The following is a 121,763-nucleotide window of genomic DNA, read 5'->3' as shown; positions in this document are numbered from 1 at the left end:
AACGCAAAAATATTTGGGCAAACTATAATGACCTCCCCTGAGGTTTGGACTAATTGCAACTAAACTTGAGGTTTGTCATTTTGTCGCAATGTGACCCCCTGAGGTTTTCTCCATTTTGCAATGACCTCCCCTCCGTACAAAAAATAATATTTTTTTATTAAAAAAATTAGTTTGAAGTGACTAAAATACCCATCAACAACGTAAAAAGACGCTATTACCCTTGTAATGCAAACAAATGACAATAAAATTCATATTAAATGGACCAAACTACCCATAAAACACTCAACAGTGTCTCTCTCTCTCTCGCCCGCCGTCACCACTTCACTGCCACCATCACTTCTGCTAAATCCATATGTATCACCCAAATCAAATAATGTATTTTGTGTGCAAAATTCACACACGCACACACATATAATGCATATCAAATAATGTATTTTGTGTGCAAAATTCACACACACACACACACACACACATATAATGCATAAATGTTAACAAATTCATACAAATTCATCTGTGTTCTCTCTCCTCTCCACCCACTGCCGCCACCATCTCGTTCCTCTCCACCTCATCTTCTCCACCCACCACCGTCACAACCACCATCTCTCTTCTCTCCACCTCATTTTCCACCCTTCACTGCCGCCATGGCCATGATATTTTGTTGATCGGTATAAATTATTTTGGTGGTTTATTTTCTGGGTTTGGCTTTGTATGTTATGATATCGTTCTCTATCAATTTTTTTTTTTAAATTTCTTACTTTGTTTTTGCAGTACTTTGAATTTCAAACCCTAATTTCTTTTGCCCAACAATCTATAGATTGAAGCTAATCACAACCATAATTTTGAGACTGATCTGGTTTGGCTTCGTCTCCGTCGTCGGCTCCGGCATCTTCACCAATCACCATCTCCGGAAAATAAGCTTGTACTGTCGGTACGGTGGGTGTCCAATTCAATCAGCGTCCCTCACCTTTTTGTTCTTCTCTTTCGCGGTACACTGGGTGTCCAATTCCGGCGACGGGGTGCGATACCAGGTTCGGGATTCTTCTCTAGCCACAGTCGATTGGGTCTGTCGGGCGACGCGGGTAGCATTCTTCTCCGGCCACGGTTTGTTGGTTGCTGTATTGCATCGCTTGCGGGTTCGGTGTTGGAATTGTGTTCTTCTCCAGCCGTGGGTTGCTGCGCCGTCGACGGTTGGTGCGGTTGTCATCTTCTTTTCTTCCAGTGAAGTGGATGTCAAAATTCGGCTGGTTTGTGGGTCGCGGTCAAATTCCGGCGCCATGGTTTGAGTGAGTCCGATTTCGATTGGGATTCGTCTCCGGCGGGGTTTGTTGGGTCTTGCTGGTCTCGGTGGCAACCATCACAAAGTATGTGTTCGTATATATACATATATGTGTATATATATGTTCTTATATATATATATATATTGATTAAGTATAACAATTATTGGGGGTAAAAGAGTCATTTGATATATTCAAATATTTGACATTTTAAATAATATAATAATGAGGGTAAATAAGTAAATTTATACCAAATTCTGACATGGGAAGGTCTTTGCAAAAATTTGGCAAACCTCATATTTAGTTGCAATTATGTCAAACCTCAGGGGAGGTCATTATAGTTTGCCCAAAATATTTTCCTTTCCTAACAGCAAGAACATTGCATTTTCAATCCAACTAAACTAACCATGGATTATACGAATTAGATTAATCGAATTTGAAAAAGAAAAGCCAAATCCAATCGTATTTCAATGAGAACCAAAATCTACTAAAAGCATGTATTCTAGAAAGAAAGAAAAAAAAAAATTTAAAATCCCCCAATTTTTTTTTTTCTTTTAAAGAGGCACAAACAATGGTTACTTAATTTTAATCAAACAAAATCAAGTATTAAAGCAAAATTTAAAAGGTTAAAGCCCTCATTTATCAAAATATAATCAAAGCCAAAAGCTATAAAAGAGAAAAGGAATCAATATGATCTATTTCAGTCATTTTATGATTGGAAAAAAAAAAAAATATATATATATATATATATATATATATATATATATATAGTCATTTTCTTAACCCAATATTTGGATTGAAAAATAAAAACCCAAATCAAAGATCACAACACATATTTAACACAATCTAATAAAATGAAAAAAAGAGACTATAGCGGTGGATTTGATACATTTTAATGACAACGCTGAATGGATTCATAGGTGGGTTAGATACAGGTAGCAATTGAGTTTCATGATTTCTGAGCTTCAGGCCCCAAAATACCATTCACAACAGAAGTAGCAACCACGACCCCAATAAACTCTGCCACCGCCACCGCACCAGCCTGGGCCAACCCCCCGGATTCGATCTCCTTCTCCACCGTTTCGATCTCCTTCTCCACCGTTTCGACCTCCTTCTCCGCTGTCTCGATTCCTTCCTTGAGCTTCTCCTCCGCTACCTCCTCCACTTCAACAAGCCTCTTTCTCAGTCCAAACAGCGGAATGTCGGCGGCCGTTGACGGCAGTTCCACGGCCTTCAGTGTCGTGGTTGCCGTCAACAAGAACAACAAATTTCTCCGGCCGGTGAATGCCACGGTGCGAGCTGGCGGAGCAGGTTTAGAACTAGTGGTGAACTTGCAGGAGGGAGAAAGGCCATTGTGCACGCGACGGGGTGAGAGAGTGTGGAGTAATAGATGTGAGCTTGCGGTAGCCATGGCTTGTTCTGGACACTAAGCCCTATCCTATCTCTTACAAGTTCAACTTATACATATCATGTGGTCTGGTGATTCCTGATGGCCACAATGACACGTACAACAAAACTTTTTACATAATTTGTTATTGTACCAATCCACAAATATCTCCTCACATTTTTAAAACCATAAGGTTAAGGTTGAAGTTAATGAATCAGGATTTATTTATTTGTCGCGTTATGAAATTTTGCGTGCGTGTCAGTAAGAATCAAGAAATTTTATCCATTAGAATACCATTCTCACGCTTGCCAACCTAACTTTTTTACCATTTAACCAATTCCTATCCAAACTCTTAACACCAAACCTTTCCTTTCTCCTCAAATATTTCATAGCAACAGCCATCTCCATATTAACAGCAACTATATTTTAATACCATGTGTGGATGTACTAAAGCCACTTCACATACTCGTCATCTAGGTGGCCCCCACGAATCACTACTCCAAAGCAGGAAAGACAAAATCACAATATTACTCAAGGTTAGGGCGAGGAGTATAGCAACCCAACCATGAATCATCGATCGAAGGACCCAGAACCTAGATTCGACCATGGCATCAATCGTCGATCGATGGGCCCAGAACCTCGATCCGACTCAACCTGAAATCGTCGATCGACGGGCCCGGAACCTCGATTCGACCAACCACGAATTATTGATCGACGGGCCCAGAACCTCGATCCGACCAACCACAAATCGTCGATCGACGAACCCAAAACCTCGATCCGACCCAACCACGAATCGTCGATCGACGAGCCCAGAACCTCAATCCGACCGACCACAAATCGTCGATCGACAGGCTTAGAACATCGATCCGACCTGACCCGACCACATCGTCGATCTAGGGGTCTAGGACCTCGATCTGATTTATCCAAGTCATCGACCGCCGACCCTAGACCTCGATCCAACCTGATCACGAGTCATCAATCGATGGGCCTAAAATTGTCCAACTTAACTAGAACGAAAAGTAAATGGTAGGACTTACTTCGTTATCAAGGGGAATGCATAAGCGATTTTGGAATGGAGGATAGAAAGTTAGTCAAGTCTTGCAAAGGAAGACCCAAGTTGAGGATCAGAGTGAGAAAGAGCCGAAGTATGTATCGCTACCGTTAGGCCTGATCCTACCTGAGTCATTTAAGGGGAACATTACACTCATTAAATGGGTCCTAAAGAATAGGAGTTAGGGCAGTGTGATCTTAATGATTATGTGAGCCCTACCCTATTTAGAAGGAGGCCCAATAAGTGCTAATAAGTCCCTCTTCAGTGACCTTAGGCTATAAAAGAAAGGGATGAAAAAAGGGTTAGGGGCAGACAACTTAGACCATCGACTCCTGGCATCATTTCTCCTACCATCACTCCAATCCCTGCTTCTGGGACTAGCTTTCTCTCCCTTCCATAGATCTTCTGTTTTCCTCGCATTGTCTTGAGTGATATACCCCCGACTCTGACTTTTCAACGGTGTCCTAGGACGCCCATATCTACACCATGTAACATATTTATCAACAAAAAATAAATTCTATACAATGTAACACATTAGGAATACAGAAGTAGTTCAAATGCTACCCAAAACGCAACAAAGAGACTCTGACTTGTTTGGACAATTAGAACCTAATACGGTAACACCCTTACTGAATATATATGTTTTTTTTCCTTCTACCAGTCTTGAAACCTTTGACTTGTGGTTTGGAAATCAAGACAACATAGGTAGACCAATAATATATATGTTTCATTACCTTCCAGCTGTTATGTATGTTCTGAGGGCAATATTCCAAAACAGCCAGAAGTGCCACAGAAACACTGCGACCCTTTTGAACTAAGCCTTGCGTCCCCATAGCTAAAAGTGAGCTCTTCATCATGTTGTATATCTCTAGAAGCAAAAAAACAAAGGCGAGGTAGCAGAGCACCTGAGCTTCTCACTAATATTGTTGATAGGTTGCCACCATCACAAGAATGGTTTATGTATCGTGCAACATTTCCTATTCGAGTGGCATCAATGTTCATCCTCAAACATGCTTTTCCAGATGGAAGATGCTCCCTCACAACCAAAAGAGCAGAACAAAACCTCCCACCCGATTTAAGTTCATCATATATTCGTTGCCGCCTTCTTGTTTCTTCAGTAGTCAAAAGTTCACCTTTTTTTGAGCAAATTTCACAAAACAAAGTTCAAAACACAAATTTCAAAGGATAAATATATTCATATATTCAACAAAGCAAAAGAGAATGAAAATAAATAAATAAATAAATCACTCATAAAAGCACACTATTTGAAAGAAAATGACGACTTCTATTTTACTGTTACCAAAATGTATTAAAAAAGCAAAAAAAAGGCACACAGTCCAGAACCAAGGTTAAGATTGCTGTTAACAAAAATCTTACCGTCAAGTAAACTTGAGAACAACTACAGTTGGAAGAATGATATCTTATGTTAGTGATGAACAAAACTCAAAGGGGGAAGGGGGAAGGTGGGAGGTCCATGCACTGCATAAAAATAAATTTTAAAGCAATAATTAAAAAAAGCAAACAAAATGAACGGCTAAACCTCCAACCCCCTTCCCAAAAAATTAAAAGGAAAAAGAATGACTCACCAAAGGCTGTAGTCCGGTAGTACTTCCTAGTACTTCCTGGCCTTCCAAAGTAGAAGGGTTCAAGTCCCCATAGGGGCAAGTGGGTGTGCGAATGTATTTATTGCCAAGGTAAAAAAAGAAAAGGTTCACCATCTAGATGCAAGCTCAAGAATTACCATGAAAAATACACTCAACTGGTAATAGGGAATACATTGAAGACTGAGTCACTGATCTATAAAAGTTAAAATGGGAGCTATGGCATTAAACACCATGGTGGTCTTTGTTGAAATTGGAACTTGGAAGACAAAACAGGGACCAGTACATAGCGGATTCAAATCTTGAGTTAATGGTGATTATTGTGCAAATTTCTGTCTGTTTCTTTTACCATTAGCTTTTAGTCTTTCTTTATTACTTATATGTTATAAATGAATTGGAAAAAGAAAAAGACTATTTTTTCTAAATAAGCTTAATTGGAAGAAAACTAGTGCTAACAAATAATCATTAGACTACTACTTACACATCACTACTTTTTTTAGTAATTCTCAGTGGACATTTGCAAGTCGTATGAAATATCCAAAGGTACGAACCACCACCAAAGTATACTTCCAGAATATCCATACTGAAATTATAGTTTTCAACATATATATATTGATACGAACAAAACTCGTCATCTAAGAAATCGAAACAGTAATTATAAATATGGTCAGATGATGATACTTCATCTGTTAAAAATATCGCCTCGTGAAGTATGCCAAATAACAAAAAGAGTTAAGTGTATGTTTTTTCTTTTTTCCCTCCAAACACGAACAACATGAAGATAGAAAGTACTTCTAATAAGTTACTTAGTATGCAGTGACACTTTGTTAATTTGTCAATTTCTCTAAAAGTAGGAATCATGACAACTTCAGGTTCAACCTACTCTCACTCCAGTATCTACTTAATGGAGTTAGAATCGCAAGGGTAGTAAAGTTAGCATCATTTGAGGCCCAAGGGAGAAAATGTAACGCCAACTAAAATCACTCGATCAGAAGCAACTAAACACTATATGCTAATTCAAAAACATTCTAAGTAACAAGACTACTGAAATAAAATAGTAGAACAAATAACTTAAATCAAGTATGCATCCTTTTAAGAACTCATATATGCATTTATGTAGTCATAACTCACAAGATAATATGTAAACGATAAACTCATGGACTAAAACATCAGCATATGAGATTATGAATGGAACCCTTTTTGTTGGTTGAGATAATGACTCGAACTCACGCCAAAATGAAAAATTCCAAATTCATCAAAATATGCTCCCCCAAACATTAAACCAAAGGCAACTACTTACCCAAATAAATAAATAAACAAATACCGGGAAAACTCAACACTTGGTGTTAAAACAAACACCCCAAAGACATAATTTAAATACTCATGCAAGAGGAAATTCTTAACAGCAAATAAATTTTCCAAATGGTACATTTTGATGGGTGTATATATAGATTGTAGAGAAGTTTATATAGAAGGTTGTGGAGGGAAAAATCGCCTTACCAATAAACATTAGCCATGTCATTATATAAATTGTGATCCATTTCTTCTGGGCCACATAATTTTTAAAGCCCAGCTTGACAAAGCCCAAGAGAACTATCATCAGCCCATCACCAAATCAGCTCTATCTATCCTCGGTCAAATATACAACTAGGATAAATATTATCCAAGATTCGGATCAGATCAATTACGTTATCGAAGGAGCCTCAAGGAAGAATCTATATGAAGCAAGAACCCTTATAGAAGAAAAGCTCCACATAGAAGAATTTATATGAAGAAATAATCTTATATAAAAGAAAAGCCTTATATGGAACAAAATGTAGAGGGATAAAGGGTGAATAAATCGTAGCGGTCAAGCAAGACGAGCCTTACCATAACTTGTCATTATATCTTGTATAAATAGAGGCATGAGCCTACAATAAAAATCATCAAAAATTCTCTTAATATCTATTGTGCATTGTTTTTATTATTTGGGCAAACTACAATGACCTCCTTTGAGGTTTGGCCTCATTGCAACTAAACATGAGATTTGCCATTTTTTTACAAAGACCCCCTTTGTCAGAATTTGCTGTGAATTTACTTATTTACCCACATTATTAAATTATTCAAAATATCTAAAAATATCAAATGACTATGTTACCCCTATACTTACAACCACCATTTTTTTTTTTTCATTTTCTTCCTCCCATCCTTCTCTTTCCTCTCTCTTCTCTCTTCAGCCGCTACCCCACCCCCAATCGCCACCACCACTCAACCTCCTACCACCACCATCTCTCTCCACCAGACTTATTTTCACGTTTCAATCCCAATTACGACACAAGATATATATATAAATACACACAAATACCTATATATATATATATATATATATATATATGAATATGTATATGTATATGTATGGAAATTTATATCTCAAAGCGGGTTCATGTCGAGACTTAAGCATCTTGGTGTCAGTGGCGGTAGGTGGCGGAGACGAGGACAACGTTGGTTGCGGAGATGAGGACAGCGTTGGTGGAAATTTATATCTCAAAGCGGGTTCATGTTGAAGCTTCTTATTGCTTCAATTGGGTTCACTCTATACCATTCATCTCATCTCCTCCTCTGTTAACAAACCCACAATCCAAACAACCCCCAAACCCTAACCCAATTTCAGAATTTTTGCCACCTATGCCATCGGCGAGGGCAAAAAGATTGCGGTTGAGACACCCACAACCTTTGGCTTCAAAATTTTGATGGAAACATTCACAGTTGATGAGATCAGTCGAGATGAGAGAAGATTGGTTCGCTTGGAACTTCTACAAGTCGTTCTCTTGGGCTTCGGCGATGGTGATGACCAAAGTGATGAGATTGGACTTCGGCGATGGTGGCTAGTAGCAACGATATGATTCTGGTGTCGGCTGGGGTTATATGTGTGTGTTGTAGGTGTCACGAGAAGAGAAGAAGTGAAGGCAACGGCGTCAGGGATTTGTACCAGAGGTCGGAGGTGTCGATGGTGTCGAAGAAGAGATTGTAACCGTTCGATAGCTGGGTTGCAATCACATTCTCAAGTTCTTGCACGCAATAATTGGCTGCGCTATTTCGTAGGAGCCTAAAATCTTCTTCTTGTACACAACAATCCCTTTTATATTGATCCGTTCCAAACCCAGCAAGTGGTAATCAAAGCAGTCCAAAGAATACATGGTGGCGGCTGCGGTTGAGGAGTGGCGGTTGTATAAGGAGTTGTATAAGGAGGGAGATGATGGCGGCAATTGTGGTTGAGGAGAGATGGCGGTGACGGCTGTGGTTGGGGAGAGGTGGCGGCGGATGTGGATGGGGCGGTGGCAGAGGTGGAGGAAGGAGGAGGTGAGATTGTGGCAATGGAGAGAGGTGGAATGCTAATTTGGAAAATGAGATGAATTAGAAAAAATAGATGGTTGTTATCAATTTATTATTAATTTGTTTTAAAAAAATAAATGTTGTTTTAATTAAATATAATTAATAGTCTTTTAAATATATTTTGATTAAATTTTAATTGTTGTAATTACATTTTAATAAAATTATTTGCATATAATGTATATGTTTATATATAATGTATGTGTATCCGTATATAAATGATAAAGACCTGTTTGGATTTGCATTTGAAGTTTAATTTCATGCTTTAGTCTCATTTATATATAAAGGGTAATTTGGTTCACTAATGCATTGGTTTTTTTTTTGTTATTTCATGACACTATAAGGGTAATGAGGTCTTTTACACTTAATTGATAGGCATTTTAGTCACTTCAGCCAAATTTTCGGACAAAAACTATCATTTTTCGTACCCATGAGAGGTTATTGCAAAATTGGGCAAACTTCAGAAGGCACGGTACAAAAAAATGACAAATTTCAGATTTAGTTATAATTAAATCTAACTTCGTAGGAGGTCATTGTAGTTCTTATCATTTTCATCGTGTGTTTTGCTTTTATTCTACAATTTATCATAATTGAAGAATTTTTGTACCTACAAAATGATTAAGGTATTAATTTTCACTAACTCTTTTCACCTTGTCTTTTGAATCAACATGTATAAGACTCTAAAATCAATTATTCATCTTAATGAAACCTAAATATGAACAACTAAGCCTAAATCTAAGCTATACTCCTTCAATAACGTCATGATAAAGAAAACAGAACTCAAAATCACAACAAATGAATTTATAAACTGGCAATATATATATGTGTGTGTGTAAAGTACACCATCTTACCTGCATACTCGCAAACAAATTGACCGTACCGAATCAACTGATCGGCATGCAAACCCCAACCTTTCCTCCTATCTTTCACGATTTTCAGTCGAAGTGAGACCCCTCCCTGAGTCAACCGATTCCCACACTCCAATTCGCAATTACAACTCGGTCCACACTCGCGAGTCAACTCGACCGAGTTCAGAAACGAGCAAGGACACCCCAAATCCCCGTCACACCTCTGACAATCGCACCCACAAGCATCCTCAACCGTTGCAGAGGCGCAGGTGGGAAACGTTCCGGGTAGATCCGAAGAGCAAACGGGTCGAACTGAGCCCCAATGTTGACGGAAACGAGGTTGGTCGAGCCCTAGGGTTTGAGTCGGCGTGTAAACGAAGTACTCATACGGCTGGTCGTCGACGGTGTTGACAAAAGGGATCGGAAGGTTCTCCAAGGCTCTGGAAGAGTCGGAGGATCTTCCGGCGGTGATGGATTTGGAGATGCGGCTTAGGGTTTTGCAGGTCGATGAGATGGACGCTAGTTCGGTGGGGTGTAGCCATGGGAAGATGAGCTCGGCGCACTGGAACAGCGGATTTGGTACGCTGCCACGTTTCTTCATCATCTCTGCTCGGTAATCCTGTGATTAGATTCTGCTGATTGGGTACGCGAAAAAAGGATTGGGCCTGCCGTATCTTTCGGACAGAAATATATGTAGTCAGATAAATTGGGCCTTTATTGGATTTATTGGTCTGTCCAGAAGAAGTTAACGCAAACTTTGTTGGGTCTTTTGTAATACCAAGCTATTTTCTTTTTAGACCGGCCCAGGAAGATAACCTATCTAATTCGATTTAAAAAAAATTACGAAACCTTTGCCTGTAATGTCCATGAAAAGATAGCGACAATAATAAAAAAGAAAAGTGATAAATAATTCCACATTTGCTTAAGAGCAGGATCTTGAAACCTTGTCCCACTTAAAATGGGATATTTCAGCCTTGTCCCACTTAAAATGGGATATTTCAGTGTTCATTATAGAAAATGTCCCATCATGAACCTGGCATGGCGATGATATTTAAGAGCTTTACAAGTATATTTAAAAAGCTAAATCTATATTTTTTCATTTTCTGGTGTTTGGTTATCATAAAATATTTACAAAGAAAAAAAATATATTAAAATTTAATAAAAATAAATTATCCATCAATTTTTGACAAGTTATTTTACATATCCAGTCTGATAAACTCGACCTCAATCTCGACGTAGACCTTTTTGCCAAACATCGACAAAATAAAAATAAGAGAATATTTTACCTGAAAATAAAATATATTTTCCAAAAAGAATATTTTATGTCAAAACAAACTGAGCCTAAATATAAGTACACCTTTGCCTGCTACACAAATGTTGCTTCACATCGCATTTTCTTCTACCTATTTATTTATATATGTAATTCTTTTTCATCCTAATGTAATGAAGAGGCCTATTAAAACATATAGAAGATAAATCACCATGCAAAGCCTTTTAATGTAACATATCTTAGACAGAAAATAATTATAATAATAATATATTAATCAAAAAATAAAAGGAAGTGTGTGTGTGTGGGGGGGGGGGGGGGGGGCGTTTGCGAGCGAGGAGAAAAAAATTGTGTAAAACTAAAAACCCACCTAGCAGTTCGTTAATTCCCTGGGCTTTCCAAGCAGGTGGAGGATATACTGGCCAAAGTCTGGAATGTGATTATAATTTGAGTACAACTATACCATTTATACCAAAATAATATATGTACATACATAACAATTAAATATGACTCGCTTAACCCATCAATTCCTTACTTTTAACTTGATTTAAGGTCAAAATTGGTGTTGTTGTTGTTGTGTACTGTGCATCAGAATGTGGTTACAAGACCTATACCCAGCTCCTCTGCAAGCTCATCCCATACAGGAAGGAGTGTCAACACAAAAAGAAAGATAGCCACCCCAAGAACTGTTTTCCTCCAGGTTCCAACTTCCGTCACATCATTTAAGCATGGTTTCTCTGGAGTCCTCTGCACATTTGCACGAAATTAGGTTCACATGAAATCATTTTGTTTTCCAAAAATTTTCCTTCTAGTCTAAGTAGAACAAAATCTGCATTTATTTGAAACGAACTTTCTACTTTTCCTACATTTCTTCTTCTTTGCATACCTGACATATCAGCACATACAGTCCCCAAGGAAGTGATAAAGGTCCACCGAGCTGAAAAGACAGAATAAATCACAAATTTAAAAATTAGTTCAGAAAAATAAAATTTATTGTAATAGTGTCAAATGTACAGAATAAATCTTGATAATATCACTAAAAAGGCAAAAGGGGCAGAATACAAGAAGTCAAGAACCAAATCCTTAAGAGTAAATAAACCTGCACGAAATCAAGATGCAAAGCTAAATAACAGATGAACAGGCAGTCTATAAACATTATGCTGTGAAATTTTATATCTCATATACTTAAGTAGAATAACAACAGATTTAAAATAAAAGTATATTTGAAAGCATAAATCTCCTTATGTCAACTGCATTAAGCAGTCCTTGATGATGAGCAAAATTATGGGTTTTTAATGCACAACATATACAAGAATTATGACAAATTACACAAATTGATAGAAATTTAACAAAGCAATTATTTCTTCATTGACAAAAGAATAATGGAGGGAACATGAAGAAATACCACCCCCAATCCAAGTAAGGTGTATGTTGCCAAACCAAATCCAATCAGCGAATTTTTTCCAAAAGCACCCTGTGAAGCATGAAATCCAAATTCAATATAAAAGTTATGCAAAGCTATTTTAAAGAAATCCTACAGTTATTAACTACCCCAGAAAATTTATTAGCATTACTTTCAGTTATAAAATTAATTAAATAATTTATCCTATACAACTGGTATAAATGACAATGAATAATTGAGAGATTAAGCAAATTGATCTTTTCAACATTCAATACAAGTATTCCAATAATTATATATGGGGGTTTAATAGATGCCCTATCGAATGGCTTCACATTTTTTTATGAAAATTAGTTATTAATACGAAAGTTGAGACTATTTGCCAGTGGAAGTCCTTTAACAATTTTGGAACTAGTCAAATTGACTTGGGAAAAAAGAAAGCCTTCAAATAATAAGAAGACAACATTAGCACGAGGACCAAGAAATGATAAAAATATTGATGGCAAGCTCACCGAATACGTAACATTTAACTTCCTTGGAAGAACTTTCCTCTGTCATAGTCATAAAATACTCTACATCTAGGAGATATTTGTTCCCTCCTATAATTTTTTATTTTTTATTTATTTTATATAAAACTCACTCTCTTCAAGGCTATTCCAAGAAGTAGATTTTTTGTTTGTCCAACTCCTTATAACTTTCCCCTGAATAATTAATGCTGATGATGAGAGCAATGAGAGGATAGAGGAACAAGGGAAACAAGAGAAAGGAGGAAAGATAAAGCAGGAGAAGAAAGGTGATATGTTCATTTCTTCCTCGGCCACTTGATCATGACTGTTGACTTTTGATACTTTTTCTCGTCAGCCATTGGAATGTCTTCTACTGGCTAAATGCCATACTCCGAATCTGTACTGAGCACACCTACGCGAAATGCTAGGAGAAGACTGGAGAAAGACTTAACAGTTTGTGTTATTTTGCTATAAATAAATAAAAAAGGCAGCTTTCAGACTTGAACTTGGGTTTTCCATTTGTTTTGTTCTTTTCATTTTCTTTTAATTTTTTTGATGTGTTAAATCTCCAAGAAGATGCCTAGATCCAAATCTTTCAACAACATTCAGAATGATCTTTCAGTGTGTCAGCTTCTAAGTTGTGATTTGCTTATATAGAAGTGAAAATTTTCATGTGTAAATCATTAAATCTTTTTAGGATTCTCAATTCTATATGTTGATTGTATTGACTCAGAATTAAGGGTTGATTGTTTCAGGTCGGCATGTTGATTGTGTTGATTTGGAACTAAGGACTTCTTCATTAAATATAAAAGATCCTGAGCTTAATCAAACTTGAGTATAAGCTATAGCCAAACGATTGCAAGCTGAGATCGAACAGGACTAGTGACGCTTGACTCAAGATCAAGCCAAACCTAATCAGCCCAATGCTCCTCATCTTGGTTCATTTGCAGCCCTATAAGTCTGCATTAGAAGTGTTCGATCCCTTGTGACATCAGATTGGAGTGCTAGGTCGGTGAAGAGATAAGAGAGAGTCACACTTGATCTTGCACAGGGTTTTTATTGCATTCAGTTTAAAGCAAAAGAAAAACATAACAGATTAAGATACAAATCAAAGAAAGCTTTGGATGAGAATCTCAAAGAGCCGTCTTTGCAGCCTTTGTAAAAAAATCTACTACCAAGACAAGTAGCTATAGCATCCTGTTTTGTCCAGCTCAACCCAAGAAAACTGGATTGATGGTGTCTGAAATCCATGCAAAAGTCAGTTTTGGAAATGCCAAAATAAATGTTATATTGTTATGACCTTCCTTCTTGTCCAATCAGACCCAATTGATAGACACCAACCCTAGATTTAATCAACGTAAATCTCCAATATGTCCAGTGATTTTGACACGAAACTTTAAAGCCTTAGATTTTTATAATATGCAAGCATATAAGAGGGATAGGTAGCACATAACTTTGCAAACCCTCAAATATGCATGCATATAAGAGGCATATGTATCAACCTTATTATCTTTGTACCTCTTCAAGTTGCTCCCTAGAAGTCTTGTGCATCATGACCTATCCCTTCCCTAAGAAGCTCCAGATGGTGTTAATTATAGGAAAAGTTTGCGTATTTTTGAGGCAATAGTTTTAACTTCTGTGGGTACAAGCTCCATCATGCTTCTTGATTCAAAACTAAGCCTCAAAACTATAACTTATCAGACAACGTAAGGAAAAGATACCTGCACAGCTCTTCCACCATCAAGACATCCCACGGGAAGCATATTAAAAGCTGATGTAGTTAAGCCACACCTGCAACATACACTCTAACAGTAAGCATCTGATACATCAATATAGCAAATAAATGTCTGAGAATGGTACATCACCAGCCTGCGATTACAAGAGGATGGATTGAAACCGTCGCCGCGTGCATTGCTCTAGAAATTCATATTAGAAAGACGTCAATTATTGATGTAAGGACAACAAGAAGGACATGAGAGTTTAAATAATTTTATTAACATACTAATAAGAAGCAAGAATATATTATAACAAGAATTTTGGACAATGATGACGCAATAAATGAGATAATATTGATGCTTTGGCTTTACAGTGGCGGTTTTTTTTTTTTTTTTTTGGGGGGGGGGGGGGGGGGGGGAGCTTACTCAAAAAGATTTTGCCTTTTCAGTGACTGGAAAAAAAAAAATGGAAGTCTCCTTTGAGTTGAGTTGCTTTTCCAGGAAACAGGTCCAGGCATTACAAGGAACCCATGCAGGATAGTTGCTTCAAAGTGCAATCCAGAAGGGTATCATAGCAATAGATTTATAAATTCATTTATAGTTTGCATGCTCACAATTTTTTCAGCCAAAATAAGCTATATAAAGTTGAAGGAGAAACGTACGCATAACCAAGAGAAGCTCTACTGATGAGTCCAAGAAGCAAAGAACCTTGAAATAGCATGCTAGGAACCTGCACTAAATCTCCCGCAGCATCTGGATTTGATGAAAGCAGCAGGCCAACTGCAAACATTGAAAAAGACAATGCAGCACCAGCAATCGGGCCAGCAAGAGATATGTCGACTTTTGTCTTTCGATCAGGAAGAATAGATTTGAACTACAGGAGCCCCGCACTTATAGTTAATGAGCAGAAATCAATAGGTGCAGTATAATTTAACCCAAAAAAAAAAAACTTGATATACCACGGAATATTTCTCATTGTTGGTTAGCAGATACATGACATCATTCCAATCAAAAGGGAAAACACTAATAGATATGGACTATGAGATCATCAAACAAATGCTCAGTTTCAATAAAAATATAGATTGTCAAAAACAAAACACCAAGAAATCAGGCAAGTGTTATCACAAGAAAATGTTGTTCCCAGCAAAGGAATTCTCTTTTATCCGATCAATATAGACTGAACACAGAGTCGAATTGTAGAGACTTGGATCACCCTATCACTACACCAAAGGGACCACATAAAACAGTTGAAGACACCAAAAATTTTTAAATGAAACATATTTTGTTTAAACTGTCGCCAGTCTGAGAAACAAATATTAATAGCCCATAAAAAGTAAACAAAAATATTACAACTATACATTTGAACCAACTTTTGGTCTACTGTATCTATGTTTAAGTCATGTAACATAAGTTGCAGATTCTCTAAGGTTTTGCCATCAGTAAAAAAATACAAATTATTTTCATTCATAATCATTTTATGAGAATTATTATGTATATCAATATGAAACTAAGGTCCTCAAATAATATTGTACAAAACTAAGTGAAAGCTTAAAGATTAACGGGAGAACTTTTGACAATAAGATATCCATGTAATGAGTACAGGCTGTTTGATTATATGACTGACATATGCACAGTAGTGATATGAAGAGAATATTGGTTCTCAGCCATGTTACAAGGACTTGAAAAGATATCAAGTGCAAGTGTGTGTCCATACTAGCACTTGAGTTGAAGTATATTGTACACACCTTCCTTACAACTGAAACATAATAACAGAAATTTCACACTAATAATATAACAAAAACATATACTTATTCCGATATTTAGTGTTTCCTTGATTGTAACACTTCATCCTCACCATCAGGGAAGGGGGTTGTTAAACATAAGATAATTGATTAAATAAACTACATATGCTCACCTGAGTAATTGCACCAAAGCTGCCGAGAGTAATGTTAGGAATAAAGTATGGAATGCTCAGTTTTACTTTCTTTGGGAAAGCAGCCAGAAAATGCCCAACTTCCTGCATAACACCAACTTCTTCATTTACAAATAAAATAAAAATTGACGACATAAACAAATTTGATAAACTACTTCAAAGATTAAGACCAAGTGGAACAAGTTATGTCTTTTTCTTGTTTGAATTTAATACTGGTAATCAAAACACGTGCGACTTTTGACATTCTCTTCATTCAAATTTTAATGCATATTGTAGCTGGCTGGAGGGATCAACGACACGTGTAAATTTTAATAATCACCAACCCAAGACAGGTGATTTTTTCTGTGGATCTACAAAAAGTAAATGACAGAGTATGGCACTGTAACTTTAGATTAAGAAATTTTTATCGAGAGTACGAGATCCTAATTAGGTACTTCAGTGAACTAAGCATCTTTTTAAGAAATAAGAGCACATAATTAGTAAAGTATATCAATTATCAGATTTGCTGTTTCAACTTATGGATATGGCACTGTAGCTTTAGATTAAAATATATATATATCGAGAGTACGAGATCCTACATAGATACTTAAGTGAACTAAGTATCTTATTAAGAAATAAGAACACTTATAATTACTGCAGCATGTCAATTATCAGACCTGCTGTTTCAACTGATGAATTTGGTGATATCCCAATCACAAACATCATTTTCAGCACTTTCAATTTAGAATCAATAAGGGACAGAGCAACAAACATGTAGCCCATAAAAATTGAGTTGCTTTGCTGAAACATGTGGTTCTGTAGTGTATATGATTGATTGGTTCCAACCGAATGAAATGGAAAATCATAAAAAATAATAATAATAATCATAATGAGCTATAATTAATGAGGTTGGTGTTCAATCAACAAGAAACTAGATTTTGATATGACATGTGCTGCTGAAATAAATATTTTAAGATTGTTAAGTGAAAACAATGTAAGAATAAGAGATTATTCTTATAGTTCAATTTGGTTGAACTTGCAGTTAATTAAACAAGAAAGTTAATGAATTGCCAATTATTTTGACTTCAAAAAGGTGCCATTGCCAGAAAAAAAGTGTGCTAATGCAAGCTGAAGGATCTAAACCCCAAATGTCATTAAAAGTGTGCGGAATTTAATGCTCTCACTATAAATTTACTTTCTACTGTTAATAATGACAATCTAAATTTCAATATTTCTATAATATTTTTTTTTTTTTTTTTTAAATTTCAAGTTCAATTTCATAACTGCATAATCTTATATAAGAAGTTTAAACAAATCCCGTTCTCTTTTTTTTTTTTGTTAGGTAAGTACTCACACACATTTCACAAATTGCCCACGACGGGGCTCAAACCCCTCACCTCCCCTTTGACAGAGGAGAGGTTATACCATTGGCCTAATGGCCCATTGGTAAACAAGTCATGTTCTTCATCAAGCATAGAAGGAGATTGTAATCCACAAGATAAAGTTCACCTAAAAAAATCATTCAATTATTATAGCAATATAAAGGGGGAGGGAAGGAAGCAAAAAAAAACTTTTTTCATACATGAAACAGCTGAACCCCCAGCACACCATATGCTAGCGGCAGAGCGGCCTCCACGAACGGATAGAGAAGCTGCATATCTGGTGGTTCGATGGCGTTTGGATCTGTGAAGTACTTAACTACCTCAGGTGGAAGTCGATTTAACTGCTTCGTGAAGAATTGCAATGAGCACAGAAAAATCTACCTTTAATTACCCATTAATAATGATCCAAAAGAAATGAGAAATGGTAAGGACTGCACAAAATACATCTAAATCAAAAGCATAATGTCAAACTAGACACCAAATTAATATACCTGAGATGCAATTCCTAGCTCCACAGAGGAACCAATGGTGAGAAGAAATAATAAAAGAGCAATCACATACTGCCAAAGTGTCGTTGGTCCTGGTTCTGAAACCTCTTTCCGGAGCATACCAAAGCTGACACGGGGCCCACCACGTGGGTCTGGATCTTCTGAATTGGGTTCCTCTACCATGAATAGGTTGTACTTATCACCCATGAGTTCAGCCAGCTGATCCTGGAGCTTGGCAAAAACATCCTCTCGCTTTCCTCTTAAATTTCCAAGGAAAAGAATGCCCTCCCCTAGGTCGCCAAATGGCTCTTCTTTGGTAACCCAGAAGGTAGAATAGCCAAAAAGCCTTTCCTTAATAAGTTTTACATCAGCAGGATCAACCTTTTCTGGTCCAAGGAGTTCCATCAGTTTGAAAGAGTCGACTTGGAAATTGCTATAAGCTGGTCCCACAGGAGAAATAGTTGGTGGCTGCAGGAGGGAAATGTGAAACTCTGGAATCGGTATTATCATCATCGATTTATGGTTAAGGGTGTATATATGTATATCATTCTTATCACTCCCTTGAATTTTACTTTTAGGAAGGAAAAAAAAAACTCCCTATCAAATTCTCTCCTACTGAAATACAGATTATCTATGTCTATGCGCGGTAACAATATGATTGAGATATAAATATGTGCATTTGTGTTGTACCATTTCCATCTCTCTACTAATTTTCTGTGAGAATTATGGATACATTCATGTATGATAGCATGTGATAGTTACACATGCTGCAAGTGTGGCATCATTTGATTTGCTATATAAAAACGATGTCTGATAGGAACAGAAATGTGGATTATCTAACTTTACATCATTGCCAAATCACAAATTAATCATGTATAAAATCGGCAGATCACTGAAGTTCCTTTTTTTTTTTCCCTGATTCCAGGTAATAGAAAGCCTACAAGATTCAAGATTTTTGGACCCGTTTGGTTCCACGTTCAAAAAATCATTCTCAGTTTTGGTTATTATTTTAGCAGATTCCAAAATTTAATTAATTAAAACTATGGAAACACTGGCACTTTTTGGATACCATTCTTTCAAACAAAACCTTCATTCTTGCAAATGCGGAAACCATAACAAACAGTTCCCAAATCGCTTGTTCTTTTAAATATTTTCCTTAGAAACAGGATTCAAGATTGCTCCACCATTAGCTGTCGGTATTTTCACTCTTTTCAGTTATAAAATAATCAAACCGAAAATTAAAGAAAACGTTTTAAGAAAATGATATCAACACTCCCTACTTTCTTTTTATTTATTACATTTTCTCAGTTACCAAGCTGATTCTTGTTTAAATAAACTTCAATCCAAATGGGTTCATTAACCAAGGAAAATAATAAGAATTCGGTATATATATATATATATATGCGCATAAATATAGAGAGAGAGAAATAAAGTTACCCTGGAAGACATGGATGGTGGCGACTTATCCGAATCAAAATCGTTGCTACTGGGTCTTTCCTCAGCTTCGTCCCTTGAAGCCGCTGTTGCCAAATTCGACTCGTTTGGCAAAATGTCCTCCTCTCCGTCACTACCACTGTCATTACGAGTACTCAAACACTTAACCCTACCAAAATTCCCATGTGAAATTCGCTGTCTCTTCGCTATCTCTCTGCACAAGAAACATATATTCTTGCGCCCAAACGGTTTAATTCTTTCCCTGAAACTATTGCCAATCGGAATCAACCGCAAATTCAAATTCACAGTGCTAAAACTACAACTCGTGAGCGTCCCCATCGGAATTCAATCCCAGACCTGCCTTCGATAAACTGAAGTGTGAATAATACCTTCAGAGATTCGAGAGTTTCAATGACATTTGGATAACCTCCTATGCACCAAATGTACGTGTACGTGTATTAAATATATGTATATAGGTCTGTATATGTTCTTGTGAAGTGAAGATTGAGTTTTATTCCGGGGAGAGCCGAGAGGGAGAGAAATTTAAGGGAAGAACTGAGCTGAGAAGTAGGGAGGTACTGGTGTGGCTCCTTTGGCTGTGCCAACATATCTTCTTTGTCATGTTTTAAAATATCTTTTTGCGTTTGTTTATTTATTTTCTGTCTCTTTTTTTATAATGGTCCCTTCATTTTTTAAAAAATAAATTTAATCAATAAAATTATATTATTTACCTATAAATGAAATAGATATAAGTTTTTAAATCACGCTAAAGTAAGAAAATAGAGTAATGAAACTATTTCAAAATAAAATCACCTGGATTTGGGCAACCGAACCCAACTAGAGCCCCAACATGATTTTTAGTATAATTAATTTGGGTTGAAAAATCTCAATTTAAATTTAATTAGGGTTAGGTTTAGACTGAGGTATTAATATCCCAAACCTGAATTGTAATTTTATTTTTTTATTTTTTTATTTTAAATATATTATATAAACTATTGTAACTATGATCCCTTCTTCTTCTTTTCAAATTTATTTTTTAAATCTTAATTTATTATATGTTAACGTTTAGGATAATTAATTTTGTAAGGATTTGTTTGTAATTTATTAAAAAAATTAAAATAAGTTTTACTACTTTTTTTAAAAGAATAATTTAATTTAGAACTAATTCAATATCACAATTTTCAGTCTGAAGATTGGTTATATGAGTAATCCGACCTTTTAACTCAAAATCTAAACTGCAAACCTGATTTTAAAAGTAAAATGATGGGTTGAATTTGGGATGAGTAATTAAGGGTTGAAGGTAAGATTATGATTGAACTTGAGTTGAACATTTATATGTATAATTAGGCTCTAGTTGTATCTAGTTGCCGTTCTAATTTGAACTAATATATTGTTAATTTAATTTTATATTTTATGTTACCAAATGTAATGATATGAAAAGGTTCAACACAAGATATATTTATCGAATATTTGTTTATTAATTAAAAATTAGGATAATTTGCACTCACACTCTCTTAGGTTTGCAATAAGAATAGGTAGATACAATTTAGGGAAAGTGCGATCCAATTATCTCTTCAAGTTTGCAAACTTGAATAACAACACGGTCAACATCCACAACCATGATAAGAGTACGTAATTGCTCTTTGACTTCTGAATTAACCCATTTAAATCATAAAAGTACAATATTAACCTTTTACAAGTCATTTGATTTGACCAAAATGACCCTTGGCAAAAAATTAAAAAATAATAATAAATAAAAACTTTACCATGGCAGTCACAATTTTTTTTGCAAAACCTTATTATAATATTAAATTAAAATTATTTATGGTAATGTTTTACATAAAAATTAAAGTTGACCCCTCAGATTTTTTTTAACACTCTATTTATGGTACTAGATCATAGATACTAATAGTTGTTTTATATATAAAAATAAAAATTGATCTCTCTAATTTTTAAAAAAAAAATCTATATGGTTCCCTGATACTAAATATAATTTAATAATGAAATTACTTTTAACCCCTTCAAATTCCAATAAACCTCTTGCTATAAAAGATCAAATTTAGTAAAAAATATATATATATTAATTATTATGGTAATCCTTATAACAACATACTATATTTACACATACATATATTCACACACGTATATAAATATTATTTGTTATGAATTAGAAAGAAAAAAAAAATTTATTCACTTGACAATAACAATGATTCAATTGACAATTTTTTTTTTTTTTTTTGGCACCAGGAACTCACCTACGTAGGGCCCATTCAGGACCCACCCTAGACTATAAACCCCAATCGACAACTTTTATCTTCAATTTTATTGCATATTATTTATAGACACATTTTAACAATATACATTAAACTTGCACAAAAGAAATTTCTTGTGATGAATTTATGTTATTTTTAAATTTTAATTTTACATTTCTAGTTTGTCCCCACCAATTAAAAATTCCTAAGTCCCCTGTGCGTATGGCATTGGCGGCCACATTGGTGGAGTTTAAAATTTTTATTATTATTAATTTTTTTTTTTCTCACCAAAGGTCATTTTAGTCAAATAAAATAACTTATGAAGGTCAATATTGTACTTTAATAATTTAAATGAATCAATTCAAAAGTTAAAGGCCAATTAGGTACTCTTATTATGGTTGGGGTGTTATTGTTCAAGTTTGCAAACTTGATAAGGCCAATTAGATCACACTCTTCATAAGTTGTCTGTACATTTTGAAGATTTTATATTAGTGTTTTCTTTTCAAATATTTTGTTGACCAAATTTTATAAAATGACAAATTTATCATTTTTTTATATAAAATTAGGGATGGCAATTCGTGTTCGTGGGTCGTATTCATGTCGTATCGATGTAAGGGTATTATATTAAATAGGTAAATCCAAATCCAACCAATTTAATAATTATGTCAAAAATCTCAACACTAACCCAATTTGTTTATTAAATAGGTAAACGTGTTAACCCATTTAATAATCTGTTTATCAAAACGAGACATTTAATATTTAATCAAATACTAAACAATAGAAAAAAGTTGTCATAATTAACCCAAATATCCAAAATAAAAAGAAAAATCATAAGGCATAAACAAGGTTTATATTGAAATGATTTAACTATTCATAGTAATTGGGTTTAAACAGATAACATATTATATATATGTTATAATTACGATTATAACAAGTTGAGTTAAATGAGTCATAAACGAATTACACGGGTTGAGCTCCTCAATCTTAATCCGACACGGTTAAGTAAACGAGTTATTCGTGTCGACCCTTTTATGACCCAAATCCGTTTATGCCAAACCTAAACCCTTTTAACTTGTGTCGGGTTTGTATCATGTTATCATGTTGTGTCATAATTTGCCACTCCTATATAAAATGTAATATAATATATTATTATAATATGATGGCATTACTTATAAAAGAAAATATTATAATATAAAGACATTACTAAATTTTTACCCTTAAAAGATTTGTGAAAAGTTTTAAGGGAGGTCAAAGTAACGTTACATATGTATGTAATTTGTCCAAACTTTATGAGCTGTTAATGTAATTTATTCTTATAACATTGATTGTATTAACACTGACCACATGCCATGACAAATTATAAAATAAGATAATCGCCATGAATTACATACAAATAAATATGTTTTTTAAAAAATATATACATATGGCGGTGATGTTTGCAAGTGTGAAGATCAACACTCGACACTACTGTGTTAATAATGAATTGATTTTTATTTTTATACACCGTACATCTTAAACTTTATAAATTATTAAAACACTTAATTGAAAATAATTATTGAAATTAAATTATATTTCTCACGATTTAAATAGACCTTTTGGGTTTTAAATTATTGTTCATTGGAAACTACAAGATGAAGTGACATATATTCTATTTGTTCTTGTATTTATTTGTCTTTATATATATATATATATATATATATATATATACATTTTTAATATCGTATGTCTACGTGGACAAAATAACATTTTTTTTTAATTGAAAAAAAAACATCCCCTCTCAATTTTTGGCACAAAAGCTCCCTTTAAAAAAAAAAAAAGAAAAAGAAAAAGAAAAGAAGAAGAAGAAAGAAAGAAGGAAAGGAAGGAAGGGCAAGTTACACTCACACCTTCTCAGGTTTGTAATAAAGAATAGGTAGATACAAATTAAAAAGAGTGTGATTCAATTGCCCCCTCAAGCTTACAAACTTGAACAACAATACCCCAACCATGACAAGAGTACATAATTGCCCTTTAATTTTTGAATTGACCCATTAAAATTATCAAAGTACAATATTAACCTTTATAAGTTATTTTATTTGACCAAAATAACCCTTAGCAAAAAAAAAAAAAAATCAAACTCCACCATTGTGGCCGCGCCAATGCCATATTCGTACAGACAGGGGTAGACCCAAGAATTTTTAATTGGTGGGGCCAAACTAGAAATGTAAAATTTAAAATTTAAAATAACATAAAATCATTGTAAGAAATTTTTTTTTTTTTTTTGCAAGTTTAATGTATATTGTTAAAATGTGTCTATAAATAATATGCAATAAAATTGAAGAGAGAAGTTGTCCATTGAATCATTGTTGTTGTCAAGTGAATAATTTTTTTCTTTCTTTCTAATTCATAACAAATAATATTTATATGTGTGTGTGTGAATTTATGTGTGCGTAAATATAGTATGCAGTTATAAGGATTACCATAATAATTAATAATTTTTTTTTAGTAAATTTGATCTTTTATAGCAAGAGGTTTATTGAAATTTGAAGGAGTTACAAGTAATTTCATTATTAAATTATATTTAATATCGGGAACCATATAGTTTTTTTAAAAAAAAATTAGAGAGATCAACTTTAATTTTTATATTGAAAACAACTATTAGTATCTATGATTTAGTATCACGAGTGTTACACAAAAATTGAGTGGGTCAACTTTAATTTTTATGTAAAAAATTACCATAAATAATTTTAATTTAATACTATAATAAGGTTTTGCAAAAAAATTGCGAGGGCCATGGTGGAGGGTTTTTTTTTTTTTTTTTGTCAAGGGTCATTTTGGTCCAATCAAGGGACTTGTAAAAGATTAATATTGTACTTTCGTGATTTCATGGTTGAGGTGTTGTTGTTCAAGTTTGCAAACTTAAGGGGACAATTGGATCACAATTGTATCTACCTGTCTTTATTACAAACCTGAGGTGGTGTGAGTGTAAATTACTCAAAAAAAAATTACCTAACCCCCCAGGAACTATCCAATTATTATAAAGTGATGTTATAATACCGAAAATGTCCTTTAACATAAAATTGAGAAAATAAAAAATTTCATTGCTCTTCCTTTCTATTTTATTTATTTATTTTTAAATATGTCTCTCTTTTTCTAATGGTCCCTTCATTTTTCAAAAATAATTTAATCAATAAAATTAAATTATTTACCTATAAAAGAAGTAGATATAAGTTTTAAAATCACGTTCAAATAAGAAAATAAATTAATGAAACTATTTCAAACTAAAACGGTCATGAGTTGTACTATGAGTGCAACTTGAGTTGGGCAACCCGAACTCAACTCAAGTTCAGCATGATTTTTCACGCACTTGGACAATTATTTTTAGGGTTGAACTTGGGTTGAAAATTTTCAACTCGAACTTAATTAGGATTGGGCTTGAGTTGAGGTGTTAGCAACCTAAACCCGAATTCTAATACTCTTTTCATATATATATTATTTTAAATACATTATATAAAATATTGTACTTAAATTATGATCACCTCTTTTCTTTTCAACTTCATTTGTTAAATCTTAGTTTATTATATATTAATATTTAGGATAAATAATTTTCTAAGGATTTATTTGTAATTTGACTCTTTTATTAAAATAACAATAATAATCTAAAATTAATTCAAGATCAGGTTAAAATTTCACTTTGAAGATTGACCATGTGGGCAACTTGAATTAAGTCGACTTTCTAACTCGAAATCTAAATTTGAGTTTAAAAGTAAAAGGATGAATTAGACTCGGGTAGTTAAAGTTGAAGTTAGGATTGGGGTCGCACTTAGGTTGAATATTTCGTGTGTAAGGTTGGGCTCAAACTATATCTTCAACCTGTTCGAGTTGCAGTCCTAGCTTGAATTTATAACCTATAATTTATGTTACCAAACATAATGAAATGACATTTTTTAACACAGGGTATATTTATGGAATATTTTTTTATTAATTAAAACTTGTTTGTAAGTTGGGTATATTATACTAACATCTTCTCAATTTTGGGCCAAATTGCATCTTAGTAGATTATTTGACATTATTATTTTGACTTATTATGAGATTTGACACGCTTAATGATATTATTGGGCTTAATGATATTATTGGGCATAGTTTGGCATGCATGAATATAATGTAATACCCATTCAGTTACTACCTTTCATTTGTTTGGTATGATATTTCAAGTGGGAATGACCACCCTGTTGGAATGAAAATGAAAATTCATAAGGAATAAAAATTAAGTCCAAATCTAAACTAATAGAGTGAAAATTAATTTTAAGGAATGAAATTATTGGTCACTGCCATTACTTTCCTCCACCACTGTCGCCGCCTTTCTCCACCACCACCACAGTCTCTACTACCACCACCGCTGCCACCACCCTTACTGACATCGACTTCTACCGACACCACCTTCCCCCATCGTCTCCGCTACCCCCTTTCACCACTTCCACTGTCGTGGCCTTCCACCCCACCACTTAGAATGGTGATTAGCATTTAATTCGTACATCATTTCATTTTTGCAACCAAATAACAGAACCATATTTTTATGTTGGGAAATGCATAATATTTAATATATAATTTAAGATGAAAGAATTAAGCATCTTAATTTAAAAATAAAAAAGAAAAAGAAAATAATTAATAACAAAATATAATTTATTTGAAATATATGTATTGGATCAAAAAATCATTTCAAACGTCTACATTTTTAAGAAGTTGGGACATTTATAAAGTAAATAAAAAAAAGTGAACAATATAAAGTTTTTTTTTACTTTTTTTTTTTTATGCATAAATTGTTTATAAGGGTAGATTTGTTTAATTTATTAAATTGTAAAATTTAAAAAGTCTCCTAAATGGTCAAAGAGTAATTTGGTCAATTTCTCATGCAAAGGGGTGTCTTTGTCCATTTTTTAACCTTCAGGGGGTTTCTTTGTTCAAAAAATAAGTAAATTTCCTCTGCGTGTTCTTTTGCTAAATTTCAAGTGGTACGACAGTACTTTACCTTTTTTTTTTTTTTTTTGGAAACATTCAGTCATGCCAAACATGTTTTGCATGATTCAGTTTCCAAAATTTTCCCAAAATTTTCGTAACATATTTTCGTTATCAAATATGGTTCCGATTTATACTAAAAACATACCAATACCAAAACGGTTGTTTTCATATCATACCAAACCATAACACATAGCGTTATCGCGTTCTTGGTACTTTATATATACTAATAAAAGGCACGTGCGATGCACGTGATGAATGTTTTGTAACTTATCGAATTTTTCTTTTTATATATTTTTTTATTATTTTATAAAAATTATTTTATTTTATTTATATACATCCTTATCTAATTAGATTTTCTTTTATTAAAAAACTTATGATAAATAGATAAATACATAGGTTATATGTGATAGATAACTATTTTAAAATTAATTAATAAATTTTTTTATATTAAAAAATAAATACTGAAATGCTAAAATATTTACACTTTTATACTTTATTTATATGTATTATTATATTATTATATATTTTCTTTAAATATATCATTGCCTAATGTGATAGAGTTTTATAGAAAATAAAATAGATAATTTGTGGTAGAGTTTAATAGAAATTATTATATTTTCCTTAAATATATCCATATATAGCTTGTTTTTATTTTCTTTTATTAAAAAACTCATACTAAAAGGTAATTTGAGGTAGAGTTTTAGAAAAAATTATTTTATTTTTATATCTATTATTAAATATTTTTTATATTACTAATTCTTCTCTAGTTATTATATTTTCTTTTATTAAAAAACTCATAATAAATACATAAATAGGTAATTTGTATTAGAGTTTTATATAAACTTTTTTTTAAAAATATTTTATTTTCTTTAAATATATTGTTTTCTAATTTGATTTCCTTCATTAAAAAACTCATAATAAATAGATAAAAACATGCTATATGTAATAGAGTTTTAATGAAAATAAAATAGATAATTGGTGGTACAGTTTTATAGAAATTATTTTATTTTCTGAAAATCTATTTATAATAAATAAATAAATTAGTAATTTGTGTTACAGTTTAACAGAAGCTCTTTAAAAAACTTTTTTTACATCAATTAATAAATATTTTTTATATTAATAATTCTTGTCTAATTAGATTTCCTTTTATTAGAAAACTCATACTAAATAGATAAATAGGTAATTTGTATTACAGTTTTATAGAAAATCTTTTCAAACCTCTTTTTATATCAATTAATAAATAAATTTTTTATCTTAACAATGCTTGTCTAATTACATTTCCTTTTATTAAAAAACTCATAATAAATAGATAAATATGTAATTTGTGTTATAGTTTTATATAAACTCTTTAAATATATCATTGTCTATTGTGATAGAGTTTTATTGAAAATAAAATATTTTTTACATTAATAATTGTAGTCTAAATAGATTTTCGTTTATTAAAAAACTTATAATAAATAAATAAATAGGTAATTTGTTTTAGAGTTTAATAGAAACTCTTTTAAAAACACTTTTTATATCAATTAATAAAATATTTTTATATTAATAATTCTTAATGAATATTTTTTATATTAATAATTCTTGTCTAATTAAATTTCCTTTTATTTAAAAACTCATAATAAATAGATAAATAGGTAATTTGTGTTGGAGTTTTATAGAAACTCTTTTAAAACCATTTTTTAGATCAATTAATAAATAATTTTTTATATTAATAATACTTGTCTAATTAGATTTTTTTATTTATTAAAAAACTCTTAATAAATATATAAATAAGTAATTTGTGTTAGAATTTTATAGAAACCCTTTAAATATTATATCTTTGTCTAGTGCGATAGTGTTTTATTGAAAATAAAATATGTAATTTATGATAGAGTTTTATATAAAATATTTTATTTTCTTTAAATATATCTTTGTTTAATTAAATTTAATTTTATTAATAAACTCATAATAAAAGTTAATTTGTGGTATAGTTTTAGAAAAATTATTTTAAAATATATGAATTAATAAATATTTTTTATATTAATAATTTTTGTCTAAATATATTTTCTTTTATTCAAAAATTCATAATAATAAATAGATAAATAGGTTAATTTAAATTTTATTAGATAGATTTTAAAGTTTGATAGACTTTTTTTTTTTATTTTCTAAAAAAACTCTTTGCATATCAATTAATAAATATATTTTTTATATAAATAAATACTTAAATACTGAAACTCTTTGCACATTTAATAATAGTATAGCTAAAAACTTTTTTTATATCAATTAATAAATATTTTTTTTATATAAATAAATAAATACTAAAACACCTTAGTAAAGCTTCTGTATCTTAATGTGAAAACTAGATTTTCTTTTATTAAAAAATTCATAATAATAAATAGGTTAATTTGAATTTTATTAGGTAGATTTTAGAGTTTTATAGAGTTTTATATATATATATATATATATATATATATATATATAAACTCTTTTCATATCAATTAATAAATATTTTTATATATAAATAAATAAATACTGAAATACGGAAACTCTTTGCACATTTAATAAATATTTTTTAAATAAATACTGAAACTTTAAAATTCATAATAATGAATAGATAAATAGGTTAATTTTAATTTTATTAGGTAGATTTTAGAGTTTTATAGAGTTTTTTTTTTCTGTTTATTTAATTCTTTTTAAAAAACTCTTTTGATATCAATTAATAAATATTTTTTATATAAACAAATAAATACTGAAATACTGAACCTTTTTGCACATTTAATATATTTTTTTTCTTTAAATATATCCTTGTCTAATTAAATTTAATTTATTAAGAAACTCATAATAAAAGTTAATTTGTGGTATTTTAGAAAAATTATTTTATTTTATATATCAATTAATAAATATTTTTTTATATTAATAATTGTAGTCTAATTAGATTTTATTTTATTAAAAAATTCATAATAATAAAAAGATAAATAGGTTAATTTAAATTTTATTAGATAGATTTTGGAGTTTGATAGAGTTTTTTTTTTTTTTTTTTTCTAGAAAAATACTTTTCATATCAATTAATAAATATATTTTAAAATAAATAGATACTTAAATACTGAAACTCTTTGAACATTTAATAGTTGTATCGATAAAAACTCTTTTTATGTAAATTAATAAATATTTTTTTATATAAATAAATAAATACTGGAACACTTTGGTAGAGCTTCTGTATTTTACTCTGAAAATTAAATTTTATTTTATTAAAATATTGTGATATGTAATACATGTTAGAGTGTTATAGAAAATATTTTTAAAACTATTTTTATAGGAATTAATAAATATTTTTATATTTTAATAATTCGTGTCTAATTAGATTAACTTTTATTAAAAAACATAACAAAAGGTAATTTGTGGTCGAGTTTTAGAAGAATTATTTTATTTTTTATATCAATTAAAAAATATTTTTGATATTAATAATTCTTGTCTTGTTAGATTTTTTTTATTAAAAAACTTATAATAAATAAATAAATAGGTAATTTATGTTAGAGTTTAATATAAACTCTTTTTATATCAATTAATAAATTTTTTTATTTTAAGAATTATTGTCTAATTAGGTTTCCATTTATTAAAAAACTCATAATAAATAGATAAATATGTAATTTGTGTTAGAGTTTTATAGAAATTCTTTAAATATATCTTTGTTGATAGAGTTTTATTGAAAATAAAATAGGTAATTTGTAATAGAGTTTTATAAAAATTATTTTATTTTCTTTAAATATATTCTTGTCTAATTAGATTTAATTTTATTAAGAAAGTCATAATAAAAGCTAATTTGTGGTAGAGTTTTATAAAAATTATTTTATTTTATATATCAATTAATAAATATTTTTATATTAATAATTTTTGTCTAATTGGATTTTCTTTTATTAAAAAATTCATAATAATAAATAGATAAACATGTTAGTTTAAATTTTATTATGTATATTTTATTTAAATTAATAAATAAATACTGAAACTCTTTGCACAATGGCCGAGAAAGTAGTAGTACACTTGATCTTAGCCAAAAGGCTAAGAAAGTTAGTCAAAAAGCCGACCCAAAAAAATTTAGTACTACACTTGATCTTAGCCAAAAGGCCGAGAAGGTGTGATTATTATTTTTTTACCTCTATAGTTTTATAAGAGGCTTTCATGTAATCTTTTTTACTTAAAATAAATGTGGGACTTTGTAATTTGAATTAAACTTTTTTTATATTTTGTTAATTTGAATTAATTTTAATTTTATTAGGTAATTTAAATATTGAAATACTATTCTATATATAGCAGGATATAATAATTAATGAGAGCTCTTTATTGTGAATTAAACTCTTTTTATATTTTGTCAATTTGAATTAATTTGAATTTTATTAGGTAATTTTGAGGTTTATAGAATTTATATTAATTAATAAATAAATACTGAAACTCTTTGCCGAGAAAATAGTACTACACTGATCTTAGCCATAAGACCAAGAAAGGTTAGCCAAAAGACCGACCAAAAAAAATTTAATACTACACTTGATCTTAGCCAAAAGGCGAAAATGTGTGATTATTATTTCTTTAGCTCGATAATTTTATATGAGGTTTTCATGTAATTTTTTTTACTTAAAATCAATGTGGAACTTTGTAATTTGAATTAAACTCTTTTTATATTTTGTTAATTTGAATTAATTTTAATTTTATTAGGTAATTTTGAGTTTTATAGAATTTATATCAATCAATAAATAAATACTGAACTTGTTCTTAGCCAAAAGACCAAGAAAGGCTAGCCAAAAGGTCGATTCAAAAAAATTTAGTACTACACTTGATCTTAGCCAAATGGCTGAGAAGGTGTGATTATTATTTCTTTAGTTCTATAGTTTTATAATAGGCTTTCATATAATTTTTTTTACTTAAAACAAATGTGGGACTTTGTAATTTGAATTAAACTCTTTTTATATTTTGTTGATTTAAATTAATTTTAATTTTATTAGGTAATTTTGAGTTTTATAAAATTTATATTAATTAATAAATAAATACTGAAATAGTGAAACACTTTGCATATTTAATAATAATATCTTATATCTATATATTATATTATTTTTTTGGATAATATATGTTAGCCGTTTTTGCCGCGCTGGCAGTGCTTGTTAAAAACGCAAAATCAAAATTGCCAGATTGGCGGTGCTTAATAAAAACGCTAACGTGTAGACATCGCTTACCCCTTATAAAGGGGATTGAAAATCAAGAATTCAAGAGCCAAAAGCGAGCCGCGAGAGATGGCCCATTCTGCTGCTACTCTTCTTCTTCTGTTCTTTTATCTTTCGATCTCCTCATGCTCGACCCATGTAATAACATTCAAAGGTAATTACAAATTACTAGACCCACTCCATTGCATGTTTGGTTTTCCTAATTTGAACACCATTTTTAGGGCAAATTAAATTACAGTAAAATTGAAAATTTGTATATATTTTTTTCTTTGACAGTGATGTTCAGAGACTTTGTATGTGATGAAAAACCATATATATGTAACGGTATTAGTTCTTGTGATTGATTCCATCTGTGTATGTTGAAATTGAAATTTCAGGTATCGATGCGGAAAACCCAGTTGTTGATATCACCCCATCCTCCTTCCCTGTTCCTACATCAACCAATCATGGTTCTAAAGATGTTTTATTGTGTGGACGTGTTCGAGTTGGTGGTGGTGTATCAAGATTGAAGCTTAGGAGTTACGCCAATGCATATCGAGTTACTTTGGCTCCATCAGTTCTTATTCCCGAAACATTACACAGCAAAATTCAGATTTGTTTCCACCGGTAAGCGAAATTTTCAGACTTTTTGCTTTTCTGCAAGGTGCATATTTCATCCTAGGGGCTGATGTTTAATTTTGTGATGATGCAGGAATGCTTCCCTTGGATTATGTCAATGTGAGAAGGATAAGTGGAGTTCTGTCCGGAAAGGGTTGTGGAGCTCTGTAATGTCACCTTATGAGGAAAGATACATTGATGTGAAGTTTGTTGGTGAAGTTTCTGGTTCTGTCACTGTCACTGTTGAAGAAGGTTGGGTGTTTATTTAGTTATTTTTTATTTTTGTTTGTCACGAAGCTCATTTTTAAGCTACTATTTTGTTATATTTGTCTGTTTTGACCTTTCGCTCTGGTTTATGTTGTATGCAGAGTTTCAAAGATGGCGTCTGATTTGTCTTGCCCTGGGACTTGTTTTACTTCTGTTGGCTCCAAGTGTCAGCAGTTGGGTTCCGTTTTATTATAGCAGTTCAATGGCCATTGGAGTTTTACTTGTCATCATTATCCTTCTTTTTCAGGTACTTGGGTTTTTTTTTTGGTGTGAAATATTCTGCTTTCTTCTTCATTGCTCTTTAGTTTTCTTCGAATTTCTACCATGATGTGGTATAGTGCCCATTTTAGGAATCAAGGGGCAAAGAAGGGGCAGTTTCATCTTTAGCTCAGTACAACTTTTGCCAAATAAGTTTTGTTCATTGCAATTCTATCTTAATAATGTGTTAAACCTCATTACGATGAAAAACTAGAATGTCTGTTACATTGATTTTGCCTACTCTCAAAATTGGGGTCTGTCACTTGCAAAAAAGTGATAAGCTGATCTGATTGTGGATATAAGCATTTCATTTCATAACAAATGACATTAGTCTGATCTTAATTACATATACTGTATGATTGCATCACCAACTTGTGAGCTTGAATGTCACTCTGTGTTTCCCAAAGAAGGAGGTTCAGTTTAAGTAGTTGGGACTTGAGTGTATATCTATTCCTTAAAGTTAAAAAGGGGGGTTGACATCTTCAGGTATGGTTGTTGTTAAGAGTTTGATTCCAAGTGCAGACTCGGGGGCTTGTATCTTCGATTCCAACTTCCTTTTCTACTTCTCATTTTATAGAGAAGAATAGGGTTTCTCTTTCTGCCTAGTTTAACACCAATTTAACTTGTTTTGCTCGCCATTGCCTAAACGAAGTTGTTAGGTTTGATACTGTTTATTGGATTACTCAATAAACTTACCCTAGTTTAGTCTTTTAGGAGTTGTAAATGTTTGTGGATTCTCTAGATGTCATTTTGTTATAAAAAATATTACTCAAGAATATCTTGCATCAGTTTTATCAGAATTAAGGGGGGAAAAATAGGGATTTTGAATGTAAGTTCTTGTTCTCTTCTAGCAAAGTTTTTTTTTTTTGGGTCCAACACGTGCTTAGTGGCCTTTTGAATTAATTTGCATCAATAATTTATGATTGTAATTATTTATTTGGTGTGCATTACATGCCTCATTTGGATTTTGATGAAGTGTGGCCAAATACTTTTTAGTTGCTTTGTAGAATGCAAAATGATGTCAAGGTGTACATTTTAATTTGTTAGTGTTAAACGTGGTTGCCTGTGGGGCGACCAGTTTGATTAATTGTGTAATGTGAATTTGAATGTTCACTTGGTTTAGTGTTTCTTGCCCTTCACAATTCCCCTGCTGCAAGTATAAACTTGTGACTTTAGTTCAAAATATATATATATTTTTTTTCCACTTACTTTCGAGATCTGTTTCCAGGCATTGTTATGTTTATTATTAATAGCAGTATTCTCATTGGAACTAAAAAATGTGAAAATATTGATCTCCAAATAAAGTCGTACTACTTAACTAACTCTGGAAGCATGATTTTTATAACTGTCAAATTTCGACTGAGAGATATAATTTCATAAAATATTTCTTTTATCCTTCAGCCTGCTTGAGTGTGTAAGAAGTTATGTCTCATTTGGCTGCTTTTGGTTATGGTATAGGGAATGAAATTATTACCAACTGGCAGGAAAAATGTCTTCTACCTCAGTATTTATGGATCAGTGGTAAGTTTTCATTTGCTTTAGTGTAACGGTGTTAGAAAGTAAATTCCTTAGTTTTGTTAAGTATGTCATGTTTGTAAACTTTATGTCCATTTTTATTTCAGCTTGGAGCAGGATCTTTTCTGTTACACCACTTGTCCCTGTTGGTGAATTCAATTCTTGTCAATTTTGGGCTGAGTGAAGAGATGCACAACCCTGTAAGTCGTCTTGCTTTCTATTTCCTTTATTATGTTATGCGGTATATTATATATGTCTAAATGCTGTTGGCAGCATTGTTGGATTTGGAATTTAGTTAGGTATTTTTTAAAAAAAAAATTTCTTTTTTGGGTAGATAAATCCCAATTTTGTCTGAGGAAAGGCCTGTTTTGGCCAGATTCAAACTCTATGGAATGCTTCTTGAAGTTCTATACTGGGGCAATAACACCCTTTCCAGTAAGATGATGTCTGTCGGTAAATTAACATAAATTGCTTCCATGATCTTCAAATGATTTAACTAATAATTAATCACCGTGTCCTTCCCTTCATATATTTTACTCTCCCTGTCGTTTTCTTTTAACTTTTAGACGGACTAGACCACCATCGAATACTCTAGTGAATTGGTCATGTCAAAAGTGAAAATTATTAGATTTTTTGATGCCTAACTTTAGTTTTAGAATGTTAATTGTGGTTCACCAAAGTTTACATAAGTTAGAAGCTTAAACTGATGTAACTAGGGTCATCTTTTTATTTTAATTGAACTGTTCTATGAGGCATCTTGCTCAACGTTTTTAAACGCACCTGCATTGTTTTTCAACATTTTTCACTTTGTTAACAGCATGATTTTATTTAACAGGCTATAGTTACTAAATTTGGATGATTTTTAAAGCTTTTGGTCCATTGATGTGCTGCCATTAGATGGGGTGGGTGGGACCTTATACTTTTATATAATGACTTTGGTCGCCTTTTAAGTTCAGTACTTATTGTGATGTTGCCAAATCAATATTCATTAAGTAAAAAATATATATATATGTATATATTAGGACCCATCATTTTATTCAGTTGAAATAGTTCAATTTAGTTATCTTTTTGCCTTCAAATGTGATACTGTTTTTTTGACATCTTCTATCATTCATCCAGTTGCAAATAAATAGATAGGCTAAAATCTTGCTTACTATGATTTTTGATACGTTTGATTTACTAAAAGGACGTTTGACCAAGAGTTCCAATATTTGTCCTCGCTTTGTATGTTTTTATATGGTGATCCTGGTACCGACTAGCATCCTATAGACCCATATGTTAATAGGGTCTAGTTATTCAATTTAAAAAAAGAAGAGAGAAAAATAAATAAAATAAGATTATTACCTAATATTGTTGCCATGAATTGAGTGTGTTGAGAGGGATCAGATGCAGACCTAGCTTCATGCGAATCCAACTTAGCTTTCTGTGAATTATATGATTGTTGGAATCTGAAGTTGCATTATAACGTAATGGTTTAGCCGAAGTATCATTCTGTCTTTGGCACAAAATTCGTTAAAAGTTGTGTAAGTGATGTATTACTCTTACCTTCACACTTTTAAGACACGAAAAGGATGGGCTAGGTGAGTTACCAAATGTAATTGAAACAGGCCTCAGATTTCCTGTCAGCAAATTGGGCACTTGATTGTGGGACATTTCCTGAGGTGTGATATAGATTATTCTACAAAACATTGGGGAATTATAGAGTGTTCAGGCTTTCATTTAAGTCGATAAATCTTCTTTCTACTATTGTCTGGGGACTACACCAGGACCAGGACCAAGTGCTTTTGATTTAGGACAAGTGCAAAGAACATACTGTTAGAAACTTAACACAAGACCGATGTAGGCTGTCCTAGAAAAGACTTTTTATAAAAGCTGAATGTTATTTCTATTGTAATTATGTTTGTGGCTAAATTTGATTAAAATATGAAGTTCAATATATATAATGGTGTTTGATGAAATGTGGCTTTTGGAATTATAATCAAGCAAGGGAGGTTGAGGGGGCAGGTTGAAAAGAGTAACTAGGGTTGGTTGCTCTCTTTTGGGTGCCAGGGTTGAATTGTCTGAAGGAAGGAAAGAGTTGGGTTGTCTAATGAGCTATTTTAGGGGTGGGAAAGAGGCTAACAAATTGTGATTGTGGATTTCGAAGACTAGAAAAGTACATAAAATTTAAGAAATGAAGAAGTGTAAGTGAAGCATAATGCTTTAGGATTTCACTCAATCCCAAGGTAGTTTCCAAAGTTAAGCTGATCTACATCTTATCTTCAGACTCTTGGACTTTGCCATTTCCTACTAGGGCTATATCATAAAATTTAACCCGAACGTTTGATTGTTTAATATCCAAAGTGGGTCCTGCCCTGAAACTGGGCCAATTGTCTATAATTTGCTTTCTTGGAGCTTGCCATGTGGACTTGCCTAGCAAACACCAAAATATATCTAATCATCTTACTTATTTTATCATTTTTTTAATTAAATTTAACGATTTTAAGTTATATCTTATCTTCGGACTGCTGGACTTTGCCATTTCCTACTAGGGCTACATCACAAAATTTAACTCGAAGGCTTGATTGTTTAAGATCCAAAGTTGGTCCTGCCCTGAAACTGGACCAATTGTCTATAATTTGCTTTCTTTTATTTTGCCATATGGACTTGCCTAGCAAATACCAAAATATGTCTAATCGGCTTACTTATTTTATCATTTTTATCAAAATAAACAGTTTCAAGTTCTGTGTGCACTCTTTTTGGCCCACGGTATAAAGTATAGATACATATCCATATGACTCAATCATAATTTGAGAAGGGCTGTTCTCACTCTACACTTTGGCTACCTACGTGCTTGCCCTTCGGCCTTCAATTTTACTGTTAATTAATAGTTAGTTAATGATACTTGCACAATTTATGATTTCTGTTATGTTGTTTCAAGTTTGTTATCAATCACACACCACCATTGCTCAGGATGTGGGATATACTTGTACTGGAAGTATATGAGTTAGTAATGTGCAGAGTTATCTGTAAGACAGAATGGAGGGAAGAAATTATAATGACATTGGGATGTATTGTTGGTATATAGCCGTATTGTTTCATTTGTTGTTAAATGATTCTCCAGTTTTCAGCTAAAGTAGGCCAATTTTTTGTTCTCTCTTTATGTCAATAACCTTTTTACCTTGTTTGTTTACAGGTATATGTAGTTGTACTTGTCTTGATTATCATTGCAGAAGCTGCCCTAGGGTACTGGATTGTGCGGAAATTTGTAATTTCAGAAGATGGAAGTGTGGATGTTGGCATAGCTCAGTTTGTTAAATGGGCAATGCGCATTATTGCAGCCACATTTATTTTCCAGGTGGTTGTTATGTTCACATTTAAACTAGGAATGCTTTCATAAACATAATAGGTTTCTAATATGTCATACTGCATTGTGTATAACTTGGTCCAAACAGAAATGACTCAACGTTACTCATCAAACCTTGGTGATCCTTCCATCACATACAGACGTGATCTTTACTCTCCTCTTTACTGAAGTAGATGTCCTCTAAACTCATTTATACCTGAACTAGTTATTGATGCTGAAGTCCTTCTCTTCAGATAATATTTTCTACCTGGAAATGAATTGTGCAGATTGAATTACCAAGACATTGGTCTAGTTTTCGCAACTTTTTTGTCATTGGCAAGAATACAATCACCCCACTCACACACACCACTTTGCCTCTTTGGGGACTCGAACCCTCACCATCCACTTTGGGAGGTAGAGGAGATACCAATAGGCCACAAGGCCCTTGGTAATTTTAATAATTTTCGGAACTTTTTTATTTTAATAATTCTGTTGTTTCTAACTTGGCCTTTTTTTCTCTGTCAGAGCTCTCTTGATACTCCTTTGGCATTGGTGGCGTTTATTCCTTGTTTGGCTATTTGCTTCCTAGCCACTTCTCCAAGATGGCGTGATTCAAAGTAAGTTCCGTGTAGCCTTTCTTCCTGCTTTCTCCCTGACTTTGTAAACTGCTAGAATTAGTAATTATTTTATCCAATAAAATTGTACATGGTTGACCTTTTTCTTTTTTTCTTTATTCACATTATTACATCTAAATTAATGATTGATCTTATCAAATAATGCTAGTAAATTACCTAATTATTCATTTGAGCAGTCAAAATGGATGGCGTGTGAAAAGTTGGTTGAAAGGGCCGATGATTATGAACACTGACTAAAAGGGTTGTTCAGATGTTTCATGGGACTAACAGACTCATTTCAAATGGTAGACAAACAAAATGCCTGAATTCGTTGCCTTGTCTATGGCTCTGAGCTTTGGATCATCGCTGCCTGTTCAGGTTTTAGGAGTAGAGTTTATGTAGTTTGCAGAACATATTTTAAAACTTACTTGCTCATTTGCTTTGTATTATCAATAGATTAACTAGTATATATGGTACTGTTATTTGATGAAGGTATTCTAGCTGCGTGAGTCCTCGGCTGCGGAGTGGTGGATGGGGAACTGCAAAACCCATATCTGCTGAATTGTTTAGCAGGTCAAAGGACACGGGTGCTCAAGGAACATTGTGGAACAGCCCAAGAAGTTCGCCTGGTTGGTCCAACTCTCCTGTTATATTTTTCTTGCTTTTCCAAATATCTATGTGCATGTTGACCTGGAAAAGCTGAATCTCTGGTGACATGCTTCTCTTACACTTTAAAATCCAGTTTTTCTGTATTAAAGAAAGAAGTCGATACACAGGATTTATTTAAAAATGATTTCAGGTCTCTTGCATGAATAATAATTTCAGGTCTGTCAAAATGATTTAATGAAGCTTTCTTTCACGAAGTTGACCTCTCAGAAGGTTAATGATTTCAGGTCTCAAAACTTTTATGAAGTTGACCACTCAGAAAGTTTAACAAGCATGGAAATCAGACTATTAAAGTTAGATAGTGTATTACTTTCCCTTGGAAGAAATGCTGTAAAAGAAGGCTTTCATGTAGATGCATTTTTACAGTTCCAATATAATGGTGCCTTTTTTTTTTCCCCCTCACATTTGGCAAGGATTCTGACCTGCCATTTGATGGCCTATCCTCTAGCTCCAATGATGCACCTTTTGCTTGTTTTGTGCTGTTGCAGGTTTGTTATCGCCTTCCAGCAGCGGAGGGACTAGAAATCAACAGGACTACTACTCAACATTCCACAGGACACCTAATCGAAAGAGGTTCTCAATCAAAGAGTGGAGGGAATTCACACAGGATTCAACTCATCAAGCTGTGGCTGAGTTGGCTTCCTCTCCGGAGTTCACTGATTGGATGATTAAGCATGCTGACAGAATACAACTCCTTCCAGATGACATTTCAGATGAAACGAGCAGAATGCCGAATTCTTCAGATGAGAATACTGTAGAGAGCAGAAACTGGCTTGGGTTTTTCTAGTTGCGCTGATGAGAGTAGATTATTGGACACTTATGAACTGCGGAAGTGTATCAGGTTCCTCAGATGAGAATGCCTGTAAATAGAGAAGTTACATGTAGCTAAGAGTAGATGTAACATGAGGGTAATAGATAAGGTAGAAGTTGTGTTTTCCATTTTTATGACATACCTTACTGATCTGATGAATTATTATAGAGCTTTATGTTGTCATTTTTGTAAAATTTAGGTGTCAAATGATGTATGGGGGACCTCTTCCATGTTTCTTGAGGGTGCATTCTTCATGATCAATCAGCCCTTTCTTTGCTGGCCTAGTTTCGTTATCAGCGAGTTCAATTTCTACCAGAGCAAGGGAAAGTCATTGGCAATCGGGCAAAATATGAATTTCATCAGGTTGCTTATCGAGAATTGCTGTCACCTATTTAAACTCAGCAAGTTTTGACTCAACTGTTTGTGTTTTCTCGAGCACTTGTCTCAGTTAATGGACCTGCAAAATTTTCATTAGTAGGTACTAATTTCTTACTATTTGAACCTAGTGTTTTTTTCTTTTTTTTTTAAAAAATTTCCCCCTCCATTGGAAAGAAACTCACACCGATTTACCCTATTTTGAACTTAGTGTTTATAATACAAGTGTTTCGTTGAACTTGAAAGTTATAAGCATAATCATTTTGAAGTTATAAGAATTTTTTTACTTACATGTGTATAAACATATACTTAATACAATTCATGAAGACTTTCTGGTTGTATGAAACTCTCTTGTTCTTTTTTCTTCTCTATGTAAGATGTGAAGTCTTTCTCACTAAAAAAATGTTACCCTATTGTAACTGGAGTTATTTCACTTAATTTGTTTTCTCTCGTTACTTCCAAAAGTGAAATTGTTGGTTTTGTGTGTGTGTGTGTTTCCTCTTTTTTATTTTGAGCTTTAGTCTCATGTGTTTTCCCCCTTCTCTATTGAGCTTCAATGTCATTTTTCTTGAGGGATAACAACTTGTTTACAATTTTAAAGGAAACAAGTTTAATCATGCCAGTGGAGAGCTGTCCCTAGCTGTCAAAGAGTTTTTTTTTTTTTTTTTTCTGGAAGAAACGAACAAGGCTTCATGCAAGACAAGGTTGTGAAAATTCCTTACTCCCATTATATTCATTTATGTATTAGTATAAATTGTATTGTAAATAATTATTAAAATACATTAATTAAATAAGTTACACTAATCTTATTTATCTTACCATAAAAAACTAATTTAATATTCTCTCCCTAAATGATTCTTTTTATAGTAATTATTCATCAAATTGTGTTGCAATTAATTGTTAAAAGACGTAGGGAAAAAGGAAAAAAAAAAAGAAAAAAGATTTGGGTGCAGATTGTTGGAGGCTTAACCCATTTCTTCAATTTTGGTTAGGTGAAAAGGGCAGACGTATACCATTTTTGATTTCTTTTTCTTAATAATTAATCATTATTTTGTTTCAGTCTTTTCATATATATATATATATATATACATACTATAAATTTCTCAATTATGTAAATGATGAGTTGGACAATTTAATGTCCGGATAAACGCGATGAAGGGCCCAGTTGTCGATATGGAGTTCCATCACTAGCCTCCGGTAGCATCGGTGAACATAGCCATACCCGGCCGGTAATGATTGGCGTTCGGGCAGCGGGCAGGAGTGGTAGAAGTGTAATTTCAGACCTTGTTTTTTAGTCGGGAATACAAGTACCACTCGTTTTTCGCTATTCTATGCTTTTCTATGCCCGCTTCCCTCTTATTTTAAACTTTCCCGGAAAATCAATGGGAAAGCGGGCAGATGGCTTTCTCATAAGTCTCTCTCAAGCCAGAGAGATATAGCCCCCTTTGCATTTGTTCTGTTTTTGATTGATTATCCAAAAAAAAAAAAAAAAGAAAAAAAGGAGGAAAGAGTAGAGTTGTTGTACGGGTGTGCTTGTTAACATGCCAAAGGATGATGACGGAAAACGCTTATGGGGATTTGGATCCTTAATTAGGAGGAAGCAAGTCGATTCGGTTCATACAAGGCGTGAGAATCATCATCAATTAGCCAAGACACTCTCTGTTTTTGATCTCATTGCTATTGGTATATCCCTCTCCTTTTCTTCTTATCTTAACACAATTACTATGATTTTTGGGTCTACTTTCTTTATATCGGCTGTGTCTGTGTGTGTATATATATATATGGGCATGTTGCTGAAGTTTAAGGCATAATGCGGCTCGTATTTGTGGTTCCTCTTCCTTTCATGAATTATAATCAATGTCAATGATATTTTATTCTTCCCTAACATACATGCAATTGCTGCCACTGTCATCATTGCGACTAGTACAGTACAAACTACAGTTACCACCGCCACCACAACCACCATGCTTATGTTTGTTTTAGGATCTTCCCTCAAATGATCGAACGCCACTAATTTTTTAATTTTTTTATTATTTTTTTTATGGATATTCGCTTGAGTTCATGCAAAATTATGTCATCGTATCAAATGTCACTTGATTGCATAATTGATCATTGAGCACGCAAGCAAATTCAATTAAATATGTAGCAACTTCTATCTCATACTATTAGAAATTTTATGTAATGAATTGATGTAATTCATGCTACAACTCCTTTGTCCTTTCTAAATGTAGACCAAGACTTGATCATGTTCTGAAAGATACTCATAAAAGAAAAGAATAGGTCCATGCCTTTATTTATAAATTTGATCTATTGTTTTAAGAGTTTTGAAATCACTCAAGGATCTATTCGACACTTACAGTTGTGGGATTTTGACTGTGCCACTTAGGATGTAATCGGGAATGGCAGCCTGTTAGGTCTGGCAGGGGCATTTCTACCTTGACTTCATTTACAAAGAGATATTCTCCCAAACCTGTCATGAATCTGAATTGGGGTGGGGACCTTTGGAGCATTCTAAGTTTTAACTAACTTCAAATTAATTTGTAATGGAACATGTGGACACACACTATTACAACCAAGCTACAAAGTATTTACACATTATTGTAGTCAATGGTATTTTTTTTGGAAGTTTTTCATCTGATTTTTACATGCAAAATATGTGGAAGGTGGATTTTGCAGGGGGAGGAGAGGGAAACTTGGGTACTCTTTTGGTTCCTTTGATGAGGCATTGGGCTGTATGTTTTAAGAACAATAACGAAGGCATTTGGGTTGGCAATAAAAAATTAGTTATGTAATGTCTGTACTTTTTAACACAGCACATCTATGTTTATCTCCTGATAGAAATGATAGTTCGTTGCCCTGCTCTGTTCATACCCTTTATTTACCAAATTCTTTATTCGGTGTCAATTTAGATGATGATGATGATGATGATGATAATAATTATCATTATAATTATTATAATTATTGAAAGGTATTATCCAGGATTCAGAATGGAGTTACAAAACCCTAAGCCATCCCGATCCATCAGGGTTAGGCTTGAAATCCCTTATACCAGCAGCATCCGGACGATGCTTTGATTCATAGTTTTATTACATTGTTAAGGTGTTGTTGCTGTTGACTTTATTACAACTATTTGTCCATCGTCATTGTTCCCTTAATCCCATATGAATGGGACGGTCAAATGAATTATCTTTTTCCATTCTTTTCTATTACAAGTCATCTCTCCTATAATATTCAACCTTTTCATTTATAATGATTTCATCCCATGTTCAATTCAAGCACCATCTATGTCTCCTACCTTCCATACAAATTAGTCTTCTTTTTCTTCTTGGTGTATCTATAGGTCTTCTTTGGATATGTCCATCCACCTAAGTCTGACGTTTAATTTCTCCTTCACATTTTGATTTCTAACCCTATCCCTTTTAGGCACTCCTATCATCCATTTTAACATCCTCATTTCCGCTACATGGATTCTTTGTTCTTGTTTCTTTTTTGAAGCCCAACACTCTGCACCATATAAAATAGTTGTCTTATAAATTTTTCCTTTTAGTTTATTTGTTATTCTTTTATCACATAAGACGTCACTAGTTTGTCTCCATTTTGTCTAACTTACTTTAATTCTACTAATTTTATCACTAATTATCTCACCATCCTTTTGTATGATTGACCCTAAATATAAAATGTTACTTTGGATAATCTTTTATTTTTGAAGTGTGATCATTGCACCATCAAATCCGACTCTCTACTAAATTTATATTCCATATATTCAATTTTTGTTCAACTAACTCTTAAACCTTTTGATTCAAATGTGTCTATCCCCCTTTCTAATTTTATTGCTAAATTTTCTTTAGAAGCGTCCAACAGCATTATGTCATTGGCGAACAACATGCACTATGAAATGTCTCTTTATAAGTCTTTTGTGATCTCATCTAAAATTATTGTGAATAAATATGGACTTAGCATACTAAAAGGCTTAAAGCATGCTTAAAGCATCTGTCTTAACATACTTAAAGCATCTGCATCAATAACTTGTCATTTGAAATTTGTAAATTATATTTCCACAGACATATGAAATGGAATACTTGTTTCCTGGTACACTTTTCCTCTTTTCGGGGCATATTTCCTTCTTTTTGTTGGTTTATTTGCTAAAAGAAAGCGCATTCCAAAATTCACAATTGGTACAACATGCCTCGAGGCTTCTGCCTTGCCTTATGGGTTTGCTTCCATTTCTTTTTTTACTTTAGGATGATGTGTTGATGTTTATGCATGCTGGTCTTAGCTAAACTTATGCTCCTGATCAGGCGTTGGATCAACCATTGGAGCTGGAGTCTATATTCTTGTTGGAACAGTTGCTAGAGAATACGCAGGACCTGCTCTTACCATTTGTTTCCTAATAGCTGGAATAGCAGCTGCACTTTCAGCATTTTGTTATGCGGAGCTTGCATGTCGTTGTCCATCTGCTGGGAGTGCATATCATTATTCATACATATGTATTGGAGAAGGGTAAGCTGGAGCTTCTTTGATCAGTTGATTTTTGTCCACTAAATGTTTTGAAATAAAATTTAATGCTAAGATTTACATAAGTTCTAAATAACAGCATCTGCATGCGAAAATTACTTATCTCAGGCTCCAGTTTTTATTGCAAGGCACGGCGATTGGATTTTTAATAGCCACGTGTTAGGTTTGAAAACATGATTAGTTTCATGGTAATTAGAGAGCATGCTATGCATTTTATTGTTTTATTTATAGGATCTGATATGCTTTAACTAACAATTTGAGTATTCTGGTTGCTCTTAGTGTCGCTTGGTTGATTGGTTGGGCTCTGATACTGGAATATACAGTTGGTGGGTCAGCCGTTGCTCGTGGCGTCTCTCCAAATGTGGTGCAGTAGATTTTCTTTTCCAGTAGTTCTATCTTTTTGTTTCGCTTGTATTAGTTAGCGAGTATTTTAGTTCTTTTAACTTTGGTAAACATCATACAATCTGTCTTCTAGAATGTCACTGTTCTACTATGACGTTTATGTTTGCTAGATATGACTCTAAATGTACACAAGGAACACCTTTTGGATATTTTGACCATCATTCATGAGAACTGCTGGAAATCGACTCAGATTACATATAAAAATAACCTCTAGGAAGCACCGACACTTATCTAGAGGTGTTGTGGCTGTTTTGGACATGTGTACACACGTGGGACACGGCTGGACGCGTGTTCGACATGGCAGGGAGTTTTCTGGAATTTGAATATATATATAATATTTTTTTTGGTTGGACACGTCTCTGACATGGCATGGAGTTTTCTGAAATTTGAATGTATATTATATATATATATTTTCTGGTTGGACACGGCTGGACATGGCAGGGATGCATTTGGGACACTGTCAAGACACAACAAGGTGAAAGGATTCCAATGCAACTTTAAAACATATTATGGGTTAATAAAAAATTATTAAAAATTCTAGAATACAAAAACAACACCGGTTGAGCTCTAATCTCCAAATTAGTGGTTACATTCATGATATTGTGGTTAAAATGAGCAAAAATTAATTTTTTGTATGTAAATAATATATTACAACAATTATTTTTTTGACGTATCCTTGCCGTCTCTATGTCCTATAGTTTTAAGATTTATCTTTTGGTCATGACCTTATCGTGTTGTACATGTGTCCAGTGTCCGTATCCGTGCTTCATAGCATATCTTTTGTGTTGGTGTGTTGTTAATATCCTTTCGGAGTCAGTCCTCTAGCTTTGGCATCTTTGATTGAACCCGGTTTGGTAGAAGATGGGAAACCCCAATTATTAAGTTAAGAATTATTTTGAAATTGATTCGGTGCACAAACATTGAACCTTATACGGTTGCAATGAGTGAAATAAGAGGATAATTTGATCTTGGTTTTGATTTACATAGATTGATTTGGTGCACAAACATTGAACCTTATACGGTTGCAATGAGTGAAATAAGAGGATAATTTGATCTTGGTTTTGATTTACATAGATTGATATGAGGCTTTGCCTTATTTCAAGTTGTTTTTTTGCCTTTGATCATTATGCATTTTTGGAAGTCCGGAGGGTTCTAAATTTCAAGATAACCATATTATCCATTTTATTCTTGCAGGCCCTGTTCTTTGGAGGGGAGGATAAGCTGCCTGTTTTCATTGCCCGTCAGACAATTATGGGTATTGTGGTTGACCCATGTGCTGCAATTATGATGTTTATTGTAACTGGGATTCTGTGCACCGGAATCAAGGAGGTCTGCTACTTTTCCCCCCCATATTTGTAATATTTTCCCTTCACTGTTTTGCATTGAGTTTCTTTTGCATTTATGCTCTGATATTTTATTGCCTTTAATAAAACACTCATTTTTACAGAGTTCACTTGCCCAAGGCATTGTTACAACCATGAATGTTTGTGCCATGATTTTCGTCATAATAGCTGGTGGATATCTTGGTTTTAAGACTGGATGGGTTGGATATGAACTTCCAAGCGGGTAATGGATGTTATTTTCATCTATCATCTTAGGTCGTACATGCTATCAGTGAGCAATTCCTTGTGATTTTGTAGGGTCTGTCCTTTCGGAGTAAGTGGAATGCTTGCTGGGTCTGCTACAGTGTTCTTTTCATATATTGGTTTTGATTCAATTACCGGTGCAGCTGAAGAGGTATGAAGTTGCTGTTAATTGACTGATTTTTATATGTTGTGTAGGGAGAAAGAGGTGTAAGAAAAGGTGGTTGAAAAAAAAGTTGAATTGAAATCTTTCTGTTTATAATCTTATTTTATTAGGTATGCTACTTCCCACAGGAAATCCCAAGATAATGGATTATAAAATATAACACTACCTTCTGATGCTAATCTCGACTTCCCATTTGCAATGCATTGGATCTGATTTATCCAATTGTCCAGGCTTCATGAACGATGAGGCGACTTTTATTACCTAACTCTACTCTCTTTTGTTTTGGCCATTCGACTGTCAGACATTAGGCATAACACTAGAGGACTTATTCTAATAAAAAGTGTGTGAAAAAAATTCTTAGTTTGTGTTTCTCAAAGTTGTCCAGACTTCATCAATTACCAGGCAGCTGTCAATTACCTAACACTACTCTCCCTTTTTTGGGCATTTGACTGGCAGACACTAGGCATAACATGAGTGGAGCTATTCTAATAAAAAGTTCAGGACAAAGAATCTTAGTTTGTGTTTCTTAGTTATAACTAATAACTTCCATTGATTAATCGAAATGGTCGATAAACGTCAAGATTTTGTTTGAAAAAACTTCAACTTCACCAAAAGTATTTATTATTAAGCCCTGCTACAGCGAACAGCTATGACATCAGGCTACCTCATCACACAAATCAAGTAGACTAAATTGTAAGTCTTATATTTATTAGTCTAATTAACACTGTAAGCATTATATAGAGATCACAGGGGTTGTGAAGTGTGATAAAGAAAGAGGAGGGAGAAGAATTTAGTTACAAGGTTTTTCCACAACTTATTCCCAAATACGCAAATGAAATGCTACAGAACATGTGTCATTTTCAAAATTCTTTGAACAAAGCGATGAGAATATAAGGACTATTGAGCTTCCAATTGGTAAGGGAACCACACTCTCTCTCTCTCTCTCTCTCTCTCAAGGAGACAAATTAAAAGTGATTCTTTCCCAGTCCCCCTTTTTTTTTAGTTTTAAATGGATACTAAGTGGAATCACAGTGGTTGAGAGTTTCATGACTCGCAAGAAGTGCTCGTGACTGGTGCTGGGTTTTCTTCACTCATTTTTTCAGGTTTCATCTAGTTTGGTTAAATAAGCAACTAAGCAATGATAGAATATTATTATGTGTTACATTCTTATATGAGCATGGATGAGAGAACATCACTATAACCCCTATGATCTGTCATGGATTACACAGTTTTCTTCAGTTCATTGAGCATGAATTACAAATGCCCATATTTGTCCCAAAAATATACTTTTTATACTTTATATATATATTCCCCAAAAATATACTTTCAAAATCTGGAGATTTTATGGAATTAGATTTCTAAATCTTTCTTACTTTGTGATGCGAAGCCTTCATAGGGTTCTTAAATTAAATCCTTCATTTAATATTCCTCAGGCACTATATCCTCTCTGAACACACACACACACAGATATTTATCATTTTTTTTGATAGATAAGATACACACACCCCAACTCTCTCACACACACCCTTTATTACCCAAATGGGGACCTGAATCCTCAACATCCCATGTAGGAGGATAAGGACGTAACAGTTTAGCTAGAGACTTTCTGGTTATATGTTTACCAGACTTGTGCATGCGCACACAGTTTGCGCTGATTTCTAGAACTGTTAAACTAGGATTAGGTTAGTTTTTCTTTAGGTTGTACATTTTCTATGAGACCATAATCTATCTTACATGGACATGGATTCGTTTGTTGTGTAAGGGTATCCGTCCAAACATCCAATACAAATCGCCTCATAGAAGGACACAGGGACATTGCTAGTTATTCATATTGCTTGTCTTTTACTTTTTATATATTTTTATGTGACATACTGTCTAACACATGCAAGTAAAATAATGTAATATAATCCAACCAAAAAGGGTTGTAACACATATCACATACCGATTTCCTGGTGTTGTGTGTTCGACACAGGTACTTCAAGCACTTTTGAAGGGTCCATGCACATTGCTAGTTATTCATATTGCTTGTCTTTTACTTTTTATATATTTTTATGTGACATACTGTCTAACACATGCAAGTAAAATAATGTAATATAATCCAACCAAAAAGGGTTGTAACACATATCACATACCGATTTCCTGGTGTTGTGTGTTTGACACAGGTACTTCAAGCACTTTTGAAGGGTCCATGCATATTTGAAAGTAAAGTATTCAGTAGAGTCTTCAATGTACCTGAGTTTGCTCTTTAAAAGTTTTCAGATTTCGACATAAGTTCTCTTTTTTCTAATCATGAGTAATGACAGGTGAAAAATCCTCAGCGAGATTTGCCACTTGGCATAGGGATTTCGTTGTTTATGTGTTGCTGTTTGTATATGCTTGTATCTGCTGTTATTGTTGGCTTAGTACCATATTATGAATTGGATCCAGACACCCCAATCTCCTCAGCTTTTGCTAACTATGGAATGGAATGGGCAATGTAAGCAATATATTTTTCTTGTAATTTGTGGTGATTCCAGTATGTTCTGCCTTCCGTGGGCATTTCAGAAGAAATTCCATTTTAAACTCCATATTTCCTCGTTAAAATTGCAGGTATATAATAACAACTGGAGCAGTTACTGCTCTTGGTGCATCTTTGATTGGTGGAGTTCTTCCTCAGGTACAATGAGTTTTTACATTCAATTTGTACTATATCATAATCCTCAGGTCAACACTTGAAAGAGGCATTTCAATCTATCTGGTTCATTCCCAGAGACATGTGTATAGATTTGTAATTTCCTTTTATGATATTAAAATGCATCCAGAAATGTGTTTTCTTTCTATTTAAATAAAAAAAATACAAATGTATCCATCATTTTTTACTAGTTACTAGTTTTTTTGGAAAAATATTTAGCAAGAGTTTATAAATGGGGAATTATGGTAACATGAGACAATATAAATCGAGAGTACCACATTGCAGTTTTTTTTTTTTTTTTTGAATGACTTGGGAAATAATTTGATGCGAGGGAGGTGGATCTAGTTACGAACAAGAAATTTTGTGTCAGAAATTCCAACTAGAACACGTTGGCTCATTCCAGTCGGGAAAAAAAAAGTTATACTTTTGAGCTTCTTGTTCCAAAGCTTAAAGCATTTTAAATAAGTTCAGCATTCATGCCACTGGAACCTGATATCGCCTGGGTGATAATCTGATGTCTACAAGTAAAAGTTCAACGTGGAAGGTACTTGGATCTAAGGCGTATAGCTTGGAATTTTGATTTTGGATTAGACTGGCAAATTATTTTTGCAAGCAAGACTCAAAATTCACAAGTTCCAGAACTCGGACGTTCATACTTTTTCTTGTAGTCTTTCAATTACTATATAGAATAGATAATAAAGGCTATAGGTCAGTGGTATACATAGTTTAGATAATAAGGGCTATAGGTCATCATTTGTGACATTTATGAAACTTTGATGCACACAAGTGAAAAAAGAAAAAGAGTGGGAGAGAGATCATTGAGACCATAAATTTTATTTTACTAGAATCTGACCTGAAATCCTTATTACTATACATATTTGCAGTCTTTGTTGTAAGTTTGATCCCTTTGCAAGTTGCTTGGGCATGTAGTTAATTGTCGTGGACTCAAATTTAGACTATAGGCAACTAGACCCGCCCATCATGGTAGACCTATTACTATTAAGTTTATAAACTTGAACCATTCTAGAATAGATTGGAATCTATAAGAAAAGCCTAACAAGTGTCAGACGACTTGGGTACACATTGTGAAGATATGCAATACTGTTTCCTATTGATTTCTAGATTCTATTAGTCACCATAAGAATAGAGCCCCAGGGTTTCACAAGACAAATTGTTTTCTAGTATTCAGACATTATAGGCACAAGATGATATTGAAATTCAAGCCAGCATATGATACCTGGAAAACAGTATACTGGATATTTGCTGCAACCATTATTGTCTCGTCTCCCATACAAGAATTTTTTAGTAGTTCATTTTTTCTTCATTTAACTTCATAATATCCTGATTATTGGTTTGCTTCTTTCCTTTGGTATTGTCCTTGAACATGAACACTTCCTTTTCCAAAACCTTTCGCCAAGTATTTGGGGTATTTTGGGTCGGCTACATCAATCATGTTCCACCATCCCGCTCTATTTAGTGCCATAGCCTCAATGAAGCGGCATGCTATCATATCTTCTTAAATATCTCAAATTCAATCCATGTTAGTCTTGGCTTTTCCCTTCCCCTAGATTTTCGCTCTATAAGGACCATGTTTTATTTATTTATTTTTACAATCAGTGTAATTATTAGCCATTGCTGCACATGGCCAAACCATCTCAATCGCTTCTCTCTCATTTAAATTTTATCTCTAGTCGGTGCTGCTTCAACCATAAGACTTACTATTATGTAATTATATTATTTTCATCATCATAAATCAAGGATTTGTTGCACATGGTAAAAATGAAATTCCTTTGTCCTTGTTTTCAGCCACGAATTCTGATGGCAATGGCTAGAGATGGATTGTTGCCGTCATTCTTCTCAGAAATTAATGAACGCACGCAAGTTCCGGTGAAGAGCACAATAGTGACTGGTATCTTTGCTGCAACCTTGGCATTCTTTATGGATGTTTCACAATTGGCTGGGATGGTGAGTTAATTATACAGGTGACAATGATCCGGGAGGTGTTTGGTTAGGAAGTCACCTCTGTTTGATAAATATGAACTTTAAAATATGAAGAAGTAATAGTCTATTGTTGCCTTTTTGTGCAGGTTAGTGTGGGTACGTTGCTTGCATTTACAGCTGTTGCAATTTCACTCTTGGTACTCAGATATGTTCCACCAAATAAGGTGCCACTTCCACCATCACTTCAGGAATCAATTTATTTAGTGTCTTTGCGATACAGTGGCGGAAATCAGGATATTGACGGGCAACACTCTGAACATCCTGTTAAATCCTGGGATGGAAATGGTCAACATTCACTTGATAACGGAGAGACCTTAGTTAAATGTCCTCTTATTCAGAAAGAAGTAGCTCAAGGTAACTATAAATTTGATGCTTTCATTCTTATATGCTGTTGTTCAGATAACACTAAATTAATTATTTGTGTTGAAATATAATACGTAATAAATGCTCTGTTGTTTTGTTTGTGCAACATGTTTGTCATAATAAATCTGCTGTGTTGTTGAAATGTACACTAGACATCCCTATTAAAAAAAAATGAAGAAGAAGAAATAAAGAATTTAATGAGTTCCTTTTCCAGTAATGCCAAATATTGATTGGCATGCTGGTAAATATGCTTATTTCCTATTCGTAATGTTTAAGTACAGGACTTAAGAAAGTAAAATATCTTAGTTCAATAGATTTGACCTGAATACGGTTTTTAAAGAATTTAATCCTTTAATTAATATGCAGGTTGACGAGCAGTATTATCATTTATAGCATTTATGTACTGCTCACTTGCATGGGTCCCACCTGATTGTCCAGTCTAAATTGTTTGTTATGGTCACAAAGAAAGCACCACAAATCATAGCAAAACTGCATGCCTATTTTTATCCCCTGTAGATTTCTAGAAAAATAGTCTGTATATAAAGTTATAAACGGACTGAAGCGTAACCATCAGAAGTGTAGTGAAGAATGGTAGCCAGGAGAAAAGAAAAAATTAAATTTTTTTTTTTTGTTTTTCTGTGTCTCCCTGTTAGTAATTATATTTGGCTTGCTTTTTCCTGGATTTAGGTTCTAGTTTTGATGAAGATTTCCCCTTTATTGGCCATAATGCACTTTTGTTTTTTGATAAGTGCCTAATGCACCTTTGTTGCTGAAATTTTGAAAATAAAAAACAAAGGGGAGAGAGAGAGAGAGAGATTTAATTACTCTTTGGTGATTAATGCAACTATTATACTTTCTGAACAAGTTACTTCTAAATTTCTGATATAAATTTCCACCAACAGATGTTCACTTCTTAATTTCTAAAATTTTCTAATTGAATACCTTCTGTTTGGGTTGTAAACGTAATTGCACAGGTGAACTAAATGAAGAATGGAGGCACAAAATTGCTGCTTGGAACATAGCTCTTGTTTGTATAGGTGTTCTTGCCCTTGCATCTGCTGCTTCGGCTGAAGAACTCCCCAGGTATTCAAGTATAGAAGGTATTGCTGTTAATATCAATACCTTCGATGCTTACTGTTCTCATGTTAATATTTCTTCAATTTACATACTACAGATATCCAATTCTAACACGTGGCTTGGTTTCTGCTTGGCTTCCTCTCGTCGGTTTCAAGAAGGCTAAAAAAAAAAAAAAAAAAAAACACTTGCAGAAGGCCAACTACCTACCTTCATCTGATAATAAAGAAGCTTTTATATTTTAATGAGATTGATACCTGGTCTCTAACACCTTGGACACCTTTTTTTCCTAAATATACAAACTAGTGTCTACATCAACTGCATTACAGGTGATAATTGTAGACTTGTTTTAGATGACCACTTTGGAAGAGAAAGATATGTGAAGCTTTATCTGGTTTACTGTGCATATTATAGTTCTGACTCGTAAACTTGTCATTTGATTGAATAATTAATTTGGTAAGTGAACATGATACACATTATTTGTTAAATATATAATTACTATAAAGGGTGTATAGATGCTTTAAAAAAAAAAAAAAAAACATTTTTGGTTACTTGGGAGTCATGAAAAAAGAAGAATATGTATGGTTCTGATTTGCTCAATGTGTCCTTTGGCTCTTAAGCTTAATTTAGTATCATTTGGACCGATTCAGTTGGATCAGACTTTGCTTATTTATGATTGACCTGGCATTTTTCTCCTATCTGGAAGAGAGGTGATGTGAATTTGGAGTAAGCTTGTTTGGGTTGCTAATGGTGGTATATGGTGATATGCCTTGCGCTTATAAAGGGTTCACATGCTATAGTCCCAAACTTACTTTTTCTTCTAATAACTTTCCTCGGCGTGTAGGCTTAGGAAGTCATATGTGAATTGCAACATTTGAAAGTTACTTTTTGCTATTGTGCTTGACTATCTAAACTTGCGGACTGTACCAGTATTCCTCGCTTCACATTGTGCGGAGTGGGTGGCGTGCTACTGTTATGTGGTTTGATTGTGCTCACCTGTATAGATCAAGATGACGCAAGGCACAACTTTGGACACACTGGAGGTATGCTGAATTTGTATTATTCCAACATTAATGAGATTTTGATAAGCTGCAATTTTGATGTGTCTGATCAAGGAGTTTCACTTATTATATAATTAAGAATCAAAATAATCTTTGGTAGTTTTGAGCAAATGTTTAGTCCCACAAATTAGTTTATATTTAACAAGTAAAATGCTTGGATATCTTTTTGGTCTGTTCTGGGCTCGGCAATGCTGCTGCCCCAACCCTTGCTTGAAATTTGACAAAAGTTTTTCTGTATACATCGATATCCAAATATGTGTATGGCTGTATTTGTTATAAATTGTTTTATTTAAGAAAACAATTTATTTTAGTATGCATGCGACAATCTGCAAGCAAATTAAGGTTTGATTTGTTCACTTCTCTTCAGGTTTCGTTTGCCCATTTGTTCCGCTTTTACCTGTTGCCTGCATTCTCATAAACACGTACTTGCTAATAAATCTTGGGTGAGTATCTAGTCAGTTGTTGTGCCCCCCCTCTCTCTCTCTCTTCTTGTGTATTGAATGAGCTTCAGTACTGACGTGTATGCATAATGCACATGATTTATGTTTCTTTTCTGAACACCCAGAGCTGGCACATGGATCCGTGTTTCGGTATGGCTGGTAGCAGGAGCATTACTGTATGCATTTTATGGCCGGAAGCACAGTGCACTGTTAAATGCAATTTATGTGCCAACAAGCCATGTGGATGAGATTTATCGCAGTGCATCACGTCAGATTTAGTATTTACACAAGGCATGCACCTTCAGCCTCTATGATCTAATGATCAAATTGTCACCAAAATCATCTCTCAGTTTCAGAGTTGACATTAACGTTTCTTAAATTAAAATATTTATTAGGAGGCAAGGCTCATGAATTGAAACCAGTCAGGTGTCTCTATAGTTGATAGTTATATTCTTGTGGTGATTCTTTTTCTCTCTTTTGGTAATAGGGGACTTCCCAACAAATGTGAATATTCAAAGGACCAAAGAGATGGGGGACTTTCCAACAAATGTGAATATTCAAAGGACCAAAAGAGAAAAAAAATGTCTTTATGTAAGTGCAAAGATAGGAAAGCCTGATTACTGTGGAAATTACTCAAATGGCTCTTTATTACTGTGATTTTTCAGTGCGCTGACAATATACTTTCTTCAAAATGAATGGAGGCGGCAGTAGTATGCTTTACTTTTTCAATTTTATTTATTTATTCCGTTTTCTCTTTTTATTGATGTCACTGTATAGAAGCTAGGCTGGCTTGGCTTTATTCATTTCTATTTTGATAATAGCATTCCGTCCAGAATTATTTTATAAGGATTACAATGATGTAATAACATAGTTTTATTTTACATTGTTCCTCTTGTGAATTTAATTTCTAATGAATGAGACACTGCCATCACGGAAGCTACACCAAAACTATGGGGAGGGAGAACTCGAACACAAGCACAACCGTTCGGAGAGCTGGGTGCTCTACCAATTAGGTCACTGGGTAATGTTCAAACAGCTATTGCCTTAGGGAGTGGATTTGAAAGTGTTTTTGTTGCTTTTGAAAGTAATTTTTTGCTCCCACTAAAGTAGACAGCCAGACAGGTATTCCCATGATGCGTGCTGTAAATTTTGCTATTGCCATGTAGCAGTCATTTGGGGGCTCTTGCTTGGATATGGCAACTGAGACTTGTGCACACCCTTACTCAAACACAGAAACTACCAAAGGCAGTGGCTTCTTGCTCGAAATATTGGATGAAAAGTGAAATGACCATTCCAACCTAACTTCAAATGTAACATAAGAAAATTTTAATTATATGACGTATAGAATGGTCTCTTTTAAATACCATCAAATGTTGTAAAACAGAGAGAGGGGCACTATTTGCCCCAGGAGTTACTTTATGGTAAGGGCGGGACTTGGGTGAGTCAAGGGTTTAGTCCACGTCAACTCAAGGTTATAATATTTTAGTTTGCGCCAAATTTAAGTCCCGAGAAACCCATCGGGTCATCCCAAATTTTAATAAACTATTAATAAATAAATTTGTAAGAAATAAAATGTTAAAGTATATAGGGACATATACTTGACATACAATAAAATCTCTCATATCATGTGAAAAAACCAACCAAATTATGTGTAATATGATGTTATAACAATAATTTATAATTTCTACCTTTCAAAATAATAATAATAATAATAATAATAATTTCTAATAAAAGATATATCAATCATTCCAAGTTTCAATAGAGATAACATGATCCAAAAAGTTCCCATAACAAAAACTTGAAAGAACTCAATAGTTGATATTCTTTAATATTTTATTTCCTTAACTAAAATTCAATTATTATAGGTTTTTAATTTATAAAAATAAATGTGTGTATGTAATTGAATAAATCAAAAAATGGAGTGAAAGGCCGGTGTAAGTGCTCCTTTTCTCATGTAAATTAATACCAGTTAAAGGGAAGGTGGAATCCTTATTATCATACCTCGCTTGCGTAAGAGGTTGGACTTTAAGGGGGTATATAATTGCTATGCTCCCGAATGGTTTGTACCGGCAACACTAGTTATGTAGAAATTGGCGTTTTGTGTGTCAAAGAAACAAAATTAGATGAATGCCATGTATCCATGATTGATGATACTATAAATAATCTAGATTTAACTTTATTTTACTTATAGTCTTGCATATAAGTGGAGTATAAACTATTCTTATATTTTGGGTTCTCAAAAAACTGTATACAAACTCTTTGTTTTTTAAAAACTCAAGTATAAAAATGTCAGCCTTACTTGGTTTGTAACTCTTAAGAATAGTTTTCTGAAAAACTGAAAATAGAAAACTGTACAAAACACTATTGTTTGGTTCAATTTTCTAAAAACTATTTTATGAAAATTCAATTATAAAAAGGTTTGTTTTCAGATAACTGCCTTCAGAGTTACAAACCTATAAAAATTTGTTCTTTGAGAACAGTTTTCTATTATCTGAATTCGTGTGAACTGTTTTCAGAGTTAACAAACTATGCAGACCCTTGGGTTTCTTGGATTCCGGGTTACTAAAATCTTTGCCCAAATCCCGCTCAAAATAAATTCGGGTCACAAAATTTAAACCCAGTCCCTCAATGACCTTGTCCTTTCCCTTCTAACTGTCTGGCGAAAATAGAGTTGCTTGGGTTAGGCCCACCCAAGTCCCACCCTACTTTATGGTAATAAAATGGACAGAAACCATAAGAATGCAAATTTAAATCTGAGCTCATTTCACCATAATATCTAGTCTAATCCTTCAAGTCACTTTTTACAACGAAGCCAAATATTCCCTTCAATCATTTCTTGACGCAAACGTTTCATGCCCTTCACAACATGGACGGTATAGTGTATACATATTTCATTTTTCTTTTAAATTTTAAATAGGGCATAACGATTTTCCTCTAGTTCAAATACACATTGCAAAGAACATTGGTTGTTACATAAAATCTTCATAAATTTAACAAGAGTCGGGACAACAACAAAAAAGCAAAAAATTTAAAAGAACGGCACCGTTACAACAACAAATATTACATTGACGAGTTAATCAACAAGATTAGGCCAGGAAGATTCTCAAGAGCCAATGTGAAAATTGCACCAAGCACAAACATTAAAATAAAAGCAATCAATATCTTTCCAATGTACAGAAAACTGCTAACTGGTTGTGACTCACTCTTCATAGGACGTGAGCCATCAAGACCCTGCAAAAACGATGACAACATATAGAATTCTCATGAGACATTTGACTCCCAAATTTAATATTTAATCTCTTAAATTCAATTTAGTCGTTTAAAATGCCAGTCTCCCCATGAAAAAATTATAGGAGGATGACAGAATTATATCGAAGCTGAAAGAAGGTTCATAACTGCAAGACTTGGACCTTAAAACAACAAATTTTCCCTCTAGTTTGGGGCTGGAATTGGAAGTAGTCTTTTTCCCAATGAGGAGGAGGGCTATGAGCTTAAGCTATACTTGAAACCTACTTTAAATTGGCAAAGCCAAAGAGCACTAGATAATGAAGAAAATACATAAAAATGATTTCTCTATTTCTAGAGTGTGTAGCAGTTGTGAGAATATGAGACAAGCTAAGTGCCGGATGAATGGAGAGCTACAAATCTCATCAACAAATCCCAACTTTTTTTTTTTTTTTGATAAGTAAAAAGATGGTCGTCAGATTGAGAGAGGCTCATCGAACAAATCCCAAACTTTTTCAAAGGTCAGAATCAATAAACAAACATGTAGCAGCAAAATGTGGGGTGGGATTGGAGAAGAACAGAACACAATGATTTACATATGATGTTACACTACGACCCATCTACATCTATATGCCAAAGCACAGTCTGCGAGGCTCAATGTGCCATTCTTAACTCATAATGACCGTCTGGTGTGATTGCTTCTTCTCCTTCCCCAACCTTGATGAAGGCAAAACTAGAACCCAAGCCTCTAGTTACCAGCAAGCTAGCTTCGAGCTGATTCTGGCGTGGTTCTTCATTGTCTCCATTCATTATGCACTAACAACTTGAAATGTTTAATTCTTCATCATCCTATGGACTCTATTAAGAATTTACCATCTAAAAGATTAGATTGCAATACTCACGACCAGTTCAATGGCTATTCTCTTGAAAAAATAAGATGAACCGGAGGAGGGTTTCAGTGTTGCTGAGATGGCCAATTGGGTAGGGCGAGTGTCAGAGAGTTCTAATAAATGCATCATGGAACTAAATACTTTAAAAATAAATTTATTTCAAGGGTATCCTATAAATTGCCACAACCAATTGCCCATAATTATAGAGATAATATAAGAATCCATACCTTAACAGATGAAATATGTGTTGTTGTTGTTGATGATTGAACCTGCTCGTCTTTCCTAAGAGCTAAAAGCAAGAAAATGAACATCAAGTCAAGACACACAAATGAAAAATAAAATAAAAATCTGACTGCGAATTCACTGTGCATAGCAAAAGTAAATGCGAATTGAATGATGAGACTCAATGGCAATCACCTTGTATTTCAGTAACAGTTTGCAACTTCCAACCATCACCGTAATCCACAAGAACCGAATTAGGGCCAAAACTAACAGGTTCCTCCCCTTCTTTAACTGCTTCAATATGCAAAGCAGGTGGACTACCAATTCCACTATCAAGCTTCCTGTTTATCAAGCCCAATGCAAATCCTGCCTCCGTACCAGCGGCGAATCGCCTGGTGTTTCCCGAACTTTTGCAACAAACCTCCACAAACTACTCAATGAATTAGGAGTCAGAATTAATCTTCAATCAATTTGAATTGGGGCAAAATTTTATATATATATATACACACTAAACACTCATTATATGTACAAGCACAGAATAACAGAAATCCATAATCCAGAACTGGGTCAGCAAAGTTTTTCGTATAAGATCACAATTCAGAAAACCAAAGGAGTACATGTGAAAAGTACACGCATCTAGAAAGAAAAGTAAAAATAAAAATACATGTATATATATATATATATATAGAGAGAGAGAGAGAGAGAGAGAGAGATTACAGGTAGATGCCGCTGGGGATCTGAGCGAGGAAGATTGACTTTTGTTTCTACTTCCTCTTCCGCCATGAGAGGAGAGAGGAGAGAGAGGAGTGAGGGCACCTGGACATCAATCGACTAATCCATTTGTAATGGGTAAACGAGGGCCCAGTGTGGAGGCCTTCCGTTTCAGAGCCCGATCTAGAACTCTCAATTTGGGCCCATTGGCCCAAAATCAAACAATCGCTCGTCTTTCCTTTTCTTTACCCTTCATGCCATGATTTGACCTCGGCTGAAGTCTCTTTTAACATCATCACTCTATTTGTCATAAAAATAAAAAATAAAAAACTCTAAGTTCGAATTTGTAAATAACTCTTTAAAGTATGTTTAATGGACAATTCTTCTGAACTATCACATATTCTTGCAAAATACCTACGAGACTGGGTTATTTTTCATTAAATCAACATAATACTCTTTCTTATTGAATTTCACTTAATTCATTTTTTTTTATTTAAATAAATTATGAAAATTATTTCATACTAATATATATTTGAATTGCTCGCAAAATAGAATCGGAGACCTGAAGCTTAATGACATCACTACAAATATTAATATACAAATAAAATGTGTCTAGCCACCTCTTGTGGAGTTCTTGAAATTGTACCAAGAAACCTACCATTTCACTACTGTATACCCCACCATGATGGTCTTTTTTTAGTATAATAAGTTAAATCATTTAAGAAAATGGTAGTTACAACTTCAATTTTTTTTTTTTTTTTTTCATTTTTATGATAAATTGATATTGCTAATAAAATTAAGATAGATGATATAATTAAAATTTAGATAAGAGAAAATATAATAAAAAACAATAAATTTATTAAGAAATGATAAAATAATCTTTTGAAATCAATTCATCACGTTTTATACAAAACCAGAGTTTTTAAGGGAGTATTTTTTCGCCAAGACCATTACTTAGAGTAAATTGTAAATTGAGTAATGGAAACATTATTTTTGATTCAATTAAAGGTTACAAAATTTTCTTGGAGGACTATTATCATCTAGGGCCTTCTCCAATAGAGCTAAGAGTATAACATTACATGTGTGCTTTCTTTCATTGTAGGTTTATAATCAACAAACAAACAAAGGTTTTGTTCTTCAATAGGTAAGGAATTCATGGAGGTTTTCACTGCAAAAAACTTTTTAACCAAAAGCTAAAGCTGAAATAGTTGATAAATATATACATATCAATTCTCAAATTTTAAAATAATTACTTTTTAACATTTTCTGGCAGCACAATCTGAAATCTAAGGAAACATTATGGGAAACAAAATCAAGATTACCAAATATAGCCCTATTGAATGAGATGAGAGGACCTCACTAAACAAGAATTTAGCAACTAATATCAATCATCCTGAATTTAGCAACTAATATTACAATGGAGATGACATCCTGAAGTGAAAATGGGAGGGAATAATATAGATCCCACAATTTCTTCTTGGTTGAGTCAAACAACAACTAAAATGTACTCAATTGTGATAGAGGAGCTGCAGAGAAGACAATTCCACAATGTTCGTCAGCACAAGAATGAAAGACGTGGATATACCTAAACCCATCATCAAGTAACAGGAATTCTGCATGCCTATAACAGAAAATTATTTGTAAGCATACATGTATTGAAAATTAAAGACCAGTAGAAGAGGTAACCCTATCAGTAACCCTATCAGAAAACGAAGAAAAATGAAACAACTTATATTACAGCACCAAGAAGTTCAACGCGTCTCCCAATCCTTTAGCTTCTTGCTCCCCTTGGGTTTTGCTATAGGTGCATTGATTCCAGCCATCTTTGCATTGTACTTTGCTCGAAGAGGATCATTGTATGTCCATCTGCATTACAACAAACAATAATTAAGAAGCAAGCTTTCTTTATTTTTTTTCTTTCTTCTTTTATATTTAATTTTAGGGATTATTTAGTAAATGACAAGTTATATTTGCTATATATTATAAAAGTGTCAATATTAAAAAAGAATGAGTGTATAAAGCCACTAACGCAATATATTACAAATATAAACTTATACCCTAGTAATTTCGTATTTGACACACCCCTATACATTTGGGTCCAAATTACCCCTCACCTATAATTCTAATTACCTCTTTCTCAAAAGCATGAACCCATCACCACCACTGCCACCGCCAACCGCCAACCACCTCCGGCAACCTTCTCCCTAAACAAGGTTGTCTCACACCATCCACCCACCCACCATTTTTCAAAAAACATGAACCACCACCACTACCACCACCCACCCACTATTTCTCTCCGGCAAAGCACACCCCCACCACCACCAACCAGCTCTCTCTCTCTCTCTCTACATAATATACACAACAAATCTCCAACTCCATATACATATATATGTATAAATCACAACCTCTAGAGGAATTACTAGCAAGCAGTCTATAGAGGAATTGCTCTGTTTTGTTGCCCGGTAACGGAGATTTCCCAATCACAATCAGAACACCAATTGTAACCCCAAACACAGAGCAAATCACCATCACCGAATCACTTGAAACAACCCATCAAACCCCAAACACTCGAATACCAACCGTAACCCCAAACACAAAACACCAATCGCCTACCCAATCACTCAAACAACCAATCCAACCCCATCGTTGGCAACCCAATCGTAAAACCCAATCCCTAGCTGCAAAACATGAATCCCAAGCCAACAGCCATCACCACACCACCACCGTTGAGAGCAAACCCAAATCTCCGTCAATCAAAATCACAGCCTCCTCCATCACTATCATCTCCTCCTCGCACAGCCATTGTCGTCACAATCATCTCCATCGAATGGTGGTCGGTCTCGTCAGTGACTTCACTGTCTTGTCTTCACTGGAGCATTCACATCATTATCGTCGTTTTCACATAATTGGTCGTCTCATCATCGTTGTTTTTACCAACATCTCACCGCCGTTGCTCATTAGTGCCTTGTACGCGATCATCGCCATTAGGGTTTGCCTATACAGCCATCTTTGTTTTGCCCTAAATATATAACAAGGGTACTATAAATATGAAATTTCACCCCAACAATAAGCCAAACCTAGAGCCTCACTTAGGCAAAACAAGGACCATTGCCAATTATTTTGCACTCTTTCCATGAACCCAAAGAGCATAAAACAAATCACGAGCCCGGTGCTCCTCCTGCAATAATTGAGTTCCCCGTAAGTTTGGGTTTGGATGAGGGTGGGTAGTGGGTGGTGGTGATGGTGGAGCACGGTGGTGCTGTTGGGCTTGGTGGCTGTCAGTAGTGGGTGGTGGTCGGTGATTGGAGTGGCTAAGGTATGCGGTGGGGGTGGTGATATAGAGAAAAAGTGGGGACGCGCATGAGAGAGATATATAGAGGGCATTTTGGACCAAAATAGCATATTAACTGTACTAGTAATTAGTAATGTTTATTGGCGTTTTCACCAACATACTATTTGAATACGGTCGTATTTGTACTATAGCAGTTATAACTTGTAATTTATTAAATTTTTCCTTAATTTTATACACTAATTATCTTTTTTGATAAATAACACATACTAACCAAGACTTAACAGGAACTCAATCATGTACCTCACCTTTTGGGAGAAGAGATATCACACAAGCTAGCAGCTAGAATGATTAGGAGTAGAGATAAAAGAATACATGTCACAATGTTCACCAGATTCAAGTGTTTTGTAGGGGTAGAGAAAAAAGAATACATGGCACAATGTTCACCAGATTCAAGTGTTTTGCAACAAACGTTGAAAATGTAGCATGAGAAAGGAAATTGAAACATAATTTGGATTTCATCCCACAAACACTTTAGTGACAAGCAGAGAGTTTAAAGATTGAATCTACAATTCCCATTAGTAACTACAAAGGCTTGGAACTGATATTTTCCTTAGCACATTAACTCCAAAATGTACAAAAATAGTTTCTTTGTAAATATTGTTCTTTTTCCATATTCATTTTATTTACATTCATGTAAACATAGATGTCATTCCTTTGTTTTATTGTTCTACTTGGATTCACGTATTAAGAAATTTGAACAAATGGTATCTAAGTTTAATCATACGCAAAATCTTAAAATATGATTATTTCCCACTTTTTATTTCAAAGGCACAGAATGAACGAAGAGAAATCTAGAATCACAAACACACCCTATGAGTCTATAACCATTGACCCATCAGGGACTCGCCCATGTAAAAGAAATATCACTCAAGCAAGTAACTTGAATGATTAGGAAGGGGGTTTGAGAGAGTATATGTCACAATGTAGACCAGATTTCAAGTATTTTGCAACATATGTTGAAAATTTAGCATGAGACAGGGTTTTGAAACATATTTTGGATGTCATACCATACCACAACACTTTACTAATACGGAGAGAGCTTAAAGATAGAATCAACAAATCCCATTGGATGCCAGACATACCGCAAATTAACAACTACAAAGCTTGGAATTGAGTTTCCTTTGCATGCTGACTCCAAAAAAGGAAGAAAAAAAAAAATCTTCGTAAATATCGTTCTTGTTCCATATTCATTAATTTGCATTCATGTAAACAAAGATGTCATTACTTATATTTTAAACAAATAAAAGCTAAGTCTAATCATATTCCATAAGCTTAAAAGATGGTGATTTTCCACTTTTTCTTTTGAACCTGGAAATCTAGAATCATATACACATCCTGCTGTTATCCCTTTACTAAATGATTAACAGGCATTATTTTAGATATAAAATAATGATGGTGTTAATTGAGCGGCACTGTAATTTAAAGTGTTGAGGATTCTTCACGCCAACCTATCACCGATTGGCCAGACAAAGGCGTGTGGTTCGTTCCATAAATTGCTCCTAGCTACCGCGGAAGGGAAGAGGGCAACAGAAATGGGAAAACAAAAGGTTGCTTCTAGGCACTCATGATAATAAGCTTTGTAGATTATGAGTAGAGAATAATTAAAACTTCTGGATTCTTAAGTATTTTGAATCTATGTAGGATAAAACAAAATATATAAGTACCACAATCTGAGCAACAATGTGAAGAATCTTTTTTATGTTAGTGAGACATGTCTTTTTATTCTAAAGGGAGAAATGGGAAAGGAGGATATTGACAGAAAAATTATACTTACGGATTATTCCAATCAGTCGTGTCTTCATTGACAAGATGTGTCCATTTGGTCCTCCCACTGCGACCAAAGTGCTTCACCTGCATGACTTTGGGTAGTATGGTCTTGTCCATCTTATCTTCTCCAGTCGGAGCAGAGAAATCACGAGTGTAGATACCATCTGCCCCAGCAGTTGCAGCATAGTCATCTGGATCTGACTGGAAGAAAGCACCTTTATGGTAGTACTTCTGCATGAACCTCCATTTCTGCTTGGGATGGGGAGCAGATTTCGGATTCTTCCTCTCCCACTCCCTCCTCTCTTCCTCAGTCATGTTTCTAACCTTCTCAATCTCTTCCTTCTCCTTCAACATTGCCTCCCGGTCATCCCTGTCCCTCTTGATCCTTGCAATCTCTCTGGCCTTCCATGCTTCATATTCCTCTGCCTCATTTAGTTCATCATCAGTATCTACATCCGCAATATTGGCCTCCAATTCCAAATTCTTCTGAATTTCTTCATCCTTCCGAATCTCCTCAACCACTATCTGCTTTGTCTCCACCTTTCTCTCCTCCAGTCTCTTCTTCACTAGTTCCTCAAGGGCTCGCTCCTCTGCCTCAAGCCTCTCGCGCTCAGTTATGGTATCTCTTTCTGACTTTGGAACGAAAACAGGTTTCACCATTGCTATACCCATCTGTTCTTCTTCTGAGTCAGTCTCGTACTCGGATTCCTCTTCCTCTTCTTCCTCTACTTCCTCCTCTTCTTCTTCTGGAAGAAGTGCAGCTTCTTCTTGCTGCCTCTGAAGTAACTTCTCCTTAATTCTCCTCCTCTTTTCCTCCAAGGCATCCTCATCCTCTTCCTCTAAATCTAATTTTTCTTGTCTTTTATTTTCTTCTTCTTTTGTTGAAACAATCTCAGCTTGTCGGATGCGCCTGTGATCAGCTCTTACTTCTTCACGGTTGTCTATCCTACTCTCAGCTAAACGGCGCAACCTAGGATCATCCCGTCTTGCAATATCTGAATCATCCTGATTAGGAAAGGCTCTCTCCAGGGCCACTGTCCTAGACATCCTGATATCCCCATCTTCATCAGCATCATCCGCCCATTCAGGAGCCTTACCAGGCCAATACCTTTTAACCTTTGTTTGCCCAATTTTACCTCTAAGCTTATCCCTAATGGCAATAATAGTATCACTAACACCTGCCGTCACCGACATGGTTTTAATAGACACAAACCAAACCAAAAAGGATGGAGATTGAAAGAAACCAACAAATCTTCACACAGATAACTATGTCCTTTGCCTGCCTCAAAACCACCAGCTGGATCAGTGTCCAAAGCCTGTACCCAAAAGAAATAAATGATTTATGAAAATTCAGACAAAATGAAAAATAAATAATCAATTAACAGAGAAATAGATACTATAAGCAATTAATTCTGATGAGAGGTCACTGTATCACATACTTTTTCTTTTTATCCTTGAATGATCTCAATCACATGGTTTTATTACTTTTTCCTCTTATCCTTGTATTAAAGGAAATAGCAAACAAACAGAAGACGAAAATGGAATTTACATGGAAATTTAAAACAAAATGCACCCTGTTTTCAAATTAATTTAAAGCTTTCATTATTACTATACATTTCACAGATAATTTAAATATGGTCAGTGTATATTGATTCAGTTCCAGACCACTTGTATGATCCCTATTACAATTACTATAACATATAAACCAAGAAATTTAGCTAAATTACTAAAACAAATAAATACACAAAAACTATAGATACATAAATATAAAATACTAACATGCGTGAATGTATCAACCAAGCATCCGCATAAGGGGGGAGAGAGAGACCTTTGATAACAAGAGATGGACTCTAACAGATCCTCAAACTGTTTTGAAAAAACTGTATAGTGCAAAGCTAAAGTCTAGGCTTTGAGGTGTAATTGAACCAGCAGTTCTGCACTTCTGATAGGCATGAATGAGGGTTCACGACAACTTCTGGAGTTTCTAGGGATTTTTTTATATTTATTTTTTCTCCACAGGGGAGATTGCAGAGAGTGCGTGTCACGTAAACTCCAGATGACATAAGTAGATGCTAATTTAGATCTGCCAGATATAGGTCTTGTGGCTCCAATTGTTTCTGAACAAACGAGTTGTGATTTTATCAAGGCTTTCTACAAGTGCTTTTATCAGGGGCTTCAGTAATTTCAAAATCATAATCCTAGATTTGATGTTTGAGTTTTTCAGATATTCAAAACATGGGGAGAACAAAACCCTACTTTGGTCATGTAGCCTATAATTTCGAACTAGTTCTCAAAGCATAGGCTTTACTCTTAAAAACGTTTTTTTTTTTTTTTTTTTTTTCTTCCCTTATTATTAATACCCTAAATTTTATATATCCAAATTAGCCTCTCACTATAGTTTTATGATTTTCCATATCACCAGATCTTTCCATACTCACCCTTGCATAAAACAAATTATGATTTTGACCACATATAACTATCCATTAACTCAAAACGCATGAAAAACATTATTGATATTATTCAAATATAATGTGAAGATACGAAGAACACACGTCATATATATGCATACATAAATGCAAACATGCCCAAAGGTATATACAATATACATTCCTAATACAGGTCCCCCTCTCTTAATTTTAAGAAAGAAATTAGAATTCTGGGATGAAGGAAAAACGGAAAAAAATGCTAACATCCAAAACGTAGATGGAATCCGCAGATTATTAAAGCACTAAAAATAACACATTAAAAACTATCTCAACCAACAAAAAGAATGTGTGTATATACATAAAAATCATAACTAGGAAAAAAATTCATACATATATATATATATACACACACATATAAATCATCACACAAACAAAGGACAAAACAGGAAAATAAGTTTGTAAGAGATTCTAAAATGGAAGGACAGAGTATTAGGGGTAAACAATCGGTCCCTGGAACAGAGAATCTAAACAATGAACCTTCAATCGGTCCCTGGAACGGAAAATCTAAGCAATGAAATTCAAGCCCTAGAATAGAGAAGCCGTAATGATAAACAAATTGAAAAATACTAATTTAATATGAAGAGAGAAATACAAAAAAAATAATCACAAAAGACAATTCAATTTCTACGTCCGATGTTAAGGGATCAGTTACCTTATGTTGAGTTTCAAAATAGCTCCGATGTAGAAACTCTCCACGCCGCACAGAGAAAGAGAGAGACGGTAGGTTTTGAAATTGATGACGCAAAGAAGGACTGCAACTGCTTGCATCTCACCAATCGGGTCGGGTTAAACGGCCTTTTGGGTTGGGGTTTTTTTTGGGTCTTGGGGGGCCTTTTGAGCTTGGGCTGGGTTTGATTGCAAAACTCAACCCAAAAACACAGGAGGCTTGTTTCAGATCGGATCAAAGATAGTTTCCCTAATAAGATAAGCAGTTTTGGGCTTTGTTTGAATACATAGAAGAGAAAAGGAAAAAAAAAAACAAAAAATTAGTATTATTTATGAGGAAAAAAAAAAAGAAAATAAATTATAACAATAGTTTCTATTTATGTTTGGATAGATAGAAGAGAAAATAAAATAAAAGATAATATTCTTATTTGAATACGACAAATATAGATAGAGGGGAAAAAGAAGAGAAATTATAACAACCAAATCACTATTATGTCTTTTTAAATAAATAGGATATGAGTGAAATAATAATTTTCACCTTTTAATTATTAAGGGCAGTATCGGAATACTACTTAAACAACAAAACATATCATTTCTTTTCTCTCATTTTTAAGCAACAAAACACACTATCACTGCCTTTTTTTTCTTTTTCTTTTTCTTTTTCTTTTTCTTTTTTTTTTTTCTCTCTCTCCCTTCAAATTTACCATATCCAAACGTACCCTTAATCTAGTGTCAGGCCAGTGCGTCTGTGACGGCCCAAGTTTTACAAACTCGGTGCGTCAGTGATGACCTAAAGTTGACCCGAAAACGGATCCCAAATAAGGAAGCGAAAGTAGTAAAATGGTTTATAAAGGTGTACGTCATCCCTAAGGCACCAAAATGACTCCCCATGAAACCACGGAACTCAAATGAGTCAAGAACTGAAGCAATGATTTAAAACCCGATAAGAAATGAACCAAGTGTAAAATGGTCATTTCAAACTGAAATGGGTACCGCCGTGCACACCATTGGAAAAGATAACGAAAAATGAAAGAAATTCGATTCAAAAATCGCCTGATTTGGAGTCCAATTGATAAAGATATGAAAATAGAACAAAGCGGCGTCCTCCAAGTAAGAGGTACCACAACCCTATCTCACTAAAACCATCATAACTCTCATTACGGTTGGAGTTTCAGTGTGTAGTTGATACCATTGGAAAGCTGACTTCAAGCTCTTGAATTTAGACTCAAAAATGACCTAATTTGGACCTAAAATGAGTATGTTATAACCATTTGAAGATAGGTCATCATGGCAGCCAAACTGAGTCAACTCAGTTGACAACTGAGTCGGCTCCTTTAGGCCGAGAGCACCAAAAATGACTAAAATGAGGCATGAATGAACCCAGTCGGCTCTTTTAAGAACTAAGTCGGCTCTTTTGGACTTGGAGCACGAAAAATGAAGGAAATTATGCCAGAATAAACTAAGTCGACTCTTTTGGGAACCGAGTCAGCTCTTTTAGGCCGAGAGTATGCAAAATGAAGAAAATGATGCCCAGGTGAACCAAGTCGACTCTTTTGTGAATCGAGTCGGCTCAGTTAAAGAAAGAGTCGGCTCTTTTAGGAATCGAGTCGGCTCCTTTGGGCCGAGAGCATGCTACAACAGAATTTCTTGGAAAAAAATGTAGAAAACAGAAACTAAAATGGATTCGGGGTTTTTGAGGCCGAGATGACATTTTATAGACTAATACCGTGAATAAACTACCCTAAAATCACATTTTCTATGTGACAGAGGTAAGACCGGAATTTATTTCACAAAGCAAAACCTCAAAATGCCCTTAAACCAGAATATGCAAGAAAATGAAAAATGAGTCCATAAGAGGCTCATTTCACCAAAGAAGAGGTTTTGCCCGAGAACGATCATGCACGCAGACGTAACTTACCTATTAGGACGCGCTGTAATGATCCATGGCTCAAAAATACCGCCGATGCAAAAAATAACCTATCAAAACCCCAATGCGTGAAAAATGTTCCTTAAAGGCAAAAAATGCAACAACCGGACTTAAATGCTTTCAAAAGACCGTTTGGCCTTGGGCCACACTTCATGCATATTAAATGAATCCTAATGAATGTGCTCATGCACACTTTGTACCATCCGATTTGAAAATGAACCCATAAAAACTTGGATTTTCTATTTTAGCCCAAAAATGCAATGTATGAAACTATAATGCAAAAATGAAAACGAAATGGTATTTGGCCCTTAGCCACACCTCATATATATTAAATGAATGCTAAATAATGAATTTCATACTCAATGCACACTCCGATGCATAAATGACATATTAAAATGCACAATTTTCATAATATTTTCATTAAAGGCAAAATTCAACATTCATGACATATATGTGATTCCAAAAGAAGTTTGGTCCTTGGCCACATATCATATACATAAAATGACTGTCAAAAAGTATGCTTAGGCACACATTACAAGTTCAAGGGCAAAATTGACATTTCAGCCTAACTATATAATACAACTTAAAAAGTGAACCTCAAGCATGCTAACACTTGCATGTGAACAAGAATACATTTAAATAACTTCAATTTATCAAAACGACCTAGGAATATTGTGCATCCCAAACCAAGGTATCCGTACCTGAAAAATAAGCCGATAACTTTGGGGTGAGTAAATAAGTTACTCGTAGGGAATGTGCATGCATAGACCTAACATTTTACACGGTTATCACATTAATGTTAAAAAATTTAAAAGGGTCATGCCACATAACGTCTAGGTCAAAAGTGAGACTCAGAGATCATTTTAAACTACTTTAAAACATTCATAGCATAAACCACAATATTTATGCAATTCAACAATATAAGAGCATACGTTACCACGTAACATGATATAGATTATCAAAGTTATCAACTTAAAACCTAAAATACAAAAACAACTAAAGTGGGTTATATCACTTAACGTCTATGTTCCAAATGAATCTATAGGATCATTCCTAAGCTACATTTCAACATTTTAGCATAAATGTACTTAACAACATCAAAATTGCAATGATTCGGTAAAAATCATAATGCATAAATGTACTTCACAACATTAAATCGCCAATAACCAAAACCACAAGTCACAATTAAACATTGGTTGTCAACTTCGATTTGAATGCGAAAGCAACTAGTGGAAGGCTTGGATATCAAATCTCAGAGTAAAACCAAGACCTAAACGATTATTCCGGGTACTAAGCCGCTGGGAATACCATCCTAATGTGCATTATAATTTGGGGAGACCTCGTGCCTCCCGCACTAAAGCTGAACTCTAGCCATGTCATTGTAACAATGTCCCAAGTGACTCCAAAATCAATAAATAAGTTCACAACTCATACGCAATTAAATAATGCATGAAACCACCTTCCATGCACAAGTAGGTTGAAACTACACAATCCATGTCTTAGGATTTCAATTCTAAAATGGCATATATAATGTCAAGTCTTTACTATGATACAATGTACAAAACAATATCATCTACTTAACAATTCAAATCATGCCTCCATGGTAAACTTTAAATACTAATTCTACGACATTGTAGCAAGAAGTTTACAAGGCTAATAATATCAATAATTTACTAAAATCTCATATTACTACTTCATAGTAACAAGTTAGTAATTTAACTTTCAATAATGCACAATAAACATTCCCTATTCATAATACTACGAAATTATAGGAATTTAGTAATCTACTAAATTTAAATAACTTCTCTACACAAATTATATCTACTCAAATATTTGATTATATCAAGGGAACCATTGAATAGATTTTAATTAATTCATTTAGTCAAAATCTCTAGATTTCAAAACTTATCCGAACATCTTTAATTTAATATATGTTAATAAACATATCAAGCCGTAATATAATAGCACGCTACAATTTAATTCCATTACACATACAACCATGTGAGTTTAAATCTTATATAATAAAATAATTAAATTAATTTCTAAATTATGAACAAAAGCATGCATACAAGTTGTATAAGCATTAATAGCATGCAAGACAACAAAAACATAAACCTATAACATCCCTTACCCTAATAGAGAATTGAATCTCTATAATCCAAGGCAACTAAACTTAAAATGGAAAACTAAGCTAGGGTTTTGTAGAGGAGAGTGAGAGGAAACTTTTACTTCCTAAGGTTAAAGGTCTAAGGTGAGTGGAAGGAGGCCAAAATGAAGTAATAAGGTCTAAGGTGAGTGGAAGGAGGCCAAAATGAAGTAATAAGCTCTAAGCCAAGCTTTTCTTCAATGGTGGCTAGGTTAGGTTTTTGAGAGTAAAGGGAGTGAGGAAGATGAGATAAAATGTGGTGAGTGGAGGATTTAGTATTCCTCAACTCACTATATGCTCCTACACCATGGTTTTCAAACACACTAAGTGCAAGACCAAAATTGGAGCTTACACTTGTCACTAATCCATGGCTCCTTTTAAGGCTTAATTCTACACCTACACTTGTCAACTATCAAAGCCAACATGTGCACCTATCATAGGCCAACAAATGGGTGAATCTCCACCCTCCATATGTCAAAAGATTAAGCTTCCAAGTAATTTCACCCTAAGGCCAACAAGTGGCTTCATGAGAGTGTCACACTTTTCAAAAATTGCAAAAAAAGTCATTTTTCAAAATATCTTCCAAATTAAATTACAAAATGGTCTCTAAGATAAAAAATAATTACTTTACATAATTACACTAAAACCAAAAAAATCAAGAATATTTCTGAATAAACTATGCATCCATACCATTTACCAAAAAAAGTAAGCAACTAGTATACTTTTCTACGAAAGTAAAAATACAAATTTCTTAAAAATTAAATATTATAGATGCATATAAAGCCAGAATCAAATCCGAGCACAAAAAGTGATGTTATGCAAATGAAAACGATAAACAGGAAAAAAACGAAATGTGAATAGTGTCGAAAAACGAAAATGTGAAAATGACACGGTCCTAACAAGGAAGTTGTCAATCCAAAAGAAAGAGTTTCAGAAACCATTCCCGAGTACTCGAGACGACACCAAGTGACGAGAAACCGAACACAGAAAAGAAAAGACAACGAAAAAAATTTATCCGTAAAATTTGAGAAAAAAGGAAATGAAGAAAAATGATCGGGTCATTACAGCGCCGCTCCCAAATTATTTTAAAAATTAAAATTAAAATTCGGCAATGAAATGTTGTTTTTAACCTAGGGCCAAGAACCTTGTAAAATTATTGTGTATTATGTGCTTGTGTCTTTGCTTTTTCATTTTTTCTTAATTTTTTTTTTTTTTTTAATTTCGCTAAACCTAAATGTCCTTCTTTCGGAGCAGTTATGCGATAACTGCTAGACTATTTGGAACCTAATCGGGAACTAGAACTCTTGGCCCCGAGATCTACAGTTGCTTGGGACACTTTTGGGAAACCACTTTGTTACATTTTATGTTGGGAAAATTAACTCCTTACAACTCACTCAACAGTCAATTGTTGTTGAGAGTTAAATCCCTCATTCATCACACACAACGGAAGCATCATTACATTGTATCAACACAAGTATATATGAAGATAGCAATCATACACATCCACGCATAACACAATGTTGAAATGGTTTACCCAACTCTAAAGTTACGTCTATGAGAGAGAGTGATTTCACTATTATGAATCAAGGAATAAAATATGCAACCACATGTCAAAACCCCACTCGCTCACTCATCATCTCTTTTGAGGCTACATGTATACACTCGGTAATTACATATACTCTTCCCTCTCTTCACAACACCCATCCTTAAACCCCTTACATCTTTTTTCTCTCTTCTCTCTCTATAAACCCCTCACATCGATCTCTATTTATGGAGTCTTCAAAACACAATTCCTTATTGGATAAGTATTCTACAACTTGTCTACAAGGAGTTAACATATCACTGTTCAACTCTAAAATAACAGGTACAACTTCTTCCCCAAACTTCTGTCTTCCAAAAGTCACTGTTCAAGTTGAACTGGTTCACCCCATTTGAATCGGTTCAACTTTGATGGTAGCCAAAGCCAAAAAATTATACACCTAGGTTGAACCAATTCACCCAACTTGAACCGATTCAATTTTAGCAGTAGCCAAAGTCCACAACAAGAACAGACACTTTAATCTCCCAAATTATTCACATAATCAATTACGTAATTAGACTATGTCATCACGTACTCCACCTCGAATAAAGATATCTTTATAACTCTACCTCAAACAATGATCTATTCATAATTTCACATTAACTGAAGATTTCTTCACCTTTAATAAAATAGTATGATGAAATTGAGACACTTGACATTTTAATCAGCAATTCACCACGTTTCCTTGAAAATAAGGCTATACATAAACTAGGTCAACCTTGATATTTTAACTAATGACCTTGTCCGAATCAATATACCTCCGATGGGAAGTATATATTACTCCGTATTACTATTAGCGTACCTAGCCCATTATTTGGGACTGCTACACAATTTATTATTTATACTCCTTTTGAACTGCTAAACTAACAGTTTAGATTTGAAATCGCTCACAAGCAGTAGATTGGATTGTAAAGCAATCTAACTAGTTTAGCTGCCAATCACTCTTTATATTCTACGACTGTGTAAGGCTTGATGTGTCATTTGCCGTCGGGATGAAGGTTTTTAAAAATTATTATTTTATTTTAAAAAAATTATTTTGAGTTATTTTTGTATTAGTTTCTTAACCACGACATCCCCTCTCGAAAGATCAAGTTAGTTTCTCAAAAGAACACAAATCTTTTGAAAGAAACAAAAATCTATCATCCAAAAGTGAGCATATAAATCGCACCACAACAGTATGTGTGTTTACCATGATGAACCTTATTAAAATTACTACATTACGTATTTTGACATATGTTTTATAATATATTATCCAAAAGCAAACATATGAGCATAAAATACGAGACCACTAAACTACAACTTTTAATGATAATAAAAAAAACACACTAAATTTCTGCAACCATACAGAAAAATTTTCGAACACTTTGGTGAAATTGTATACAATTTTTACCTTTGATAATAACATTGATCAATTATATTTATTTACTATATTGTTTTATTATATTTTAATAAATTTAAATAATAAAATTTTATGATTGTTTTATATGGATTTATGATCAGGTATCATGGCATTATGATTTTTAATGATAATAAAAAAACACACTAAGTTTTTGCAACCATACAGAAAAATTTTCGAACACTTTGGTGAAATTGTATACAATTTTTATCTTTGATAATAACATTGATCAATTATATTTATTTACTACATTGTTTTATTATATTTTAATAAATTTAAATAATCAAATTTTATGATTGTTTTATATGGATTTATCATCAGGTATCATGGCATTATGATTTATTAACTGATAATGTTTGTTACCAAACTCATGATCCTTCTTTTGCAGTCATAAGCTTCGGTGCACCGTGATATCCAGCATGTACCATCTGTCCTTTATTTAACCAAGAACAAAAAAAAAAAAAAAAAATGAAATCACATATAAAATAAGTTAATCAAAAAACTAACAAACATGCAACACCATGATCTAATAAATTTATAATCACAATCACCAATTCATAAATAAATTCTTTCTTCTTTTTTAGAATTCTCTAGTAAAATTCTCTAGAATTCCTTAATAGATTACAAATATCTTATATAATATTTTGGAATATTTTAAATTTTTTAATAGATTGCAAATATCTTATATACTATTTTGGAATATTTTAAAAATTTTAAAATACTCATAATCGTTATATTTGTGACATTGATATAATTTACATTCATTCATTGTAAAGCACTTATCCGTTATCACTATAAAAGGGATGGGCCGGTGAAGAGGTGTCACAATAGGAGCTGATAAACCTGATATGCTTCAAAACCAAGATGTGAGAATTGCTTGAATTTTGATTAGTTTTTTGTTTGACGAATCAAATCACTAAGAGACTGAAAAGCACAAAAATATAAGGTTTTGGGTAGTAATTTTAGAAACTAGATGTGAAATTTGTTTGAATTTTATGGTTGAAAATGGCAATTTAATACAGTGGTACTAATTGGCTCTAAAATGATGTATAGGGGATTTTATGAAACATGCTAATAATTTAGGGGGTTTTATGTACTCCACCTTTCAAAATATGTACGTGTGAAGCTATAGAGTAATTTGTGTTTTTATCTTATTTTTTTAATCACTTCATTAATTAAAAAAAAAAAAGTCTTTTATATATATTCTAAAAAAAATTTATTTATTACATAGAAAAAGTTATTTAATGTATGAAAGACTGTGCTTTTAGGTATTCCGATCAACTGACAAAGTATGCAATATGATTTCGTGATCCCATATCATTAACATAAAATTTAGTTCACTAATTAATCTTATTATTAATAATACTTATTTCGAAAATAGGTATATTACTTCAAACCTAATTCTCATATAGGTTCTATATATTTACTTATATATATTTATTATATTTAAAAAATTATTATTTTAATTTATTAAATATTTTTTTATAGATATTTATAATTATTTTTATTCATTAATTATACGAAGTAGTTATAAATTTAAAGGTTTAAGTGCAAAAAAAATCCCTGCGTGACTGATTAACGCATTAATTTACATTAATTAATGCATTAGTTTACATTGGCACCAAGAAATTTCAAAAGTCATATTTACCCTGTTAATTGATAAAAATAACACTAATCAATATTCTGTAATCCCCTCTCACCCACCACCGCCACAACCAAACACACCACCGCACGCTGCAACAACCAAATACGCCACAACCACCACACGCCGCCACAACAACAGCCACAACCCCCACACCGCCACACCCACACAACACAGCGCCACACCCACCTACCACACGCAAACACGCCACACTCGCACAACACCCCACCCATCGCCACATGCACAACGCCATAGGGTTAAAGAAGACAATTAGTCGCACCCAGACACATACCACCACAACCACCACCATACCCACAAACCCATACACTGGCCGAGTAAGTTGTTGGACCACCTAGCAAGACCTAACCCTACCCACGGCGAAGAGAATAATGACGATTGGGTGGTGACAACGGACTGGATTGTTTTCTTCCTCCAATCGCCACCATACACACTTTCACGCTTTCCACACACTATTGCGTGTAGATCTAACACGCTTTTCACACGCACACGCGTCACCTTCTTCTTCAACAATTCTAGTCTTATTCACAACCTCTGCGACCATCACCAACTCTTTGATGTCGATAAGCATCAAAGAAGCCGCCGCCCTCTGTCGTTGCTGTTCTCTGTTTTCTCTACATCATTAACACCACAAGTCTTAGCCATTGCCTCCTTTTTTGGAGGAAGCGCAAAGAAAACCAAAAGCGGCGGCAGAACCTTGGAAGATAGAGGTGTATTGTGTAGGGTTAGAGATAGAATGTAAAATGAAGGTTATTTTGGTCCTTCAAAATCTAGTTTACAAGGTTATATTAGTAACTTACACTCTTTATGTATTTGTTGACAAAGTTAAAATTAAAATAGTCATTTTCTCATAGCGTATGAATACTTTTGAAACCACAGGAGTAGGGATGACAACGGAGCGGGTTTCTCTAAATCCCGCCCCGCCCCTTTTAATTTTTGCCTAGGAATGACACAACATAAATAAAATTATGTATTCTAATAAAAATAAAAAAAATAACATGCACATAACATAATTCAAAGAACATAATTGAAGATGCAAGAAACTCCTTCTATTCTTTCTCTCTCTAGAATTCTTACACCTCAACCCGAATCAAGATCCTCCTCCTCTTCATTCCAACTCCTATTTATAGATATTTACAAGATATTTACAAGATATTTACTAATTGCTGGACCTGGGCCTATTCCTCAGTAAGCCCTGGTCACTCTTGATGGGCTTACTCCCGCTCGGCCCATATGGCAGTGTCTTTTTATGGGCTGACCCAGCTGTTCGGACTGAAGGTTGTGTTTTGCGAGTCGGACCTGGCCCATGTCATCCAGGGCCTCCTCAACTGCCCCCATAATTGCCCCTTATTTAATAAGGGGTAATTATTGATGGCGTCTCATCATGACGCTGACGGCTCGAGATAACCACGTGGGGGAGCGAACGGTCAGATCCAGAATCAATGTTCCGGGGTTCGAGGGATTTCTTGCCTTCCCGACGCTTCGGCCCTCGGGCCCCCTTGCCTATATAATGCTCTCGAATTCCACTTCATTTCCCTTTACCGTCTCCATCATCAGCCAAATCTCCCTCTTTCTAGAACTGTGCTAAGCCTTTTCCGGTGAAATCCTTCGAGAGTCATTCTCCCAGCGATCTTGCAGTCCTCCGAGGTTAGTTTCGTTCTTTTTACTTTCGGCAGGCTTCCATTTTCCCTCTTTTAGATTCTTCTTGCACTTCCACCATGGTTGTAGATCTGGGTGTCCTTCGTATGAGACTTAGGCTTCCTGACAACATCGTAGTTAGGGTTTGCCCCCAAGACGTTAATATTACGACCGGCGCCGGCCTCCTGCCCGGCGAAGTCTTATTCACAAACCTTCAACTGAATGTTGTTAGGTTCCCTCTGCACCCTTTCTTTAGTTACGTCTTCAACAGATTGGGGATATCCCCTCTGCAGGTCAACCCCAACTTCTTTAGGATCATATCTGTTATGCTCTTATTGATGCGTGACAGAAATCTGGACCTTGACCTCATAGACCTCCTTCTGTGCTATAAGGTCAGTAAGATCCGTACTAACGAGCCCTTCTACCACCTCTACCCGTTCGAGAAGATGTCCATATGCACTGACACAATAAAATCTGAAAAGGGTTGGAGGGATAGCATAGTGGGTATTAGTGGGGCTTGGTCTTCACCGGCTGCAGAGGATTACCCTATCCCGAGCGCCTTTGGTGTCTGCTCTGTCTCCTCCTATAAAAAATTCAAATCCCATAAACACGACTGCCCCTGTGAAACATGCGTTCCTCGTTTTTGCACTTACTTATGCCGCTCCTTGGGAATACCTTGTGATGACTTGAGCTACAGTGTTTGCAGGGATAGGATTAACTACTTGAAGAGATACGTTCTGAACGATATTCCTTCCTGCTCAGATCTCCTCACTTCAGACAACCTCTTTGCGCTCTCATCACTCGGCTACAATATGAGCAGACTGCAGATTCCCTCTTTTGGCAGGAGGAAAAATACTCCCCCAGTCATTCCTGCTGCTGGGGCGACCTCCTCTCCAGCGTCGGCTTCTTCTTCAGCCACCATATCTGACACTGTCCCGAGCGCAGTGGCTACTAACCCTGCTGCCAGCGCCCCTGCGGCCAACCAGAACGCGCCCTCCCCAGCTACCATAGCTCCTGCTGCTGCGGGGGGCGGTCGGGACAAAGAGCGAGGCAAAAGGCCTCACCCTGACAGTGAAATCGACCCTGAGGAGGAGCCTCTTATTAGAAGGACCCGAGTCTCTGGGCCGGGTACTCTCTTGCACCGAGCGATCAGAGCTCCTTCTCAATCTGGGCCTCCTGCAGCTGGTGGCTCTGCTTCTGCTTCAGGCCCCCCTTCTATCCCCAGCTTGCCGCCATGGGCCCCTCGGTACACTCGAACGGATGGGACGTTCGTGAAACCGAACGAGACCATGCTGAAGGATGGCCAGACCGCTATGGCCTTCTACAGGAGCATGTGGACTCCGAAGGACATTGAGGCGGCAAAGGGCCTTTCCCAGAAGGACGTGTTCAGTCGCTTTCCCCAATCTGCTATGGAGGTGACTTTTATTTTCTAACTCATGAATTCTCTTATATTACTTGGTCTTGCCTTCTCCCGTTCTGACTATTGGTTTAACCGTTCTTATTGTGCACCTATGCAGACATTGTTTGGGATGATGGCCATGCAGAAGCAGGTGGAAATGGGGAACGCCAGGGCCCGAAAGTATTCTGACAGCCTGGAGGTGGCTAATAAAGAGAACGACCTCCTTGCCATGAAGAATACCGAGGTGCTGGTTCGGCTTGACAAAGCCGAGCAAGAGAGAGATGTCCTGAAAAAGGAGAATGATTCCCTTCAGGATGAGAAGGACGCCCTCCAGCTCGAGAAGAGCGTCTGGCAGACTGAGCAGGAATCACTCAGAGAAGAGAAGGCAGAACTCCAACGTCTTCTAGCTGATGAACAGTCTGCTCGGATGGCTTTTGAAAAAAGAGCTCTGGACGAGCGTACCGCTCTGATCGACGTTATCAGCAGAGTGGGTGGTGGGATGCTGGCCCTTCATGCTCGGTTCTCCAGGGTCGGTGCTCTTCGGTATGCTCAAGGATTCCGGGAAGGCTTCGCCGACCGGGTTCCGGATGAGGGACAGACCAGCACCACTCCGGATGAGGTAGACCAGGATCTGGGGATCGAGCCTCTGGGGGTCTATGTCGACCCAGAACCCACCGAAGCGGAGCGTATATTTGATGAGTGCCAGGACATCGCATCCTCAAGGATCATCACAGCTCCTCCTACCGCTCTGCCACTGACCGCTCCCCAATCGTCAACCGTGGCTCCCTCTGTAGCCACTGCTGACGCTGAACCCCAGCCGAACGACTCAGTTATTCACCTGGATTCCCCACCTCATGAAGGTGAGGCGGCTGATGGGGCCGAGGAGGCGAGTCGGCAGGACCAGGATGCTGTTGGTACTGAGGCGTCTAGCTAGGGCTCCTTCGAATTCTTCCAGTTCATATCTTCTTGTAATGATGGACACCTCTCTTTTGTAAACTAAATGTTCAATATTAATGAAATGGCCGAACTCTTTTTCTTTATGTGTTGTGCTCTGTTCAACTTATCTTCAGTACATATATATCTTTTCTCTCTTTTTCTTTTTATATTAGTTTTGCTGTGTGTTTGTACGGCATGTGCCTGGCGCTCGGCTAGAATGCCACTTGCCACTTGGCTTTAAATTTTTAGCAAGTGTCTGGCGTTCGGCTTATAGTGCCACTTATCTTGCTTAAGTGCCTGGCGCTCGGCTAGAATGCCACTTGCCACTTGGCTTTCAATTTTTAGCAAGTGTCTGGCGTTCGGCTTATAGTGCCAGCTGCCACTTATCTTGCTTAAGTGCCTGGCGCTCGGCTAGAATGCCACTTGCCACTTGGCTTTCAATTTTTAGCAAGTGTCTGGCGTTCGGCTTATAGTGCCAGCTGCCACTTATCTTGCTTAAGTGCCTGGCGCTCGGCTAGAATGCCACTTGCCACTTGGCTTTCAATTTTTAGCAAGTGTCTGGCGTTCGGCTTATAGTGCCAGCTGCCACTTATCTTGCTTAAGTGCCTGGCGCTCGGCTAGAATGCCACTTGCCACTTGGCTTTCAATTTTTAGCAAGTGTCTGGCGTTCGGCTTATAGTGCCAGCTGCCACTTATCTTGCTTAAGTGCCTGGCGCTCGGCTAGAATGCCACTTGCCACTTGGCTTTCAATTTTTATAGTAGACCATTGGAAAAGAAAATTCTTCTCTTTTTTTTTTGTAAATTCCGGTAACTTGCTCATTCATATGTATTTGATTAACAACAAATAACATCCAATTAAAACCAGAACTTAGCTTCTATTGATAGTACCTCTTCAGAGACGTGGCGTTCCAGGGCTTGTTGACCAACTTTCCCGCCATGGTTTCCAACGTATATGCCCCTTTGCCAATGACTTCTGCAATTCTGTATGGGCCTTCCCAGGGTGGCATCATTTTTTTGACCATCCCCACCTTTCTTTTCAGAACCAGATCGCCCGGGGCAAAATCCCTGTGTTTTACTCTCTTATTGTGACTATTCGCCAGCACTTGCTGATACGATGCTAGCCTTATAGCCGCTGCGTCCCTCCTTTCGTCTATCATGTCGAGGTTCAATCTTAACATCTTGTCGTTCTGATCTCGACTCCATGCTAAGCTTCTGATAGTGGGGACTAAATGCTCAACCGGTATAACTGCTTCGGTACCATACGCCATCGCGAACGGGCTCTCCCCAGTCGGCCGCCTTGGGGTGGTTCTGTAAGCCCATAGAACGTTCGGGAGTTCATCCAACCACTTCCCCTTATGATCTTCCAGCTTCTTCTTAATGCAGGCGAAAATGGTTCTGTTTGTGATTTCTGCTTGTCCGTTAGCCTGAGGATGACTTACTGCAGCCAACTTCTGGTTGATTCCATACTCCTCCAGCAGCTTTCTTACTTGCCTGCTGTCGAGGTTTGTGCCATTGTCCATGACTATTGTTCTGGGAACACCGAAGCGGCAGATAATGTTGTTCCAGATAAATCGTCTCACCTGAGTCTGAGTCACGCTAGGATACGGTTCTGCCTCCACCCATTTAGTGAAATAATCCGTGGCCAGTAACACATACTTGTTCTGAGCTCTTGCAGTTGGCAGAGGACCGACCACATCCATCCCCCATTGCGCGAAAGGCCACGGCGAGGCCATTACGTGCAATTCTTCAGGTGGTTGGTGGATCATTGGTCCATATCGTTGGCACTTATCGCACCTTCGAGAGAACTCCTCCGCATCTCTTGACATGTTTGGCCAAAAATACCCTTGTGTCATTGCTTTATGCGCTAACGATCTTCCCCCAGAATGATTGCCACACACACCCTCATGAATAGCTCGCAATACCTGCTGCGATTCCGCGGGGGTGACACATTTCAAGTACGGGCCAGAATAGGACCTTCTGTACAGCTGGTTCCGCACGATGGCGTACTTGGCAGCATTCTTTTTGAGTTTCCTAGCTTCATCCCTTTGCATAGGCAAAACGCCATCTCGAATATAGGTAATGATTGGGTCAATCCAACTCGGTTCATACGGTATGACGTTGACTTGCCAAGGGTCCGAGACCATCGGTTCTTCGAAAATGGACGGCTGGGTCACTATTCCCACTGGAATCACCCTCGCCAATGTTTCACCACAACTTGAAGCACTGCATGCTAAACGGTCTGCATCTGCATTCTGTTCCCTCGGCAACTGTATGAATTCAATCTTTGCAAAGTCCTTGGCTCTACGCAGAACGGCAGAACGATATGCCCCCATCATGTCATCCTTGGTTGCGTACTCACCATTTACCTGCCGAACAATCAGCTGCGAGTCACTATACACTGTCAAACTTTTGATCTGTAGCTCTTTGGCCAACTTTAATCCATTTAGCAACGCCTCGTATTCCGCTTCATTATTGGTGGCTCGGAACTCAAGTCTGAGTGCTTGGCTCAAGGAAGTACCTTCTGGGGTTTGCAGTTTGATCCCAATCCCAGCCCCCGTCGGGTTAGAGGAGCCATCCACAAAAAGTTTCCAAGAGCCGCTTCTAATGTCCTCTTCCGTATCTTCGGCATCACATTCTAGTAGGAAATCGGCCACCGCTTGCCCTTTAATAGCTGTTCTCGGCTCGTACGTTATGTCAAATGAACTCAACTCTATGGCCCACTTTGTCATTCTGCCCGAGAGCTCTGGCTTGTGCATGAGCGTTCTGATTGGGAAAGTTGTTAGAACAACTATGGGGTGGGATTCAAAATAATGCCTTAACTTTCTTTTTGCATTTACAAGTGCAAGTACCACCCGTTCGGCCTTTGAGTATCTTTTTTCTGCCTCCATCAGTGTCTTGCTTACATAAAATACTGGGTATTGCACCCCTTCCTTGCAACGAATCAGAACGGCACTCGTCGCGACACCAGATACTCCAAGATATAGAAATAACTTTTCTTCCGGTTCTGGGGCTGACAGGACTGGCGGATTCTGCATATATTGCTTCAAATGAGTCAATGCCTGTCGTTGCTCATCCCCCCAGACCTGCCTTCCATGGCTCCGAATCGTGTCAAAGAATGGTTTGCAGTGGTCTGACAACTTTGAAATAAATCGACTTAATGCAGCTATTCGTCCTGTTAGGGCTTGCACCTCTCTGATCGTCTTTGGCTCGGCATTCTTAATCAAAGCCTCTGCTTGAGCGGGGCTAACTTCGATGCCCCTGCGGTTGACCACGTGTCCCAGGAACTGCCCGGAACTCACACCGAACGAGCACTTGGTCGGATTGAGCCTCATCCCATATCGCTTTAGTACATCAAATACATCTTGCAGATGCTTCAGATGATCATCCTTTTTTCTGCTTTTCACCACCATGTCATCAATATAGGCTTCGACAATCTTACCCATTTGATTCTTAAAAACTTTGCTGACAAGTCGTTGATAAGTTGCTCCCGCATTCTTTAATCCAAAAGGCATAACCTTGTAGCAGTACGTTCCTCGCTCGGTGACAAAAGAAGTTTTTTCTTCATCTGCGGGGTCCATAGGAATCTGATTATAACCTGAATATGCGTCCAGAAAGGTTAAACGCTCATACCCCGTGGTGGCATCCACCATTTGATCAATCTTAGGCAACGGGAAACTGTCCTTCGGGCAGGCTTTGTTTAAATTGGTGAAATCAATGCATACGCGCCATTTCCCATTTTTCTTCTGCACCACAACGACGTTGGACAACCACTCAGGGTAGTGCACCTCTCTGATAAATCCCGCATCAAGCAGCCTATCAACTTCTTCCGTTATGATCTGATTACGTTCTGGAGCAAATCTTCGCTGCTTCTGTTTCACTGGTTTGAAATTAGGATTGACATTCAGGGAATGACAGGAGACGGAAGGACTAATTCCAGGCATGTCGAGATGACTCCATGCAAATACGTCGACATTGTGGGATAAGAAATCCACTAGCTCTTGCTGCTCTTCTCTGGTCAGTCTTATACCCACTCTGGTAGTTCGTTCTGGCCTGGACTGATCGATCTGCACATCCAGAAGGGGCTCCTCGGTCAAGTCGGCTGACTCCTCCACCCTATTCTGCTCGAGTGGAGGTTCCTGTAATTGCTATCTGGGGCTTGTCGACCGGACGGGCGCCTTTCCCTTCCCTGCATGCTTTAGTGTGACGGAATAACACTCTTTGGCTGCGACCTGATCCCCCCGAATGTCTATCACTTTATCTCCATCGGGCCCGAGGCACCTCATGACCTGATGCAGAGTTGAGGGTACACCTCGGACTCTGTGAATCCATCCTCTTCCCATCAGGAGATTATACGAGGGGTGAATTTCCACAACCACAAAAGTTTCCATAAGAGCTCGCTCTGCAGCTTGAACTTCTACTTCCACCATCCCGACGGGTTCCACCCTCTTCCCATCGAACCCTAATAAGGGATTTCCGGTGGGCTTGAGCCTCTCTGGTTTAATGTCGAGCCTGTCAAATGTGTCCCTTGGCATAACATTCGCACTGCTCCCAGGATCGATCAGAACTCTGCGCACCAAGCACTCTGCCACTGTCAAACTGACTACCAACGGGTCGTCATGAGGCAGTTGGACACGCTGCAGGTCTGTCCAGTCGAACTTTATCTGCATTGACGGGCTCTGTTGGTGTAGAGTTGTCACATTGCCGACCCTTTTCTTCATCTGTGCCTGCCGCAGGCGCACCCGTAGCAGCTCATCTGGCTCTTCACTAGGCTCGGGTCGACCATGGATAGCATTGATTATACGAACTGGTTGCGAATTGTGGGAGCTTTGTTTATGACTCCTTTTTATTTGTTCCACTGGTCGATTCTGCTCCATCGCCGAGCCTTGAACATAACTCGCAAACTCCCCTCTAGCTATCAACATCTCCACTTGCCTCCTCAGGTTCCTGCATTCGTTAGTCTGATGTCCGAAATCAGAATGAAAAGCACAATGTTTAGTTTGATCCCTCTGTTCGAGGGGTTGTCTAATTGGCAGTGGTGGATGAAACTTGTCCTTGTTCTCCTGATATAACCTCGCCAGAGTGACCTTCAGCGGAGTAATCAACTCTTCCTCCCTGGACCTTTTTTCGGCCTTCCAAGTGGTCTGACGTTGCGGCTGAGCCTGCTTCTGCCTGATCTTTGCCTTGGACTTTTCCTCGGTCGACACAAGCGACGTTGTCCGAGCATTAGCTGCCTCCTCTTCTTCGAGGCGCACAAAGCCATCGGCTCTCTCATTGAGTTCGTCCATGGTAGCTGGCGTATTCACTACCAGACTGGTGTGAAACGGAGTTCCGCGTGTCATGGCTAACTTGAAGGCTTGAACTGCCGTAGTAGGATGGCATTCGATTACCATACTCTTAGTGAGATTAAACCTGGTAAGATAGGCCTGGAGCCGTTCATCCTTGTGTTGCCGCATCGTGAACAGGCTCGAGATGTCCTTCGGCGGGCGTTTGTTCCCGTAGTACTGGCTTATGAACCGATCGCACAGGTCCCTGAAACTGCCAATGGAGCTCCTAGGCAAGTTTTTGAACCAGCTGAGCGCCGGTCCGGCCAAACTTGTAGGGAAGCATTTGCACATTAAAGAGTCGTTTTCCGTGTTCAGGGCCATTTTCAACTGGATATGATACACATGATCGATCGGATCGGTTGTTCCGTCAAACAGAATAAAGACTGGCATAGCAAACTTCCTTGGATGCGGCGCATTCAAGATCTCGTCGGTGAATGGTGAATCCACCGTCCGAGCTGCGGATCGGAGAGCTTCATTCTCTCTCTGGAGTCCGGCGGTAGCTCTGTGAGTTACGGTTCTGCCCTCCGAACCGTGATGAGTGACAGTAACCATGGAGGGCCGGTAAGACGGATCGAACGACCGTTCCTCTATGAACTCTCTCTGCCAAGGCGACGCTACTCGACGGCGATCTACCTCCATCACTTCCTCTCGGTCAAACCTTTCCCGCTGCGGATCAACGTGAGTCGAGCCTTCGTGATCTTCAACTCGACGAACATTTGGCGGCGAATTGTCCATCATCCTTTCATCACGGTGGTGAGCTGACTGATTGTTCTCGTTCTGATCGCCTTGATGCGCGATACTAGATGGAACACCTCCTTCTCCGACCGGAAGCGGATGCGAGACTGCGGGTATTTGCCGATGCTGCAATCCAGCTTTCAATTCTGCATTTTCTTTTCTGAGAGCTTCAATCAAATTCATCAACTCTTCAAGCTTTGTTTGCTGGACAGCCTCCATCGGATTGGAGCTTTCACCTATCATTATTCCCGAACGGAGTAAAGGCATTAATCTCAAGCTCGCGAGTAGATCTAAGCTTCGTGAGTAGGAATTTTTAGATCTGGCTTCTAATTCTCCGAATTATGCTCACTGTTTACAAGATCTGAATTGCCTGGACTCTAAATCCGTCAGATCCTGTCACAATCGAGCAACTCGCGGTTGCGTAGATCTGAAGTCACTCCTGCCAAAGCTTCAAGAATCGTAATTCCTCCAGAGTAGGTCACAATCGCTCAGATCTGGATTCAAATCCGCAAGATCGAGTCTCGATCAACCGAATTGGTTTGAATCCATTCGATCCTCCTCATTGATCAACCAAACTTTTCTGCGTTTCCCACAGACGGCGCCAATTGAAGATGCAAGAAACTCCTTCTATTCTTTCTCTCTCTAGAATTCTTACACCTCAACCCGAATCAAGATCCTCCTCCTCTTCATTCCAACTCCTATTTATAGATATTTACAAGATATTTACAAGATATTTACTAATTGCTGGACCTGGGCCTATTCCTCAGTAAGCCCTGGTCACTCTTGATGGGCTTACTCCCGCTCGGCCCATATGGCAGTGTCTTTTTATGGGCTGACCCAGCTGTTCGGACTGAAGGTTGTGTTTTGCGAGTCGGACCTGGCCCATGTCATCCAGGGCCTCCTCAATAATAAACAAAAATAAAAATTTAATACAACCAAATCACAAGAAATTCTAAGCTCCAACTTCCACCATAACCAAAACAAAAGCAAATTTAATACTAAGTTTACATCCCAAATTAGGATTGTAAGAGATGGGTTGGGTAAGCCGCTAAAATAACTTATATATATATATATATATATATATATATATTAAATATAGTTATATGCGGGGCGGGGCGGGGCGGGGCCCCTAGGATATGTATATTGAACCCTTACCCGCCCCGTGACCCTCGACGGGTACAAAATTTGTATCCATGTCCGCCCCAACGGTATAATAAGTGTTCACATATCCGTTATTAACGGGGCGGAATGGGGCGGGGCCCCGACGGGGCGGTAAAAATTGATATCCCTACACAGGAGATGTAGATATAAATTAATGCGTTGACCGCTGAATAGTATCGACTCAAACCTGTGAGTAGAAATTACCCTAATAATTATGTGCATATATAATCCCTCGAGCAAATTGTCCCCTAATCATTAATTTTGACTAATTTTTTATAAAAAAACCCTACATGTAAGCAATAAAAAAATATTGATTATTTCTCCTCCCATTCTCTCTCTACTCTCTCTCTCTCTTTCCAACATACATCACCTACTTCTTCATCCCCATCTATTTCGGTTCCGACGATGATCAATTCTTGCGGGAAAATCACCACCTTGATAAAAAATTATGAGTTTTGATAGTTTTGAAAGCAAATTTGTTTGAAAAACAATGAAAAAATTCAAGATTAAATATATATATATATATGTATACACACATATGATCAAGATGAGGGTAAGAGTTTGGACCCAATTTGTATCTCATCTTCAGCAATAAAATGTCTCTCTAACAAAATTAACGTTGTGGTGAATCTGGTGATGGGTTCATTATATATACATATAACCTAATCAAACAAACTTTTTCAAGCATAGCTTGTAGGCTGAGAAAGTAGTAGAGAGAGAAAGGAGAAAGCTATTTTTCTTTTTCTATGATTAGATACAACTGCGCGCTGGTTTTTTTTTTTTTTTTTTTTAAGAAATTAAAGATGAGGAAGCAGAAGCAGTAGATTAATTCATGTCGGCGCGGTTTCGGTTGAAACTGGTGATGGGTGAATGGTTGGCGATAAAATAGGGGTGTAAATACTTAAGCGCTGCAACTGTTTTTATATTGCTAATGTTTTGTCACAATTTTGAACGAAGATATTAAATTGCTCCTGAGCTAGGCTGCAAATGGTTGAAAAATAATTTGGTTGAAAATAATTTATGGTAGGCTCGAAAAGTCATCTCTATTTTGTCACATAATTTATGTTGGAAAAAAAAAAAATATTTAATCATTGCAAGCTTGATAGATTTTAATTATGAAAAATATATGATGATATTTAATATAAAATCAAATATATGAAAAAATTAATCCTAACATACCTATTAATACAGTCAAAGTTTAAAGATTTAAAAAAACAGAAAGTGTGATAAATTTTCTGTTCATTTGACAAAAAACATGCATGGGTAAAGTAGTAAAACACTACTATAGTATTATATGTAGAAAACATTCATAAAGTTTCAATTTGTACAAATAAGTCCCTGATACATTGATATATATAATTTGCCTAAATTATCTTTATATACACATTTTACATATTATTTAAAAATAAACATTTTGTGAAATGAAGAAAATGGATACAAAGTGAAATGACATTGTTTAGTATACGAGGAGTGTGTTACGTACTCTAAACATACTATAGGAGATATTTTCTGCACTTTATTCTAAAAATTATTATTGTTTTGAATTCGAAACTTATTTTTTTGCTATATAAAGAATTATATATATATATATATTTGTGAAAATATATTGCAAATTGTAAAGTTTAAAAAATTAAATGTATATTGTGTGTGCATATATATAAAAATATATTGCAAATTGTAAAGTTTAAAAAATTAAATGTATATTGTGTGTGCATATATATAACCAATAAATATCTTTAATTTAATTTTTTAATTACATATTTAATGAAAAATGATAATTATATTAAATTTCAATTGTGAATAATTGTTATTTTTTATAATTATAAAAAGAATTGAGATTTTCATTTAACGTGATATACTCCGGATTATGTGAGAACAAATATTTTTGTTGATATATATATATATTATAACTTACATATATTATAACTTATTAACTTACGTGTGGCGTTAAGTCTTAGGAAATGTACAAGTGTATAACTCTCAACTGAAAAGGGATATTATACTTTCAAGGGAAATATATAGAGAGAAATTTGTTATTTTTTTTTATTTAAAAAGGTAAGAAAAAATCCTTAAAAGTGGATTAAATATGAATACAATGCTCCTATATTATGAAATTATTAGCATACACCACTTCTTGGACATTTTCGAAAAACTGAAAGGGCAATACAAATAATACTACATTATTTTATGTCAAATTTTTATTTGGAGTGTTTTCGCACAATATTTCAAAAATAAAGGGCGAAAGTACTAGGTGGGCTATACACTAAAGGTATTTTTATGTACTTGACCCAAATAATTAAATAAATAAACCAAGACGATTTGCTTGTTGTAATTACAAAAATATATTCTTGAAACTTTATGGCAAATCTGTATTTTCTTCAAACTTTATGAAAATATATCATTATATTATATTTTATTTTCCCTAGTATCATCATTATATTTTATTTTATTTCCCTGAATATCATTATATTTTATTTTAAATAAATGGAAAAATTATTTTTTAAAAAGTTTTTTAACACACAATAATCACATCATTTCATTATATAAATTATTTAAAAATCTTACAAAAAAAAAAAGGGCTTTTATAAATTAGAGTAGAAGAATTTTTTTTATCTTTTTATTTTTCCGAATAATGAGTTTATTTTTATTTTTTGTCGAGAAAAAGAAAATAATAATAATAACAATAAATAAATTAATTAACAGAAAAAAAAAAACGCAGCGAGGGAAACGCAAAGAAGGTTTGCCTTTTCACCGACTCCCCATAGTGGAAATGAGTAAAGTGGAAAAGCAAATCCAAGGAAATGTTGATGTTCCGGCCGTGAGTTTCCGGGATTAGATCACCGGAGAGGCACTGCTGTTCCCATGGATTTCACTAATCACGACGGCATTGGTAATCTTTCATCACTTTCCTCACCTTATTCCTCTCTCATGTATTTTTTTTTTCCCTTTCTTTTGAAATTTAATGGTTTTTATGCTCAATAGCGGCACCAGATTTTGGATTTACCGTATACATATTGTTCTTAATGAATGCGTTGATACGATATTTATATACATATAGAGAGAGAGAGAGTCGAGATCTTCTTCTGTAGATACCATAGGTATGTTATGTCTTTTAGAAGCTCGAGAAAGTACTTTGTGGAGTAAGGTTTTTGTACTCTTATTTTGGGTTTTAGAGAGGTTTAATGAGAGGGATTGATTACAACAGTGAAATTTCGTTCAATGACATTCTTAAGTTGACGAAAAGAAAGAGAACTTCGGACAGAGATTCGCAGAAATAGAAATAACAGGTAGAATGAACCCTCTAAGGGATTTTTTTTTTTTTTTTTGTTGTTGTTTTGTTTGTTTAATGTGTATAAAATATATCATATAAAAGTATTATTTTATAAAGAACCCACTTTAATATGTAACTGGATCATAAGGGGGTGGCCGGGTGGGAGTTTCTAATAATTTATTAGGACTTTTTTATTTAATTGAATGATATTGTTATACTCTATTGTTTGCTTAAAGACTTTAAAAGATGGTTTCTCTTAGTGTACTTTGTTTTCATTTTTTTTTTTCGTTGTTTCAAAATTCGTAATCACTTAAATTTCACGTTTGACAGGAGCTCATATAAATTTGCCATTGCAACACATCAACAATTCCTTGTGGGTTCATTCTCACATGAATGGGAGGATGACTCTAAGAACAGAATCTCATGGAATGGATGCAATGGATGTGAATTCTAAAATTCACTGTATCGAGATTGAGGCATATGGGGCCGTCTTGAGGGCTTTCATTACTCAATCTGATGTTCTTTCGTGGGTAAACTCATATTATTATTATTCTTTTAATTACCAAGAAAAAAAACTTTTATTATCTAAACAGTTTTGCTGTAGAACTCCCAAAATATGCCACTCCTGGTTTCTACTTGTATGGTTATTTTGCATCTCTTATGTGGGTTTGCTGTTGAGAGTGTCTCATTTCGTAGTTTTCATCCTAATTGTCCAATTAATTCATTTTGTAATTACAGGGGAAAGAGGGGCTTCTAACTGAGCTGCGAAAAGAGCTTAATGTTGCAGATCATGAACATCAAAAACTCCTTGCAAGAATTGATTCAGACGAGTCTGTTAGAATAATAAGGTGGCTATAGTGCTACTTCATTATATATGTGTGCATATTCTTTTTTGTTTGGAGTGGGGGTTTTACAATAATCAATATTGTATTTCTTTGTGCGTGCTCATATGTTTGTGTATGTTATTATTCTTTTGATTCATCTGCCTGAATTAGTTATGGATTCCGAGCATGTGAACAATATTTTATGTTTTAACTACTCTTTGTTTGTTTGACATAGGGAATGGCGGAAAGGTACCTCCCATGCTCAAGAATCAGTCTCCAGTAAAATGAATGCTCCTGGCTACATTTCTAGCTCACTGGGTAATGTTGCCCACAAGATATCGAAGACTTCCCATGCTGCTGCTTCGTTACAGAAGTATGTTTCGCATGGTCAAAGCACTTCAGCATCTATACCTTCTTCGCTTCCAGTAAGTACAAATAAAACAATATCAAGAAGCATTATTGTAATGTATTTATTTACTTCAGATATGTATGGTAGAATTGCTATATGTACATCAGAGAACTTTTAAAACATGAGTCCACTGTGTAGTATAAAGCAGGTGGTAGCTATGTCGTGATAGATTTAGAGCAACTCCATACATTCAGAGAACTTTCCTTGGCAGATATGAAAGAAAATAGTAAAAAATGTCCATACTTCACATCCTCTTATTCAATAGAAACTAAAAAGTGAGGTTGGGCTCCTTATTGTCATAAAATAGCAGGAAAGGGGCGCTCATGCTGTCATGCTTCATATATGAGTAAAAAGCTGGCCAAATGTTGGGAAACATGATGGGATTTTTGCAATCAGATTTTTGAGTTCACTGGCATGGAACCATTTCTCTCTGTAGAAGCAGTTTTTTTGAAACTTCTGACAATAAGATGCACAGCTTGGTGACCATATAAAAAAAACAAAACAGAACATAAAAAGAACAGAAAAACATACATCTCTGTGACTTAAACGTTCTATCTTTTTTTGTTCCTTCTTATGTCTCTTGAGCTTGCTACAGATTTGGGGAGAGTAGCACATTTAGAAAAAAGAAAAAAAAAAAGAGAGACTGCAAAAAAGGCTATGTGGTGAACCTTGCTCCCCCTTAAATTGTGGTATAATTTTTCAAGCAACTAATTGTATTTGAAATATAAAATAGATTGATTAGTTCAAGAAACAAAACCCTTTTTTAGGTGAAATAATCTGACAAATATTATTTCTACATATTTTTCTTTCTTTATTTAATTTTTGTTTCATGCGGCTCACTTCGGAATCCATATTACTCCTCCTCCTCCTCCTCGTCCTCCTTTTTTTGTTTTTGGTAATGGAGGGTGTCCCCAGTGTGCTTAATCCTTTTGATACCTGCAACCACCCACAAACCACGGTCATTAGGTAAGACCGGGATATAGGTTTGAAGCCTCGGATTTGAACATGAGACCTATGGGATATGGCTGGAGGCTATGGCTGGAGGCTATATGCCAAATCGGCCACCCCTTGAGTGGTCATGTGTGAACTGCTTCATTTGCAACATAATGAACTACTCTCTCAATGTTGGATCATCATGACAGGACCTGTGAGCAGAGAGTAGAATGATGTCTAATAGTGCCCTTATCCAAGTATAACTGTAGCAGTATGCTTGATTAGTATCCAAAGTATGCTAGAGAGTTTTGCTCATAGGCACCTCAGTATTTCTTTCTCCAAAATTTTAGAAAAGAGAGAGCTTGGTTTTCCAAAGTTTGGGCCATTTGGCCACTTCTAAATTATGATTTCTGAGATGATAGTTTCACCGCTGGTATATCTAATATATGAGCTTACTTTTATAAATATCCGCTGTTTATCTTTTTCTTTATATCCATATAAATCCTTCTTTTGACAGGCAAGCAGAGACAGGGATAAAGACCTCGTTCAATCTCATTTAAAAATTTTAAGCCAAACATGTGGTTTTTACCACCGACATGCCTTCCCGACTAAACTAGCTGGTATCTACAAGATATTCTGGGATTTGAATTGGATTTTTTATGTTCTGGATTGTTGCCAGTTTAATCTCGATTCTATTGTCTGTTGTTTGATTCTTTGTTTTGATTATGTATATACATTTTTTAAATTTTATTGAGATTTATGAATGCTGAAGGATATTGGTAGTACGACTGACAATGAGACTTAAAATTCCCAATATTCTTTGTAAACTATTATTATTATTATTATTTGGGAGGATACGCATGTATATTAGGCTTTGTGGAGCTTTCTGAGTACAGCTGCTAAAGTAAAGGCTTAGTTTGTGGTTGGGAGTCAGACAGTCAGTATTACACTACCTTCCATCTCATGCCTCAATCTTGTCATTTAGGATAGACGAGGAAGATATTCACTCCTTTTCAGGATCAAGTTCCAATTGAAGCATTGAAGCAATGCTTTAGCTCCTAAATATGGTTGGTCACTGACTCACTGGCCTGTTTCAGAAGGATTGACATAGTTTTTATGCGAATGTAACTGAAAAGGCCAACTTTTTGGGCCCATTACTGCTGAGACCCAAGAAGCTATTTTGTATTCTCTCTCTCTCAGATTTGTGTTCAATGCCTTCAGCAGTGCTTTCAAATACTTTTACTAGGATTTTGGAAATATGTTGTTCAGTATTTGTAAAATATTTGTATGTGTTACATATATACTAATATTTGTTTGTATTTATGTAATGCTGAAAGTTTCTTCACTGCGCAGGTACAGTTCATGGATGGTCAATGGACTAGAGAACTGCCTATGCCCTCCACTGGGAGTACTGGGCAATCTATGAACTACCTTGTTCATGGCATTCCGGTCCTAGCTGTAAGTAATCGTAGAGGACTAGTGAAAGCTCAATTGAAGAAGGGCTTTGATAGAGCTGATGTTGGCAAATTCAAGAAAAAATCTGATAAAATTGAGATACGTGCAACAGATAAGCTTATCTATGAGGTGAGGAAAGAGCTCAGTTTATATATTCTTGTGAGTTACTAGGATTTTGGGAACCTTTTATTTCTGTTGGATGATGCTAAGTTACATTTGATTAAGTAGCTAATTTAATTATTATCTATTAATCGTAGTAAAGGCATTTTTTACTCGCATAATTAAGTAGCTAGTTGAACTGACACCTCTTGGTTCGGAAAAGGCAGTTGAAAGTATTTTATGCTGCTGTATTTATGTAATGATGGTTTACATTGCTTGGACCCTTGAATTCATTATACCTTAAAGACTTGGTATCCTCTTGGCTCAAGGAGGGATATAGTGTAGCCAAACTCTAGTAATATATACATCATTAGTGGCTGTTAGCTTGAGTAGAATCTCCTGCTAATCCAAATTGGGAGGTGCTGGATTTAAGTTCTGATTGGGACGTTTGGGTCTTACTTATTAAAAAAAAATCAAATTTGATGATTTAATCTTTGTATATATTGCCATAATATTTGGGGTTAGGAAAGTTTGAAGTTTGTATTTAACCCTTCAGTTGTAGAAATAGAGCTGATATTTGATGTCATAATTTTTCCCCATAAAAGTTGGTATTATTCCACATATAGCTGGTGTGATATCCCACCCTATGAGAAAACCACTGATGCCTTAACAATTACTTGGCCATTAGGAAACATACCCATGTGGAAGCCCAAGATTAAGGCTTCAGGCCCTAAACCAAATAAGAAATCTTCTTTAGGTTTAGGTGGATGCGTCCGTGGTAGTTTTGGGTTCTTTAGTTGGTCTAATTTTTATCTTTATTTATTGAACATTATTCATTTATATTTTAAAAATAGGAAGAATTCCATGATACCTTGATATAGTTACTGTAGGCTGTAGTGGCTAGTATCTTACTATCACATTATTGTAGCAAGTCACTATCATGTTAATCAGTGTGTACTTACTCAGAATAATATTGTGAGTTCATACTTCATGCTGAGTTATCGTTGGAGGAACCACTTCATCTTCATTTCAACTTCCATTAGATCGTTGGGTTTCTAGTTTCTTAGATGCAACCTCAATCATGTTACTTTTGGTCTTTCCCCTTGCTGTTGCTGCAATAATTTCTTTTGACTTCATTGCATGTAACCTTATAATATAGTTTCGGGTAAAGTGCAAAATCCCGTTGCTATCTGTTGACCGTCAATTTTGACCAATTTTTTTTTATATAAAAACCCCAAAATACCCTTAAAAACTGAAATCAGTGTTTTTTTTTGGGTCTTCAGGACATTTTAGGTTCAGTATTCAAATTGACAAAATGTCCTTATTTGCTCAATTTGGAAAATGTAGAGGGTTTTTTGAACAACGGGGGGGTATTTGTCCATTCTATATAAAACGGGGCTGTTTATACTTTACCCTATAGTTTCAGCCATTTATTGTGTTTTTTTGATCCCTACACTGCATTGATGCACCGATTCTGCTTTCATCGTCTATTACCTACCACTCTTTCATCTCACCATATTCATTTGTGCTACGTCCACTTGTGAAAATTTTATTAATTGCACCAGTAAGCGGACTGCCTTTAGAAGTAGAATTATAGTTCAAAACTCCATTAATATTGAAGCATATTATTAACTACATGCCCATGATCAACTGATTTCAATCAATTTCCATGCTTATATGAAAAGTATGAAGACATTGGAATTGATTAACTTGAAAAACCAACATTCCACAGGGTGAACCTGTTTGAAATTATGGTCTCATCTTAAATATTTCAACTCTGGCAAATTACATGTTGAGAGCTTTTAGCCCATGAGATACGGTGTTGATTCTCAAAAAGTTCCCCTAGGTGTTTATCAAGAAGTTATCTATTCTAGCATACACACTTTCTAATTCTCTATGGCAGGTTGAGAGGATGGTCTATGGAAGAGGTGACCCTGACCCAGTTTGTATTGAGAAGGCGAAGTCAATCCTCAGAGTACTTTCTACTCCTGTTTTAGCATTGCACATCTTACCTTACTGTTTGCACAATATGCTACCCTTTAAACAAAAGCTCGCTTTTAGACTATCAAATTCCAATTAAATTAGTGCTATGTGAACTTTTGTTTATGGAGTAGGAGCATGAGAAAGCTATCCTTGACGCGCTCAAGAAACTTTCTGATGTGTCAGATGGAGGTGAGTCAATTTTTTTTATGTATTGGCTTTCATCCGTCTTTTTCATCCATGAAACTTGTATTGACCGAATCTATCAATCTTGCAGATGATTCTTACAATCAATTGCATCATCACTACTCCCTCGAAGAGCTCCATAGGATTGAACAAGGAACGGTGACACGCAACTTCTATGGTCAGATCCATTAAGTCTGAGAATCTCTTGCATAGTTGTGCAAGCTGACTAAAAAATCCGCTCATGAAGCCAGTTAGTTGTAAATTTGTCATGGATAACATATTTTTGGTAGTTTTATCTTCCCTTGTTTTCAGGCTGTTGTCAATGATAGATCCTAAGGGTTAACTGATAAAAACGGATTGTCTCAATGTAATTACCAGGAAAAAAATACAGTTTGCCGAACTTGTGTCGATGGAACAAAAGATGCCTTCTTGCCTCTTGTTCTTTCTTGGGGACCATATGCTCTAACTACTTAGCTACATCCTGTGTACTAAATTGAATGTAATGATGACTATGTAGATGGTTTTGACTGTTTGATATATAAGTTGAAGGATGGCGTATATCATGGGCAGGTTGTGAAGAATGTATTTTCTTTTTTTTCAGAAAGGTGACTCATTGATGCAAATTATGTAATAGTTTTAAACCTGGCATGTAGTAAATATGGTCTGTCTGGACACTTTATGCTAGGTCTCTGCTGGTGACACGGTGACACCTCTTGGTTAAGTATTGTTGGGACTAAGTTGGAATGAAGATGTGGTGTTGTATTTGATAGGAGTAAAAGCTCAACAACTTTTGGGTGTGTTAAATGACGCTACTTGAGGTGGGTGTCTTGATTTAGGGGTATAATCCATTTACCATCACTCAGTTTTATACATACAGATTATTTATTTTGTTTTTATATGTGCATGTGTGTGTATCAATGTCAGTATAAAAAAAAAAAATGTCAGTATAAAGTGGTGCGATTTCATATGCGTGGAATTCCAAGCCCCACTTTTATACCCTGTTTGGCTGTTGAGAAGATGGGAAGAAATAATTGCTACTTGGAATACTATTACAACACCTATTGCGATTTCTATTTGTAACTAAATAAAATTAGACGAAATATGATGAATTATGCATCAAAATCTTTTGTTGTTATTAAATCATGGCGTTGAAGATTTAGAGTTCAGCACTTGATATTTTGTGTCTCTGTTTAGTGTGTGTGTGTCAGTGTGATTGATTTATCCGTTGAGCTGCTAGGAAGTTTCCTGGATTGTTGGCACTCAAAGTACATATGCAAAAGGTTAAAACTGTTTGAGAAACACAGGTGAAGATTGCCATCTGATACTGAAATTATCAGCGAATATACTCAGCATGTTTTACAACTTCAATTTGACTTTGATATCATAAAACCTAAATTGGGAATATTAACATGGTATCATGATAGTTTTCGGTTGTAATATACAAAAACGTTAACTGACTCTCTTTCTTTCCTTCTTCTTTTATGCAGGCAACTTGACACCAGTAAAAATAAAGCTCCTTACCTACAGCAGCACAGGTGAATATGACCACACACCGGTTGATTTAACTTGTTAACAATATATTGTACATTAATTTATTTGTTTCTTACAAGTCCGTCCATATAGAGTTGTCTATGTCATAGTTCAATAATTAACTTTCCTTCATCATGAGAATCCTCCGAAATTTGTTAACCAAAAGACAACCTTCTTAACTCATCTCCAACCAGAGCTCCTCAAAAACCATGGAGTCTATTATCTTCCAACATCAACACCACCTCCAATACCTCCCTCTCTAGCATCTCTTTTGAATGGGTAGACTCACCTCACAGTCCAAGAAACTCTCTCTCTTCTTCAACACAACCTTCCTCTTCCTGTTTTCCTTCTACCTCATCACCAATGTTCTCAACCCACCAAAGGGTACTTCAACTAACACCATCCTGGCCGTCAACGGCGATGGCTGCACCGGCATCCACGAGTACGCTGATTATGAAGTAAAGTGCGCGTATGTGACTTCACACAGTGCTTGCAAACCCAAAGGGTACATAAACTACCTTGAAGTCTTCTATTGCAGCTGTGGCCAATTGCCTGGATTAGGCTATGCTACACTTCTCATATGGCTTGTTTTGCTATTCTATTTATTGGCCAACACAGCTTCAGAATACTTCTGTCCTGCAGTAGAAAGCTTGTCTAGAGCCTTGAAGCTCTCTCCCACCATCGCCGGTACCACCCTTCTTCCGCTTGGCAATGGTGCAAACGATGTGTTTGCAAGTATCATATCGTTTACGCGATCCGGAGATGGTGATGTTGGCCTGAACAGTGTCTTGGGTGGGGCATTTTTCGTTTCTTGTATTGTGGTGGGGATTATAAGTATATTAATCTCCCCTCGTCAGGTTACCGTTGATAAGCCTAGTTTCATTAGAGATGTGTTGTTCTTTCTCTTCTCTCTTTGTTCACTTCTGTTGATCATAATTGTTGGAAGAATCCACTTTTGGGTTGCAGTTTGTTTCGCTTCCATTTACTTTGTTTACATATGTTCGGTTTCTGCCATGCACTGCTTTTACAGAGAGAAAGAAAGGGTAGTGAATCTGTCTGCAGTTTCCCCTTCTTCAAGGAGCGTATTCGGAGATGAATTTGGTGAGATGGGTACACCATTGATGGGTTGTGTGGATGAAGAAAAACCCAATTTAGTGGAGAAAAGTGATGTTGAAGCTTTTGGACAGAAACAAAGAAGAAGGTGTTTGAATCTTGATTCATCAATTTGTGCTCACTTGGGTTGGTTACTATGGGTTTTGGAGTTCCCACTTTACTTGCCAAGAAGGCTCTCTATACCTGTTGTTAGTGAGGAAAGATGGTCCAAGGCATTTGCAGTTATTTCAGTTACTTTGGCTCCAATTTTGTTAGCAACCCTTTGGAACACCCAAAAAGAAAACATGACTTCATCAGCCAGCTTGGTGATTTACATGAGTTCAGGGTTAGTAGGGATCATTTTGGGGAATTTGGCATTTATGGCCACCAAGAGGTCTAGGCCACCAAAGAAGTGTTTGTTTCCTTGGCTTGCAGGTGGGTTTTTGATGAGCATAACTTGGACATATATTATAGCAGAGGAATTGGTTTCTCTGCTGGTTTCACTTGGGACTATATTTGGGATAAGCCCTTCAATTCTAGGACTCACTGTCCTAGCTTGGGGCAACTCAGTTGGAGATCTAATAGCAGATGTTGCCATGGCTGTAAATGGAGGTCCAGACGGGACCCAGATCGCGATATCGGGTTGTTATGCTGGACCCATGTTCAACACTTTGATAGGGTTGGGACTGTCACTTGTTTTTGCTTCATGGTCTGAATATCCATCTTCTTATGTGATTCCTACTGACCCTTCTCTCTATGAGACTCTAGGCTTCTTGATGGCTGGCTTGCTTTGGGCACTTGTGATTTTGCCCAAGAAAAATATGAGGCTTGATAAGTTTATGGGGGTTGGACTATTGGCTATATACTTCTGCTTTCTGTTTTTGAGGCTTGCTAGGGTTCTTGGGATATTGCAATTTCAGGACCCTTTCTTCTTCAAATCCTAAAGGGGAGTCTCTAGGGAAAAAAAAAAAAAAAAAAAAATGAAGAGAGGTGAGCCTCTTTTTGATTGTAGAACTATGTTTTATTATTACACCGATAGCATTAATTGCCACTAGACAAGAAAATTATTGAAGCCTGTATCTTTTATATGTATATTCTATACTGCTTGTTTATCAATTCAAGTGAGGACTCCTTTGGTCTCTTCATTTAATTTTATCTATATTATTTGTTTATTACCATTACATTTTCCATTTTGATTAATCAAATTTCAATTTTTTTTTTTTGGTAGTTATGCAAACCCACACCTGTCCACTAACTTCAGAACAAGTCCACAATATTGTTAGGATTAGAACACTCGACCTCTTATAAGGAGGAGAACTTGTATCATTTGAATTAATGTTGTTCATTAATGATTTAATAGGTTTGAGCAAAAGCTGAAATTAGTAATTGTACCCAACCAAAAAATAAAGAAATAAAGGAAAAAGAAATTGTTAGCTGGAGATGCATACTTTTCAATTTGGGCAGTGATGTATTCCACTTGGCTCAATATTTACAAACCAATTATCGTCATTGCCAGCAATAAGATGTGATGTTAACCTATCTTATTAAGTCATGTTAAAACATTTGAAAGATATTCTTTTACCTAATTCTCTATTTTTATTTTATTTATTATTTTCCTTTTCTCAATAAGAGTACTTTATCCTTCTAGATTTCAGCTAATAATCTGGTTTTAGGTAATTAACTACGTCTCTCTCTAAATATAAAACACACTTATTTTATTAATTATTATTATTTTTTTTTTTGGGGGGCAAGAAGTGACAGTAAGAGTCAAGCCAAGACTCCCAGAAACCACAAGAACCCTACTACCACTTGACAAGTTTACAACAAGCTCACCCCCCATTTATGTACCTTATCTACTCTATCTATATAAATTTATATATGCAAGTCACTTTCTATTATAACGTGGCTCTTTTCTGTTGTAGTCTTACCCTAATTCTCGGGGTTTAATATAGTCTCTTGTTCTCTCTTGTGATAACAAGAGACTAGGGGTTGAATATGCTCATTATACCCGTGGAATTAGAACATTATATATGTATATATATGATCAGAATCATTTGTTCAATTTTGAATATATTTATTTTTTTAATTTAATTATAATTTAAATATTATTAAAATGAAGGATATATTTATTTTTTCATTGGCAGCGTCACCTTATATTCGAGATACATATTTCAAGTTTTATTCTACGTGTAGCATTGCTAAAAAAAACAAAAAAGGAAAAGTGATGACAGATTACACAGATTCATCGTATTTAATCCATGAGACTGAAAATTGTTCACTTATACAATATATCTTTTTTATGAAATAAAAAATCTCAAATAATCACTGTATAGATCCGCCCACACATTTGCGATGCTTTAAATTCACAAAAATAGTGCAAATATACCATAAAATATTATTCCTTCTAAAATTCTTGATCATCTTTCTATTTTTCCAAGTACATGTCCCACTTATTTACCAAAAAATAAAATAAAAAACAAACATGTTCCACATCAAAAGTAGATGTACTATTATTTAAAAGTTATAACATTTCCAAACTACCCTTTTCACATTCACTTGATTAAACAAGCACTATGCATATTATCTTTTAACAAGGATAAATTTAAAAATTTACTTATTATTAATACAATAAATAAATATTAAAAATCACCGTCATATAAAAAGTTAAATTCAAGTCGAAAAATTTTGAGACTCTGAAATGTGGGATTTACAGTGTTGCATCACACTGTAATGTTGCAATATATAGCATGTAGAGACTCAGACATGCATCATGCTTTAGGTATATGTCCTTTAAAGCTGATAGCCCCTCTCGTAGTTAAAACTTAAATATGGAGAAATATATGGTTAAGTAACTTATATTGCAACTTTACAAAAAAAAAAAAAGGAAAAAAGAAAAAAGAAAATGATGGATGTTAATACAAATATATAAAATTCCACTTTTTAAACCTCTATTAATTTCTTAGATATTTGATATTAGCATCTTTTGTTTTGGTATATATATATATATATATATATATATATATTTATATATTTGTATTAACATCCATCATTTTCTTTTTTCTTTTTTCTTTTTTTTTTTTTTTTTTTTTTTTTTTTGTAAAGTTGCAATATAAGTTACTTAACCATATATTTCTCCATATTTACACTTGCAAAATACTATTCTTTAACAAATTTACTCGTACATGTAAAGTTATAAGTTTGTGCCTTAAGTAATTTTTTCCTTTTTTCTATTTCCATTTTTGTATTTAAAAACGTGGGACTGATAAAGTGAGAAGTACTTAGATTTCTTTTGATTCAATAGTTTGTGACCTAGTGATATGGATCCCTATTCTTCAACGTAAAAATTCTAAGTTCAAATCTAACTGAAGATATGTATTTGATTATTACTTACCTTCTAGATACACACACACATAGTTTGTGACCTAAAAAAAGATTATAAGATTAATTAGATTTAATAGTTAGTAAAAAATGGGATTAATAGTATTGTCATAAATATTACTGATTTTAAATACTATTGGTAGGCAATGGGTTGGTCCTGTACCAACTTTGAATGGGAAGTATATGCTAAACTCCAAAACTAAGGTTCGCTGGGCAAATTGCGAACCACATCACATGGTCGCATCCACAGATCGATCAGTGTCAAAGGTCCCCTGCTCTGACATGGGTTATTTCATCTCTTGGAAATAAAATAAATGTACAACTATATATCACCTCAACCAATAATATTCATATCAAGCCAAATTGGTCTATGTAGTGGTCCATACTCATCCATGCCATTGGAATTATTTGACACACCTTCGTGATCCTAGTTCTCTCATTACATGAAAATTTGCAACTTATTGACCTCAAATTTAAAACGTGCATAACAAAAATGTTTCATACATTTTTCGGTTCTTTTAGTGCATCCATCTTAATCCAACGGTGAAAGAAGGATTATAATTCTCTTATCCTAAATTAATTTTATGATTTATTGATAATCAATATTTTCAAGTAAAAGAATATGCATAGGGACGGAGTCACTTTATAGTCAATGGGGGCAACTTCCACTGATTTTTTTTTTTTTTTTTTAACTATTATATACTACTAATTTTTTTTATTTTTAATTACATACTTATGAAATTTTCACGTTGCTATCCCTAAAATTATATATAAAAAAACAACTTTCTGGATCCGTCCCTGAATATGAATATAGACATGTTCGATAATGTTGTAATAAAATATTGGTAAATAAAAAACTCATATGTCATATTAGGTTACATGAAATTGGAAAAATTAGTTTAAAGTACGGTATTAAAAAAATATAATAATAATAATAATAAATAAATAAATAACGCCTTGTGAGACTATCATGCAACAGAATGTCATGAAAGTTCTAACATTTTAGGATATTTTTAGTTCGCTTGTAAATCCCATAATAAAACTTAAGCACAAAACCCTATTTTATTTTTGAATCCTCTATCGAACTTTACTCTAGCCTGCATGTATATCCTTGTGAAGGGGGCAAAATAAATATGTTGATGCCTACCGGGCATAGCTGCACTGGATTGGTACAATATCATAATATTCAAATATCGACACATCAAAATCTTCATTCATATGAAATTAAAGTAAGAATAAAGATGATGATCTTTTGTCGTAAATAATTTTTGCGCACGGGGAGCTCCCCCATGCCTTATCTTCTCCAGCTGTCCGGCATCATTATAATTTTGACCTAAGAACCACAATAATATCCCATGGAAGAGGGCTTATGTTATGTGGTGCTCATGGAAACCTTATTTACATGGATAAGTTGGTGAGACCAAGCAGTACACATATGTTGATTACTTTCAAACTGAAGGGTCCCAAGGGGATGCTCACGAGAAATTTCTCCTGGCTATTATAATTTTGGAATGAATTGTACCACTTTAATTGTTCATTATGAATGCGTCAAATTTGGATCCTGTATGCTTTCAAGTCTCAACCATAAAACTAACCACTTTAACCAAAAACAGTATAAAGTAACCAAATTATTATTTCTAAGGTCATACATCTTATTTTGTAATACAGGACATTTTTCGTGTAATAGTTAAAATTCGTGTTGAATAGTGTAGAGCATGGATTAAAGTTTGTTACACGGATTCGAATTTGAACAGAGAAGAATCGACAATTTACTTTGTTTATTAAATTATTAGTTAAAAGAGAAGGAAATAGATAATTTTGTAAATTGTTTTTACTATTATATTAATCATAGTATCTATTTTTTTAATATTTGTTAATGATAGTACTTTATATTAAAACTTTTATAATACTCTAACTTGTCTTTACCCTCTCTTTCGTCTTATATTTGAGAGATGAACTCTTCACTCTAGTTCATATCTGAAGAGATAAAAATTTATAAAAAAATTAATGATGACACATTTTTTTTGTCAAAATATTAATCATTAAGGCTCCGTTTGTTTGGATGTAAAATATTTTTTAGAAAATATTTTTTTATTTTCTGGTATTTGGTTGTCGTAAAACATTTATGGAAAAAATATATATTAAAATTTAACAAAAATAACTTGTTCAATAATTTTTGACAAATCATTTTACATGTCTCGCTCGATGGACTCAACCTTAATAAAAATCTTTGTCAAACACCAAAAAATTAAAATAAAAAAATATTTTATTTGTTAAAAATAAATAATTTAAAATATATATATTTTATGTCAAAACAATCTAAGCCGACTGTGCAACTGCAAGATGCCAAGGTTTGTTCAAAATAATACGAATGTGGGTCGTATTATTTTGGTGGGCACATTCACAACTGCAGCGGACAAGAGCTTTGTTGTTATGTGGACTATACAAGTGTATAATAATATATAATGATATATAATGATATATATAGTAGTAGTAGTAGTTAATAGAAAATGTGATGTGCCAAATTGACTACCTAGTGTCTACATACATATGGATCTCGTGTTCTGGCATGTAGACGCCATCTTTATTAGTTCTGAAGTTGAAAGAAAAAGATGCATTGCGGGAAGGTGTCACTTTTCTTATGTGCCTAACTATTGACAACAATTCTTTGTCCCTCTCTCCGTCTCAATAAATGAAAAAGTAGATAATATGTTTTCTACGTGTCCCATTTGATTTGATCCTAGTCCAAATCACAATTGTTAACTCATCCTATCTCTTTACTGCACCGCCCAAAACAAAAACAAAAACAAAAACAATTAACAATAATATATCAAGCTGACACCGGATATTAATTAAAAAAATGACGTGGGACATCAATGGACCATATAGGGTTGATCCAAAAGGTTGGACAACAAGCCTATTGGACTCAGGCAGACCGGTCCAAGCTTCAACTACCTTGGGCCTAGCCCACTCATGAAGGCTTCGAGCTCGAGCCTGCCAACTAACCCATTTTAAACATCCAGCACGACGAGCAGGTCACAACCTGACAAGCTAAAACTGGGTCGGGCCCATTTGATCAACGTCATACTGACCCGTTTTGACGTGACCTTTACAATGTGCTTCTGTGCTACCATTAGAACAAGTGATTGCATACCTGCACGATAAATCATTGTTTGCTTTGTCAAGGTTACTCAACACTGGATTTGTTTTTTTTTTTTCTTTTTTTGGCGTTTTTTAGAGATTGGGCTCAAAGGTACTAGAAACAAGGTTGGGCTTAACTCAAAAGTGTTAGAGCCGAGGTTGGGCTTGACAAACCCATGATAATACAAAGTTCAACTAATTGATGGGCATGGGCAGACAAGTGTCCATATATATTCTTGTAATTCTGGAACTGTAACTGGAACTGAAACCCAATTCCTTCTTTTATAAAGTTGAGATGGCAATTGGGGTAAGCTGGCCCCACACATCAGAAGAAAGGGTTATATTACCAAACAGTGACAAATGGAGTCCTTTCCTTCCAAGAAAGGAACCCAACCCCCAACATCTCATCTACACTCTTCCCCTCTTATAATCCCATCCTTCCCAAACCCCTCAAATATTAACCACTTAAACTACCCACCATTTCCATACCACACTAGATCCCTCTCTCTCTCTCTCTCTCTCTCTCTCTCTCTCTAAAACTGAGATCAAAATTTGCAAAAATGGGTATCAAGTTTTTTATGATCGCCTTCATGCTAATTTCACTCATATTCTCTCTCCTCTACATACCAACCCAACTAACAAAACCCATCACCATATTGAGGCCTAGCAAAAGCTTCATCGTCCCAAAATCAAGCAACCCATATCCAGTTACATTTGCTTACTTGATCTCAGCAGCCAAAGGGGACTTGGCAAAGCTAAAACGCGCACTGCGTGCACTGTACCATCCTGGGAATTACTATCTGATCCACATGGACTATGGTGCACCAGAGAGTGAGCATTTGGAGATGGCTAAGTTTGTCTCCGGCGAGCCCGTTTTCAGCCAAGTGGGTAATGTTTGGATAGTTGGGAAGCCCAATTTGGTCACATACAGGGGTCCAACCATGTTAGCTACCACTCTCCACGCAATGTCTATGCTTTTGAGGATTGCCGCCAAATGGGACTGGTTTATTAACCTCAGTGCCTCTGATTATCCCTTAGTAACTCAAGATGGTATGGTGAGTGACCTTTTTCTTTGTAATTGTTTATCTCTCTCTTTAAGTTTGTGTATTTCATTTGTGTTGTACTGTGTGTCCGATCACACATATGGATATGTGTTACCGTACACCACCTAGTGACATAATCGAATTACTCCTTTTGATTTAATGATCTCAGATCTGATCCATGCCTTCTCTGAGTTGCCAAGAGATCTCAATTTCATACAGCACAGCAGTCACTTGGGTTGGAAACTGTGAGAGACTTTGCAATGTGTTGTTATAGTTGTGGTCTTCATATAAACACACACTTATTGAGTTATTGTTACAAATTTTTGCAGGAATAAGAGAGGGAAACCAATTATAATTGATCCAGGTCTCTATAGTCTTAATAAATCAGAGATCTGGTGGGTTATCAAACAGAGGAGTCTGCCAACTGCTTTCAAGCTTTATACAGGTTTTTATCTTTCCTCCTATCCTATCTTTGGCATCAAACCCTTCCATAACCTCTCTAAGTAGGAGAGCCTTCAATTTCTTATCAATGGCACGTGAACTTTCTGAAAAGGGCACAGACAATAAAGATACCGAAGTACATGGTGATGTCTTGTATTTCATTTCATTAGATACTCCTCCTAACACAATAAAATATTTCATTCACCAAAAACAGAATAAAATATTTAAATTCTTTCAAACAGGTCACTCATTGTGTGACAATGGCATATTTTTATTAAAATACATAAAGTATCTTTTAAAAAACGTAAGGATCCATTGGTAAACCGCTAATTTTGTGTCTCTCTCTCTCTCTCTCTCTCACACACACACACACACGGGTCTGTCGTGACTCGTGACTCATAAACTAAACTTCAATTGCTTCAATAAAACTTATGGTAAGAGCAGAGAATGATTAAAAGCCAGAGGGACCTATAACTAGTTTGATTAGAGTAGAGAATGATTAAAAGACAGAGGGACCTATAAATAGTTTGATTAGAGCAGAGGATGAAAGTAGTGATTAATGGCCTTGATTTGGAGTAGTTTAATGCCATTAGATTTAATGTAGGCTTTTACATAAACAACATCTTTGATGATTGAAAACCGCAAAGAAGAAGATTTGTCACGTCAGATCACGGGTTTTTTATTACTAAACCGCTCCATTGTCAACATCAAAATAGAATAAAATGTGAAATGTGCAAGAGAGAAGCAGAGATTATAATACCGCATGATAATCTTTTAATAAAGAATATGATTATTAATGGTGTGATGCATAAGGAATTAAGCACTAGGGTATGGTTATATGATTCTAGCTACAATGGGTCAAAATCAAATGCCCTTTTCATTTGTTTGGTGCTATTAGTCATGTTTAGTAGGCGTTTGATGCTAGCTGTACTTCATTGTCATAACATGTTAGAATGTTAGTTCAAAAAATAAATAATAAATAAAAAGATCATAAATCTGCAATAAAGCACTAATATTGAATATGTTGTTGGTGCTTTCCATTACTCTACCTACCTGTGTGGGCTCTGCCACTAAACCTGCAAAATCTCATTTCAGCCCCCAGTTTCACACTAAATTAACCACAACCACCATCATAGATCATACATGGGTTTGTTTTAAATAAACTTGAATTTAAAGGTGGAAGATCTCTAAATCAGTTTCACTGATAGAAAGTGTTTGGTTGGAGGGAAGAATGGAGAGAATGAAATGAAGGGAAAGGGGAATGACAGAGGAGCTCCCCCGTTTAATAGAGGGAAGAGGTGAGGAAAATGGAGGAGGGAAACATCTTTCCTCCATTTTGTCATACCCTGTAACTTTTCATCTTTAGTATTAGACTGGGTATCAAGGACAAGAATAAAGAGGCCATTTTTTATACCTGAGATGTCTTTGTGAATAATCTTGCTAATTATTTATGCTGCAATTTTGTTTCTCTTATGGATAAGGAAATATTCCAAATGTTTGAGGCTGCATGATCTAGAAAATGCACATGTGATGTTGGAAAGCCGAAATCATGTGCTTTTCTGCTCGAACAAAGGGACTAATAGATTTCAGTAAATCATTACTTCTATGCGCAATCTTTCTGAGTTTCTGGACAATGCATCGTAACACGGATTTAGATTTTAGGGCAATTAAATTGAGCTGCATATAAAAAACTACTGCTTTGAGACCCTAAATTGTACTTAACTATACATGGTGAAAAAAAAAAAACAGTTTATATGTTGAAGCTAGAAGCCTAGAAGGTATATGCATGTGCCATACCTGTATTTCCTTTGTTATCAATAGGAGTTTTGGAGAGATAGTAATGAAAGAATAATGAAACCTTTTTCAATACCAAACTCTTTTCCGTGACTATCCAAGTACACTTTCAGAAACCATTGCATTTGCTCACTTTCTTGAAGTATATGTTGAATTACGGATAGAGATTGAGAAGAAACACAAGGAAAAAACAAAAAGAAGAAGAAGAAGTTGTAAGCATTACTAAATTGCATTAAACATCTATGCAGGTTCAGCTTGGACAATATTATCAAGATCTTTTGCAGAGTACTGCATAGTGGGCTGGGACAATCTGCCAAGGACCCTCCTTCTCTACTATACAAATTTTGTGTCATCGCCGGAGGGATACTTTCAGACAGTTATATGCAACTCTGCGGACTATAGGAACACCACCGTGAACCATGATCTTCACTACATTACTTGGGATACGCCTCCAAAGCAACACCCGAGGTCCCTGGGACTCAAAGATTACAGAAGAATGGTTCTAAGCAGCCGCCCATTTGCAAGGAAGTTCAAGAAAAATGACCCTGTCCTTAAGAAGATTGATCGCGAGCTTCTCAGAAGGCGCAATGGGCAATTCACGTATGGTGGGTGGTGTTCTAACAACGAAAATAGGCACAATACATGCTCGGGCTTGCAGAGTGAGAAACATGGTGTTCTTAGGCCTGGAACAGGTGCTAGGAGGCTGAAAACTTTGTTAAAAAAGCTGGTTGCTGCACAGAATTTCAATAAGCGACAATGTAAATGATTTATTCTAAACTAAAATGAATAATAGTGATTGTAATATTAGTCACCCTTCCTGTCAAGGTTAGGCATATCTTGAATTGTTTAAAACATGATCAAAACAATCGGTTTGTCGAAAAGCTCATATACTTGTTTGTTCTTAAAGGGTAAACACTAAGAGAAATTGAGAAAGAGCGGGCCATGATTTAATGTGGAGCCTCTAGCTACTTTCAGACTCGTTTGTATTTTGGATTTGTACATTGATTACGTCTAAAAAATCACTATTGTGAAGTAACTTGCGAATTATAAGATACTAATTAGATTTTTAGGTCTGCTTTTGGTACAAGTAGGGCATGACATGAAGCGAATTTGAGTAAGATTCAATTTTATTAACCCATAAGATTTAATTAATAAAATAAAAATATCTGATCACAAATTTTTTGATGAGCAAAAGTAGCAGGGCTTCACTATCGCAACTACTGCCTTCCAAGTAGCTGAAATTAGAGTGGTTCAGTGTGGACTGAACACCCACAAAGACTTTGTTTGCTTAACTATGTTTCAGTGACAATAGACAACTAACATTGGATTCTTTTGAGGAATGTTATGAACACTGCTAAGGACAGCCATTGATCATGTGATTGTATATACACACAAATGGAAGCTCAGGATTGTACCGATAGATTGCTCAAAAAGTTCTACCATATGCACTCACACTAGTGAGTATTATAAATATTTTTTCACTCACCTTCTTTGTAAACCAGCCTTATATAAATGAATGACCCCATACATCAACGGTCACTTTTTGCCAATTAAAGGCTCCCCATGCTACTTTCTGCTCAATATTGAATGCTTATTTTTCTCCTTGAAACCAGATGATAAATTAATAAAATAATGTAATTTCTCATTTAACAAACACCACAACCTACTACTTCACGGAGAGAGTGCACCACACTCGCTGTCCCAATAAAAACAAAAACAAAAACAAAAATACAAAAAATACTACAGAATCTGATCGGAATAAGACGGAAGTCGACGGAAAAAGTTGAAGGGAACTGACGGCATGTCGTCGCGAAACCTCGGGTGTCGCAGGTAATAAAACCCTGACCCCAACACAAATGCCTTGAATGGCACCACATAGAATATCAACGAAGCCAGCAAGCAGACCACGACAAATATCCCAGTTGCACGTGGGTCCCTCCAGTTAAACAAAGCTTCCAAACGCTCTCCTTGTGCTGCCACATCACCTAAGAGCGTCTGAGCCCGACCCGCCAGTGCTCGTAACCGATCATAACGGATTCGGATCTGTTCCACTGATCTCGTGGTTGGAAACCCATCAAATTCTTCATCAAGCTCATCCGGTCCCACAACTTCAACGTATGACAGTCTTTGATCCATGGTGAATGGGACCCTCTGGCGGTATCGAAATCTCAACGCTACGATTAAGAATGCGTACATGAAAATAGTGGGCAAGACCAGGTGTGGGCATAACACAATAGCCACGAGCAACACGTGGACTAGGACAGTGGTGGGTGGGTGCACCCAGGTGCGAATTCCATCGAGCCACCGTGCAAAAGTGGCTGCTTTCGACAAGCACCCAACAACTCGGAACCAATTGGCCTTGCTTCGCCTCATGCTCCACATATGCGTGTCGGAATCCAACATAAACTGAACCACTTCTTGACCCAAAGCAGGTTCGGACCGGGCGAGCCGAGCCGTCACAATCCGCATTGCGGTGTGGCGCAGGATATCTTGCTGCGCCGGACCCATAGGGCGCACATAATGCATCCTAGGCAGCATGGGGCTAGCGTACGCCTGGACGAGACTGAGCCACGATGAGCATGAGAATCTCACCGCAATCTCTATCTCACCCATCTTCTTGGCCCCACCGGGAAGCAACACCGTAAGCGAATATGAACCCATGTACACCCGATTGGTTTCCAGCGTTGACAGCCGTACACGTATCTTGCCAATCCTCATGTCTTTGCCTGGCTTCCCAGCTTCATCGCGCTTGTACCTTCCGTTATCAAACACGCCTATCGTGAGTACAGTACAAGGATCGTATACATCCCATGTGTATTGCTCGTTCCACCGTGGATTAAATCGATCAAGGATTGTACGAGTCCGGACCCACTTGGGCCCATACTTCGCGACGACATAGGCGTCTATGGTCCCTCGCGTACCGTCTTTGGTCTTCACCGGAAGCAGATTAGAAGCCCCACGAATGCCCACTTCCAGCAATCCAATCGGAGCGTTGGACAACTGTTTTGCTGTTGCTCGAACATCGCTGGTCACGTGAGCAGCCTCATCAAGCACGTGATAGCCTCCTTCCAAACACACTCCCACGTGTATCCTTCCCCCGTAAGGTTTTTTCTCATCACCAACCAAATTAAACCATCTGGATCTTGGCTCTGATCCGTCATCTGTTTTCTTATCAATGCTCGCCACGTGGACCTTAGCATGGCCCACTGATTGCCCATTTGAAACATCCTCCACAGTTATTACCAAAAACGGCTCAAATGGCTCCGCTGCTACGAAAATAAGGTCTTCATTCCACGTAGGATTGGAGGACAGAGTGGAGCAGCCAACCGTTGTTCGACCTGTCTTGAAAAGCTGTGCGCCGAGCTGAGCCTTAACGTACAGCTCGGGGATCTTCACCTTAGGAGGCTCGGAACCCGAGCCTAGTTGTAGATCTTGGGTTTGGATGACCGTTAGTCTCAAATACCACAGCTTCGGAGAGAGATAAACCTTGGCTCGGGTCTCCCGAACCAACCCGCCGGAATCCGACTGCCAGGCCTCCTGAAAGGCCTCGTCCGCCTGAGTACCAATCCAAACGGCGAGCATGACGTCAGTTCCCGGCGAATTTTCTGGCGAACCTTCAATGGTGTACCATTGTGGAGCGAGAGGACTGTCCGGTGGTACTCGCTTGGGTACTTCCTGCAAATCAAATGAAACAGTACCTAAAGATGTCTCTGTAGAATTATCCGTACCTTTCTTCTCAACCCAAACGGACACCTCCAAGGAGGTAGAGTTGAGGCCTTCTTTGTCAAAGGCAAACACTTGGTCCCAATCTTTATCAATTTGACTCGTCGTTTTGATACTGTGAGTTCCAATCACGAGCTTCGCGTAGACGGACGTATCAGCCTCCGGATTAGCTATTTTGGCCTTGGCAACGCGGACGTAGAGAAACGGCATACGATCAACAAGATCGTACGCGCTACGGCTTCGATCGCCGGAGAGAGATCGAAGTTCCAGGTGTTCATTCACTTTCGAGATCATCGCCTTCTCCTGCTGTTTTTGCTTCTCCGCTTGAGCGATCGGAGGATTCTCCACCTCCCCCGACGGCGGTGATGCCACCACTGAAGTCTCCTCTGGTTTTGGATTCTCATTCGGTTTCTCTTCTTTTTTGGCTTCCTCCGCCGGCTTTTCTTCTTCTTTCTTCTCTTCCGGATCTTTCTTTTCGTCTCCTTGCCCTGCTTTCTTATCTTCTTCCTTCTCCGGCAGCTTCTCCTCCTCAGCGGGCGGCGGTGGAGCTTCCTCCTGCGTTGCTGCCTCTTCCGCCGCCGCAGGAGTTTCGTCTACATAGCAGATCTTCAGACCGATCTCGCCTTTGATCTGCGAGAAAACACTCCTTTTCTCCAGAGGATAGTAAACAAGCGTCTCTGATCCAGATTGCACAAAAGTACTTCCGGCAACCTTGACTTTACCGAGGAAAGTACTTCTTTTGCCAGTCTTCTTGTCATTGTATACATTGATTTCAAGAGTTTCAGAGGCCATAGACTCCGAATCTTGAACCAGAAACTCCAGCTTCTCGTCCCATTCTGGATTCAGATCTTTAAATTTCGTCTTTGTTCGACGCCTCTGACCATCAAAATCAACAATCACGTAAGCGCTTGCCGTTCCTTGTCCGTCCTTCGGCATTAAATTCTTTGCGTTACATATTTCAACGATGAGCTTTCTACAGGAACTCTCCGCCATTTTTCACTCCCAATCAAAAGAGTTCAGTTAGAGAGAGAAAGTAGAATGAGATCGAAAATTTTAGAGAGAAAGAGTTCTTATTTGCTTTTTGGTGAGTGCTATAGCTCTCTCTGTTAGCGTTGGTGTAGAAAGAGAGTGAAAATGTTGAGAGAGAAGGGGAATAGAGGCTTTTTAAAGAGGAAGGAGGAGCCTATGGCACGTCAGCTGTAACACGTAAGACAGTGTTGGCAACGTGGCAATGCCTCGATTGGCGAGATAAATTTGAGCAGCGTGTCTGGCGCTCAATTGATGATTTTAGTGCTTTGTTTGGTTTGTGGGGGAAAAAAAAATTCATGATTTACTGAAATAAGACATTTTTTTCTTGCTTTCTACCAAAGTGCCTTTCTGGATGTGGGAAAGGAATCCTAGAATAACTGTCGCATCGTTACTCATTCCTCATGCCATAGTAATTAACCTCCGAGACATGACAAACGCATGGACGGTGAAAACATTAACTGCGTCTTGGTACGGTAAAACACTTGCAGATAACTAATCTGAACCAAACACGATTTCAAGCTTGCCTTCTAGATGTCTCAAACACGACATGTGTTTGTTTATTTGCATTTTTCATATATCCACTGTGAGGGTGTATCATTATATATACACAGTATATGTGTCAGGGACGTACGTGGGAATGGATTTTATTATACCCACCATATGGCCACTGTTGCATGTTAATAAATTATAATGAAATCACTTTCTTATTTAATGTTTTACCCTACCTACTGATGGAAGCTATTATGGAGCACAAGAACAAAGCAACGTGTTTTTTTTTTTTTCAGTTTAAAAACAAAGCAACGTTCATATTTGCAGAGCGTTGCAAGTGGCCACTTTTGTTTGTTTTTTTTTTTTTAAATGGCAGCATGAAGCCAAATGAACTTTAATATGTGAGATTCTGATCTATATATCGAACATTTTGCCTTATAGGTTAGTTTAATTACCAAAATGGCATTCTCTAATGCGTAATTTGTGGGAATATATTTTACCAATTTTAGCAATTGGTAAAGTTTATGATGTGGATGTAACATATACCACGTGGAACACCACCACGCGAGCTTAGTAACTGCACTTCATGGTGACTTTTTGTATTTAAATGTTCATCTATTTTGTTTTCATATATATATTTATATATAGAGAGAGAGAAACTTGTCCGTTAAAATAAATAGAAGTTGGTCATGGAAAAATTAATCAAGTCTAATTATCCTTTATTTTATTTATACATATATTGTGTCATATTATTTCTATCATTATTTTTGTCTTTTTAAAAATGAATGGAAAATCAAATTTATAAAATTACAATAAATAAAATAAAAAAACTAAATTGGTTCAAAAGTGTAGTTTGACAGTTTTTTAAATTTTGAAGGGATCATTTGGCACAGCAAAATAAATATATAGTTTGGGGTTGTTTTCCAAGACATTTAAGCAGTTTAAAGATTTTTAGTGCAATTTTGCCTCATACTTTAAGTATGCGTCGATAATTTTTATATATTATTTTTAAAAAAAAATAGAATAGAAATTGAGAACTCAGTTAATTAAAGTCAAATATGAAATTGATCCTTTTTTTCAATGATGATGGTATTGAGCCTCTAGGAGCACCCCATAATTGATCACCACCATATATATACAATCTTTCTATTCCACATACACCACCAGACAATTAATGTAAAAAGACTTGGGTGAACTCAATGGAATTGGAACTCCTTAACTACAATACCCAACTCTATTTATAGAGTCTTCAAACACAATTCTTTGTTCAACAACTATTTCTCAATTTGCCTACAAAGAGTTATTATATCAATTTTCAACTCTAAAATATAAATCTTTTGACTTCTATGTCCAATCCTTTAAAATTTTTTTTGAATTGGTTCAATTGGAGATGTAATCATGTTCAATTGGTTCTAACAAAAGTTGAACTAGTTCTAAATAATTTGAACATGTTAACTTCTTCCAAAACACCACTTCCAAAACAAATTTGAGCCACAAAACCTAATAAAGACAAATGGGATTATTATAAAATGTTTTAAATTACAGTACTATTCTTCATAAATACTAATTCGAATAAACAGTATAGATTGTGGTTGGTAATGATAAAAATAATAAAATTCTCTTCTCTAATAATAACACAAATTAAGTTCTCAACTTCTTATCTTTTTTCCATATAACTGAATAAAAATAGGGGATGCAACAATATCTTTCATATGGATGTCTCATCCATTCATTATTCTTTTCCTTTCATTAAATTTTCTTCATTTCTACCGAATGTAACATTGGATGGCTAAAGGAGAAATGATAACTCATCCATCTTATTGTTCATTATTTCTTTATTCACTCTCGTCCAAACCAACAAAATTTATTATTTCATTCATATTTTTCTTCCACCATACCCAACAAAACATTATTAATTCATAACATATTGCAAATTGGAATCACCTTCACAATGTATTTAAAATTCAAAACCAAAAGTATAAAATCCAATCACAACTGCTATGGGTCATGATTAAAATTAGAATATGAAGGCAAAAATATACTTCCATATGTGTTGTTTGTGAAATTTGTATTAGATTACTAGCTTATCATTAAAAAAAATGAAGTTTTCCTTCATTTTTTTTTTTTTTTTACTTGAATGATGAAGTTCACCAATTGCACGAAATGAAGAAATCGTTCTAACATGATTTTGATTCCTTAAATTAGAATCGTCCTAGAATTACTTTTAGTCATTCGAATAGAGATGATGAGCAAATTTGGTGTCTTGAGCCTTTGGCATCAAGTTATGGTGATTTGAGGAGGAAGGTGCCGGATAAGGGTCTTAGTCCATAGTACATTGGGACGGGGTGGAGATTCGTGCGGAAGTGTAGAACCCTTTCAAAAGTAAAACATTTTATTTGGAGATGTTGCCATAATGCTTTACTCACGGTGTATGCTTTCGTGTGCCGGGAATGCCTAGAAGATATCTGTCCTCGTTTGTGGGCTGGTGGCAGAAGATATTATACATATATTTTTCCGATGTCTTTTCTCTATTTAGGTTTAGAAGATTTCACCCCTGTGGTTGGATTTCTCAACTTTTCAATTTAATTATTTTTTCGAGTGGTGGTCTCATCTTTCTAAACAGGTTTTTTTTTCACATGAGAAAACGTCTTTCTTGGCTTTGGCTTCTTTTTGTTTGTGGACTATATGGAAAGCTCGAAATAAGGTGGTTTTTGACAATGCTGTTTGGAGCCCATGGGAAGTTGCAAATTTAGCAGTGGAGCGTTATTGGGAATTTATGGATGTGCAAAAAAAATACCGAAATTTTGTCTAACAATCCTATAAGTAGTCGTCTCTTGATTTTTGGTGTTGTCCATCAGATGGAGTTATCAAATGTAACGTGGATGCAAGGATCTCCAAATCTTCCTTGTTAGGAGGTGGTGGTTCCCGGGGACGGAGCCAGAAATCTAGATTTGGGGCGCCGATATAGTATTATGTAATTTTTTTTTTAAAATGTAAATAATTATAATATAATTTTTTATATAAATATTGATCTGAGAAGGTGTGTAAATATACATATATATTGAAAAGATATAATCCAAAAAAAAAAAGTGCAACCTAAAAATATATATATGGAAAACTAATATAAGAAAGAAAATCAAATTTTCTTTAGGTTTTGTTTGGTTAGGTGGAAACAGTTAGAAAATAAAGGAAAGAGAAAATTTTTAAATTTTTTTAGAATTTGGATAGATAGAAAGAGAAAACTAATGGAAAATTTAGTTTCCTTTATTGAATTTTGAGGTAAACTTCTATTCCGAGGTAAGTTCGCATGGCAAATTATACTATTATATATATAGAATATCAATGATAATTTGGGTAAAATTACTCAAAATAGATCATACTTCTAAATATAATTTTTTTATTTTTTTTAATCATCTGTTCTATGTTGCAATTCTCATAATTCGGTATGGATATATATATATATATATATGGTGAAATATTTGATTTTTCTCCCAAACAATAATATTGCCTCTTCATCTCTAATTATTATTTTTTTATTTGTTTATCTTAAACTAATAATTAGTTTTACCTAATAAAATATTATGAAGCTTTATTAAAAATGAATATAAACAATTATATATTTAATTTAATAATCTATCATTTTGTTTCATAAGCGTAGTTTTGGTATGCATAATCACTTTCTTTTCACTTTCATGCTATCCAAACTAACAAACTAATATTTTTCTATAATTTTGTTGGACAAATTTTTAAACTAACCAAATGCATGCTAGAAAATCTATTTTCTTTTATTCACTTCACCTTTCTTTCCCTTTCACTTTCACTTTCTATTTTTTTACTTTTATTTTTTAGCTTTTTTCAAAATTTCAAATTTTAATTTATGATTTTTTTTTAATACTTTAATTATAATTTGGAAAATAAATATCATTATTATCTTGACGAAAGATTTAAAAACTTTAATAAATAATTCTAACTAAACAAATCTCACAAGTTTTAATAAAACACAATTATTATGATTAAAATAGAGAATTACTTTAATAATTTATATAATGAGTAGTTATAGATTTTTTTATTTATAACTAAAAAATATTAACATATATAATATCATTATTGTTGTTGGCATTCTTGCCATTGTGCTCTCACAATACTTTAATTTTTATATTTTCCCATACTCCGGATACTTGTTGATAGAGATTTCCAAATTTTTTTTTTTTTTTTTTTCCAAAAATCACAAAAAAAAATTTGATTTATTGAGAAAATTTTGTGACCTTACAATATTAATGCCTTTTTTTTTTATTTATAAAACTTACATGCTATTTAACCATAAAATAATAATTTTACAAATTTTTCTTGAAATTTTTTGAAGTGCTAACCAAATTGACTTGGAAACTTATTTTTCCTTCACTTCACTTTATTTTACTTTCACTTTTACCTAATGTCTGGGAAGAAAACTTTATTTATTTTATTAAACATGAGGGACATTGGTATAATTTCCTTATTTTTCTCTCCTAAACTCATATAATGAATATTATACATATCTATACGCAAATGAAATAACATTTTTTTATTTTATTATTTTATCTTATTTTATTTTTGTAGGGATTGCAATAATAATGAACTTACATATTTAAGTTTTCAAAAGTATGGCTAAAAGATTCCAAGTTGATATTGTAGGAGTTAAAAGTGAAATAATTTAAATTTATTTTCACTCTCTATTTTTTTGACCGATAAATAAACGTTTTGAAAATATTTTGGGGGGCCAAATTAGAATTTATTATAAATTTTGGGATCATAAATTAAGTTTATTACAGTATAAATATTTTGGCGGATGCTAAAAAAAAATTTTGAAAATTTTTGGGGGGGCCATGGCCACCCCTGGCCCAGCTCCGCCCCTGGTGGTGCTGTATTTCGGGACTCATCTGGCTCCATTGTTCAGGCAATAGTGTTCCAACCTTTTCCATCACCGTTGGTGTTGTCGGCAGAAGTTTATTGCTTTAGAAATGCAGTATGTTGGGCGAGGTCACTCAATTTGCAAAATATTTGCTTTGAATCGAATGCAAAGTTAGTAGTAGATTCCTTGAATGGTATGGTGTTAGTGATTGTCTAATAGAGATTTCTTCATTGATGTTCGATATTCATGCATTCCTTAACTTTCTCGTACTATTCAATCTATCATGTTCGGTGCACTGGAAATAACGGGCCATGCATTGGCTTCCTTATTGCGGGATGACATGGATTCAAATATAGCTCTCTCTCGATCCCTTATTTGATCTTGCAGTTGGCTAATGAGGAGGGTGGAGTTGTTTGTTAGTGTTGCTATTCGCCTATATATATATATATATATATAGAGAGAGAGAGAGAGAGAGAGAGAGAGAGAGAGAGAGAGAATTTGTCTTAAAATTATGTTGCACTCATTTTCAAATATGTTAGATATTTTGTTAGTAATAAAAATTTTGTTGCTTCCCTTTATATTTCTAATGGTTAATAATCAATATATATTTTAAGAATATAATAAAACTATTTAAATTTTTATAGATTAAGGCTATGTTTAGTGGCATGAAATTGGAATTTTGGAATTAAAATTGGTGCAATTAGAAAAAAAAAACAATTCAAAAATTTGAACCAAAATTTTATTTAATTTCACCAATTTCAATTCCAAAACTCCAATATCATGTCGCCAAACATAGCCTTAAGATATTTAGAATTATTATAATATGAAAATTTTAATTATAAAATAGACTTAATTGTTTTATCGAAAATTACTAAGAAGTCATTACCACCAATGCCCTTGTGGTATGTTTTATACCTCTCAAAGTGGTGTGTGAATTTCTTATTAATAACAAAAAAATAAAAATAAAAACTACTAAGAAGTCATCACCTAAATGAAAAATAATTTTTTTGAGTTAATTACACTCACACCCCTTAAGATTTGTTCTATTGACAGTCAAATGAAAGTTGGTCACGTTTTTGAACTCTCACACCCCTCACACCCCTGTCATAAATTGCAGCCAAACAGTTCCTAAAAAAATTAAAAAAGATGTTATTACCCTTTAATAAAATAATAATTCTTGATAAAAAATATGAGTGTATTTAAATGACTCAAATACCCCTCTTTCCTCTCTTCCTTCACACACTCTTGTATTTTGTACATTTATAGACATATACACGTAAATATAATACGTCGGATCCCTATAGCCTCTGCCGGCATTTTCTGGGTTTGGTCCTCTTTGGCTCTATCGTGTTGGCACTCGCACCTCGCCCGTTATCGTTTTCCACCTTTCCCGCCACCACATCGCCACCAATTTAAACTTACAACAATCCCAATCAAAACCATGACGGTCTCAAATCATAGCCACCACTCTCTTTAAATTGAAAATCAGAAGCAAATCAGAGTTGCAAGTATTATTTTGGCCTTGCATATCATGTTTGTAGGGGTGACAATATGGGTCAGGAACCATCAATCCGCCCATATCCGACCGCTTTTTAATAGTTATGGGTGAACCATATTTAATTGAGGGTCAAGATAGGTTGGATAATTTTTAACCACTTAATTTGAGGGTCAAGATGGGTTGAATATGGTTAACCATATTCAACATATATTACACCCATCACATAATAAACACACTACACACATCATTCTATATTGTACTCAACTCATTTCTCTCTCTAATATTTTCTTACTCACAATCTTCTCTTTATAAATTTGTCTCTCATCAATCCCTCTCTCTAAGTTTCTCTTTCTAGAAATTTTTTTTAAATAATTAAAAAATAATTTTAAAATTTAAAATAAATTAAAAAATTAAGAATAAAATTAAAAGAACAGTGAACGGCGGGAAGAGTTGAAGGCCGACGCCGGAGCTTGCGGCTTCGGATGTGGATAGGAACGACGGCCGGCGGTGGGTATTGCCGGTCCTCTGTGATCTGAGTTCGGCCAAGACAGATCCGGTGAAGAA

The 121,763-nt window shown here is 35.2% G+C and overlaps 12 protein-coding genes and 2 pseudogenes across 16 annotated transcripts; 6 read left to right on the top strand and 8 right to left on the bottom strand.

Moving 5' to 3' along the window:
* Positions 1 to 2,124: 2,124 nt before the first annotated feature.
* On the bottom strand, positions 2,125 to 2,773 carry LOC132293151 (uncharacterized). Its single transcript, XM_059790499.1, has one exon. It carries the CDS (start codon positions 2,683 to 2,685, stop codon positions 2,224 to 2,226), a length of 462 nt encoding a protein of 153 aa, XP_059646482.1. The 5' UTR covers positions 2,686 to 2,773; the 3' UTR covers positions 2,125 to 2,223.
* A 1,435-nt stretch (positions 2,774 to 4,208) lies between these two features.
* LOC132293150 (histone-lysine N-methyltransferase SUVR3) lies at positions 4,209 to 10,398 on the bottom strand. Its single transcript, XM_059790497.1, has 2 exons — positions 9,534 to 10,398; positions 4,209 to 4,845 (listed from the first exon to the last, which is right to left on the bottom strand). The coding sequence occupies exons 1-2, from the start codon at positions 10,132 to 10,134 to the stop codon at positions 4,457 to 4,459; spliced, it is 990 nt and encodes a 329-aa protein (XP_059646480.1). The 5' UTR covers positions 10,135 to 10,398; the 3' UTR covers positions 4,209 to 4,456.
* An 818-nt stretch (positions 10,399 to 11,216) lies between these two features.
* Positions 11,217 to 20,258, bottom strand: LOC132293149 (probable zinc metalloprotease EGY1, chloroplastic). Its single transcript, XM_059790496.1, has 10 exons — positions 19,637 to 20,258; positions 18,203 to 18,667; positions 17,912 to 18,052; positions 16,333 to 16,434; positions 15,080 to 15,291; positions 14,568 to 14,618; positions 14,424 to 14,493; positions 12,203 to 12,271; positions 11,684 to 11,734; positions 11,217 to 11,544 (listed from the first exon to the last, which is right to left on the bottom strand). The coding sequence occupies exons 1-10, from the start codon at positions 19,970 to 19,972 to the stop codon at positions 11,386 to 11,388; spliced, it is 1,656 nt and encodes a 551-aa protein (XP_059646479.1). The 5' UTR covers positions 19,973 to 20,258; the 3' UTR covers positions 11,217 to 11,385.
* Positions 20,259 to 30,834: 10,576 nt separating this feature from the next.
* Positions 30,835 to 30,996, bottom strand: LOC132297653 (U2 spliceosomal RNA; annotated as a pseudogene).
* Positions 30,997 to 31,575: 579 nt separating this feature from the next.
* Positions 31,576 to 31,717, bottom strand: LOC132297657 (U2 spliceosomal RNA; annotated as a pseudogene).
* Positions 31,718 to 32,099: 382 nt separating this feature from the next.
* On the top strand, positions 32,100 to 40,319 carry LOC132293147 (uncharacterized). Its single transcript, XM_059790493.1, has 10 exons — positions 32,100 to 32,226; positions 32,450 to 32,678; positions 32,764 to 32,921; positions 33,038 to 33,183; positions 34,653 to 34,715; positions 34,817 to 34,909; positions 37,885 to 38,046; positions 38,560 to 38,651; positions 39,141 to 39,277; positions 39,803 to 40,319. Exons 1-10 carry the CDS (start codon positions 32,142 to 32,144, stop codon positions 40,099 to 40,101), a joined length of 1,464 nt encoding a protein of 487 aa, XP_059646476.1. The 5' UTR covers positions 32,100 to 32,141; the 3' UTR covers positions 40,102 to 40,319.
* Positions 40,320 to 41,710: 1,391 nt separating this feature from the next.
* LOC132293146 (cationic amino acid transporter 4, vacuolar) lies at positions 41,711 to 55,657 on the top strand. Of its 3 annotated transcripts, XM_059790491.1 has the most exons (15): positions 41,780 to 42,183; positions 44,799 to 45,000; positions 45,295 to 45,379; positions 46,612 to 46,746; positions 46,865 to 46,983; positions 47,058 to 47,154; positions 49,470 to 49,642; positions 49,756 to 49,822; positions 51,644 to 51,802; positions 51,925 to 52,192; positions 53,176 to 53,284; positions 54,206 to 54,318; positions 54,704 to 54,779; positions 54,902 to 55,067; positions 55,264 to 55,657. In XM_059790491.1, the coding sequence occupies exons 1-14, from the start codon at positions 42,042 to 42,044 to the stop codon at positions 55,053 to 55,055; spliced, it is 1,899 nt and encodes a 632-aa protein (XP_059646474.1). In that variant the 5' UTR covers positions 41,780 to 42,041; the 3' UTR covers positions 55,056 to 55,067; positions 55,264 to 55,657. The 3 variants fall into 3 exon arrangements, 2 of the variants coding, with proteins under 2 accessions (XP_059646474.1, XP_059646475.1); XR_009477781.1 differs by lacking the exons at positions 54,902 to 55,067; positions 55,264 to 55,657 and having other exon boundaries at positions 41,711 to 42,183; positions 53,176 to 53,301; positions 54,704 to 54,780; XM_059790492.1 differs by lacking the exons at positions 41,780 to 42,183; positions 44,799 to 45,000; positions 45,295 to 45,379 and adding an exon at positions 45,395 to 45,892.
* A 2,069-nt stretch (positions 55,658 to 57,726) lies between these two features.
* On the bottom strand, positions 57,727 to 68,207 carry LOC132293145 (uncharacterized). Of its 3 annotated transcripts, none has more exons than XM_059790489.1 (7): positions 68,082 to 68,207; positions 64,951 to 66,259; positions 61,563 to 61,690; positions 59,831 to 61,445; positions 59,309 to 59,543; positions 59,119 to 59,180; positions 57,727 to 58,007 (listed from the first exon to the last, which is right to left on the bottom strand). In XM_059790489.1, exons 2-3 carry the CDS (start codon positions 66,135 to 66,137, stop codon positions 61,576 to 61,578), a joined length of 1,302 nt encoding a protein of 433 aa, XP_059646472.1. In that variant the 5' UTR covers positions 66,138 to 66,259; positions 68,082 to 68,207; the 3' UTR covers positions 57,727 to 58,007; positions 59,119 to 59,180; positions 59,309 to 59,543; positions 59,831 to 61,445; positions 61,563 to 61,575. The 3 variants fall into 3 exon arrangements, with proteins under 3 accessions (XP_059646472.1, XP_059646471.1, XP_059646470.1); XM_059790488.1 differs by having other exon boundaries at positions 61,568 to 61,690; XM_059790487.1 differs by having other exon boundaries at positions 59,831 to 61,690.
* On the bottom strand, positions 57,837 to 59,896 carry LOC132289188 (uncharacterized). Its single transcript, XM_059789925.1, has 4 exons — positions 59,831 to 59,896; positions 59,309 to 59,543; positions 59,119 to 59,180; positions 57,837 to 58,007 (listed from the first exon to the last, which is right to left on the bottom strand). The coding sequence occupies exons 1-4, from the start codon at positions 59,894 to 59,896 to the stop codon at positions 57,837 to 57,839; spliced, it is 534 nt and encodes a 177-aa protein (XP_059645908.1).
* Positions 68,208 to 79,746: 11,539 nt separating the features above from the next.
* On the top strand, positions 79,747 to 81,089 carry LOC132293144 (uncharacterized). The gene is made up of 2 exons (XM_059790486.1): positions 79,747 to 79,856; positions 79,959 to 81,089. Exons 1-2 carry the CDS (start codon positions 79,755 to 79,757, stop codon positions 80,772 to 80,774), a joined length of 918 nt encoding a protein of 305 aa, XP_059646469.1. The 5' UTR covers positions 79,747 to 79,754; the 3' UTR covers positions 80,775 to 81,089.
* A 9,618-nt stretch (positions 81,090 to 90,707) lies between these two features.
* On the top strand, positions 90,708 to 97,685 carry LOC132293143 (protein EMSY-LIKE 3-like). Its single transcript, XM_059790485.1, has 8 exons — positions 90,708 to 90,886; positions 91,598 to 91,797; positions 92,006 to 92,115; positions 92,327 to 92,516; positions 94,787 to 95,017; positions 96,891 to 96,962; positions 97,102 to 97,159; positions 97,245 to 97,685. Exons 1-8 carry the CDS (start codon positions 90,859 to 90,861, stop codon positions 97,343 to 97,345), a joined length of 990 nt encoding a protein of 329 aa, XP_059646468.1. The 5' UTR covers positions 90,708 to 90,858; the 3' UTR covers positions 97,346 to 97,685.
* Positions 97,686 to 98,748: 1,063 nt separating this feature from the next.
* Positions 98,749 to 100,953, top strand: LOC132293142 (cation/calcium exchanger 1). Its single transcript, XM_059790484.1, has one exon. The coding sequence runs from the start codon at positions 98,959 to 98,961 to the stop codon at positions 100,717 to 100,719; it is 1,761 nt and encodes a 586-aa protein (XP_059646467.1). The 5' UTR covers positions 98,749 to 98,958; the 3' UTR covers positions 100,720 to 100,953.
* A 5,718-nt stretch (positions 100,954 to 106,671) lies between these two features.
* On the top strand, positions 106,672 to 110,608 carry LOC132293141 (beta-glucuronosyltransferase GlcAT14A). The gene is made up of 4 exons (XM_059790483.1): positions 106,672 to 107,344; positions 107,507 to 107,582; positions 107,667 to 107,782; positions 109,821 to 110,608. Exons 1-4 carry the CDS (start codon positions 106,855 to 106,857, stop codon positions 110,336 to 110,338), a joined length of 1,200 nt encoding a protein of 399 aa, XP_059646466.1. The 5' UTR covers positions 106,672 to 106,854; the 3' UTR covers positions 110,339 to 110,608.
* Positions 110,609 to 111,186: 578 nt separating this feature from the next.
* On the bottom strand, positions 111,187 to 114,506 carry LOC132293140 (multiple C2 domain and transmembrane region protein 14). The gene has a single exon (XM_059790481.1). The coding sequence runs from the start codon at positions 114,286 to 114,288 to the stop codon at positions 111,313 to 111,315; it is 2,976 nt and encodes a 991-aa protein (XP_059646464.1). The 5' UTR covers positions 114,289 to 114,506; the 3' UTR covers positions 111,187 to 111,312.
* Between the last annotated feature and the right edge of the window lie 7,257 nt (positions 114,507 to 121,763).

This window comes from Cornus florida, unplaced genomic scaffold (genome assembly GCF_030987335.1).
Source record: "Cornus florida cultivar Cherokee Brave unplaced genomic scaffold, ASM3098733v1 CherokeeBrave_3.0.0_Hap2_Chr02, whole genome shotgun sequence".
Lineage (NCBI taxonomy): Eukaryota > Viridiplantae > Streptophyta > Magnoliopsida > Cornales > Cornaceae > Cornus > Cornus florida.
Note: the sequence above shows the minus strand (reverse complement) of the source record. Positions and strands in the feature narration are given on the sequence as shown.

What these genes read in the sequence shown, in the direction of transcription:
- LOC132293151 (XM_059790499.1), bottom strand. Translation starts at nt 2,685, where the DNA reads ATGGCTACCGCAAGCTCACATCTATTACTCCACACTCTCTCACCCCGT.
- LOC132293150 (XM_059790497.1), bottom strand. Translation starts at nt 10,134, where the DNA reads ATGATGAAGAAACGTGGCAGCGTACCAAATCCGCTGTTCCAGTGCGCC. An exon ending in ATTTGTTTGCGAGTATGCAG is followed by an intron (nt 4,846 to 9,533) that starts GTAAGATGGTGT and finishes GCTCAAAAAAAG; the next exon opens with GTGAACTTTTGACTACTGAA.
- LOC132293149 (XM_059790496.1), bottom strand. Translation starts at nt 19,972, where the DNA reads ATGGGGACGCTCACGAGTTGTAGTTTTAGCACTGTGAATTTGAATTTG. An exon ending in CACCATCCATGTCTTCCAGG is followed by an intron (nt 18,668 to 19,636) that starts GTAACTTTATTT and finishes TCCCTCCTGCAG; the next exon opens with CCACCAACTATTTCTCCTGT. An exon ending in CCTCTTGTAATCGCAGGCTG is followed by an intron (nt 14,494 to 14,567) that starts GTGATGTACCAT and finishes TGTATGTTGCAG; the next exon opens with GTGTGGCTTAACTACATCAG.
- LOC132293147 (XM_059790493.1), top strand. Translation starts at nt 32,142, where the DNA reads ATGGCCCATTCTGCTGCTACTCTTCTTCTTCTGTTCTTTTATCTTTCG. An exon ending in TCAGTATTTATGGATCAGTG is followed by an intron (nt 34,716 to 34,816) that starts GTAAGTTTTCAT and finishes TTTTTATTTCAG; the next exon opens with CTTGGAGCAGGATCTTTTCT. An exon ending in CAGCCCAAGAAGTTCGCCTG is followed by an intron (nt 39,278 to 39,802) that starts GTTGGTCCAACT and finishes GTGCTGTTGCAG; the next exon opens with GTTTGTTATCGCCTTCCAGC.
- LOC132293146 (XM_059790491.1), top strand. Translation starts at nt 42,042, where the DNA reads ATGCCAAAGGATGATGACGGAAAACGCTTATGGGGATTTGGATCCTTA. An exon ending in TACATATGTATTGGAGAAGG is followed by an intron (nt 45,001 to 45,294) that starts GTAAGCTGGAGC and finishes GGTTGCTCTTAG; the next exon opens with TGTCGCTTGGTTGATTGGTT. An exon ending in TACTTGCTAATAAATCTTGG is followed by an intron (nt 54,780 to 54,901) that starts GTGAGTATCTAG and finishes CTGAACACCCAG; the next exon opens with AGCTGGCACATGGATCCGTG.
- LOC132289188 (XM_059789925.1), bottom strand. Translation starts at nt 59,896, where the DNA reads ATGGCGGAAGAGGAAGTAGAAACAAAAGTCAATCTTCCTCGCTCAGAT. An exon ending in ATCCCCAGCGGCATCTACCT is followed by an intron (nt 59,544 to 59,830) that starts GTAATCTCTCTC and finishes TTCATTGAGTAG; the next exon opens with TTTGTGGAGGTTTGTTGCAA. An exon ending in AACTGTTACTGAAATACAAG is followed by an intron (nt 59,181 to 59,308) that starts GTGATTGCCATT and finishes TCTTGCTTTTAG; the next exon opens with CTCTTAGGAAAGACGAGCAG.
- LOC132293145 (XM_059790487.1), bottom strand. Translation starts at nt 66,137, where the DNA reads ATGTCGGTGACGGCAGGTGTTAGTGATACTATTATTGCCATTAGGGAT. An exon ending in ACGACTGATTGGAATAATCC is followed by an intron (nt 61,691 to 64,950) that starts GTAAGTATAATT and finishes GTTGTAATGCAG; the next exon opens with ATGGACATACAATGATCCTC.
- LOC132293144 (XM_059790486.1), top strand. Translation starts at nt 79,755, where the DNA reads ATGGCCTTCTACAGGAGCATGTGGACTCCGAAGGACATTGAGGCGGCA. An exon ending in TTCCCCAATCTGCTATGGAG is followed by an intron (nt 79,857 to 79,958) that starts GTGACTTTTATT and finishes GCACCTATGCAG; the next exon opens with ACATTGTTTGGGATGATGGC.
- LOC132293143 (XM_059790485.1), top strand. Translation starts at nt 90,859, where the DNA reads ATGGATTTCACTAATCACGACGGCATTG. An exon ending in CACTAATCACGACGGCATTG is followed by an intron (nt 90,887 to 91,597) that starts GTAATCTTTCAT and finishes CACGTTTGACAG; the next exon opens with GAGCTCATATAAATTTGCCA. An exon ending in GAGTCTGTTAGAATAATAAG is followed by an intron (nt 92,116 to 92,326) that starts GTGGCTATAGTG and finishes TGTTTGACATAG; the next exon opens with GGAATGGCGGAAAGGTACCT.
- LOC132293142 (XM_059790484.1), top strand. Translation starts at nt 98,959, where the DNA reads ATGGGTAGACTCACCTCACAGTCCAAGAAACTCTCTCTCTTCTTCAAC.
- LOC132293141 (XM_059790483.1), top strand. Translation starts at nt 106,855, where the DNA reads ATGGGTATCAAGTTTTTTATGATCGCCTTCATGCTAATTTCACTCATA. An exon ending in TCCCTTAGTAACTCAAGATG is followed by an intron (nt 107,345 to 107,506) that starts GTATGGTGAGTG and finishes TAATGATCTCAG; the next exon opens with ATCTGATCCATGCCTTCTCT. An exon ending in AGTCACTTGGGTTGGAAACT is followed by an intron (nt 107,583 to 107,666) that starts GTGAGAGACTTT and finishes AAATTTTTGCAG; the next exon opens with GAATAAGAGAGGGAAACCAA.
- LOC132293140 (XM_059790481.1), bottom strand. Translation starts at nt 114,288, where the DNA reads ATGGCGGAGAGTTCCTGTAGAAAGCTCATCGTTGAAATATGTAACGCA.